This window comes from Oncorhynchus nerka, linkage group LG15 (genome assembly GCF_034236695.1).
Source record: "Oncorhynchus nerka isolate Pitt River linkage group LG15, Oner_Uvic_2.0, whole genome shotgun sequence".
NCBI classification, from domain to species: Eukaryota; Metazoa; Chordata; class Actinopteri; order Salmoniformes; family Salmonidae; genus Oncorhynchus; species Oncorhynchus nerka.
This window is the reverse complement of record NC_088410.1, coordinates 73782493-73915829: the sequence shown is the minus strand read 5'-3', so window position 1 is coordinate 73915829 and position 133337 is coordinate 73782493. Positions and strand designations below refer to the sequence as shown.

The window sequence follows — 133337 nt, the reverse complement described above, 5'->3', positions numbered from 1 at the left end:
GACGGATGTAGGCCTACTGTATGCCTTCATCCATCCTGCTTTAAATTGTGTCTTTCTTACACCAAGAACACTGATTTCAAATGGTGCTAGATATGTTATTGATACTCTAAAACACTGTCTGAAACCAGTTTCAGGGGAAGTTATGAACAGGGCTGTGTATGAGTCTGCATTGGCCTCCCAAGTCATCCAGCCCTTTAGAAGTTTCAGAATAAAAATTGTTATTATCAACTGTTGAATAAACAGTGGGTGCTGTCTGTGTATTGCTTTCAGTCCTTATTGAACAGTATCAGCCACATTTGCATGAAAATAGGCTTAAAAGGCAAGTGCAAAGTGCATAGACAAACGTTTCAGTTATTCAACCATCATCAGGTCATCAATGTATCACTTTTGGCATCATGCAGAAATACGAATGACATATCTTTGCATTTCTCATCTCTTCTTTTGGATTTGTCAAAATTATTACTAGTACTACCATGTAAAGTGCATTCGGAAAGTATTCAGACCCGTTGACTTTTTCCACATTTTGTTATGTTACAGCCTTATTCTAAAATGGATTAAATTATTATTTTTCCATTATCAATCTACACACAATACCCCATAATGACAAAGCAAAAACAGGTTTTTAGAAATGTTTTCAAATGTATTACAGATAAACAGAAATATCACATTTACACCATTTACTCAGTAATTTGTTGAAGCACCTTTGACAGCGATTACAGCCTCTCTTATTTGGGGAGTTTCTCCCATTCTTCTCTGCAGATCAGCTCAAGCTCTGTCAGGTTGGATGGGGAGCGTCGCTGCACAGCTATTTTCAGGTCTCTCCAGAGATGTTAGATCGGATTCAAGTACGGACTCTGGCTGGGCCACTCAAGGAAATTCAGGGACTCGCCCCGAAGCCACTCCTGCATTGTCTTGGCTGTGTGCTTAGGGTCGTTGTCCAGTTGGAAGGTGAACCTTCACCCCAGTCTGAGGTCCTGAGTGCTCTGGAGCAGGTTTTCATCAAGGATCTCTCTGTACTTTGCTCCGTTCATCTTTCTGTTGATCCTGCTTAGTCTCCCAGTCCCTGCCATTGAAAAACATCCCCACCGCATGATGCTGCCACCACCACCATGCTTCACCGTAGGGATGGTGCCAGGTTTTCTCCAGACATGACGCTTGGCATTCAGGCCAAAGAGTTCAATCTTGGTTTCATCAGACCAGAGAACATTGTTTCTCATGGTCTGAGAGTCTATAAAAAGGCACATGACAGCCCACACACTTGCTTCCATCTGGCCACTCTACCATAAAGACCTGAATACTTTCCGAATGCACGGTATCAACAGATTTTGATTTAAGACATCTTTGCAGGATGGGTACCAAAGCCAAGGTGCACATGTACCATCATCATGGATACCTTACAAGGGGGAAGATGCCCAATGTCACCAATTGAGCAGTTGTCCATCATCCTGCCTCCACAGCTGGTTAGGTACAACACCACCACCCCATTAAAACCTCTTAAGGATCTACGGGATCAGTGTCCCTATACTGGGAGGGTTGTTGCTAACATGCCCTAATGTGACTAGAATGACATAAGTAACAGCAAACTTTCCAGGACATAGACATGTCTTATATGGGCAGCAAGCTTAAATTATTGTTAATCTAACTGCACTGTCCAATTTATAGTAGCTACAGGGAAAAAATACCGTGCTATTGTTTGAGGAGTGCACAACAACAAAACACTTTTCACGGCAACTAGATTGATACATTCACCTCTGATGGTAAATAATGTACTTCGGTAATCGTGTTCTGATTTGTCATCCTGAGGGTTCCAGAGATAAAATGTAGCATAGTGTTGTTTGATAAAATACATTTTTATATTGAAATGTAGGAACTGGGTTCTACAGTTTGAACCCCTGCTATCTCTGTATTCTCCTACAATAATTTCACATTTCCACAAACTTCAAAGTATTTCCTTTCAAATGGTATGAAGAATATGCATTTCCTTGCTTCAGGCCCTGAGCTAGAGGCAGTTAGATTTGGGTATGTCATTTTAGGTGGAAATTTTAAAAAGGGTACGATCCTTAAGATGTTAAGATCTTATATGTTCAGTCCATTATTATAGCATGACCAATTTAAGATCACGATTGAGCTGTAAATATATAATTTTCTTTATCTTAACTCAATTTTTTGAACTGCGTTGTTGGTTAAGGGCTTGGAAGTAAGCATTTCACAGTAGGATGTATTCAGAGCATGTGACAAATACAATTTGATTTGATCTTGTCAAAGAGCCATTTGGGGCGGCAGGGTAGCCTAGTGGTTAGAGCGTTGGACTAGTAACCGGAAGGTTGTAAGTTCAAAACCCCCGAGCTGACAAGGTACAAATCTGTCGTTCTGCCCCTGAACAGGCAGTTAACCCACCGTTCCTAGGCTGTCATTGAAAATAAGAATTTGTTCTTAACTGACTTGCCTGGTTAAATAAAGGTAAAATAAAAAAATGTAGATGTATAAATGCCTCCTGTAACACCCTATGTTCTGTGAACCATACATGATACAGACACCGCCAGCAGCATACCACCCTCCATCCCACTGCTGGCTTGCTTCTGAAGCTAAGCAGCATTGGTCCTGGATGGGAGACCAGATGCTGCTGGAAGTGGTGTTGGAGGGCCAGTAGGAGGCACCCTATCCTCTGGTAAAAAAATATATCCCAATGCCCCAGGGCAGTGATTAGGGACATTGCCCTGTGTAGGGAGCCGTCTTTCAGAAGGGACGTTAAATGGGTGTCCTGACTCTCTGTGGTCACTAAAGATCCCATGGCACTTATTGTAGGGGTGTTGCGATAAATTAACCCTGGTGTCCTGGCTAAATTCCTAATCTGACCCTCATACCATCACGGTCACCTAATTATCCCCAGTTTACAATTGGTTCATTCCTCTCCGCTGTAACTATTCTCCAAGTTGTTGCTGTAAATGAAAATGTGTTCTCAGTCAACTTACCTGGTAAAAAAATAACATATTGGTGTCATTATACTCCTTATAGGGTTGTCTCAAATATTGAGTATGTCTAGATTCTGAAATAAACATTTTCAAATGAATTTAGTCAAATTTAAACATATTAATATTAATATCTCAAAATGACCCTTTTTGAGTTAGCTTCTTTTAGGACACATTGTTTGTAAAAAATACAATACGTCAAATTCGTAACAACACGTACAATTTCAACGGTGGGCTCTCTGTTAATTTTAATGATGAAATTGACATGATTGGTTAATGACCAACAGCCTTCCTTTAGGATTGCACATTCAGCAAATCACCAGCAGAGGGAGCTCCCTTTGAATCCATTTCCCCATTCACTGTGTTGGTAGTGCACATAAAATTGATCATACCTTCAGAATTTGCAGCGAGCCCACTCTGAAATCTTTATGTACTTGTTCCAAACAATACGTCTTAAAATAAACACAACCAAAAAGGGTACTTTTGAGATAGTATTTTTTTAAAAAAATAAATTATAATTTTTCTGTATCATGTACAATCCACAGATCATAGGCTGTTACAGGAGGCATGTATAGGTCAAAAATGGCCTAAAATGGCCCCTTTCATCATGATGAAAAAAAATGTTGTGTGATACAAATGTAAAAAGCATATCAAACATCCTTCCTCCCAATTAAGTTTCTATGTTAAAATTGCCAGAACAATTTGTGATACCAAAAATAATTTCCGGCTACGCTGGCATAGAATCTCCCAGATATGACGACGAGAAACTCAAGAAACTATTTAGCCAATCAAACTGTAAGGACTTATGGAGTTAACTAAATCACAGAGGTTCATGGCTTGGAATCATGTGTAGAGTTTCACTAAGTCTGTTGGTAAGGTTGAATTTGATTTCAGCTCCAAGTTGTATGAGAGAACATTTGATTACCTTGTACAGATGCATGTTGTCAAGTAGAGAACTGCAGGCCCATCTCTCTGCTTAATAGCATTCTGGGATGCATCCCATCTTTCTGGCCACCATGGGGTCTCAGCTCTGCCAGAGACAACATAAGAGAGATGAGTGTCATCTTCACTGTTTAAGTGAGTGTGTGCTTCAAGGAATGAGTTGCTGTGTTGGTTATGCAGAATTGGAGAGAGAAAGAGGATAAAAGTATCTAACTGTACTCAGAACTAGGAACACAATATCTGGGTTAAAATAGTAACTGTCTTCCTCAATCACGCTACATTTTAAAAGATCTCTACCATAAAAACAAAAAAAACAATGCCTCTAAAGCCAATTAGTGGCCATCTTCCACTTCCTTGTTGTCATCCAATAAGAGGACACAGGGTCCTCCTCATAGACTAATAGGGGGGAAATGCATCCACTTAGCCTGTGGTCCAGTTGCTGCATGAGAAAGTATCCCATCCGATTACGACTGCTGCTTATGTTGAGTCACCAAGCGAGCAAGTTTAACGACTCCTCTCATATGGAATCATGATATACAGGACTCTGTTGTGCCGCTTTAAGAGAGAAGCTCTTCCAGGAAGCACAACTCGGATCCCTCCCCTGACTGACTGACATGGGATTGGAGAGAGCAAGAGAGGCAGGGTGAAAGTGAGAGAGATGAGGGAAGAAAAAGGCACAGATCCAGCTTGTCCCTCTGCTGGCACACTGAGGAGGAGAGAAGTAGAGATCACTGCATCAAGGCATGGGCCTTCAAGAGCCACACAGCAACTAATTTCCTGGCAGGAGAAGTACGCCACTCACCCCAGAGCTCACTGCAGGAAAAGTGGGTAGGGTGGGCGGGTGCAACTGGATGGCACCGTGGACGAACCCAGGCCAGGGTAAAAAAAAAAGTCCTCTACCCATCTCTTCATGGTCTCCTGCGGATTTCCTGAAAATCAACATGTGCCTTGTACATGTATCCTCCCCTGAGCCTCCCTCTGTCCACTCGACATGCATGCACTTTTTTGACCCATCGAGATTTTCACTGCAGCTGTGAGAGTCGTTCAGAGGAGAAATTATCTGGAATGAGAAGAAAACATATCTCTCACTGCAAGGATATTCATTCCAAAGAAGTACATCTGAAAATCTGGCTGCAACCTGGGTAATGTGCGCCACACAATCAGCATCCTGCAGCTTATCCACACTCTTCCTTGGATGAATACAGAATCTCAAATGACAATGCTGTAGAGCACAGTTAATAAATACAAACATAACAAAATGCACGGCAAGGTAAAACCCTCAAGGTAAACCAAGGCTTTAAAAGTTCTGCCTGATCGAAAATAAAATGACCCTGGCCTCAACATGCTGTTGCCCTGCGGATGTGGAAAAACTGACGTAGCAACTAATTCCAAAATCTCCTCCTCTGTCTCCCTGTCACAATTTCCTGTCTCTCACCCCTCTGGCCATATTCTCACTACACTGACTGCTACGGTTGTTTTATTTTCTCACGTCAACAATAAGAGTTTAGTCTGACAGTTAGCCTCACTCACAAACAGAAGCACAGTCTCTCCAATGGGGTGATGCAGTTGTTCTTTCTCCAAGCATTCCCACTGTATACCTAAAAACAAATGCAGCTATTTGAACTACTCAGGCTGGCAGACTCACCACTACGTCGTCATCTAGTTTAAGAGCCACCGCGAACTCCTCCTCTCTCTTCCCTCTCCCTGTTTTTGCTCTTCTCTTTCACAGCTTTAACATTGTCATCGTGAACTGGGTCCTTTGCGCACCCCCTCTCTACTGTTCGCAGTTGCTCTGTTTTCTGTTTCAGAGCTGAGTTTGCTTCTGCTTACCAAGTCACCTGACTGTCTACTGCTTTTAAAGGCACATCGTACCCTTTTAAACCAAAACAAAGGCCTGTTTTGGTTTTGTGAGGCCATTTTGTGGCCCTTTTAGGCAGTCAACAGGGTGCCAGTTGTTATTGCAAAACCTATAGTTTTAACTATTGCACTGTTGGAGCTAGAAACATAAGCATTTCACTGCACCTGCGATTGTATCTGAAAATGTGTTCACGACCAATACAATTTGATGTAATTTGATATAGGGTACGTACATTGTTTGTAGAGCCATTTATACTTTAAGGCATGCTTTACTCATTTTAGGACATCCCATTGTCTATGATGAGGCAGGAGTGGCTGTTGTTGAGAAGGGGAAAGGCACTGGTACAGGTCATTCAAGGCTAGAGCATTTGCATGGGTTCCAGACGTAACATGGAGGGCTGGATGGAGGGGGGCAGGTGACAAAAAGCATAGACAGATTATCCTCTTATAGATTAGAGGTCCTAATTTATCTGCCATGCAATGAGATGACAGAGACTATAATAACATTCAAACATGTACATTCAAAAGTTAATCCTATGAAAAAATATGATGAATATATTCCCATGTTTTATATGTTGTATAATGTAAGAGGGAGGGGGAACATTGATTTATATGGTAAATTACAGAAATAGCTACCCTCTCTAGACATCAGCCACTCTGCAATGAAGGAGAGAAGGTGTAGCAAAGCTTTGTTGTCTACGTTGCTGAGGTGCAGTGATACCCCAGGGACTCTGAAAGGAAAAGCAACGAATTGAGAAATTCTGTGAGAGATGAGATAGTGGGCAACCTGCTCAGGCTCCTGATACGCATGACATTGTGTTTTGCTGGCAGGAGGGTGGGGTTAGCAGTGAGGCTATTGACGGAAGAGTTGGCTAACACCCTGTACACTCTGTTCCACCTCTTGCTCTGTCTGAAGTGAAATGTAAGCTGCACGTCACATGATCAAAGAGGTGGTTTGTGTGCATCACAGAGTGGAAGACAAATTATCTGCAGTTTTTTGCCTATGAGGTCTGTCTGTTTCGTACAAATACTTTGTAGTCTATAAACTCACTATGCTTAACATGAAAGTACTTACTACTGTATATGCAGGGAATTACTGGAATGGAGTTGTGCAGCTCACTGACATATTGGAAAGAATAGTATTTTTAACAGGGAAAATAACAAAGCGATGTACATTTGAATAATATGGGCACAAGAGGTCTTTCCCCTCAGCAGCACTTTTAAGTGCAGAGCTGATAATGATGCCTGTGAACGAACAGCGCTTCTTCCCACTTGTCTATTTATACATCATCATCCAGCAGGCAGTGGGGTTTAATTTGAACACTTTCATCTCTTAGCAGTATTCCACCTCCCAAACTCTCATCTCCATGTAGAAGGGATCCGTTGTAAAGACACGTGCCATGGTTGCTGTTTTCTCTAAATTGAATTTACAGGTGATTCAGTTCCTGCAGTAAACAACAACATTTAGTTTGGATGTTTTCTTGCCATTGCTACAGATTGAGAGATACTGAGTATTGGCAGACAAAAATAGCATTTGCTATTTCTAAACTCAATTTAGTTGTACACGTCTTTCTTTCAATAGTCCTCAACAAAAGCATTGATGTTAGATGTCAAAATCAAGCTTTATTAATACAGCACATTTCAGACATGGAATGCAACGCAACGAGCTTTACAGGAATGAAAACTAATAAAAAACAATTAAAATAAAAGCTGAAATACTTACTACATTACAAACATAAGATAAAAGATATGCATGTGTGTCTGCTTTTTTGTTTGGCTGGAACAGCAGCCTCACAGAATAATAGAAAAACTGCTGTCTCTGAAAGTGGGTCAGTTCATAAACTGGTCAGTAGATGGAGGATATGGTAAATATTTGCATCATTTGTTATGAAACAACTATTTTGTGTTGGTTTTTATATCAAAATCTGAAGAAACATTGAGTCCAGAGTCTACGACATCTTGCAATCTTTCAATACACAGATGCTGAATGCATATTTCTATTCAGAATATAACTGGGGAAGTTTTTTAAAACACCATTATTTTTCACATACAAGATTTCTAGCCTGAGGTGGCATAAAGCATACAGACTGCCTCTTATTGTTGACTGGGCAGATCTACTTGCCAGGTGTCGTCAGCGATGGTCCTGTACTGTGACTCCGAGACATTTTCACCTGTGTAGTTTCATGACCTTCCCCCCAGGGGGAAGTAAGTGGGATGGTGCTAGACATCAACCGTTTGGGTCATTGGCCAGGACTGGGAAGCTTGTGGCTTGACTGTCAACAATAGTGGCATCACAACAGATGTGTCAAGCTCCTATTGTGATGTGGGCTTTTTCTGGCATGTGTAAGTTTTATTCTGCTCCCAGTAGAAACGAGCCAAGCCTGCTAAAGGACTGAACCTGTTTGGATGCCCCGTCATGCCTCCAATACAGAAGGGGAGAAATCTAGGGGTTTAGCGTCTATTATTTTTCACATTTATAAAACGGAGCTCATTTAGGCCCCCTCAGCTGTTTATTATGTCTGTAAATGATTGTAATATGCTGCTAAAATCTCTTTAATATGAAAAGTAACTAGAGATGCTAATATGAAAAGGCAACACCGTCATGGGAATATTGCTGAACAGCGCCCCCATCCTTATTGGAACAGGGTGTTTTTTTTTCTTTACATCTATATTTGCATTTAACATGTTGGTCATTTAGCAGATGCTGATCAAGTGCGCACTGTCATTCAATCCCAACAAAATAAGTGTCATTATGGCCTTCATTCACATACAGGCATAACATTAATATTTAACAACGCTAGTAGCACCGGTAGTCCTTTACAAACACGAATTTACTGATGATAAAAGCACCATCTTAATGAATTGATCAATAGATTGTTTGTTATAACAATATTATAACATGTTATTTTTCTATATCTCTTATTTTTATTATTGAGATGTGTTGTGTTTGATAATAATGTTTATGGCCACGAGGACATCATTGACATGCCATTATGAAGTGCGTAACATCCTCCTCGCTCCTACGACACGATTGTTTACACACATCCATCTCTTGCGCAGCATCCTATTCCCAATCCCGGTTTCACACGCCATCTCGTCGCCAACATTTTAGCCTACCTGACATTCCTTTATCCAAAACAAATATCCTATATTCAGTAAAGGTTTAATCGTCCCAAGGTATGTTTCTAAGCGGTTTCCAGGATATGTGGTTTGACTTCAATTCCCACCGGATTCCATTGCGTTTGTCGCAATAGCACTCGCTCCCTCTGACGCAGTCAAATTTACTTAGTTACCTATCGATCATAACTAATTGAGAATAGTAATTTGATTAATGTCTACCCCCACTATGTATCGCTTACTAAATTGCAATTTTCAGATTGATTTGAAGATTAAGAACATTTTGAGAGGACCATCATATTCATAATGCATTTATTATATGCATACACTATACACTTTGTTAAGAAATTGTTTGAGATAACATTTACATTTGAGTAATTTGACAGTCGTTACTAGGCTACATAGTTTGCATTAAGCTACTGAAATATGTTATGCATTTCTGTATTTCCTAGAATAAAAATATGGCTTTGCCTACTTGGACAGCCTGAAATAGCTTACCTCAAAGTATGTTTTCTCTCCTCCCTTGGGGACCCATTCAGCTAGATTATGTTTTCAATAACTGGGTTGTCACCTGTTTCTATGAACGTGTTGTCATTATTTTCTATTTTGAAGCACTGCTCACATTGTTACAGTATCCCCATCGACTTTTCCAAAGCGAACCCCGCCCATTACACGCCTCCGTTCGCTCGTTGGCCAGATTCTGGTATTATTTTGCCTACGTTGGAATCACATGTGGTAGACGCATGTTTACAAACATTGGGAGACATCACATGGCGATGGGACCCAGTTTACCGCAAACCACTCGACGTTAACGCATCGATTGGAACCAATGCAAGTAGGCCTGCAGGGGGGTTACATAATCCCTTCAGGCTTCAAAATAAACATCTTCACATGGATATACCATTGCCTTGTGCATGTTTGCAAAATACCCTCCATAATGTTTGATAGTAAAATAGGCCTATATGATTTTAGTAGTTTATAGTAAGTAGGGGGCTATAGGGTATAATGTCTTACATAATTACTTTTTATGTGGGGGGATATTACACAATGTCTAATTGTGTTAGTATACAAATAATCTGTATGGAACAATTGCTTATTGGAGAAAGTTTTACTTTGGTATGCAAGCAGCCGGAAGGAAAGTTGATGTGAGGGAGGGAGTTCGATTTACCTCGCAGCTTCACCCAATGAGAGGGGTTTGAGACGTTTTAAAACTGATTGCATTAGTTTTGAAACTGGGCTGCCCCCTGGGGGTGCGCCAAGTGCCATATTGAAAGCCGACAGCGATGTCGGAAGCACGTGGAGTAATGCGTTTGGATTCAGTATCCCCAAGGAAAATTACTTTGAAAATGTTATCATACATTTGATGGAAAATACATGTTCTATGTTACTCAATGATTCATGATGCAGTTTTGTTGACATGGCCTGGTGATTCTCGATTTGAGCAGGGTGATCCTCCCTCACTGCTCATAATAAAAACGCATTACCTGCCTTCCCAAGGAAAACGACTTTGAAAATATTTTACGGAAAATCCCTTTTTGTTTCATGTTTGTCAACAAGTTTTTTTTTTTTAAATGATGGCCTGGTGATTCTCAATTTGAGCAGGGCAATCCTCCCTCACCGCTTTTGCTCGCTGACGGGCCATATATCGGTTCACCCCAGTTCATTCTAATCGAAGTCCCTCAGTGTACCTAAACTGTTATTGTAATGCCTTCTTCAATACAGCAGAGGGCAATATGATACAGCGAATTACAGGCCTATTACCAGTTGTCATTACTTTGCTGCGTAGTTTGATTTGAACAGTAAGACCTTATAGCTCCTTATCAACTATAATGTTCCTGATAGAGGTTTTGTATGTGCATTTTTATTACACATCTAAACTAATTTATGCATTCATATTTAAATGCACATTTGTGGAATGAGAAGGTTTGTACAGTACAATACATTACGGTACAGTAGAGCACAGTAGAGAACAGCACAGTACAGAACAGTAAAGCACAATAGATGGGGCCACAGTGTCTCCTGACCCCTCCTGTCTCAGCCTCCAGTATTTATGCTGCAGTAGTTTGTGTCGGGGTGCTAGGGTCAGTTTGTTATATCTGGAGTACTTCTCCTGTCCTATTCGGTGTCCTGTGTGAATTTAAGTGTGCTCTCTCTAATTCTCTCTTTCTCTCTTTCTTTCTCTCTCTCGGAGGACCTGAGCCCTAGGACCATGCCTCAGGACTACCTGACATGATGACTCCTTGCTGTCCCCAGTCCACCTGGCCGTGCTGCTGCTCCAGTTTCAACTGTTCTGCCTTATTATTATTATTATTGGACCATGCTGGTCATTTATGAACATTTGAACATCTTGGCCATGTTCTGTTATAATCTCCACCCCGCACAGCCAGAAGAGGACTGGCCACCCCACATAGCCTGGTTCCTCTCTAGGTTTCTTCCTAGGGTTTGGCCTTTCTAGGGAGTTTTTCCTAGCCACCGTGCTTCTACACCTGCATTGCTTGCTGTTTGGGGTTTTAGGCTGGGTTTCTGTGCAGCACTTTGAGATATCAGCTGATGTACGAAGGGCTATATAAATAAATTTGATTTGATTATCTCATATGTATATACTGTATACTGTATCCTACACTATCTATTGCATCTTAGCCACTCTGTTACTGCTCATCCATGTACAGTGGGGCAAAAAAGTATTTAGTCAGCCACCAATTGTGCAAGTTCTCCCACTTAAAAGATGAGAGAGGCCTGTCATTTTCATCATAGGTACACTTCAACTATGACAGACAAAATTAGAAAAAAAATCCAGAAAATCACATTCTAGGATTTTTAATGAATTTATTTGCAAATTATGGTGGAAAATAAGTAATGCATTCTCTCAACCAGCTTCACCTGGAATGCTTTTCCAACAGTCTTGAAGGAGTTCCCACATATGCTGAGCACTTGTTGGCTGCTTGTCCTTCACTCTGCGGTCAAACTCATCTCAATTGGGTTGAGGTCGGGTGATTGTGGAGGCCAGGTCATCTGATGCAGCACTCCATTCCTCTCCTTCTTTGTCAAATAGTCCTTACACAGCCTGAAGGTGTGTTGGGTCATTGACATATTGAAAAACAAATGATAGTCCCACTAAGTGCAAACCAGATGGGATGGCGTATCGCTGCAGAATGATGTGGTAGGCATGCTGGTTATGTGTGCCTTGAATTTGAAATAAATCACTGACAGTGTCACCAGCAAAGCACAACCACACCATCACACCTCCTCCACGCTTCACAGTGGGAACCACACAAGTGGAGATCATCCATTCATCTATTCTGCGTCTCACAAAGACACAGTGGTTGAAACCAAATATCTCAAATCTGGACTCATCAGACCAAAGGACAGATTTCCACCAGTCTAATGCCCATTGCTCGTGTTTCTTGGCCCAAGCAAGTCTTTTCTTCTCATTGGTGTTCTTTCGTAGTGGTTTCTTTGCAGCAATTCGATCACGAAGGTCTGATTCATGCAGTCTCCTCTGAACAGTGATGTTGAGATGCGTCTGTTACTTGAACTCTGAAGCATTTATTTGGACTGCAATCTGGGGTGCAGTTAACTCTAATGAACGCATTCTCTGCAGCAGAGGTAACTCTGGGCCTTCCTTTAATGAGAGCCAGTTTCATCATATTGCTTGATGGTTTTTGAGACTGAAGAAACTTTGAAAGTTCTTGAAATTTTCCGCGTTGACATTAGTTCATGTCTTAAAGTAATGATGGACTGTCATTTCTCTTTGCTTTTTTGAGCTATTCTTGCCATAATATGGACTTGGTATTTCACCAAATAGGGCTATTTTCTGTATACCACCCCTACCTTGTCACAACTGATTGGCTCAAATGCATTAAGAAGGAAAGAAATTCCACAAATTAACTTTTAACAAGGCACACCTGTTAATTGAAATGCATTCCAGGTGTGAAAAGCTGTCATCAATGCAAAGGGTGGCTACTTCGAAGAATCTCAAATATAAAACATATTTTCATTTGTTTAACACTTTTCTTTCTTACTACATGATATCTAATGTGTTATTTCGTAGTTTTGATCTATTCACTATGCTGTGCTTCAGATGCTGGTCAGTTCCCAAAAGAATAAGTTTGTTCTATTTCTGTATGGACTCAGTAGTAGCAACAGTTTATATTTTGCACTTTCTAATACTCCACTGATGTTGTTTCATTGAAAATGTCTCTACGACCATAAGCAAACATTTGTGACTGTTATATGATCATGTCTAGGGTGGTATTGCTAGAAATATGCTTTACATGACTAGAATACACTGTCAGAGTCCAATTGTTTTATATACGTGGGTCAGTTCATCAGGCATACACCTGCGTGCTTCAACACCTGCATTGCCTGCTATTTGGGGTTTTAGGCTGGGTTTCTGTACAGTACTTTGAGATATCAAAGTGATTTGATTAATACAGTAAACTGTAAGCAGTTTTAAACTTTTTCAATAGCATATTAATAATTTGGTTTATTTAAGCCAAGATCAGATGTTGGATTTGATGAAAGGCCCAAAACAGCTGTAGGAATCATAATAAATGTAAATTTTCCTTGTGTGGGGTCTATAAAGAGATGCAAGTTTGTATGTGTGCCATACTATGTGACATGATCAGGCTAGTGTTACCTGTTCAGGTAGACAAAGAAACAGCAACAATGACACAATCAAAATGTATAGGGCACACAGATATTTCTAACAGAGAAAGTAGGCATATTTACACATGCAGTATTGTATGAAAACAATCAGTCATTCAAAAACCAATAGCAAAATTACATCTTTCATCCATGTACCTGATGTTTCATGATGAACTGATTTATTAAGGACATTTAAAGAGCCTTGGGAATGTTGAACATGTTACTAGGGATTTTGTAGATATTTAAAGGCAGTGCTTCGCCACACAAAACCGACAGGTTATGTCTGTTTTTCAGATTTGATAAGATTAGTCTACCTGGTTCAACATTCTCAAAGACACAGTGCTGAGTCAGAACATAATTTTTTTTTTTTTAAACAACTACAATATAATGTTCGTCATGATGGAAATTGTGACACACTACACTCTTAGAAAAAAAGGGTTACAAAATGGTTCTTTGGCTGTCCCATAGGAGAACTCTTTTTGGTTCCAGGTAGAACTCTCTGTGGAAAGGGTTCTACATGGAACCCAAAAGGGTTCTACCTTCAAAGGGTTTTCCTATGGGGACAGCTGAAGAACCCTTTTAGGTTCTAGATAGCACATTTTTTTCTAAGAGTGTAGGCCTACATAATTATGAAACAAACATATGGCAGCCCATCTCACACAACTATTATGATAGGCCTTGATAAAAGGCAACATGATTCAACTCTGATCTCTGCACTAGCCAATCACATTGATACCCATTTTAAAGCTGCCTATTAAAATCTCTTCAATGGTTGAAATAATCTCCATGTATCACTCTTTCTCCGCTTCTGTTACCCAAATGTAATTTTTTACCTCAAACAGGAGGTTCAAGCAAATGATCACACCAGATCATACAAGCGATACTTTAAACTACGATGACCCTTTTAGTTCAAATGAGTCCATTTGAGATCTGAAAGACTAAGAATTCGAATATACTGTGCTTCATACATGAATTTGGAAACAGCAACACAATGGTCAATTTTGGTGATTTCTTGTTAATTTCTTGCAGCAATTATTGTTTTTGGAATGCAGTCTCAACCTGCTGTCCAGTCCCCCAAACTCAGTGTTTAGGCTCCTTCTCTACCACCACTGAAACCTGTTAAGAGGCCAGTGATCACAATCTCTTCTCTTCACATTACAGGCCTCGTCATTATCGTCATAGTCATCATCTTCATCATCCTGGGAGTCAAGGGTTACATGGGGAAAGGTGAGGTGGGCTTGGATATTGAATTGTTGTTTCGTGTTAGAGTCTTGTATCCCCAGGTACACTATGAGGGGAGAGGGATTGGGAATGTGATGATGATGGTGAGCAGGAGGAATGAAAATGGGGCGTTGGGGATGTAATTCAGAGCTCGTTCACATCTCAGTGTCAGCAACCGAGGTCTGGGTGGCAGGTTGGCCGTTGTTGGGTGGTGGCTGGCTCTCAGGAAACTCCCCATTGCTGGTGGGCTTCACCAGGGGCTCCTGTGACTGCAGAGGGGCCACAGACACCAGGGTGTTGGCCTGGTTCTCCTCATACACCTGGAAACCCTCTTCAGCCTATGGGCAGAGGAACCATAGAGATTCGATTAGAGGAACCTTGATGGTAGGTTGGGCTTGGTAATAAGTGTTATTGTGATACAGTACAGATTTAACTGAAGGAATAATATGTTTTGTATGTTGTTCAGAAAAGCAAACGTGTATATGTGTACGGAAGGGAAGGTAAAGTTGAAGGTGAAGCCTGATGACGAGAGGATTTAAAAGCAATCACTTTCTCCCTATGATGGAATTCAAACACGAATGGTGGAGTCAGGGAGTCATGTCACTTTTGTCTGAGGAGGTCTTAACTATCTTGGTTGAGGTTAGGAATATTTGTGTCAATCAGATGAGGACATTGAGGTTTGTTTATACGATGCCTATGATAAATGATTGTGAAAACAAGACCCACCCAATCTTCCCAGTAAACTGGGTCCTGTACACAGTATTAGTTTGCTATGGTTCTCTCTCACGTCAAGGCCACTCTGACTCACCAGTCTTGCTCCCTTGGGTGGTGGGCGGTGGGTTTTCAGGTAGTAGCCTGCGATGAGAAGAATAGCCAGGAGCAGTCCAGTGAGCAGCAGGGAGACCAGTACCAGTTTGGATTTCTTCCCCCAGCGAGGAACAGCCTCCTCAAAATCAATCTAGAGAGAGAAGGAGAGTTATACACATAATAATATAAGGAATTCAGGCTGTACTTTGAAGTTATACCCTATGTGAATTATAGTGGTATGTAATCTGCATTGTCTTGTTTTAGATGCTTTACTGGCACTAGGAATAGCAGTGCCCCTGATGCCTCCTTGGATCAGGCTATTTTACCCCCAGACTGTAGAGGATGGATGAATAGCAGTGCCCCTGATGCCTCCTTGGATCAGGCTATTTTACCCCCAGACAGTAGAGGATGGATGAATAGCAGTGCCCCTGATGCCTCCTTGGATCAGGCTATTTTACACCCAGACAGTAGAGGGTGGATGAATAGCAGTGCCCCTGATGCCTCCTTGGATCAGGCTATTTTAGCCCAGACTGTAGAGGATGGATTTCAGGCTTTATGTGGCCTGGGCTAGCATAAAGTTCAAGAGATTCAACTGAGTGGAAAAAGGCCAGCATCTCCCTACACCAGTGTTCCCCAACTGGCAGACCACAATTTTTTCAATTTTAATTATTGGACATAAAAGACTGTAAAAACACCAGCAAATCAGCTCGAACACATAATAGAGATATATCCCTTTTGTCTGAGGAGGTCTTAAGTATCTTGGCTGAGGTTAGGAATGTTGATGTCAATCAGATAGGAGATTGAGGTTAGCTTATACGATAACTATGATGAATGATAGTGAAAAGAAGACACCAAAGGAAGGCAGTTCCACATGCTTCTCTCTAAACCAGCATTTGGGTGTGGCCCATATAAAGCTATTTCAGATTGTCATTTTTTATTTTAATTGTTGAACATAAAACACTTTAAAAACACCAGCAAATCCAAGTGATTTTCATTTGGGAAATCTGTTCCAAAGTATTCCCACGCATAATTGAGAGATATACAGTATGTGAGCAAGGTTTGAAATGATTATGTTTTAGCCAAATACTATCTGTTTGGGCTTCTTGCAGTCAATTTGCAGTCTACAAATTATTCGTAATTATGTTCCGGGCCCCTGACCATCCGCTCAAGTAAAAAAATCAGCCCCCGGCTGAATCTAGTAAATGATCCCTGCCCTACACCCTTTAGACCAGAGCAGTATCTAAACACAAAGGTGCCATTGAACTAACTGACCAACATAATGAGAAGATTGTGGACGGGTGCAGCTCACTTAACTGTTTAACGCGGCAGGGCAGAGTTAGGGGGGTTGTAGGGATGGAGCACAGAGTATGTCAAAGGGACAACCAGGTTGAATCATGGGAAGGAAACACCCATTCCTCATTCCCATTGGGAACACTCAACCCCATCCCCACCGGGAACATAAATGAATTCCAGCTGACAGGAAAGTGGGGATTGTTTTCTGTTTGTCATACAGCATCTTCCCGGCAGCTTGGAGCCATGAGTGAGGATTCCTGTCTGGTGGAGGAGTGTCTCACAGTGGTGTTTATCTCACAATGGTTAGATAAGGAGCCGAATCAGCATTGTGTCTCACCTACCACGGTGCACAAATTAAAGCATTTTTATTGTGGGTGTGACAGCAATGGAGACTGATCATAATGCCTTTCTCATGAAGTGTATGTGGTGTGAATTATGTGAACGTCATATGTGTATGGGGAATTGGAATACTGAATGGAGAGAAGTGATACTCTACCTTGTCTTTAATGTTGTCATTGTTGAACTTCTCAGCCATTCCTTTTGCATCAGCTGTAAGTAGAGATGATGATTTGGTTAATGTTTTTTCAACACCAGACACTCAACAGAATAATCCCACATCATTAAAAAGGAGAAGAGGGAAGCAACCTTCTATGCATTGGCCAGAGATCAGGATTTCATTGGAGTTGTCCTCCTGGTAGACCTCCAGTTTACAGTCGTCTCCACACAGGTGCTCCAACACACTCTCAATTTTAGACCTGGTCTCCTCCTGTGGAAATATCAGTTGGATTAATAACAAAGCATGTGAATTTGGGGCTGAACCTGGTCATCCTAGTTAACAGAAATGTGTTCAAACAGAAATGTGTTCACACAGAAATGAAATGTGTTCACACAGAAATGTGTTCAAACAGAAATGTGTTCAAACAGAAATGTGTTCACACAGAAATGAAATGTGTTCACACAGAAATGAAATGTGTTCACACAGAAATGTGTTCAAACAGAAATGTGTTCAAACAGAAATGTGTTCACACAGAAATGAAATGTGTTCAAACAGAAATGTGTGAACACAGAAATGAAATGTGTTCACACAGAAATGAAATGTGTTCAAACAGAAATGTGTGAACACAGAAATGTGTTCAAACAGAAATGTGTGAACACAGAAATGTGTTCAAACAGAAATGTGTTCACACAGAAATGTGTTCAAACAGAAATGTGTTCAAACAGAAATGTGTTCACACAGAAATGAAATGTGTTTACACAGAAATGAAATGTGTTCAAACAGAAATGTGTGAACACAGAAATGTGTGAACACAGAAATGTGTTCAAACAGAAATGTGTTCAAACAGAAATGTGTTCACACAGAAATGAAATGTGTTCACATAGAAATGTGGTAACATACATTCTCATGAATACACAGTTACAACTATGGGTCTTTGAAAATGTACACCACAAAAGGGCCACACCCCCCTCCCATGTCCCTCTCCCTTAACCCAATAAATTATATCACAACCTTGCAATACTCCACCCTATTTAACATGGTCCAAAAACAGCCACTAGCACTCACAGACGGCTCTGCTCAAACCTTTGATCCCAGCCCCAGATAGGACAGCTGGCTTCTTTACAAAGCTAAGGAAACAGGATCGCTCTCAAGGCCTCATCTGCTACGGCACTCAGGGCATGTTCAATACAGTGCATGTAAAGCACACAAATTCTCATCTTTAAGTTGAAAACAGTTTTATTCACGTAGTTCTCAGCTGTTTCTTGATCCCTGATGCAGTCTCTTGGGTCCTGCCCCTGATGCTTTATTGTCTTGTGTAGTCAGTGCATAGCATGGCGGATTTTCTAATATTTTGAAGATGTTTCCATTCTATAATTTTTTTAAGTATTTAGTAATTTGTTCATAATTGAAAAACATATTTTAAAAAACCCATCTACAGTATATATGATCCTCATATAATTGGAAACATACATGGACCTTCACAAATGGGATGTGGTGTCTAACCCAGATGAAGCCAATCAAGTCATAAAGCATAGCCTGGTGTAGGAGTGAGTGTGTCACTGATTACATGCCATGCTGCAGGGGGCTTTCCCATGCAGGCCTAGATGGAGAGGGGGGAGCTAAGTCACATTCAAGACTCTTACACATGCCTCTTGATGTGTGATATCACCAAGGACTCCATTATTTCAGGGCATTATTTAATACCATTTTATCTCGACTGAAATCAGCGGAACTGGAGCTCCAGACGGCAGGCAGCCTGGCAGACAGACACAGTTGAGGAAAGCAAGACGCCACTTCCCTTCACTTCCCTGGCCGGCACAGAGCGGAATTCCTGTTAGCCCAGCAGCCATTGCCTGAAGACGCTGAGGAATCCCTTTTGTACACACGCTACAGCAGTATCTCCACCACCGCCTTCCCACCTTTCACACCAACACTTTGAACACGTTCTTCCCTCTTCTTCTCTCCTGTAGGCATGTCTTGGGTTGTAACAAACTATTTTTGCTCCCCCTCCTCACCTGGCAGGCATAACTAGGGAGGAGAAGGGCTGGTGTGTCACTAACCTTCTTGTTCACTGCCCACGGGAGATGTTTTAATCACTGTAGCTTAATGAATAGGAATTTCCTGCTTAGCTAATGTGCACTGGTCTGATAAGGGGCAAATTGAAAGTGGCAATTTGCTATGATTTTGCCTCAGGAGTCGGTCATCTATAACATCTTACTCTGACTCTCAGCTTTGTGTGACAAAAAAGACAGACAGTCTCATCACTGAGGGTTGCTTGATGGTAGAATACAGCAGCTGTCCTCTCTGGGACTTCCTCAATGTGTGTGTGTGTGTGTGTGTGTGTGCGTGTGTGCGTGTGTACACGTGGTGTGCTCATTACTTACACAGCTGGATGAGGCCTTGAGTTTCAGATTCACAGCATCTCTGTCCTGGACAGCTTCTTTATCAACACACATCACATCAGCCTGTAGAGAGACACCAGACCACTTCAGTTAGACTAGAGTGTGTATCGTTCATTCTGAACTTGGATTGGCGATTTGGATGGCATTGACACTGAACTCGAGGCTCACCTCTGGGATGAGCACAGTGTCACTGGATTGGGAGGTCTGAAACTGCTGGGGAGCCTGGGTCTCCTGGTTGTCATCTGGGTCTGTGATTCCTGCTTCACCAGCCTCCACTGTGGCCTCCCCTATGTCTGTGGTCTCCACTACCCCCTTGGTGACTGGAGTCGCTGTGGTGTCATGTAAGAAGCCTGACAGATCCAGGCCAGGAATACTGGGGAATACAATGATCTGGTCTTGGAGTTTATCTGCTTCTGAAAAGAAAAGTCTCTTTCTTAGTGTTTTATGTCCAGTCAGAGGCATCATGACCATAGGGGGCACAGGGGCATGTGCCCCCTCAGATTTTATTATTATTTTTGTTGTTGTTGTTTCTCTGTAATACTACTAGCCACCTAGCAATTTTCTGAAGTTGTCTTCAGCTAGGCCAGAGGTTCCCAATTTCCCAACCTCATAACTAGCTACCAAGAAGCCATTTCAGGCTATCAAGCATAAAATAACCACCAGTCAGGAGGATACAGACAGTTGAAGTCGGAAGTTTACATACACCTTAGCCAAATACATTTAAACTCAGTTTGTCACAATTCCTGACATTTAATCCGCTTAAAAATTCCTGGTCTTATGTCAGTTAGGATCACCACTTTATTTTAAGAATGTGAAATGTCAGAATAATAGTAGAGCGAATGATTTATTTCAGCTTTTACTTCCTTCATCACATTCCCAGTGGGTCAGAAGTTTACATACACTCAATTAGTATTTTCTTGGTCTTGGCTGATTTCTTTAGATTTTCCCATGATGTCAAGTAAAGAGGCACTGAGTTTGAAGGTAGACCTTGAAATACATCCACAGGCACACCTCCAATTGACTCAAATGATGTCAGTTAGCCTATCAGAAGCTTCTAAAGCCAAGACATAATTTTCTGGAATTTTCCAAGCTTTTTAAAGGGACAGTCAATTTAGTGTATGTAAATTTCTGACCCACTGGAGTTGTGAAACAGTGAATTTTAAGTGAAATAATCTTTCTGTAAACAATTGTTGGAAAAATGTCCTAACCGACTTGCCAAAACTATAGTTTGTTAACGAGAAATTTGTGGAGTGGTTGAAAAACGAGTTTTAATGACTTCAACCTAAGTGTGTAAACTTCTGACTTCAATTGTATGCTTAGATATGCAGAAAAATATACATATTTTTAAATAGAATTAAGCATAATGACTATGGCTCTAGATTGTAGGTGTTTGAAAAATGCTAAATTCTCCAACTTCTGGAGGGGGGGCAAGGACCACCCCCCAGACATCCTCATGTACTTTGTGTCCCCACAGATTTGAGGTGCATTGCGCCCCTGTGTCCATTTGATTTAAACATTTATGACAAAAAGCTGATAGGATGAGCCTAGGACGGTATATTAATACAGCAACACCTGTGATCCGCTCTGTGGAGATCATCTTCTAATTGATCCATTTCTTACCTTCATCTGCCGGTTGTGTGGTGTCAATCTCGTCTCCACGAATTAATTCAGCAACATCCACTGGCTGTGTGGGCCCAGTGACAACATCTGATTCACTCTCATCTTGTGCAACTACACCACCTGGAAGAGAACAACAAAGGGATAACTTGCACTATAACACTTGCATGCTAACACATACTGTAGAAACCATGACAACTTTGTCACAGCAGTGATGTCCCTTTCTGAAAGAGTCTTCTACCTCACTAAGCTTAATAGCTGCTATTCTCATTTACACCAAGCTACATGGTCATTTGTCTGCACCTTTATATGACATTGTCTTTCCGAGCCATGTTCAACTGATCCCACACCTGTGTCCAGGTCTATAGCACCACATTAATAGACAGCATGTGTGCAAACTGACTTGACTTAGCACTTAGACTCACAGGACTGATAGCAATCCTGCCACACCCATATAGTCTGGTATTACTAGTGATCCCAGGGTGGGAGATCTCATTGGCTGTGAATGTAATCTTGACTGAGGTGTTTGTGTTGGAGCTATGCAGTCCGTCTCTAATAGGTTCCAGGGCCTGACCTGAAATCAATTAGGCTCCATGCAGCAAGGAAGGGACTGTAATTAATAGCCCAACTGTGGGGTAACTCCTCAGCTCAGCCTGTGCAAATAAATGTTCTTGTCCTCGCCTGCAAATTGGCCTGACCCCTGACACACTCCCGCTGGGATGGTGGGTACAAGCCCCCCAGGGGAAATCTCTCTCTGGTCTAATGACAGACATTATGGGAGCTATGCAGCAAGCACACTGGCTTTAATACATGGGCCTCTGGGTAATTTACTCTTTAAAGTCTTAGTATGTGCATCCATTTCCTCATACCTAGTTAGCTATGCAGCTGGACCGAGGAATGTGATTATTTCTTCCTCCTTCATAGCTACTTATGTAGATAAATATAATAACTGCAAACTTTCACACTCTCAAAAAGAATCTTGTCATTTCTAAAACCTTGAAGAATTTGATATTTCAATGCTTAACTATCAGAAGACTGTAAAGTCTTTCATTGCCAGGTGTCATGCAATAAGAGAGATGCCGCTCAATGTTAAGAGGGTAAGGATATCTCCCCAGTGTGTGATTATAACACCCATTTATCCTCCACCAGGGTGAAGTCATACTGTGTATGTAAGTCTCTTGTGCCCGTATGTGCCTGTAAGTGGGTGCTTTGACTGGGCGTCTTGATAGACCACTGATACCCTTACTTGGCGATGGCCATGTCTTTTAGACTGATGGGCTTTGGTACTGGCACCATCTCAGTCCCAGCTCTCACATGCAAAGAAGTAATGGGAGAGCTGTGCCTCCCAACAACAGTTCAGCCTCATTAGTCAGTGGGATACACAACATCAAGTCATCTAGGTGAATTAAGTTTCCATCTAGCTAGCCTGTTAAACAGCCGAACGCCCTGCTGAAATATACTGCTGCTTTACTAAAACTGTTGGTGCACAGTGATGTCGAAACCATAATTTGATTAAGAAAATAGCCATAGTTCTACCTATCAGGCCCTCTGAGGTAAAAGCTTGTTTTACACAATGTGATGTGTCATTTTATCTTTTCAAGTACTGTAGTGGTGGGTTGAATCAAGTACAAAACTTATAATGTAGTTTGTCATATTATTTTCTAGTCTTGTCAGCAACTATATTTCATGTGAGCAGTGCTAATGCAGTGCATACCATACAGAGCAGTGTGTGTTGAATAAACTAAACTGGACAAAGATCTTGCTATGAAATATCTTAATAAGCTGTGCGCCTGACTCCCTTTTTCCTTAGATTGAACATGTTTACTGAGATAGTTATGGCAACGAAGAAAGCTCTGCAATCGTTTGCAGCCTTCTCCTCTAACACAAGGGCATTACCTCATCCACATGGCTTTGCAAAATTCTGTGAATCTCATTAAGACTCTCTCCTCCCTCCCTGCCTTTTCCCCATGCAGTTAAACAATGTTGTTTTCTAGTTAAACCCACAGAAGCTTTGTCCAAGACAGAACTGAATGTTGCATAATTGGGCTGGGTTTGGATAAGCTACTGTATCACCAGGTTGGACATTTCCGACTGTCTTTCCACCCTGTTTACTTGTGGAATTTAACTTTTATAGTCAGTTGTTGCAGTATGCTAAATGCAGTGTGTTGCATTGATTGGACTTGCTAAATCAGTATGAAGAGCAAGTGCCACAAGTGCAAAACAGTCAGCGTGCCACGTAAACAGGTGGGTCAATAGTACTGAAGGAGGTCTCACACTGGTATACTTAGACTAGCAACTGTTGGTTATAGCTGTCACATGTGTTTTGTGACAATTTAATTGTGTTTACGAGCTACCTCTCTGTCATTGTAAATAATTTATGTGCATATTGCTACCAGCTCTGTATTAGGTACCTAACAGCCCAAAGAGCCAGCCAACCAGAGTCTATTTACCAAGAGTTTTCATCTGTATTTTTTGTAGCTGTCTATATACCACCACAAACTGAATGAGGTTTTAGTACCAGCATCAATGAGCTGTATACGGCCTTAAGCAAACAGGAAAACGCTCCAGAGGCGGCGCTCCTAGTAGCCGAGGACTTCAATGCACCACTGACTCGGTCAATAAGAAAGTGGTCAGATGAAGCAGATGTTAAGCTAAAGGACTGTTTTACCAGCACAGACTGGAATATGTTCTGGGATTCTTCCCATGTCATTGTGGAGTACACCACATCAGTCACTGGCTTCATCAATAAGTGACGTCATCCACACAGTGACGTACATAGATACCCCAACCAGAAGCCATGGATTACAGGCAACATCCACACTGAGCTAAATGGTAGAGCTTCTGATTTCAAGGAGTGGGACTCTTACCCGGAAGCTTTTAAGAAAGTCCGCTATGCCCTCCAACAAACCATCAAACAACAAAAAGCGTCTATACAGGACTAAGATCGAATCGTACTACACCGCCTCCGACTCTCGTTGGATGCAAACTATTACAGACTACAAAGGGAAGCACAGCCCCGAGCTGCTCAGTGATACAAGCCTACCAGACGAGATAAATAACTTCTATGCTTGCTTTGAGGCAAGTAACACTGAAGCATGCATGAGAGCATCAGCTGTTCCGGACGACTGTGTGATCACGCTCTCCATAGTTTATGTGAGTAAGACCTTTAAACAGGTCAACATTCACAAGGACGCAGGGCCAGACGGATTACCAGGACATGTACTCCGAGCATGCGCTGACCAACTGGCAAGTGTCTTCACTGATATTTTCAACCTGTCCCTGACTGAGTCTGTAATAGCAACATGTTTCAAGCAGACCACCATAGTCCCTGTAACCAACAACACCAAGGTAACCTGCCTAAATAACTACCGACCCGTAGCACTCACGTCTGTAGCTATGAAGTGCTTAGAAAGGCTGGTCATGGCTCACATCTACACCATTATCTCAGAAACCCTAGACCCACTCCAATTTGCATACTGCCCCAACAGATCCACAGATGATGCAATCTCTATTGCACTCAACACTGCCCCTTCCCACCTGGACAAAAGGAACACCTATGTGAGAATGCTATTTATTGACTACAGCTCAGCGTTCAACACCATAGTGCCCACAAAATTCATCACTAAGCTAAGGACCCTGGGACTAAACACCTCCCTCTGCAACTGGACCCTGGACTTCCTGACAGGCCGCCCCCAGGTAGTACGGGTAGGTAATAACACATCCACCACGCTGACCCTCAACACGGGGGACCCTCGGGGGTGCATGCTCAGTCCCCTCCTGTACTCCCTGTTCACTCCCAATTACCTCGGTGCCCCCGCACATTGACTCTGTACTGGTACCCCCTGTATACAGCCTCGCTATTGTTATTTTATTGCTGCTGTTTCATTACTTGTTACTTATCTATTTTTTACTTAACTTCTTAAATCATTGTTTAAGGGCTTTTAAGTAAGCATTTCACTGTAAGGTTGTTGTATTCAGCGCATGTGACAAATACAATTTAATTTGATAACACCTGGTTGTTAATACAATCAAATAATACAATCAGTCCACTGTCAAAACAATAGCTTACTATGGATTGTTTCATTATGCAGACAATGCAGTCTAGCCTACTAGCCTATCTATAGCTATATACAGTATTTAGATGGTAGAGTGTAAATATAAATGGAAACATGCTCCAGGTGAAACCTATGATCCTTTATAGATGTATCTTGTTAAAACCACTTCAATCAGTGTAGATGAAGCGAAGGAGAAAGGTTAAATACATATTTTTAAGCCTTGAGACAATTGAGACGGATTGTGTATGTGTGCCATTCAAAGGGTGAATAAGCAAGACAAAATACTTAAGTGCCTTTGAACGGGGTATGGTAGTAGGTGCCAGGTGCACCGGTTTGAGTGTGTCTGCAACGCTACTGGGTTTTTCATGCTCAACAGTTTCCCATGTGTATCAAGAATGGTCCACCACCCAAAGGACATCCAGCCAACTTGACACGACTGTGGGAAGCATTGGAGAACATGGGCCAACATCCCTGTGGAACGCTTCGACACCTTGTAGAGTGCATACTCTGACAAATTGAGGCTCTTCTTGGGGAAAAAGGGGTGTAACTCAACATTAGTGTATATTACAGATTGGAACTCGGGCTCCACGCTGACGAGGCTATCTGTCTCTTCACTCGTAGGTTTACCCGTGTTCATAGAAGGGGTGTTGCTCTCATGAGCGCGGGTGTGTCTCTGGCAGTCATCAGCTTGATTTTCAGGGAGAGGAGGAGGAGAAGAAGTGAGTTCCTCTCACTTGAGGAACTGAGGGGAGGAAGAAGAGGAGAAGCAAGGCCATTGTTATTGGCGTGCCCGGGCAGTGAGGTCTCTGTCAGGACTCTTAGGCTGCTAGAACCAGCTGCTGCATAAGTAGGCCTACTAGCTTCCACCTGCCATGGTGTTTTGCCAGTCAAGGATGAGGTGGTGGTAGCTTTACTGATGTGGTTATCTTCAGTAAGTTGGCACGAGCTTGATCAGATAAAGATTTTCTTTTTTTTTGTGCACCACTTTGTTCTTGCCTTTTACTTATCCATCTTGAAAAACAAACTCACTCCCCATCATCCGAGTCTGACCTGATTCACGTAACTGTTGTTTTTACTTGATAGCCAATTAGATGAGGAGGCCGAGGCGGGCTGCCGCTGGTGCCGCTGAGAAATAGGCTAATTAGATCCAGGAAAACTAGTCTGACTAACTCATCTTCTACCCATGTAGATGTAGACAACACAAACACTTTGCTTGCTACATGTGGAAACTAAAAGGCAGGGTTACTGTCAAAAGTATTTATTTAAAAAAAAACATAGGTGTGAGACGACGGCACCCAGAGCTCCCCCCCCCCCACACCCTCAATGTCCCTCCATGGGGTTTTACGCTATGCCAGTACATAGCAGTCATCTCATCGTTACCAGACATGGTAACGGCAAGGAACCTTTGAATACCATTTTGCTTCATTTTGATTAGCTTTTTAAGGGCTCTATGTTTCATGACATTATATGGCTGTTAATGTTAATTTCAGGCAACTGGTGGTGCAGTATGAACGGTTTGACATAGTTGTTAGTCATCACCGATGATCCTCACTATATGGGAATGGGGAAGTGTAAATAACTTTTAGCATAGCTGTGGAGCACACACTAGGGCCAGTATGTAGTCATCCCCCTTTGGTTTGTGTTGTAATGGATACAGTGGGGTCTTGTGGGGTGAGCTGCCAGGCCGCTAAGAGCAGGAGGTTAGCAATCAGACAGAACACTTCCTCTGATTCTCACAGGATGACCTCTCCTTTGCCCTCTACCCAGGAACCACAGCTATAGCTAACCTGTCTATGATTTACTGCATCCATTCCTTATATTGAGACCCCTTTTGTCTCTCTACCCCTCTCTTTATTCTTCTTACCTATTCTTTATGTGCTGCAAGGAGCACTAATGTGAAGCCCTGAACCACGTCACTTAACCCCTCAGCCCCCCCCCCCGGCCTTTATAGTCACTCCGCTCCAGATGTTATTCCAACGGCCTCGACTACCCTTTACTCTGAGATTTTCCCAGCAGATGGTAAGATTGACAGGTCTGGATATCCTCCGGCTTTCACTCGTCTCAAGGGAGTTCTGGATGGGGGAATGCCGGCAGCAGCAGAGGCCTTGGAGGAGAACAAGCCAGCTTAACGTATAGGCAACTGTTCCACCCACCACCTCCAGTTGTGGACTTCTTATCCCCAGGATCTACAGAGGTGAGAAGTATATGCATTCACCAGGCGCATCCCTCCCATGCAACGCAACACGTCATGCCCACAGTCAGAGCTGGATAGTGACCCTGTCTTCCCATGGCCAGCAACATACAACCAGACTGGCCCATACAGTAGGCTACTCCTCTCTGCTGTTGGAGGGACAGGGGCAGAGTAGGCTTTGGACTGTGACACAGGGCTTAGTGAGATGATAATGGCCTGCAGGCACGAGTGGACCACAATTCTCACGTAGTGTGCAATGGTAACCACATGAGATAGTGTTTGCACAAGGAGAGCCAAACACGCAAACTCTAAAACAAACTGTCTCATTAATCTTCAAATTCCACAAATAAAATGCTGCTTTAGCCAAAACCTTTTTTTCCACTGTCTATAAAGCTAAATTCACATATTTAAAATAAGGGAGTCTCCTCTATACAAGACAGGTTTTATCAACTGGACTGACATATCTATTTTCTTTGCATCAGCGATATATGTTTGGAATGTTCCTCACATATCCTCCAACAGGATATGTGTGAAGGGTGGCTCAGTGAGGAATGGGAGGGGTGTGTGGGAGAAGGGGCACCGGGTGACCCTGCGTGTCAGACCCTCATTATAACCCACCCATGTCTGTCATAACACCCCTCTGACACCCTCCATGTATAGTTGTCTGTACACATTGCCACCAAAGCACAAAGCCAGGGTAACATTCTCAGGAAACTATTTATTTTCTTCCACGGTGATCATAAGGTTAGGCTCTCCCTCTCTTTTGTGTTCAGTATTGAAGTCCTGTTCTCACTAATAGTTACAATGCTGAATGAAACCTCACTCTACTGGCAATTCTAGCCACTTAGATTTCTCTTGTGTATGATTCTATAGTACAACTCTCCTAGTACAACTGAGGAATTTGCGTCTGAAAGTGTCACTTTTAGTGGCTGAGGAATGGGACATTGGACCTCAGTCCCTCGGGACGTGAACACAGTATTGCAACTCTAGACTCCTGACCTGCTATCTTAAACTCTGTCTCTGTCACAGAACCAGCCCAGCCCTCTTTTCCCTGGCATTAAACCCAGAAAGAGGATGGAGGATCTCATGTTTTTAATCAAGCTCCAGTGCTGATCCCATGGCTCATCCCACCCTGGGGCTACGACAGCCAGGTTCTGGGGACTTCAGTCAGAAGCTCTCATCCCACCCTGGGGCTACGACAGCCAGGTTCTGGGGACTTCAGTCAGAAGCTCTCATCCCGCCCTGGGGCTACGACAGCCAGGTTCTGGGGACTTCAGTCAGGAGCTCTCATCCCACCCTGGGGTTACGACAGCCAGGTTCTGGGGACTTCAGTCAGAAGCTCTCATCCCACCCTGGGGCTATGACAGCCAAGTGCTGGGGACTTCAGTCAGAAGCTCTCATCCCACCCTGGGGCTACGACAGCCAGGTTCTGGGGACTTCATCTGTTTCTACTTGTGTATGTATTTCACTGTACAGATTGTCTGTTACAGGTTCACTGCTGTATACATTACCTTAACTGTTCCTGTCTGGGAGGAGTAAATCAGTAAAAGTTTGGACATTGATTCAGTTCAGAGAGAATCACAAGGAGATTTCAAATCTCCTGCAGACAAATTACTACCATGCCTCTGGAGGTGGTATTGAATAACAGCCATGTCCAGACTAAACTAGACAATATCAAGACACTAATCTGGAAACGTAGACTGGCCCTCAACCATAAACAGAATGCTTTTCTATTTAGAATGATACATTTCTTATCTAATGTTAAGTGTCCATGTTTATTCTGCTTATCACCACAGATAGTAAAGGAAAGACACGTCCACTCTCCCACACAAAGATTGTTTCACAAAGTTAGAAACAACTATAAAACAGACTACAAAAACGTAACGATCAACTTGAAACAGTGTGATTTAGCAATCTTACAGAAACAAATATTTATTTATCCTTTATTTAACGAGGAAAGTCAGTTAAGAACAAATTCTTATTTACAATAACGGCCTACCCCAGCCAAACCCAGACAACGCTGGGCCAGTTGTGCACCTTCCTATGGGAAGGTTGTGCACCTTCCCAATCACAGCCAGATGTGATGCAGCCTGGATTCAAACCAGGTACTGTAGTGATGCATCTTGCACTGAGATGTAGTACCTTAGACCGCTGTGCCACTCGGGAGCCCAAAGAGGATGACCTGTCCTTCTACAGGCCTTATAAGATACAAAATAAATGTTCCTGTTCCACAGGTGCTGGACTTGGACTGGGTTTTCAGCCCTGGACATAATGGTATTTACTTTATGAGAGGAGTGGCTTCTTTGTTGAACATGTTCCTGTGTGAGTGTTCAGTAGATGTTGCTAAAACAATATCTATGATTCACATAATTGCAGGTCCTGAGGTCAGGTTGAGTTCCCTCAAACTAGTAAGCCTCCTAAAACCAGGGACAAGCATATGGCTATAATCCTTTGTAGTCTGTTTATAAACACAACCTCTCGAAATTTTTGAAACTTCACTTGAGAACACTAGGTTGTTCTACTCTAATTGTGATTCATGCATGCGGCAGGTAGACTAGTGGTTGGGCCAGTAACTGAAAGGTTGCTGGTTTGAATCCCCGAGCTGACTTGGTGAAAAATCTGTCAATGTGCCATTGAGCAAGGCACTTAACCCTGGTTTCTCTGGATAAGAGTGTCCGCTAAATTACTCAAATGTAAATTTACTCTCATCATCTGATGCTGAAATTAGATCCATTTATACTCTGTTTTGTTAAGTTTAACTTTTAGGGGTGACTTTAAAAAGTTACAATTGCATTAACTTTTGAGTGCCACAGTATGTTAGTAGTTCCCCTCATTCTGCTGTTTGGCTATAGCTCTTGAATCCATTCTCCAAACCCGTCTCTGAAAAGCCCCTCCACCTTAACTACGGTACTGCAGCTATGCCAACATCTGTCTTTTAGCTCTGACTTAATCCACAGTACTACAGTAATTCTGCACAGTGCTTACATAATACAGCCCTCTCCCAGATTTCTAAAGTTGACCGGAGCATCCGGCTATAAAAGAAATACAGTAAGTTGGACTTTGTTAGAAAGCAGAAGTACTTGTCTCTTCTCAGGAAATAGACTTTAAGAAAACTATAGACTGTTTTGTTGTTTTCCCTCCTTTTCTCCCTCTTGCTTCTCCCGTTGCTTTACCACCTCTTGCTCCCATGCATTCTCCCTCCTATTGTTTAGGATAACTAGCTTGGCATGGTGTTGTGATGTCCAGCTTTTCATTGAATGGTAAATTATATTAAACATGTGTCCACACAATCGTCAGATTCAAGATTCTCTTAAGATATGTGGAAACATAAAATTTGTACTCTTCAACATTAATCTACATGCATGTGTTCCACAGATCATAGCAGAACCAGCTGCCTTCAATTTATAGGAATAGATTTGTGCTTCCAATACCAATTACATCATTTATAATAAATCTAATAAACATTGCATTACTTTCAGATTAAGCAATTTACTATGTCAATATTTCTTCCCACACCACAGCAAAAGACTAATGCAATTAGTGAGAACATAAATAACTGCTGTTGTTGCAATGTTAATTGATGTGCATTTTTTTAACCTTTATTTAACTAGGCAAGTCAGTTAAGAACAAATTGTTATTTTAAATGACGGCCTAGGATCAGCAGGTTAACTGCCTGTTCAGGGGCAAAATGACAGATATGTACCTTGTCAGCTCGGGGATTTGAACCTGCAACCTTCCGGTTACTACTTACTCGAACCACTAGCCTAGCCTGCCGCCCCAGTTGGGTGTTGCTGGCAGAACAAACACAAATGTTTCGAGTTAACTTTTTGGGCTCCCAAGTGGCACAGTGGTCTAAGACACTGCATCTCAGTGCTAAGAAGTGTCACTACAGAGAACCTGGTTTGAATCAACACTGTAGTCTCTTCTGGAAATGTGTTAGATCAGATGGAGATGGCAAGAAAAACCTCCCAATCTTGTACTTAACCCTCTCATCAGGCATGTGGCCAGTGTTTATGGTCCAGATAATAGCTGCTATTCTGCCAAGACCAGTCGACACTCTAGGTGAACACAAAGAGAGTCTCTAATTGACATAATTTTACCCCTGGGTGCCTTGTTACGGCCCCTGCTGTATCAACACAAGCACAACTCCTACCCACATTTTATACCCAAAAGTTCCTCACTCAACTTCCACCCTCCCCTCCCCACCCACCCCATACATCCACACACAACCATCTGCTAATTATAAACACACACAGCTCTCCCAGCTATAGTAGAACATTGGCATATAGTCAATGAAATAGCAGATATTGTAGTACAGCAAGTCAGCCCCGCGGCCTTGAAAGGGTCACATTGTTGAGAAGTAGTACAATTTGGAGAGAGCATTCCCATAGGCAATAAATAGGTGCAGGTTATGCATGCAAGATTCAGCTGCACGATGACTGCAGGTTTCACATTCAAATTGGCCCCTTTGTTTGCTACGTTATGCTACAAAGTAACTTTTCCCTTTCAGAATCATAGGGGGGGGGGGGGATTCCATGAAGTTATCCTGCATTTATAAATTATTACACACTGCTAAGCCATGGGTTTATTTTCATGAAAGTGAAAATCATGTTGATACCGTTGTATAAAGTTGAGAACATGAAAATCTCTGTGTTCAGCCTGAGACAACCCCTGAACCCCACCCCTGAACCCCACCCCTGAACCCCACCCCTGACCGCTCCCATGCTTTCTTTCAAGTTCAGCTTGAGGAGTCTGGATGTATGAGTTTTTACTTACCGTGAAAGAAGGTGGTGATGAGAAGCAAAGTGAATGCCAGAATTTTGTGGGTCTCATTCATTCTCTGTGTGGATGCTGCTACTGCCATTTTCCTCCTGTTTGTGTGAGCGTCCAGGGTGTGTGAGTGAGAGAGAAGGGGAGTACCAGTGGACCAGACCAGTTTAGGATTTCCTCTTACCGTGAGTGGGATGGGCCGGATAAAGTGCCGCTTGTGCTCTGGCACTTTTATATGGCTGCCCTCCCTCGCTGAGGCCCAACTCCACACCCCTTCTCTCACTGGTTACTTTAATCCTTCCTCTGTGGCCCCGCCTTACTGGGTGGATGGGGGGAGAGAAAGAGCATGGCAGAAGGAGGGAAAAAAAGAAAGAATAAAATAATGGACTTGTGTTGGGATTCTAAACTTGTGTTTGGTATATAGTTGAATGTAGTTTGAAAATAGTTCTGCAGAAATCTTCCAATATTTCTGAGTAGTTTTATTTTGTTGACATGTATTATATAGATAATGTTGGTTAATTAATAACTTCAAAGTTACAATGCCTGTCATAAAAGGAAACATCTAGCATCATCAGTGGCTATAACGTAACATATATTGTTCATAGTGGAGATGTTCACAGTTAGAGTCTAATTCTGTTGTGGACTCCTGAAAGGCTTTGGGGGGAAGCAGTCACTCTGCACACAATGGAAGGTATTAGAGGACAATAGACTGTGGGCCATTTGTCTGTAATGGGTTTATGCAGATGCCGTAAGGTAAGGTAAGCTTTAAGGTGCTAGCTGAAACAGTGGTGTGATCCTCTTCTTATGCTAAAGAACTTAAATCCATCCCAGCAAGTTTTAGCTGCCGATGTCCCCATCCAGGCCATCAATCAACACCAACCAATCCAATTTTGTCAGCAGCACAACAGGGCCAAGCACTGCTGGAGATGCCTCAAGCTTTCACACCCATACAGGGTACACAACACTCCTCTCCCTCCCCTTGTGGATCTTTGGTTTACTGTTAGTTCTTCTCCTCTGTTCTTATATACAATGCACATCCAACATCTGGAACCACTGGTAGAGGTATGCTAAATGACTTGTAAAAAGCTCCAATCCCCTCCCCCAAAGGCAGTCGAAGCCAACTGGAGTTTTTAAGACCTTCCTATACATTTTTCTTTTTGTTTTTGAAAAAACAGGCCTGTAACATGATACCGAAGGTCCCCTGTCCCTGCTTTGACCTCCATCCCCCTCTCTACCATCACCCCATTTCCTCCCTCTCAGCCATCCCCCCTACCCAAACCCACATTAGTAACATTCAATGAAAAACAATGGGGCACTGAGGTGGGTAGTTGGCCTCTCGCTGCTTCTTAGCCTGAGCTTTGCCCTCGTCCCGGGGGGCTGCATTGGATGGGGCAGCATGGGTAACTGAGTATATTGGGATACAGCTGGGGGACAGCGTCCATGTCACAGAAGTAAAACATTCACTACTGTTAGATAGAGGCATTCACTGGCTGCTGGGTTTGACCGTAAATGCACAGAATACTCTTTTTCCTCTGTGAAATGGCAATGGGAAGTGCCAGGGCAAATTCCTCTATCTGTTTCTGTTTCTCTCTCTCGCTCGCACTCTCTCTAGCTGTCTCTCTCTCTAGCTGTCTCTCTCTCTCTAGCTGTCTGTCTCTCTAGCTATCTCTCTCTCTCTAGCTGTCTCTCTCTCTCTAGCTGTCTCTCTCTCTAGCTGTCTCTCTCTCTCTAGCTGTCTCTCTCTCTAGCTGTCTCTCTCTCTAGCTGTCTCGCTCTCTAGCTGTCTCTCTCTCTAGCTGTCTGTCTCTCTAGCTGTCTCTCTCTCTAGCTGTCTCTCTCTAACTGTCTCTCTCTCTAGCTGTCTCTCTCTCTCTAGCTGTCTCTCTCTCTAGCTGTCTCGCTCTCTAGCTGTCTCTCGCTCTTTCTGTCTCTCGCTCTCTCTGTTCTCTATCCCTCCCTCTCAATTCAATTCAAAGGGCTATATTGGCATGGGAAACGTATGTTTACATTGCCAAAGAAAATGGAATAGACAATAAACAAAAGGGAAATAAACAAGGGAAATAAACAATCAACAAACATTACACTAACAAAAGTTTTAAAAGAATATAAACACTTCAAATGTTATAATGACCTGCCACTGGCATTAAACAAAGCATGTGTGTCCATTCGCATCACCAACCACAGCTAATGAAGTCACCGAAACCCTTAACAAAGAGTTGCAGTCTATTTTGGAATGGGTGGCCAGTAATAAACTGGTCCTGAACATCTCTAAAACTTAGTGCATTGTATATGGTACAGATCATTTCCTAAGTTCTAGCTGAATCTGGTAATGCATAGTGTGGCTGTTGAACAAGTTGAGCAGACTAAATTACTTGGCGTTACCTTAGATTGTAAACTGTCATTGTCAAAACATATACATTCAATGGTTGTAAAGATGGAGAGCGGTTTGTCCGTAATAAAGAGATTTTTTGACCACATTCCAAAAAGCAACCCCTGCAGGCTCTAGTTTAGTTTAATCTTGATTATTGTCCAGTCGTGTGGTCCAGTGCTGCAAGGAAAGACCTAGTTAAGCTGCAGCTGGCCCAGAACAGAGTGGCATGTCTTGCTCTTCATTGTAATCAGAGGGCTGATATAAATACTATGCATACCAGTCTCTCTTGGCTACGAGTTGAGGAGAGACTGACTGCGTCACTTCTTCTTTTTATAAGAAACAATGTGTTGAAAATCCCAAATTGTTTGCATAGTCAACTTACACACAGCTCTGACACACACACTTACCCCACCAGACATGCCACCAGGGGTCTTTTCACAGTCCCCAAATCCAGAACAAATTCAAGAAAGCATACAGTATTATATAGAGCCATTATTGCATGGAACTCCGTTCCATCTCATTTTGCTCAAATAAACAGCAAACCTGTTTTCAAAAAACAGATAAAGAAACACCTCACGGCACAACGCCTCTCCCCTACATGACCTAGATAGTCTGCGTGTATGTATTGATATGTTGGCTACGTGTGCCTTTAAAAAAAATGTATGCTGTTCTGTCCTTGAGCTGTTTTTGTCTATTAATGTTCGGTATTATGACATTGTTCATGTTTTGTGTGGACCCCAGGAAGAGTAGCTGCTGCTTTTGCAACAGCTAATGGGGATCCTAATAAAATGCCAAATACTAAATATTATTGGTTATGTACAGTGTTGTAACAATGTGCAAATAGTTGAAGTCTCTCGCTCTCTCGCTCTCTCTCTCGCTCTCTCTCTCGATGATGATGATGTGCTGCAGCCCGGTCTGCTACTGTCTCAGCCCAGGTAACCAACATAGACAGTGTGCATTTCTCTAAAGATTGTGAGAAGTCAATCTGGAAGGCATTTCTCCTCCTTACATTTACTTCATGGTTGAGGCATTGCATAGACATTGCTTCATACAGCTTTTATTTGTTTACAGTATGTTGACTGTTGGCCACATCTGTTTTAGCTGAAAGAGTTTGAAAACGCAGCCACTATTCCTCTAGCCGTGTCAATATTTCTTCAGTAACGGTACATTGACTAGACTATACAGTGCATTCGGAAAGTATTCAGACCCCTTGACTTTTCCACATTTTGTTACATTACAGCCTTTTTGAAATGGATTAAATGCATTTTCCCCTCATCAATCTACACACAATACCCCATAACGGCAAAGTGAAAACAGGTTTTTAGAAATGTTTGCAAATCTATAAAACCTAAAAAACAGATAGTTTATTTAAATAAGCATTCAGACCCTTTGCTGTGAGACTCGAAATTGAGCTCAGGTGCATCCTGTTTCCATTGATCCATCTTTGAGTTGGTTCTACAACTTGATTGGAGTCCACCTGTGATCAATTCAATTGACTGGACATGACTTGGAAAGGCACACACCTGTCTATATAAGCTCCCACAGTTGACAGTGCACGTCAGAGGAAAAACCAAGCCATGAGGTTGAAGGAATTGTCCTAGAGCTCCAAGACAGGATTATGTCGAGGCACAGATCTGGGGAAGGGTACCAAAAAATGTCTTTAGCATTGAAGGTCCCCAAGAACACAATGGCCTCCATCATCCTTAAATGAAAGAAGTTTGGAACCACCAAGACTCTTCCTAGAGCTGGCCGCCCGGCCAAACTGAGCAATGAGGGGAGAAGGACCTTGGTCAGCGAGGTGACCAAGAACCTGATGGTCACTCTGACAGAGCTCCAGAGTTCCTCTGTGGAAATGGGATGACCTTCCAGAAGGATCACAGTCTCTGCAGCACTCCAGCAATCAGGCCTTTATGGTAAAGTGGACAGACAGAAGCCACTCCTCGGTAAAAGGCACATGACAGTCCGCTTGGAGTTTGCCAAAAGGCACCTAAAGGACTGAGACCATGATAAACAAGATTCTCTGGTCTAATGAAAGTGCAGCATGGTGGTGGCAGCATCATGCTCTGGGCATGAGGAGAAAAAATTATTGAAACTATTTTAAATAGGGCTGTAAATTAACAAAATGTGGAAAAAGTCAAGGGGTCTGAATATACTTTCCGAATGCACGGTACAAGGCAAATCTTCAATTAAATCATTCAAATGTTGACAGTGCAAAATAGATGAAGATCCCCATCTCTTTCCCTATCCCTTCCTCTGACACACACACGAAGTCCCAGAGAGGACTGTGCTTTGTCAGACTGGCTGACTGGGATCTGTGCTACCATGGGCTTAAGACCTTTAACCTTATAGCTATGTCACCATGTGCAGCTCAGCTGCTGTATTCTACCATCAGGCAACCCTCAGTGATGGGACAGACACTTTTTTGTCACACGGACATTGGCATATGCATTCACACACACACACACACACACACACACACACACACACACACACACACACACACACACACACACACACACACACACACACACACACACACACACACACACACACACACACACACACACACACACACACACACACACACACACACACACACACACACACACACACACACACACACACACACACACGTATCCAGTGCAACTCATGTCAACTACCAGTACGATGTTGCATTCTTCAATTAAATCATTCAAATGTTGACAGTGCAAAATAGATGAAGATCCCCATCTCTTTCCCTATGTTACAATAAAGGTTACGTGAGCATGCCAGAGTGTGGGGGTATTCAAAACCAGGTCATTCTTCCCCTCTAATCAGGGACTGATTTAGACCTGGGACACCAGGTGGTTATAAGGTAGAACATAAAACCATCAGGCTCCAGACATAAATGCTGCACGGCCAATGCAGATGTCGGATTGACCATGCAGAGCCTTTAAGGTTTGAATACCCCTGTTATATACCTTTCTTAGTTGTTTTTTTCCATCCTGTGTATATGATGATGGATTTGACCAGGAGATGGCGCCATCAGACTTGCTCATATAATAAATGATGATACAGTGTGTGCGAATTATGTTTTGGCAATACTATACTTAATACAACAAAATGGCAACAAAATGATATGTATTTTAGGGAATATGTAATCATTACTCAATTAGAGATGCCATATGGTGATATAGAGAATTAGTATTTATCTTATATCGTTTCCAATAATAACATTATCTGATGTAGCTAGAATGAAAAAATGGAATACAAATGCACTGACACGTGGTTTTGCAGTAAGTCCAGTCATTAGTCTACCACTTAATTGAGACTTTAGAAAAGAATGGGTCCAGCCATGACACAATTCCTCTCTACCCAGGACTCTACAGTATTTTCCCCACTCAAGAGTTGTTTCTGCCAGCCTTGTTTAGTTTCTCACTGACGATGGATCAATACATTTTTATGAAGTGCTCTCTGATACATGGCCACTTAATTGAAACACACTTTTTAGGCATTGATGAAACATGCCTGTCATGCAGTGTACACCTCCCAGCCTAAGAACTAAACATTTGTAGCAATCTCAATGCTACGTTCTAGTGGCATGAAAATGATTTATTGACTAGGGTACATTACTTTTTTGCAAATATGACTTTTATGTCAAATTGATTAGTGTGTGAGAAAAGGTTAGGTTGACTAACCACCTTGTTCTCACCTGAGATATGATTGGTTTATGAATATTGAAGAGGTAGCCTGGGCACCAGACAGGAGAATAACAAGCAATGAACAGTAAACTGCAGGTCTGACAGTCTACTGTAGAGAAAAGACTGTCCATCTATCCAACAACACCGACTGCGATGGCTATTCTAATCCCTTCATTTCATAAACAATTCATTTCAACTACATTATAGCAGAATCTGTGTGTTTGTAAATGTGCACCTGCATAACTTATAATGCGAGTAAGAAAAAGTGAGATGAGCTATTGAGTCAGAAATATATATTTAAAAATGTGTGCATAGATAATTGGCTACACTTTCCATTGACTGTTATGCTGCTCAGGATCCAAAGAGACTCCATTTAGTATTCACTGCAGTTACAACGAAGAATGGAATTATTCTCCAAGATCTGCAGCGAGAGCATGGTCTTGCTTTCCCTGGCTCAAGCATACTGTAGCCAGGGCTATGGAGGGAGAAGACCGAGCTGAAGGACTATTAAAGCAGGCAGATTGTGGCTGTGGGTTGAATCAAATAGGATTTACTTATGTTCCTATCAAGCAGGGGGAAAGCGCTCTCAGATTGTAGGGTTGTTGGGTTGTGATTAAAGTGCCACAGTGTTTCTTGTAGCTCTACTGTATTGTGAATCTATCCAGTCTGTTTCTGGCCAGCCATACATATGCCAAATAAGAGGACTCCCTGTCGGCTGCTCGTCTGTCTGTCTGTGGGTGGAGAAGGTGTGAGCTCTAATGATGCTCCCCAGTGTTTCTCAGGGAGGTGAGCTGGCTGCTAGTTGCTGGGTGAAGGCTCTCTGACAGGCAAAGGAGTGAGGCTGTCAGTTCTAAAGAACAGGTACATTATAGAGTCTTAAAGATACCTCTCCCCCACTCCTTTACATAGAGCCCTGTAGGGTTAGTATGAATAATGAATTACTCTTATGGTAAGTACCCTTGAGGCCCCCTCTATTGTACCTACATACTGTAGAATTGTATGCTGGCTGTAGTCCTTGACCACTTGTCCCCATCTCCAATTTAAAAGTTTGTGGCTCCAATTTGATTCAAGCTATTTTCCCAATATGTAGTTTCAGAGACTGAGAATACAATCACTCTTCATTTGCTCAAATGATTTATCTTAGCTCAATAACATACCCAGGATCATTTTCTTAGAAAAAAGACAGACCTGAAGTTGGAATTTACTTTTCCAAACTCACTCTGAAGACTTATTTCAGAGGTATAAAGGTATCAGTGATAATGGAGATGGAGCTAAATCAATGTTAGCAATTACCCAGATTAATGAACACGAGTAGGACAATATCCCAGAGATCATTGTCGACCTCAGACTTCAGACTGTGGAAGCCCTGTCCAGAGACAGTGCCCTGTCCGATACCAATTTACAACACTATTCAAGTTGTATGCTAATGCGGCCTAAGCATGGTGAGTAGAGTAGGCTACAGGGCTGGGTTGTCTAGGGCTGCTTACGCCGGCAGACAGATAAATCACCTCCCTAATAACAGCATCAGACATTGGCTCCAGTGTGAGAATGGGAACACAGAGTGGAGCGGCTATGAATTATGAAACATAAAATGCTTGAGTGGATAATCCACTGCATGTTAGCTTCATCGTGAGGATTGGGAGATGGTCCAAGTCGGCGTCAATGCCATCTATTCTGTTGGTCCAAAATATTGGCCAAAATAATATGCATATCTGTAAGCTACTAGTAACATCCTCAAGGCTCTCACATTCTAGCTATGACTCATTCATGCTAATTCAAAAACACATTATTCCTGTAAAAGAATCCAGACAAATGTATTTCCTCAAGTTGACTTTTTAATGTATAGCAACAGTACAAAGTGAATCATTTGCTTGCAAAATAGGAGTGTTTTGTATGTACAATATTTATACAATAAAATATTGTTTTTAAAAAGGTTCCATGTTAAAATGTCTTACAGTTTATTGCACAACACATTTCTAAATGATCATCATCAAAACGTCACACAGGAAACAGTGTCGATATAATAGTGGGAGGGAATATTTGTAACATTTAGTTTTTTACACAAACAGGACATGACAGGTTTTTTCTTTTTTTCTTTAACTTCTTCGTTTTTTAACTGTTTTACAATGACTGTAGAATAACGGAGAAATCCCCAGGAGTGTAATATAAATGTCTTCAATGCAGATAAAGATAAACACAAACCCTGGATTAAAGCCATCCTCTGGAGTGTCCAGTTGTATAATATCCATCTTTAAGATTGCACTCAATGAATGCAGCAGCAAACATTATGAGTCATTGAATATGTGAAAATCAAACCATTTAAATGGCTATTCTGTCATTTTGATCTCATTCTGTAATAACATTAATGGGACATTTAAAAGAATGATACAGACTATTTGATGCAAATGGAATCTTGAGTGTCCACCTTTAAAAGCATGCTATGTGGAAGCCTGAGGATTCTCCGAAAATATTACACAAAGATCTAATGTAATTCAAGTATCATGTTCGGTGTAAACAATGACTGATGGCTGAGAAGTCTCATTAACCAGGATGAAAATGATCTGGCCCACAGGAAGTAGTTAGCTGTCATTAATCTTCCAGCTCTATGGAATGATTCCCAAAGCACCATTTGGCTTCTTTTGGTCACTGCTAATCTAGTTCTTCCCTCACTTCCCTCATGTCTGTCAGATTGCCTTAATAACTTAAGACCGACCACCTTATTCAACAATTTTATATATAATTCCTACTTTGTCTACAGGGCATTTAGGCCTAGTATGATAAACTTTTGGCACTAAGAGGTCAATAAACTGAAGTGATAATTTTAAATAAATGATATATTTGTAATGGCTTTCTATATAGATGTGTTCTGTTTATAATGTATTGAATTCTGATGAATTAATTAAATCAAATATGCTCTGCAGTATTTACACAATAGCATAAATAGATTCACAGAAAGATTTTGGGCACCAGATTACCTCCACTCGCCATGCACTCAGTGTCCAGATTTAGGCACATGTTTACACAGGCTGTAGGCAGTGTAACTGTGTAACCATTGCTAAGGCAGATTTGGTTGGATCCAGCCCAAAGTATGCAAAAATGGAATTGAACCCTCAACCTGTAATAATAGCGTTGTGTGTCTGGAAAGCTGAGTGTCAGGCAGAGAGGTAGCCCCCCCCCCCACCCCCCCCCAAAAAAAATGATGCTACCTTGGATGACATGGAGATTCAGGATAACATTTTACTGCCACCCAATCTCAGAGTAAATTCTAACTTTCATAGAGCCTTCATACGCTTTCATAGAGCCTTCATACGCTTTCATAGAGCCTTCATACGCTTTCATAGAGCCTTCATACGCTTTCATAAAGGCTTATTAGACTTGTCCACTGAAGTGGAAATGCCAGTCCAAGGCCAAGGCTATGATATGTATGTCATTAGTTCATACTTACATAAATGTATTTTGTTTTTGAAGTAAAAACAGAAAGTTATTTTGTCTTTGCCTCCACATGTGGTCTCATTGCAGCCAACAGAAAGAGAACAGCAGTACTTGGTGAATTTGCTTGTCTATCCATGTTCTTCCCTTGTTGAGCACTCAGGCGGAATTATTCTGCAGTTCCCTTTTACTTTACCTGCGGCTTTTGGGTGTGCTTGCTCTGCTGACAGTTTGTGGCCTGTGTCCTGGGCCTTGTCATGGCAGTGTGTCTCTGAGTACACACATCTGTATGTCTGTCTCAGCTCTCCACAGACATGGCTGCGATGATCTGCTCCACCTTGTAGCCCAGCCGCTGCTTCTGGGCCTGCTCATCCTGCTCCAGGGCCTCAATGATCTGACACACACACACACACACACACACACACACACACACACACACACACACACACACACACACACATGAAATCAGCAAAGCAGGCAGGGAAACACAAGGTTACTGTACTTTGTGCTGCAAATTCCCTCCTGTTACTACACATGGACAGGCTAAGGGATACTTTGATAATAGTTTGAATCTAGATGCATATGTTCTGAATGGCACCATGCCCCCCTACTATAATGTGTAACGATATTGAAGTATAGGGCCTCACCTCTTGGCTGTACTTGCTGACGTAGGCGTAGATCTCGTGAAGGGCACTGAGCACATTGAACTCATGGGAGTGAAGGCGGGCCTGCTCGGCCAGGTAGGCATTCATGTCCTGGTCGCTGATGGCAGGCAAGCGGTTAATGTCTGCGTAGTACCTAGAGGGAGACAGAGACACACTGTACTGTCAGCAACCATCAAGCCTGGGGGTTAGAGCTGTTCTGTCAGCCCAAGTGTGACTGTAAGATATAAAGGTAGTCTGGCTAATAAAGTGTGTCTACCGCAGTCATTTCAGTGGGAAATAATAACTAAGAATCAAATTAATAACATCACAGTTGAGTGATGCAACTAACACACACATACACACACACACACACACCTCACCTCTCTACCCAGCTCTTGTAGTGGGGGATGTCCTTGGCATAGAGTAGCTTGGTGGAGGGTGAGTCCTTGCCCAGGCGATGCTCTGAGGTAGAGCAGGAGTCCATGAAGGTCTGCGCCACAACAGACAGACAGGCATCTGTGATGCTGCTCTTGTGGATGTCAAACACAAACTGAGGGTTCTTGATCACATTCACCCAGAAGCGCAGAGGCAGGCTGGGGCAGAGAGAGGACGAGAAATACAATTTTCCAAACAGGCTATATATTAAGACAATCAGTATAAATTCATTATTTTGTGCTGTTGCTTTCAAGTAGCATATTAAATCTGCGCTCCCTCACCAGTTGCTTTTCCATGTGTGGCGAACGTCCATGTCATGGATGCCGTGCTTGTCAGCCTGCTCGTCCAGGAAGTCAAACATGTACTTGATGGCGAGTGGCAGAGCACTACCCCAGCAGACGGTGCTGAACAACGTCTCAAACAGGTCATCGACAAACTTCTGCAGCGTACCCTAACAAAACACCACAGCAATGTTAAAAGCACACCATATCGTTGGAACATACTTACTGAATCTGTAATTGCTAAGATGCTCTGGGAGAGGCTGAGGTAATACCTTAGTAGCCAGTAGCCTGGTCAGGTAGATCTCTGACACCATCTTGGAGCCGCGTTCGCCCTCCTTCTGGTCCCCGTGGTCGTGGTTCTTGACCAGGTGCCACACCTTCACCCCGCTCTCCATGTCCGGGGTGAGCATGGGCATACGGGAGTGAGGGCTGTCAGGGCTGGTGGGGTTGGAGCGGAACGGTACATCTGCAGACACACGGACGGTCTCAAAACATGAGCAGGAACATCAGCAGGTCAGGTGGAATAATGAATAGGTAAGTGAGTGGTGTGGTGGTGATGGTGGCTCCAGGGCAGCCCTGACTGACTGACCGTATCGGCTAATGCTGCGTGGGAAGCTGGCTGAGGAGGGCAGGTTGTAAGAGGACATCTGCTTGGGCACCAGGGCCACCACACAGCGGTCTGACACCTGCAGGATTCATAGGAGAAAAACAAGGGTTCATGTCAGTTTAACCCACTCCCAATTCAACATTATTGGGTCAGAATGATTTCCACAGGAACATTGATATGATGAATCCAGCCTGATGAGACCTATAGGAGTTATATCATTTACTATTTGAGATATATAATGAACTTGTTAATACAGTCTGTAAAATAAAACATGCATTTGCAGTGATCTAGTGTAACAGTATAACTTTAGACCGTCCCCTCGCCCATACCCGGGCGCGAACCAGGGACCCTCTGCACACATCAACAACAGTCACCCACATAGCATCGTTACCCATCGCTCCACAAAAGCCGAGGCCCTTGCAGAGCAAGGGGAACTACTACTTCAAGGTCTCAGAGCAAGTGACGTCACCAATTGAAACGCTATTTAGCGGACACCACTAACTAAGCTAGCCGTTTCACATCCGTTACACTAGCAAGGACAATTTTTTAGATATCGTTTGCTATGCTATAAATGCCATGGATGATGCTTTGTGTGATACCCATTTCATGCTGAGAAATGTCCTATAGGGTCTGCTCACTTATGCTATGTGCATGCCTTTTGCAGTAAAGCAGGCCACCAACATGAGCGGAAGTCACTGCTGCTGCTGCTTTGCAGATTCAGCTGTCACACAGAACCAGGTACACACCAGAGAGACTAAAAGTAATTGAGGAAAATTGTTCACATCCTTGATAGATTTTATCAACACATTACGCCTCTTTCAAACCTCTCTCCTGGTGTGGCAGCCAAGGCTGAATGTATTTGTCTCTTGGCTTCATACAAACGTGTTTTACACCCCAGCTGGAGAGTCAGAGCATGTGTGGGTATAGAGTGAGATTGACTGTAATGTGTTTATACTTGTGCACTATTTGAAGCTGTTATGAACACCCCCCATGATTTACCTGTAGGAGGAAGCAGCTGACTCATACAGGAGATGAAAGAGTTGGATCAGTTTGGTTTACTATGGCCAGAGGAAGCAGTGAGGACAACATACTGTACATTCATGTTAGTGAACTGTGTGATGGGGATTGGGGAGTGAGTGGCTTGACCTGGTAGTGCATGAGGGTGTTGAGTCTTTTCCAATCGCCTTCAATCTTAGTGGTGATGTCTTCATCCTGCAGGACCACACGTGCCGTCCTCCCCTGGCGCCATTCTGTTGGGGATATAAACACAGGGGTACATCTATGAGTCCCTCAATAAGTCAAACAATCAGACAGAGAAAAATCACTTGTTTATCTTAATATCAGTTATTGTAGGTCATCCATTAATTCCGACTGGAGCCAGTCTGACTCACCGAGGTCCATGTCTGCAGCGCGGGGCCTCTGGGAGAAGTGCATGTTCCTACAGACAGCATCCAGGATCTTCTCCTTCACCTGGGTGATGGTGTCACAATTGAGCGCCTTGACAGGGATCTCAGGGCTGTTCTCATTGTCTGGGTTTACACAGCTCAGAGTCTGAGTAGGGACGAGAGAGAGAGAGAGAGAGAGAGAGATGTCAGCACTACCTACTGTCCCTCTCTATACACTGGTCTACTGGCTGCATGGAGGTGTCTCTCATTGTGTGCCATCACTTTCACAGCTTTGGCCAGAAATGTAATTTCACACTTTCAGCTGGATGCTGGGTTGCCAGCTCCAGCAGGGCACTAAACGGGTAATGAAACACAACCTCTCCGACAGGGCGATCAGAGAGGTGTCATCTTGTCACTGGGCTGCTCTCAGCCTGGGGGATGAGGCACACTGCTGCTGCACCCAACTTCTGCTTTAGCTACAGACCATTTCCCCCAGTAGCCAAGCAAAGACCGGAACTGTCTGGCCCTGGTTAGATAATCTCATTAAATTCTTAGCTGATTGTGTCACTGAAAGGCATGTAAAATATTATTTGGCTCTTTTGGCTCTTTACTGTTTTATTATCAAGCAAATTAATTCTCCCTTATTCAGAGGTTTAACATAAGGGCACCATGAGTTGATATTTACAGAGCACAGCATGTTGCCTACCAGCTGTGTTGTAAGCGGAAAGGGGGATACCTAGTCTGTTGTACAACTGAATGCATTCAACTGAAATGTGTCTTCCGCAGTTAACCCAAACCCTCTGAATCAGAGAGGTGCGGGGGTTTGCCATAATCGACATCCACGTCTTCAGCACCCGGGGAACAATGGGTTGACTGCCTTGCTCAGGGGCAGAACGACATGTAGGCAAGCTTTCCACTATCATGGTGGTAACTGAGAAAATATTCCAAGTGGTTTTAATGGAATCTGACATCTAAGACAAATTGTTGTGTGGTATGTTGACTCACCAGGGTCTTGTATTCAATCTGTTGGCGGATGAGTTTGTCTTCACTGAGGGAGTAGCGCGCCTCCCCGGTGATGCAGTCTATAGGTCCCTTCTCCATCTGCTGCTTGATGGCACAGTACAGCATGAAGAGAGGCTCACCTGCACATTCCTTTGTCCAGGGAGGAACAGAGGATGAGAGGATTGAGAGAGGCAGGAGAGGAGAGACATGCCTGTGAGCTATTCACCCCCGTATGACTGGGATTCAGAGAAGAGAGCATGAGTCATCAACTCTAAACTCCAGGTTGCTTAGCATTGATTTGTAGAGACCAATAAGACCTGCTTGACCTCTGAGGTGAACATTATTGCTCTACATTGTTCATAAAACATATTCATAACACACATCATGGGGCACAGGTGTAATCCAAATGCACATAGAAATCCATCAGGTGTGTAATCAATAACAATCATTAGAGGATTGCAGTAATACATCAAGCTGACATCTGCAGTGATGAGGTTCCAAGTCATTGATGTTACCTTAAGGAATTTGTGAAGTAGGAAGGCAAACCAATTTGTCAGCATCTTCTCTGCAACTGACTCAGTTCTGCAAGAAAGAGACAGACGGATACATTTTTAACAGGTAGATGTCTAAAGGTAGATTGGTCTGATTATGTAGATGGACAAAATGCTTATTAAGAGGTAAAAAAAAAATGTTTATGTAAAAGTAACATGCATGGTCTCAGAGGACGAACACACCAACACCTGAGTGCTGCTGCTATAGAATAGAACCTATTTGGGCCATGACATAATTGTGCAAAAGCTACTTTGTGTCCTTTCTCTGTGTCAGCAGCACTCATCCCATCATCAAATGCTGTGTGTGCAAGATTAACTGATTTGTTATGTATCAATAGACAAATACCACACTAAAAACATACGTGTATCTTATATCTGATAAAGCAATCCAACGTCAAAGATAACTGTTAAATATTAGCCCTTTGCCTCCCTTTAGAGTTAACCATATATCTGCCTTGCAGCCTCCTAACTTGCTCATGCTCTGTCCATCATACTTATATACCTGGCTGTCACTTCTTTCTCATTGCCTGCATTTCATTGTCTTTTCATGAGTGCAGAATGTTTGGGCTAACAAGGTCAGCCTTGCTGCCTCCCATGTTAACTTATCCCTATATTTAATGAGTGTGTCTCAGACTGAGTGCTCCCCCAAACTTTCCTATGAAAGATTTAGCAGGCTTCTCCCAGTCGTGGAAAAACAATGTGCAGAAGAAAGCAAGGTAGAGGGGAGGAAACGTGCGCTACGGCTGAATGTTTCATGAGTGGCACACAGAGGATAAGTCAGACTGACAATGGCTGCATTCCTTCCCCTCTCCCTCTCCCTCTCCCCACTGTCCCCCTGTCGTTCACCTGTCTGCTCTAGCATTATCTATCTGTACCTGCGCAGCAGTAGTTTGGGGTGGTTCTTGCTCTCCAGGTTGCGCTCGATGAGGTCAGAGAGGAGGTGTTTGAGCACGTCGGTGGCGTACTCCAGACGTCCCTGCAGCGCAGTCATGATGAGCGAGGCCACGTAGCCGCGGTCACGCATGGAGAAGGAACGCTGGAGCTCCAGAGTACGGATAAAGGTCAGCAGGAACACCTTGTTATTCACCAGCTGGGCAAACTGCTTCAGGGCCTTCTCCATACCCTGCTGCCCGCTTCCAGACACCTACACACACACATAACCCCCAGTTAGAGAGTACAGGGATCTTGCGTCGGGCTTATGATCCGTTTTGTCTCCCAATTGTAAAATGATTCACCTATGTATGCCATATTGGTTGTGTTGGTTAGATATTCTGATTCTACAAATCATTAACAGTTAAAGTAGATGACAAGGGGTCAGGTGTGGCCAGGTTTGTAGTGGTGGTAATGGTTGGTTACCTCCAGCTCCCTGAGTACAGGATGGTCATCAATGCCAGGGAAGAGGACCCTCATGGTATAGGTGCGGTAGTCCAGGTGGGGGATCCCAGCCCTGTCCAGGTCACTGGTCAGCTCGTTGATGTCAGTCTGCAGCTCAGCGAACGCTGGGCACAATTACAGAGAATGAGAATGATTGGAGGAATTTAGTCCATATTCTAGCAATTTGGAAGTTATCAGCATTATATTTTTCTCAGTTGTCTGATTACGTGCTGGTCAGACTCACCTTCCTTGCACTCCAAAGCCACCCGAGACTCCAGGGTGTCCATCTGCATCTGCAGGCGTTTGAGAGTGAGGTCATTCTCGTGCGACTTTCGTCTGTAGGCCAAGAGGACAATGAAGACGATGATGAGCAGCAGGCCTCCTCCAGCCGTGATGCTGAAGATGGCGGGGAGGGTGAGCAGGCTGTCTGAGCGGATGTGGACTGCACCAGGAGAGATGTGGAGACCACCCACCTGGACCTGTACATTGGCAATAAACCATAAACACACGTGTACAAAGGCCATAAATCAAATAGACTTTAACAGACAGGGAAACCATACTGAACAATAGTTTCCTTTTATACATTTGTTTGACCTTGGTCAAGCTGTATTTTACTTAATAGTTTATCTAGATCTGGACTTAGACAGACAGAATGACTGACCAGGACTTTGTGCTGGCCTGTGAGGTTTGGGGGCTCACAGAGGAGCTGTGTGTCAGAGACGGTGAGGGAGCAGGGTGTGTCCCCGATCAGCACAGTGTAGTTCAGCCTGGCCCCTCCAGATACTGAGGGCACCAGGTTGCGCCCCTGCAACACAGAGAGGGAAACCCCACATCCATCAGGTCAGTAGATAGAACTCATCATCTAATGACAATTGTGCTACAGTTACGGGCTACCCTAGGCTGGGCTGGGCTGCCCTACCTTGAGTATGATGGGGGAGCCAGGTTTCTGCTCCAGCACCCCAGACAAGCTGAGGGGCTCCAGGTAAGGGTTGGGGTAGTAGATGAAGCTTGTACTGTTGTAGGTGAGCAGGGCCTGCACATTGTTGAAAACAAAACCAAACTCTTCCACGTGTTTCACTGACTCCTGCTCCGGTGTGTACTCTGCCTTCAGGGAGGGAGCGAAGCAGATTATCGTGGTGGTGTTGAGCACCTTACACACCTGGGGAGAGATCCACGGACAGTGACAGACAAGCAAAGAAATATTTGTCAAGAGTTTTGAAATTATAATTGGCCACCATTTATGAGTACTATACAAGATACTGGACAGGAGAAAGAGATATCCTACTATGTCATCAGTGGACAGACTCACATTGACAGACTCGTGGCCGGCGTACTTGACCCTGACCCTCGGCTCCTGCACCACATCCAGGTTGGTCCCGGTCACCATCAGGGTAGTGTGTCCACTATGAAACACAACGCATTCACATATATACACATCCATATTGGCCTCTGAATAGGTGAGCAAGATAAACTGTCAGTTTCCTCTGCTTCCTTTCGTTATCAAACACCTCTGAATAGGTGAGCCAAGAAACAGTTTCCTCTGCTTCCTGTCGTTATCAAAAACACCTAATTTGCATTGAACTGTGCTTTGGTACTAAGAAAACATCTAATTGTTCTGGCCAGATAGGGCTAGATTGAACGGTTCTGCCAGCTGGCTTCCTATTTATTCATCTATCAGGTATCCATGGCTGGCATTTCATGAAAGCCTCATGATTGTGCTACATATATGTAGATGCCATTAACACAAACAAACTAGCCGCAATATCATGTAGAGCGCCAACATTTTTGAGAGTGTGGGAATAGAGACCCACCTGAAGAGAAGAGAGAAACTAAATGAAAAAGGGGCACATCTGTCTAGTCAGCTTGAGACGAATCCAATCATTCCCACACTTCAAAGGATACCTAAACCTAGGTGGCCACATGGTGTGACTGCACACAGATGATGAGACGATGGGACTTTGATTATAAGTCTGTGAAATCCCCTGTCAGTTGACAGAGTAGAAAGCCAGTAGTCACGCCGCTGCACCACTTCTCCCTGGCTGGCTGTCTCTGTGTCAAGTCACATACAGCCTTGCACCAACCATCATGCATAATATGTGACTGGAAGGCCAGCAGAGCAGGCTGCTGTGGTTCCTTGCACCTTCACTCACCTTATTCTTCAGTAATATATAGCTGAACCAAATGGAGGGGGTGGGTGGGGGGGCATAAATATGAGGTTATCAAAATATTATCAACATATCAGGTTGGACACACAACTTATTAGCTGGGAGGTTTGTTGTACCTAGTGATGCTCCACTCTGGCTCGATGCGCTGGACTGTGGGATCCTCGATGTACTCAAAGCCCAGGCTTCCTGGCACCATGGCCAGATCTACACTGAGACTGACCTGCACCAGGGTGGCGCCCGTCACAGAGGGTGCCGAGAAACACACGATCTCCGACATGGTCCGCCTGGGAAAACCAACAAGGAATACCAACAGGGTTCAATTCCCTTGATTCTGTCTGTACCTGCTCTTTACCGTGGTGGGAATCTTAACTCTACTACAGTGAGTTATGCACATTACAATGCAGGGCAAGTGAGCATTATGGTCTGCCCCTCCCTCGTTAGAGATGAAACATAGTAATTAGAGGATTTCTAGCTAATGGTGCCTTTTCTTCACCCTCCTGAGACTCACAATGAGGACCCTTTTTGATCTTTAAATAGATCTCTAAAAATAAGAGTAGAAAACAATGCACTGTCCTGGCTTTCAGCCTTTCCACAGGCACTTTCATCAAGTCCCCACTTTTATATAAGGGTCTTTGTAGGAGCTTCAGTAGAGTGTTCTCGGGTTGGCTTGTTCCTGTGCACTCACCTGTATAGCTCACAAGTCTGGTTTCCAAAGGTAACGTTCACACTGCTCCCAGCACCCAAGTTCTCCCCCACGATGGTGACCTTAGTGCCCCCAGACTCAGGCCCTCGGCCAGGGGTCAGTCCCACCATGGTAGGGGTCTATGAAAAAATAATTTTCTCAATAGTCCACATGGCATGCTACTTTGTGGACTTTTTGTTGATGACTCATATGATAGTGTATGAGAACAAACGGTTCCAAAGTAATAATACTGTGGTAGAGAGATGTGTTCTATGTATGGTTTAAGATGCAGATCATACCTCAAAGGAGTAGAGCTGGGAAGACTGAGTTTGTAGTTCTGGTCTACATTCACCAACACACAGCTGGACTGGACCAGGTGCACTTCCCTGAGACGTAGAGGCCATTTTACACACAATCCTGTCAGAACACACACACACACACACACACAGAGAGAGAGATAGATAGAGGGAGAGCGAGAGCGAGAGAGAGAGAAAAGGAGAAAAGGAGGGAGGGAGAAAAGGAGAAAAGGAGGGAGGGAGAAAAGGAGAAAAGGAGGGAGGGAGAAAAGGAGGGAGAAAAGGAGGGAGGAAAGGAGAAAAGGAGGGAGGGAGAAAAGGAGGGAGAAAGGAGAGAGGGAGAAAAGGAGAAAAGGAGGGAGAAAGGGAGAAAGGAGGGAGGGAGAAAGGAGGGAGGGAGAAAATGAGGGAGAAAAGGAGAAAAGGAGAAAAGGAGGGAGAAAAGGAGGGAGGAAGAGAAAAGGAGGGAGAAAAGGAGGGAGAAAAGGAGAGAGGAAGAGAGAAAGGAGGGAGAAAAGGAGAAAATGAGGGAGAAAAGGAGGGAGAAAAGGAGAAAAGGAGGGAGAAAAGGAGGGAGGAAGAGAAAAGGAGGGAGAAAAGGAGGGAGAAAATGAGGGAGGAAGAGAAAAGGAGGGAGAAAAGGAGGGAGAAAAGGAGAAAAGGAGAGAGGAAGAGAGAAAGGAGGGAGAAAAGGAGAAAAGGAGGGAGAAAAGGAGAAAAGGAGGGAGAAAAGGAGGGGGGAAGAGAGAAAGGAGGGAGAGAAAGAGATTACTGTGCTGTTCACGTTTTTCAATTGAAGAAAAAGTGTTGTTTTCTGTTGCTCTCTAGACAATGCGATTGAAGCAGACTTTCATAGAAGTGGTAGGTCAATATGGAGGGCCATCTTTCTTCCTAATGAAAAACCAAAAGCACCAATATAACAGCAATAATAAACTCCACCACATTCACTACCCACCATTACCTCCATCACCATGGCAACAGTGTGTTCTCGATAAATCAGTTAGCCTGTCAGGTCAATAAGATAATGTAGAACGCAATGAATAAGTCATTATACAAACTGACCTACAATAACATTTATGTTTGTAATGACATGTTTTAAAGCACTGTATGGGGTCTAAATTAATAGTCACAGAAAAGTCTTGCTAAGTCTTAGGGATAAACCTTTCACCCCGACAACAGGACCCAATGAATCCTCTTCTCTCCACCCTCTGCTGTCAGGAGAGTTTTCAGTTTTTCTGCTGGCATGTTCCTTTTTTATACAAGGATATAAATAAGGTCCCTTCATCCATGGCCCAATCGAATGACATGGCTGTGAGAGAAACACATGGCGAACAGATTGTCTCTGCAGTCAGTGACATGCGGCGCATTTCAATTACAGGTAGTGCTTTCAGCCTCACAAAACAGCTCTGCTCTCTACTCCTCAGCACACTAAAGAAAGCCTGCTGCAACCTGTATATCTTTATGTTCATCATTAGTTATAGTGTGTGTGTGTTTGTGTCTGTGTGTGTGGACGTGTTTAACTACAGTTGAAGTCGGAAGTTTACATACACTTAGGTTGGAGTCATTAAAACTCGTTTTTCAACCACTCCACAAATTTCTTGTTAGCAAACTATTGTTTTGGCAAGTCAGTTAGGATATCTACTTTGTGTATGACACAAGTAATTTTTCCAACAATTGTTTACAGACAGATTATTTCACTGTATCACAATTCCAGTGGGTCAGAAGATTATACACGAAGTTGACTGTGCCTTTAGACAACTTGGAAAATTCCAGACAATTATGACATGGTTTTAGAAGCTTCTGATAGGCTAATTGACATCATTTGAGTCAATTGGAGGTGTGCCTGTGGATGTATTTCAAAGCCTACCTTCAAGCTCAATGCCTCTTTGCTTGACATCTTGAGGAAAATCAAAGGAAATCAGCAATGACCTCTGAAAAAAAGTTGCAGACCTCCACATGTCTGGTTCATCCTTGGGAGCAATTTCCAAATGCCTGAAGGTACCACGTTCATCTGTACAAACAATAGTACTCAAGTATAAACACCATGGGACCATGCAGCCAGGAAGGAGACGCATTCTGTCTCCTAGAGATGAACGCACTTTGGTGCGAAAAGTGAAAATCAATCCCAGAACAACAGCAAAGGACCTTGTGAAGATGCTAGAGGAAACAGGTACAAAAGTATCTATATACACTGTAAAACGAGTCCTATACCGACATAACCTGAAAGGCCGCTCAGCAAGGAAGAAGCCACTGCTCCAAAACCGCCATAAAAAAGCCAGACTACAGTTTGCAACTGCACATGGGGACAAAGATCGTACTTTTTTGGAGAAATGTCCTCTGGTCTGATGAAACAAAAATAGAACTGTTTTGCCATAATGACCATAGTTATGTTTGGAGGAAAAAGGGGGTGGCTTGCAAGCTGAAGAACACCATCCCAACCGTGAAGCACGGGGATGGCAGCATCATGTTGTAGGGTTGCTTTGCTGCAGGAGGGACTGGTGCACTTCACAAAATAGATGGCATCATGAGGGTGGAAAATTATGTGGATATATTGAAGCAAATTCTCAAGACATCAGTTAAAGCTTGGTCGCAAATGGGTCTTCCAAATGGACAATGACCCCAAGCATACTTCCAAAGTTGTGGCAAAATGGCTTAAGGACAACAAAGTCAAGGTATTGGAGTGGCCATCACAAAGCCCTGACCTCAATCCTGTAGAAAAATCTGTGGGCAGAACAGAAAAAGCGTGTGCGAGCAAGGAGGCCTACAAACCTGACTCAGTTACATCAGCTCGGTCGGGAGGAATGGGCCAAAATTCACCCAACTTATTTTTGGGAAGCTTGTGGAAGGCTACCCGAAAAGTTTGACCCAAGTTAAACAATTTAAAGGCAATGCTACCAAATACTAATTGAGTGTATGTTAAACTTCTGACCCACTGGGAATGTGATGAAATAAATAAAAGCAAAAATAAATCATTCTATTATTATATTCTTAAAATAAAGTGGTGATCCTAACTGACCTAAGACAGGGAATTTTTACTAGGATTAAATGTCAGGAATTGTGAAAAACGGAGTTTAAATGTATTTGGCTGAGGTGTATGTAAACCTCTGACTTCAACTGTATATTTGTAGGGACCAGAAGTTGCCACAAGAGTAGTAAACAAACAAAACCAACTGTGGACATTTTGTTTGTCCCCAAAATGTCTAATGCAATTTCTAGGGGGGTTAGGGTTCAGGTTAGAATGAATGTTATGGTTAGAATTAGGTTTAGGGTTAGGAGCAACGGTTAGTTTTAGGGTTAGGTTTAGGGCTAGGGTTAGGTTTTGGTGTTAAGGCTATGGGGAGTCTGGGTGATTCTGTACGTTTTGGTTCTTACTGTTCTGCAGTGATGTAGCCCTCTTCCTGTGGGGTACACTGAACCCCTGCCACCTCCACATTGCCCACCAGCTCAGAGAAGGACAGGCCCAAGTTCAGGCCCTGGATGGTGACCAGTGTTCCCCCCTCTGGAGGCCCTGCCACTGGGCTCACCTACAGGAAGGCGAGGGGGGCATGGAGAAGGAACAGATTTATGGTGGCAGCACACAAGTAGTGTAATATTTTCAATACATGATAACAGATTAATGCATTGCATCACTATGCACAAAAACAACTATGCAGAGGCTCTATCTAAAATGGCTTGACCACACAAAGAGCCTTCAGGCCTGTTGAGCAGTGCTCTCCCAGTTCCCAGCAGCAGGCAGTAGCAGTCCGGGTCTGAATCAATTCACTCCCAGACTGCCACTGAAACACTAATAATGTGACAGGGACTTCAAAGGCTCATGGCTCTTTGAAGTTGGAGCAGTAATTCTCTGTGGCTGTCTGACCTACTGTGTCTCTCTCATTCTAAAAAATTAACAGTGTGTTGGGGCCAAGAACATTCATTGCCACCCACAAAATAGGGTGCATAGGGCATAACTTAAGGTTGCATTAATTTGGCACAAGCTGTATGTCTGATTTAGTCTTATTTATACAACGGGTGGGTCTAATCCTCGATGCTGATTGGTTAAAACCGCATTCCAGCCGGTGTCTTTTCCACAAGCTACCACCAGTCTTGCTCATGTCTAAGGACTGATCTCAATGGTTTTTACTGGTTATTTCTGAGATGGCCTCTCATCACTAAGGCCATATGATGGATAATGGTGAAGGTTAAAGTAGGGGTTAGTTGTAAAAGATAAGGGTCTGACTGACTAACCTCAGTTATTCGTGGGTTGGTACACTTAACGTTCCTGGTGGACACGTCGAGCCAGCGGCTGGCGTGTGGGCTGATGGGCAGGCAGTGCTGCCTCATGGTGCAACGGCCTTCTCCACTGCACCAGCCACACTGGAACTTCCTCTCAGCCCGCAGACACATGCCACAGCTGTCCCGCTGGGCACCACACTTATACAGGTGCACTGTGGAATACAGGAGGACCGCAGTTGAATTACATTCAGTGCTTGTACACTGAGTGTACAAAACATTAAGAACACTTCCTAATATTGAGTTGCACCCCCCTTTGGCCTCAAAACAGCCTCAATTCACTGGGGCATGGACTTTACAAGGTGTCAAAAGCATTCCCCAGGGACTCTGGCCCATGTTGACTCCAATGCTTTTACACACTTGTGTCAAGTTGGCTGGATGTCCTTTGAGTGGTGGACCATTCTTGATACACACTGGAAACTGTTGAGCATGAAAAACCCAGAAGTGTTGCAGTTCTTGACACAATCAAACTGGTGCACCTGTCACCTACGACCATACCATGTTCAAAGGCACTTACAAGTTTTGTCTTGCCCATTCCCCCTCTGAATGCACACATACACAATCCATGTCTCAGTTGTCTCAAAGCTTAAAAAATATTATTTAACCTGTCTCCTCCCCTTCATCTACATGACGTCAATATGGGATCATAGCTTTCACCTGGATTCACCTGGTTAGTCTATGTCGTGAAAAAAGCAGCTGTTCCTAATGTTTTGTACAGTCAGTGTAAATTTTACAGTATTTAGATTTTGAATGGCACGATTCTAAAACCAAATACACACTCAAGCAGGATAATGGAGAGATCTAAGAGTTAGTGAGAAATCAAAATGGTAAACACAAAAGTCCACCCTCACAGCCCAGATGATTGGCTAGGACTAATAACACAGTAGAGAGTGCCATGTGAACGTTCTCCCAAGGCTGAGTGAAAGCCTTGGCGTGGGCTAAACCCCATCCATCCCAGAGTAAGAGCTTTCCACTCCTCAGCCATGGCAGACAGTGATGGATGGCAGAGGCACCTTTAATCTTATCTGGATTGTCGATGATGAAATTGCCATTCCAAATGATGGAGAGGTCCACTGCCAGGTCACTGATCCTCACACCCTCATATATGTACTGCCGGAGAGAGAGAGTTAGGTAGAGGGAGAGAAAGAGGGGTGGGAGAGGGAGGAAGAGAGAGATGAGGCTTTTAACCACCTGTCATTTCTATGATCACTGTCTGTTCCTCTCCACTGTGCATGGCCATATTGGGACAGGACTATGCGGGGAATCGAGAGGCTGTTCATCTAGTGCTGAGGAAAATGGGCTTTTCACTGGACGTGAGATAGGAGAGTGAGGTATAGATGCATTAAACATGGATTGTGTATCATGTAGTCTATACAGCACTGTCTGACACTCATCCTCACTGTCGACTAACCAATTATGTCCCTATTACGTGTCCCTATTACGTGTCCCTATTACGTATCCCTATTACGTGTCCCTATTACGTGTCCCTATTACGTGTCCCTATTACGTGGACCTAGATGCACCTTTGAATGACACTAATATTTGGTTTCAGGCATAAATTAAATGTTTTAGTCATTCCGCTGCAGCCAACCTACTTCTTATTTGATCAAGACATGGCAAACCTGAGCTCATCTCAGTGGGATGAGATCAGATTCAGATTGCTCTCAGAGACTAGCTCAGATGTAATTCACTAGACTGTAGATAATGGTCCTGGATAATGCACAACCAGGCTGAGGCTGGTGCCAGGGGGAGTGTTAGAGAGGGTCATGCAGTCACAGTACGTACCGAGCTGTTCTGACACTGCACACTGGAGCTGTTGAAGCGCAGGGCGGTGACACGGTGGTTGGTTCCCTGGACGTGGAGCACACACTCGTACCCCCGCTGGCCAGACTGGGGCTGTGGAAGGTTCCGGGCCCTCAGGGTGATGGGTCTCACCTCCCCTGCTGGGATCAGGATCTCCCCAGAGTGCAGCAGCTGGGGGCAGTCCTAGAGAACATATTCCAAGAGTCAAAGGACCTCAGCAGGGGTCTATCAAGGTGTATTAAATTATAAAGATAGATTGCCTAAAGAGTAACATGTTATGGAAATATGGATTAACGAAAACATGGGTTAATGTGCATTATACAAGAAAATACTGTTAATCTGGTGTATGTTTATCAGTAGCCATGTAGCTACCTCTGAGGCGTTGACCCGGCCCTCCTGAAAGGAGCAGCTGAAAGGATTGTGGGTACACAGGTTGCGATATTTACACCAGTGGCAGCGGAAGGTACTGTTCACACAGGACAGACACCTGCAGTGCAAGGAGAGGGACAGATGGACATGTTACACACATCATATGACTAACCAGCCAACAGACATCCCAATGCTTCTAGAGACTCTGTGGCCAAGCACATGCTCTTAGAGAACGGAAGTTCCTAATTACATCCAGTTAACTGAACATTATACAGTTCATGGAGATGTTTCCTCAACATTGTACCACTAACACATACTGTTAATACAGCAGTGTTGCAGAGAGAGCAGTATTAGGCACCAGCACACAGTAAGTCAGTATGTTCTGTAACAGCTCTGTATACATAGAACTGGCCTGCCAGGTCCTTTCAGACACAGGATAATTTATTATGGAGGCTGATGTGATGCTGCTGTGCTGTGCTTTGTGAGGCAGAGTGGGGAGGGGGAGGCTGTTTAGAGTACAATATTAATCACAGCTAGCTACTGTCTTTGACCAGTTTGCTAATGGACACCTAATTTTGATCAAACGAATATGATTTGGCTTTGGACTGTATTTCTATTATGTTAAAGTGGACCTGAAGGTTACGGTCAGGGAACTATGTTTAGGTGTATGTACTCATACTACTCAGTATGTACACTGCTCCTCAGGGAACCAGTCTAGAAACACTAAGTAGAACTAAACAAGCTAACAATGCGGGGTTATCTGCCTTAGGTTGACGTATATCAAAATGGATGGGTCATTTGAACTTAGGGGTTACCTATCTGCCTGATCTTAAGTGGGGTTGTCCGCATCAATGTCCTGATGAGGTTGGGCCCTACTATCTTTTGAATGCATCAGATAACGTGTGGGCCGGGAAATGAACTTACGTGTGATGCACGCTGCAGTTATAGAACTTGACCTCTGTACTGCCCAGCATTTGACCTGTCTCCTTAGAGTTCAGACGCAGCGCAACACCCAACCAGTCTGATGGAGAAAAGCAGAGGGAAGAGAGGAGATTGGTAGTATAGTAGTTGGCTTTATTCAGACTCCTGGTCCTCTGTAAAAGAGTCACATATGTATCACTGAGGATCACAGAGCAATACGTTCTATGTTGGAGCTATATATTTTGTCACCTTGTCCTTCAGGTATGTGTGGGACCTCTTTGGCAGATGGGGACAGGCACATGACTCTGTTGCCATTGACATGGCCCTCCACCTCGGTCTGCTCTCCAAATAAACAGGTGATCCCAGTTGAGAGGTCAGGTACATTGCTCACCTCCAGCAGGAGCTATAGGAGAGGAGCAGAGAGAGATAGCTGGGTTGGAACAGTCTGATCTATCATGAAACACTGAGGACTTCTTCCCACCATCAAGACTCAGAACACGTCAGAATCAGTTTGATCAGAAGTAAATAATTAACTGTTGACTTACAGGCACACTGTGTGCTGACACAGCAATGCTGTCTGGGTGAGCGATAACTTTCACACAACGTTCGATATCAGTGGCGAACCGGAAGGGCTCCTCTGCTCTCTGGCATTGGTCTCTTCTGGCACACCTGTAGATGGGAACCAGGACATTATTCATTCTTACCGGTTACTGCACATGTGAGATAAACATTTTCCTTTAAGGAACATCGAAACAACATCAATGCAAAACGCATCATACTGTGACACTTTACATACATTGAAAACGTGATTGCTGACATGCAAAACAATTAGGGAATTAGGGACTGTATCAACACTGGACTAATGAAACAAATACCAAGATAGTTTTTGCGTGGTATTTTCCTTTAAGGAAATTGATCCCCTATCAGTTTGGTTGGATTGCTCTGCCGAAGGAAATCCAGTTGTACGATGGGATAAATGGATTTTAAGCAGTGAGTGTTTTGTGTAAGGGTTACTTAACATTTTACATTGACATTTTAGTCGTTTAGCGGACTCTCTTATCCAGAGCGACTTACAACTACTGCATTCATCTAATTGGCTAGGTGAGACAACCACATATCACAGTTGCAGTAAGTACATTTTCCCTCAATAAAGTACAGATAACTGCCAAAATAATGGAAACACTAAATCAAGGAGTAAATCAAGGATACAAAGTATGTTGACAGCAGGTGCTTCCACACAGGTGTGGTTCCTGAGTTAATTAAGCAATTAACATACCATCATGCTTAGGGTCATGCATAAAAATGCTGACGATAATGTCCCCATCCACAGGGCACGAGTGGTCACTGAATGGTTTGATGTGCATGAAAACGATGTAAACCACATGCCATGGCCGTCTCAGTCACCAGATCTCAACCCAAATGAACACTTGCTGGAGCAGCGCCTGAGACAGCTTTTTCCACCACCATCAACAAAACGCATCCCTCCAATAGAGTTCCAGACACTTATAGAATCTATGCCACGGTGCATTGAAGCTGTTCTGGCTCGTGGTGGCACAACGCCCTATTAAGACACTTTATGTTGATGTTTATTTTATTTTGTCAGTTACCTGTAGTTATCAGCAAATCAGTACTAGTATAAAATACACATTATTTTGAAATGATGAAGTGCCAGGACAGAGAGAGCATTGACTGAACTGACCGGGAGCTGACCCCCGGTAGGGGTGGAGGGCCAAGAGACCAGAGGTGGCAGAACGGAGTGCTCAGGATGGAGTGTAAGGTTTGAGCATAGCCTGAAGGTAGAGTCCTGCATCACGTCGGATACTCACGGTTCCCCACAGTTGACCCGTAAAAAAATCAGATGGCTGGTCGAATGAAAATATTCTTACAACCCGCGCTTCAGAACAATCATGTTGTGAGTAGGAAACGTTTCAAATCAATTTTTTTTTTTTTTTTTATAAACGCAGAAGCTTGTTGTGTTGAATTGTGCTACTACTTCAATTAAGCTTTGTGGGCGGTGAGACATTTAGGCCTTACACAGGCCATATAAAGCAGGGAATGGGAATAGCCTAACAGCCTATTACTATGGAAATAAATTGATGTTATTGGCGGGTTACAGATCGGCTTTTGGAACAATTCCATGTGCGTGAGTTTAGTTGATACATTTCGGCATCCTATTCTGTGAGCTTGCAGTGAGTCACTCAGCCTCGAAGCAGGAGGGGAGGGCCATGCCGGCCGGGAGGAAAAATACGGCGATAGTCATAGGATGCGGAAATGGAGGTCAGTGGGGTCGAAGAGGCCGAATCGGGACAGTAGTGAGAGGGATTTAGCAGAAGGTAGAGTTGATAGGATAGAGTAGGAGAGAGTAGTGGGAGAGAGAGAGTGAAGATTGATGTACAGGACCATCTGGGTAGGGGCTGAGTGGGTAGAGTTGGAGGAGAGAGGGAGAGAAAAGGAAACCAAGTAGTGATCAGAAATATCAAGGGGGTTGCAGTACGGTTAGTAGGTGAACAGGATTTAGTAAAGATGAGGTCAAGAGCATTGCCTGCCTTTGAGAGGGGACTGGGAAAGGGTGAGCTCAAAAGAGGAAAGGAGTGGGAGGTTGAAGTTGCTCAGTACGATGAGTGGTGAGCCATCGTTGTAAAAATTAGCTTATCAAGGTGTCAAGCTCATTGAGGAACTCTTCAATGGCACCTGGTGGGCGATATATGACAACAATGTTAAGCTTTAGTGGACAAGTGACAGCGACAACATGGAATTAAAATGAAGAGAGAGATGGGGAAAATAGAACATTTTCACTTAGGAGAAATTAGTAGCCCTGTGCCACCACTATGAAGACATATCTCTTCAAATGACAAATTGTGGTAACTTGGGACGTGCAGATTCAGACATTCAAAATGCACACAAACACACAAACATTGCACTTAAAGGTCCAATGCAACCATTTTATCTCAATATAAAATCATTTAGGAGTAACAATTAAGTACCTTACCGTGATTGTGTTAAATTAAAATAGTCTAAAAGAAACAAAATTAGCTTCTTAGCAAAGAAAATAGCTTCTTAGCAAAAGTCTGGGAGTGGTCTGAGTGGGGAGGGGAATCTGAAAACGACCTCTCATTGGCAGAGAGGTTTGAAACTCCCTTTCTTATCGGTATATTTACTAATTTACAGGTTATGCCAAAACACCATCCCACTAAAACAGGCTGAAAGTTCACACGGTCCTTTTAAACAGCTCTAACACTAAAATAAAATTATAATAATTTTCACAATATTATTCTAATCTCATAGTAAGGAAATATACACTGAGAATACAAAATAAGAAAACCTGCTCTTTCCACGACTGATCAGGTGAATCCAGCTGTGATCAGGTGAATCCAAGCTATGATCCCTTATTGATGTCAGTTGTTAAATCCGCTTTAATCAGTGTAGATGAAGGGGAGGAGACAAGGTAAAGAAGGATTTTTAAAGTCCTGAGACAATTGAGACATGTATTGTGTATGTGTGCCATTCAGAAGGTGAATGGGAAAGACAAAATAGTTAAGCGCCTTTAAACAGGGTATGGTAGCAGGTGCCAGCGCACCGGCTTGTGTCAAGAACTGCAACGCTGTTGGGTTTTTCACGCTCAACTGTTTCCTGTGTGTATCAAGAATGGTCCACTGCCCAAAGGACACCCAGCCAATTTCACAAAACTGTGGGAAGCATTGGAATCAATATGGACCAGCATCCCTGTGGAACATTTGACACATTGTAGTCCATGCCCTGACAAATTGAGGCTGTTCTGGGGGCAAAGGGAGGTGCAGCTCAATATTAGTAAGGTGTTCCTAATGTTTGGTATACTCAGTTTGTATAAAACACAGATAAATCACGTTTTTGAATGCACTGGGCCTTTAAAAGAATTAGAGGCTCTCTAGGTTGCATCTCTCAGCGATCACTCTTCCTTTTGACGGGGATCTAACAATAGAGCGTGTCTCTCTTTTACATGTGTAAGGTCCACTGTGGGATGAGACAGTGCTAAATGGACTCTCAGATGTGGTCGAAGGTGACATCTCATGGGAGCCTTCAAAGCGCACAGAGACCTCAACAGTAATTACAAGACAATGAAGGCAGAATGGAAACCCAATGATGGTTGTTGTTCCTGTTGGCTCCTTGATACAGCCAGTATCCATAGGGAGAATAGATACTAACCTCTTAGCTTCTTATCAATTGAAGTGCCCCTGGATACCCATTTCATCTCAGGCACCCTTTCATTCCCTTTTATTTCACTCCCCCTCCATGTTAGGCCTGATAGTGCTGTTTGTTCTCCTGTCCTAGACTCTTAGACATTAACACACCACATATACAGTTGAAGTCGGAAGTTTACATAGACTTAGGTTTTTCAACCACTCCACAAATTCCTTGTTAACAAACTATAGTTTTGGCAAGTCGGTTAGGACATCTACTTTGTGCATGACACAAGTCATTTTTCCAACAATTGTTTACAGACAGATTATTTCACTTATAATTCACTGTATCACAATTCCAGTGGGTCAATTTATACACTAAGTTGACTGTGCCTTTAAACAGCTAGGAAAATTCCAGAAAATTATGTCATGGCTTTCAAAGCTTCTGACTAATTTACATAATTTGACTCAATTGGAGGTGTACCTGTGGATGTATTTCAAGGCCTTTACCATCAAACAGTGCGTCTTTGCTTGACATCAAGGGAAAATCAAAAGAAATCAGAGGCATTTTGGATTGAGCTGTGGATGGGGCAGCATTGTTTTTAAGCTGTCCCATAAGGTAGACGTTGATGGCAGTACTGTTGTTTTTTGTTCCGGAATCACTTGTAAATAAACACCTTTGCACAGAAGAACTTTTGCGGCTCCGCCATCTTTTTATTTTGATAGAGGTTAGGTTATCCAGTTTAGCCTTCTGGCCCACTCTACGTGACATATGGTGGAAGTGGTGGGATGGCGTACCGCAAATCAGTGAATTCCAACAAGAGAGGTAAAGGAATGCGTACAGGATTGCGTTCTCAGCAACAGCATCAACTGTCAGAAAAGGTACCTGAAGTTGAACCGGGGTGGAATACCATGGAATCGTCTGGTGAAGAAGAGGTCAAGTATGAGAAACTAGGAGCCCGACCGCGGGGCCAAAGACAACCAGAACTGGGTGAGCTGCTGACTGAAGGAGCAGTTGGGGGACCAGAACCACACCCAACCATGGTAACCCTTTTTCAGCAACTTTTCACCTGCCTTGAGAGGAGGGACGAAGACCTCAAGCAGGAGTTGCGTGGCCTACGCCAATCTATCCTCACAGCTCCCCACCAGGCGGAACTCGTCAGTGAGCCCAAGATTGGGTCTTCCAACACCAGGACGACAAAGGCTCGATGCAGCAGGGACTTCAACTCCACAGCAGGCACCCCAAGCAGTAATGAGGCCAGCACCAGGAGACCAGTCCAGCAGTGTTAACGTCCATCTTCCAGCATTCCTGAGGAAGGAGCCAAAGATGCCCTCATACCAGCAGGGGGAGGACATTGAAAACTACCTGCTGAGGTTTGAGCGCATGGCTAAGACGTGGCAGTGGCCTGAGGTAGAGTGGGCCTGCAGGCTTGTCCCATTGCTCACGGGCAAGGCCTTAGAGGCTTACACAGCAATGGATGAGGGGCTGTCCAATGTCTACAAGGGCTTGAAGGAAGCGCTGCTGGTGAAGTTTGACATCTCACCGGAAACCTACCGTCAACGCTTCAGAGCTGCATCAACGCCATCGGGTGAGTCGCCGACAGAGACGTACCACCGCCTCAAGGGTCTCTACCGACGATGGGTTCGACCGGGGAGAAGACACAGGACGAAATCGGGAGGTCATCATCCTCGAGCAACTTCTACAAGTTCTACCACACGACATTCGAACCTGGGTCCGAGAGCACGAGCCCAAGGACGGGCTTATGGCGGCCAAGCTTGCACTGCAGTATCTTAATGCACGTAAAGGGGGCCCACCACAACCTGCAGCACCCGCTCCAAGGAGTCTCAGAGACACAAGGGACATCAGAAACGCCAGAGATGGTGGAGGTAACTCTGGGGGTTATGTGTCTGGGAGGGAGGTAAGGGATCATGCAGTTCGCTCTGATGGGAGGGGTCTGACCTGTTTTTACTGCCGGCAGCAGGGGCACAAAGCTTCAATGTGTCCGCTACGTAAATCCAAACTCTCAGGTTACTGTTATGTACCCAGAGAGGGGGATGACCTCCACAAGCCTGGTTCATCCAAAGTTGTGGCAAAATGGCTTAAGGACAACAAAGTCAAGGTATTGGAGTTGCCATCAGAAAGCCTTGACCTCAATCCCATAGAAAATATGTGGGCAGAACTGAAAAAGTGTGTGCGAGCAAGGAGTCCTACAAACCTGACTCAGTTACACCAGCTCTGTCAGGAGGAATGGGCCAAAATTCACCCAACTTATTGTGGGAAACTTGTGGAAGGCAATGCTACCAAATACTAATTGAGTGTATGTAAACTTCTGACCCACTGGGAATGTGATGAAGGAAACAAAAGCAGAAATAAATAATTCTCTCTACTATTATTCTGACATTTCACATTCTTAAAATAAAGTGGTGATCCTAACTGACCTAAGACAGGGAATTTTTACTATGATTAAATGTCAGGAATTGTGAAAAAACTGAGTTTAAATGTATTTGGCTAAGGTGTATGCAAACTTCAAACTTCAACTGTACATACACACACACACGCCCCTATATGGCACGTGGTGCTTTACCTCAACCTGCTTTGGGTGGGCATATATAGTGACTGTATGTCGCATTTTCTAACAGTTTTACTGTAGAGAGACAAGGTGATTATTACACTTGGGAAACCATTCAGTTAACAGTAGCTAGACAGTCAATAGTACCTCATGGAAGTGGCATACATACAAGTATAATCGTGGGAATTGGAGCAGAAAATGCACTTATGAAAATAGATGAGGAATAAAGTAATTAGGATAAATATGTTCTGTGTTTTGCTAGTCAAGTGGGGTGATAACATAGAGAGGGCTCTCCAAGAGCTGCAATTTAGATAATGATGATCGTAGAGATTTCTGAAATGCAAATGCCATATTATAATGCATTAATCCTTTCTGAGGTCTGTTTCAGTGTATTTTCAGAAACACTGCCTGGATTTTAATCTTCTGAATCTCTTCTGCTCTGTCCTGTTCTATTACGTAAGCTAACCTGGCGGTCAGATAATTAAGATGTCGAAGATAAGCCTCTTTCACAGTCCTAAATGTTCTAGAGACTGCAGCAGTCCATTTGGTTACCCTCTGCACTACTCTCTGTCTGTAATCCCTCTGTGCTCTGTCCCCATTATCTCAGTCATTCTGCCCCTCCATACCAGCAGTGACAGACAGGCTGTTATCTGTGTGCTCAGTAGCATCATTTTGTATTTGAGGGCTTGTATGACCTCTTACTCCTTTTTTCTTGGGAAATTATGTGATTTGTGTTTTTAAAACATGGTCATTGTGCCTTCTGAGAATAGTGTAGTAGTGGACTTACATGTTGAGCAGGACACACCAGCCGCAGTGAGGATCCTCAGAGCTCAGACACTCTCCGCAGGTCCCATACTGCTCACAGGCCTCCACTGGGACCTGGGTCACCTACAACACACCAGAGGAAGGCTTAGACGCTTAACATAGGCCATGGAACCTACAACATTCACATGAACAGCACATCATTTACAATTAGTGTAAAACATATTGCTCTATATAACTGCTTCATTATTTGTTTAGCTGGATAATTGTGTGTGATACATTATGTAGTACAGTATGTAATGTATCCATTGAAATAGTGTCCCTGTTGACTTAGTAAACATGAGGAGGAAATGGGGAAAAGCCTGGTAGTATGTGAAATCTGATTTATTCTGTTAATTGATTTTGGGGGGTTCAGCACTAGGTTGAAGATGACAAAGTTAAGACAATATAATAATTCCACACGGCAGCTTTCAGAAATAAACAAATTAATTGGACCAGAATCATTGATAACTATTAGCATCGTTGCTAACAAGCATCACTGGTCTCAATTTTGCAAAGAGTTTTGGGATATTAGAATCATGTTGTCTTAACCTTTGTCATCTTCAACCTAGGTCCAACAGAGGAAGCAGCTCTGGCAAACAGGCTAAGAAACGAGTTAAGCCACAGCAAAGATAAGCCTGATATCCATGGGTGTGCTCACAGCTTGGATCAGCCTACACACACAGATACACACACGCATATACACACACCGCCACCTCTCTGTGTGGACGCCAGGCAAAGCATACGCTCCCATTAGTCGCTGTGATAGACGTTGCTGTTGAGTGGGCAGCGCCAGCCCGTGCATACACAAACAGGTTGAAGCTTTGCTACTTTATACTTTGTTATTATTCTCCCCCTTGACGGACCATGCAAGTCATTTCCCGATGTAAGCAATCACAAATGAAGAGTGGATTATGGATTAGAGCGTCTCCGCTTCTCTTGATAGCGTAAATGGGTTCTCTCTCAGTTATGTTGGCAAAACAGATTATCTGCCGCTCTCCGCAAAATCACCTTTTCTTTTTTTAAGAAAAAGCTAAATTATTTTAGAAGGGATGGGGGGACAGGCTCTACGTCCAAATCTGACACAGAAAGAGTAATCCTCCCAACCAGCCCAACTCAGATTAGCCTCTCCAAAACTAGCTAAGAAGGGGAATGAGCAGACAGACAGATGGGTCTTGCTGTTACCGTGCCAACAGTATGCCTCTGGTGCTGCTCAGATTTAATGTTCAGCTCACATGATGTGAGTTTATTTGTCCATCGAATTTTACCTGAGCATGCAGGCAAAGCTATGAATCACAATGAGATGACATTTGTCAGCAGACAACATTTTGTTTGAGGGCCGCAATTTCCCACACATTTACAGCCCTAGAAATCGCTTGAAATGTAACTACAATTAATTACCACACTAAAATGTGGCAATCATTTGATGAAAGCTTCAGATTTTTCTCTTTATTAATTTATTTTATTGATAGGACAGCACAAACCTACAGTACACGCTACATAGAGATGTGAGCAAGAGAATTCTACCATAGATGGTTATAATTATGGTGTAATATGTTATTTTCAACAGTCATAAACTCTAATCCACTCTGCAACTGTCAATTTGGGCTATTATGCAATCCTCGTCATCTTATATCATGCTCTTGGGGGAAGGGGTTCCAACCGGAGTTAAGTGCGCTAAATGGAACGTAATTCCCTTTTTATGCACTTTTTCTCTATTTGTATTCGGACCTTGAACTGAAGCATCAGAACAGATCATGGCAAACAGTGTTTTAGCTCCGTGGTCTTGGAATTATTTCCAGACGAGCTTGAAACTCCAGGATCTTGTTTCCTTGGAGGAGTTTAAAAGTTTGGTTGACTCAAATTTACATTTGCATTTGACATTTTAGGAATTTAGCAGACACTCTTATCCAGAGGTTAGGAGGTGTTGCGAGGGGTTGTGTGCTGTGGGATTATTTAAGATACTTGTTTCAGATGTTTTTGGAAGATGGACAGTGAGATGCGTGTCGCCACTTGGGTGTCAGAAGAGGGGAAGGAGAAAAGTAGTTTAGTGTCATCCACATAGCAATGATAGGCGAGACCATGTGAGGATATGACAGAGCTGCGTGACTTGGTGTGTAGAGAAAAGAGGAGAGGGCCTGGAACTGAGCCCTGGGGGATACCAGTAGTGACAGTACGTGGTGCAGACACAGATCCTCTCCCCGTCACCTGGTAGGAGAGGCCTGCCAGGTAGGATGCAATCCAAGAGTGTACAGGGCCTGAGATGCCCAGCCCTGAGAGAGTGGAGGAGGATCTCATGGATCATGGTGTCGAAGGCAGCTGATAGATCTAGGAGGATGAGAACAGAAGAGAGAGTCAGCTTTGCAGTGCGGAGGGCCTCCATGTCACAGAGAAGAGCAGTCTCGGTTGAGTGACACGTCTTGAAACCTGACTGGTTAGGGTCAAGAAGAGTTGGTCAGAGAAAGCACGTTCAAGTGTTTTGGAAAGAAAAGAAAGAAGGGATACCGTCGTTTTTTTTATGTCAGAGGAGTACTGGTTTCTTGAAGAGGGGAGCAACTCAGGCCAATTTGAAGTCAGAGGGGACACAGTCAGTGGTCAAGGATGAGTTGAGATGGTCTGGAGAAGGATGAGAAGACGGGGTTGAGCAGGCACGTTGTCGGTAGGCCGGACCTCACTAGTCGCAGGATTTCATCTGGAGAGAGGGGAGAGAAAGAGGTCAAGACGTAGGGTAGTTCTCTATGAGTGGGACTAGTGGACTCAAGAGGCTGAGGGAATGAGTAGCAGATGTCATCAACCTTCTTTTCAAAGTGGTTGATGCAGAGAGAGAGGATTGAGGGGGAGGGGTGGAGGATTGAGGAGGGAAGAGGAGGTGGAAAAGAGCTTCCTAGGGTTAGAGGCAGAAGCTTGACATCTTGAGTGATAGAAAGTGGCTTATGCAGTGGAGACAGATAAAGAAAAGGTAGAGGAGGGAGTGGAAGGATGATAGGTCCTCCGGAAGTTTAGTTTCTCAATTTTCACTCAGTTGCCCGCAGCCCTGTTCTGTAAGCTCGCAATGAGTCCCTCAGCCACGGAGCAGGAGGGGAGGGCCGAGCTGGCCGGGAGGAATGGGGATGTTCCGAGTCATAAGGATGCGGAAAGGGAGGAGAGTAGGGTCGAAGAATCCGAATCAGGAGACAGGAGGGAGATGGATTTAGCAAAAGTGAGAGATGAAAGGATAGAAGAGGAAAGAGTAGTGGGAGATGGAGAGCGAAGATCATGACCATCTGGGTAGGGGCTGAGTGGCTAGGGTTGGAGGAAAGCGACACAGAAAAGGAAACAAAGTAGTCATCGGAGACCTGGAGGGGGGTTGCAGTGAGATTAGCAGGCAAACAGCCTCTAATAAAGATGAGATCAAGCGTATTACCTGCCTTGTGAGTGGGAGGGGACTGCGAAAGTGTGAGGTCAAAAGAGGCGAGGGGAAAGAGAGAGTTAGAAAGAAATTAATCGAAGGCAGACGTTGGGAGGTTGAAGTTTCCAAGTACAAAGCCATCATCAGGAAATGAGCTTATCAAGTTCTCGAGCTCATTGAGGAACTCTCTATGGACACCTGGTGGGCAGTAGATGACAACTATTTTAAACTTGAGTGGCATGGAATTCAAATGAGGAGATGGATAAGTAAGAGAGGGAAAACATTTAAAATCTCTGCTTAGGAGAAATGAGTAGCCTGTGCCACCACCGCGACGACCAGATGCTCTCGGACTATGAGAGACAACGTAGACAGATGAAGAGAGAGCACCTGGAGTAGCAGTGTTCTCTGGGGTGATCCCTGTCTACGTCAGGGCCTAAAAGTCAAGGGACTGAAGAGCTGCATAGGCTGAGATGAACTCTGCGTTCTTGACCGTTCCAAACGTTGCCAGAGACCAGGAATTCCACATGGGTACACTAAATTAGAAGAGTTTGCAGCCAAGGGATGGGAAGTGTCTGTAAAGCCTACAGTGAAAGGAGTGAACAGGTATAGAAAACACACATATACTGTAGTTGCCAATGCTACAAAAGAGCCAAATGAGATCTGAAAATAACTAGGTAAGATACGAAAGTGAGAGTGGTGTGGAGCAGAGTATGTGGGCGGAGTTGAGCAGTCCAGTGTTTCACTTCCTTTCCAACCGCACCCCTAAAAAACACTCCTCTCTCAGAGGGGGAAAAACTGCTGCTCCAAATACGCTCCATTCATTCAAATTTCCAATTGAACCAACAACCATCTATTTCCGTTACTACCTGGAACTACCATTTGGTTTTGAAGTATTGGCACCAAATGCATTCCAATAAACAACATGAAGAGGTGAATGTGGGAAGGGTTCATCATTCGTTTGAAATAGGCTACATGTTGTAATAAATAGCATGCAAACACTGAAAAAGACAGGCAGCGTAAGAAGGAACCGAAAATGCATTATTTAGGCTATTTAATTAACCTATTATTTCAATTATTTAAAAATGATAGCCTACAAATAAATAAATTGTGAAGCATTTGTGAGTACGCCACACTAGGCTGCATACTAGGCTGGCAGGAACATTAAGCACTCAGCATTTAAACAACATTTTGTTGTATTAAACAGTTATAGTCTATAAATTGTGCATATAGTCTGTGATTTACTTAGAATTAAATACCCATTTTCTGAAAAATACATTATTAGGCTCAGTCTACAGTGTTTTTGAATTCACTTTTATAAACACGAGTGCCCGGAGAGCAGGCCAGCAATGGAGAATACCCTCTCCGTGCTTGCATAGACACTGTGGATACTAAACACCCTTCAGGCCACTCTTGCCAGGCTGAGCAGGGATGCAGAGTTTTTTTTCTATAGGTAAGCCTAAATATTTTTGGGAAAAGAACCCTATCAAAATGAAAGCTCCTTGAAAGAGGTAATATGTCTGGCCTATTGGGCCAAAATCTATGATAGCCCATTGTATAGATAATAGAACAAACATTAACAAAGCTTTTAAGAGATCAGATTTTTTGTTTAGAAATACTTTGCTACAATGACACACTTAGCTAGCTACCCACTTAATTTATTTATGTTAGCATGTGCACGTATTACACCTTCATGCTTTTGGGATATGTGTCTTTTCAGATTCCACAATGACATAGTTGTGGACACTACAGCACTCTCTTGCTGTTGGTCCTCCTCATCTTTGTAAATCACCTTGATTTTGCACCTGTGTGTTTTATCAGTTTCTTTAAACTCCATGACAGTAGCTAAAGCAATGGGCTATAGCAGCACACAAGTAGCCTACAATTGCATGCTGGGCCGGGTATGCCCTGAGCTCGTGAAGTGAAGTGATGCCTACGGTGGCGCTACTGAAGGCGAAATTGGAGCAAGCCAGAAGGCCAATGCTCCAGCCTTTTGGAAACTCGCTCTGCGCTCCAGTCAAATTGAGCACGCTCCGTTCTGGTGTGAAGCCTTCCTCTCTTTCCTTCCTTGAACACCTCGGCAGGACCGTCTTTGCTTCCGCGACGGTCTTAGTTTTGCGAGGAGACCCCCACTTACAGCTGCCGCTGAGAAAACAGGGGAGACTGAAGTACTAATACCAGTATTGGAAAAAGTACTCAATTGTCATACTTTCTTTAGGAATAAAATTAAAACTAAAAGTTGTCAAAAATATAAATAGTAAAAGGACAGATACCCCAAAAACTACTTAAGTAGTACTTTAGTATTTTTACTTAAGTACTTTACACCACTGAATAATACTAATAGCTAACTCTCTTGCAAAGGTGAAGAGCACACCTCCCGATACTAATTGCTGATTGCCTAGGAGAGGAGAAACCACTCCCCCTCCAATACAGCCACTGATTACAAAAACAATAGATACAAATTGCCCTGGCCCTTAATCCTGGGTGATGTGTCAACAATCATCTGCTAGTACTAGTTAATAGCTGTCAGCAATTCACATACCAGGTAGGCTACTGGGAAGACAGGAAGCACTTAAAGTAGATGGCCCTATCTAGTTAAAAGACAACACTAGACAACAACAGATAAAGACAAACATTATACTTATCACTCCTGGAGATATCACGAGTATAGGAATGTGAGGAATGTGATCGTCATTAGGACTTGATGCAGTGGTACATATGATATATTTTTTATGTATCTATCTATGTATCTAGTATGTTTGTAATTGAAATGTATGTGTGTCTACGTCCCACAACATTTTTTTTATGGTGTCCACGTATGTCTGTAAGTTGTTACAGTATGTCTGATATTTGTCTCAAACATTGTTCCCCTCTGCTCCTGTCTTGGTTAGACCAAGTGTCTCTTAAATGAGGTGAACCTGAATAAATAAAAGTAAAATAATTGCGAATAGCATGCTATTCATTTGGGGTGGAGCTCGAATAAATCAAATCAAAGTTGATTTGTCGCGTGCGCCAAATACAACAGGTGTAGTAGACCTTACAGTGAAATGCTTACTTACAGGCTCTAACCAATGGTGCGAGAAAAAAAAGGTGTGTGTGTGTAGGTAAAATACATTTGAAAAAAGAGTAGCAAGGCCCTATACAGACACCTGTTAGTTAAAATACATTTGAAAAAAAGAGTAGCAAGGCCCTATACAGACACCTGTTAGTCAGGCTTATTAAGGTAGCATGTACATGTAGGTATCGTTAAAGTGACTATGCATATATAATGAACAGAGAGTAGCAGAAGTGTAAAAAGAGGGGTTGGCGGGTGGTGGGACACAATGCAGATAGCCCGGTTAGCCAATATGCGGGAGCACTGGTTGGTCCGGTCAAATCAAATCAAATCAAATGTTATTTGTCACATACACATGGTTAGCAGATGTTAATGCAAGTGTAGCGAAATGCTTGTGCTTCTAGTTCCGACAATGCAGTGATAACCAACAAGTAATCTAACTAGTAATTCTAAAACTACTGTCTTATACACAGTGTAAGGGGATAAAGAATATGTACATAAGGATATATGAGTGAGCGATGGTACAGAGCAGCATACAGTAGATGGTATCGAGTACAGTATATACATATGAGATGAGTATGTAGACAAAGTAAACAAAGTGGCATAGTTAAAGTGGCTAGTGATACATGTATTACATAAGGATGCAGTCGATGATGTAGAGTACAGTATATACGTATGCATATGAGATGAATAATGTAGGGTAAGTAACATTATATAAGGTAGCATTGTTTAAAGTGGCTAGTGATATATTTACATCATTTCCCATCAATTCCCATTATTAAAGTGGCTGGAGTTGGGTCAGTGTCAATGACAGTGTGTTGGCAGCAGCCACTCAATGGTGGCTGTTTAACAGTCTGATAGCCTTGAGATAGAAGCTGTTTTTCAGTCTCTCAGTCCCAGCTTTGATGCACCTGTACTGACCTCGCCTTCTGGATGATAGCGGGGTGAACAGGCAGTGGTTCGGGTGGTTGATGTCCTTGATGATCTTTATGGCCTTCCTGTAACATCGGGTGGTGTAGGTGTCCTGGAGGGCAGGTAGTTTGCCCCCGGTGATGCGTTGTGCAGACCTCACTACCCTCTGGAGAGCCTTACGGTTGAGGGCGGAGCAGTTGCCGTACCAGGCGGTGATACAGCCCGCCAGGATGCTCTCGATTGTGCATCTGTAGAAGTTTGTGAGTGCTTTTGGTGACAAGCCGAATTTCTTCAGCCTCCTGAGGTTGAAGAGGCGCTGCTGCGCCTTCTTCACGACGCTGTCAGTGTGAGTGGACCAATTCAGTTTGTCTGTGATGTGTATGCCGAGGAACTTAAAACTTGCTACCCTCTCCACTACTGTTCCATCGATGTGGATAGGGGGTGTTCCTCTGCTGTTTCCTGAAGTCCACAATCATCTCCTTAGTTTTGTTGACGTTGAGTGTGAGGTTATTTTCCTGACACCACACTCCGAGGGCCCTCACCTCCTCCCTGTAGGCCGTCTCGTCGTTGTTGGTAATCAAGCCTACCACTGTTGTGTCGTCCGCAAACTTGATGATTGAGTTGGAGGCGTGCGTGGCCACGCAGTCGTGGGTGAACAGGGAGTACAGGAGAGGGCTCAGAACGCACCCTTGTGGGGCCCCGTGTTGAGGATCAGCGGGGAGGAGATGTTGTTGCCTACCCTCACCACCTGGGGGCGGCCCGTCAGGAAGTCCAGTACCCAGCTGCACAGGGCGGGTCGAGACCCAGGGTCTCGAGCTTGATGACGAGCTTGGAGGGTACTATGGTGTTGAATGCCGAGCTGTAGTCGATGAACAGCATTCTCACATAGGTATTCCTCTTGTCCAGGTGGGTTAGGGCAGTGTGCAGTGTGGTTGAGATTGCATCGTCTGTGGACCTATTTGGGCGGTAAGCAAATTGGAGTGGGTCTAGGGTGTCAGGTAGGGTGGAGGTGATATGGTCCTTGACTAGTCTCTCAAAGCACTTCATGATGACGGAAGTGAGTGCTACGGGGCGGTAGTCGTTTAGCTCAGTTACCTTAGCTTTCTTGGGAACAGGAACAATGGTGGCCCTCTTGAAGCATGTGGGAACAGCAGACTGGTATAGGGATTGATTGAATATGTCCGTAAACACACCGGCCAGCTGGTCTGCGCATGCTCTGAGGGCGCGGCTGGGGATGCTGTCTGGGCCTGCAGCCTTGCGAGGGTTAACACGTTTAAATGTCTTACTCACCTCGGCTGCAGTGAAGGAGAGACCGCATGTTTTCGTTGCAGGCCGTGTCAGTGGCACTGTATTGTCCTCAAAGCGGGCAAAAAAGTTATTTAGTCTGCCTGGGAGCAAGACATCCTGGTCCGTGACTGGGCTGGGTTTCTTCTTGTAGTCCGTGATTGACTGTAGACCCTGCCACATGCCTCTTGTGTCTGAGCCATTGAATTGAGATTCCACTTTGTCTCTGTACTGACGCTTAGCTTGTTTAATAGCCTTGCGGAGGGAATAGCTGCATTGTTTATATTCGGACATGTTACCAGACACCTTGCCCTGATTAAAAGCAGTGGTTCGCGCTTTCAGTTTCACGCGAATGCTGCCATCAATCCACGGTTTCTGGTTTGGGAATGTTTTTATCGTTGCTATGGGAACGACATCTTCGACGCACGTTCTAATGAACTCGCACACCGAATCAGCGTATTCGTCAATATTTTCATCTGACGCAATACGAAACATGTCCCAGTCCACCTGATGGAAGCAGTCTTGGAGTGTGGAGTCAGCTTGGTCTGACCAGCGTTGGACAGACCTCAGCGTGGGAGCCTCTTGTTTAAGTTTCTGCCTGTAGGCAGGGATCAACAAAATGGAGTCGTGGTCAGCTTTTCCGAAGGGGGCGGGGCAGGGCCTTATATGCGTCGCGGAAGTTAGAGTAACAATGATCCAAGGTTTTACCACCCCTGGTTGCGCAATCGATATGCTGATAAAATTTAGGAGTCTTGTTTTCAGATTAGCTTTGTTAAAATCCCCAGCTACAATGAATGCAGCCTCCGGATAAATGGTTTCCAGTTTGCAAAGAGTTAAATAAAGTTCGTTTCAGAGCCATCGATGTGTCTGCTTGGGGGATATATACGGCTGTGATTATAATCGAAGAGAATTCTCTTGGAAGATAATGCGGTCTACATTTGATTGTGAGGAATTCTAAATCAGGTGAACAGAAGGATTTGAGTTCCTGTATGTTTCCTTCATCACACCATGTCTCGTTAGTCATGAGGCATACGCCCCCGCCGCTCTTCTTACCAGAAAGATGTTTGTTTCTGTCGGCGCGATGCGTGGAGAAACCCGTTGGCTGCACCGCATCGGATAGCGTCTTCCCAGTAAGCCATGTTTCCGTGAAGCAGAGAACATTGCAGTCTCTGATGTCCCTCTGGAATGCTACCCTTGCTCGGATTTCATCAACCTTGTTGTCAAGAGACTGGACATTGGCAAGAAGAATGCTGGGGAGTGGTGCGCGATGTGCCCTTGTTAGTTTCCCTCTTTTTCGGAGTCATTTTCTTGGGTCGCTGCATGCGATCCATTCCGTTGTCCTGTTTGTAAGGCAGAACACAGGATCCGCGTCGCGGAAAACATATTCTTGGTCGTACTGATGGTGAGTTGACGCTGATCTTATATTCAGTAGTTCTTCTCGACTGTATGTAATGAAACCTAAGATGACCTGGGGTACTAATGTAGGAAATAACACGTAAAAAAACTAAAAACTGCATAGTTTCCTAGGAACGCGAAGCGAGGCGGCCATCTCTGTCGGCGCGTCAATTTAGGTAGTATGTATGTAACAGGGTTATATTGGTGATTCTCCTTGCCACTTTATTGTTAAGCCAATGGGTTTTTGGTTTGAGTTTGTCTTGCCTTCACCTACTCAACATGGCATCTTATTGGCTGGTTTGCGTAGCTTGCTTACGAGGGGGGATGTTCCAGGTAGAATCGTCCCAGTGAACAAGCACCAAACCAGCGGTAAGTTGTTGGTTGCAAAGCACTGTACATCAAAAGTGATTTTTATACTCTCAAGTGATGATTTAAATGTACAATTTATATCAAATTGTTTCTAAATGTTATTCGAACATTACACATAAGATGCAGCGGTTTTTGGAGAATATTTGTTGTGTATTTTGTTGTAAAGAATTCCCGCCAGTACTAGCTAGCAACTTACTGTGTCTGGTGGGGGGGTTCATATATTTTGTACAGTGCGTGAGTGCAGAGTTGGATGGTGAGCCGTGCATTGCATGACGTGCAATTTTGTGCCGTTCCTATCAGGTACATTGTTAAAGATATTATATTGTATATTGTAATTGTATTATTTTGGTAACTAGCCCAGTGAACAAGCACCAAACTAGCGTGCGTGAGTGCAAAGTTGGATGGTGAGACGTGCATTGCATGACGTACAATTTTGTGCCGTTCCTAACAGAATAAATCTACATGACTGGTGCTACATGTTGGAGTTCCGTGTCGATGACTGATTGTACACAACGCAAGAAGAGTACTGTTACAGTGGTGCCGTGACCGTTCTTCTGGATCGGATCATCCTTCGCTGGATTTCCATCTCAGAACTTCGACGTGGTTGCTGTTGAAGAATCAGATAAGACGTTGCTGGTGCAGTTTATGGCGATATCGCATTTCGCCACAAGAGGGCGCCACTATAACGTTTTATTATCGAAATTTATGATTTCTCTGGCTGAGGCTCTTCACAGATAAACGATAACTTTTGTGTTACTTGTTTATTTGCAATTCTAATGTATATCTGATATAAGTAGGGTGAGTTTTACCAGTGTACTAGATATAGGTTAGATTTTGACATGAGGTTTAAAAAAAAATATATATAAATGTTGTTGCAGATGCTTTGAGCAGAGAGCCCTTCGTACGACCCAGTGCACTCCATCGCCTGACAAGGGTCCCGTACGAGACCTTACTAGCTGAAGACGACGCTGTGCGCACAGACAGAGTGCAAGATGTGTTTCGCTGGTCCAGCCACCCCTTTGACAAAGCCTCTGACTCCAACGAAGTGGTCATTAGCTGTCAGGCTACTATTGACCCCCCATCTGGTGCTTTATCAAGACATGAAGTTGCAGCTGTTCTTCATTCACACAGGTGCTGGGTGGGTGAAGTGGGCTCACATGCACTGATGTTGCCACAGCTCCCACAGGCTGGTATGCCATCAGAGCAGACCGATGTCGATGTTCTGCCACACGACCTACTGATGAGTAAGCAGCGTGATGACAACGTGATCAGCAAAGTCATCTTCTTTGTGGAGAGGGGGAGAAGACCATCCCGGAGAGAGCGTGCCCATGAGAGTGTTGAGGTTTTGTGTCTTCTCAGAAGTTGGGACAAGTTGACCATGAAGATGGGTGTACTGTATCGTGTTTCGAAGAATGTGGTTACAAAGAGGAAAATGTATCTGTATGTGGTTCCAGCCTCCATGAAAGCAATGGTGTTGAAGGGTGTCCATGATGAAGCTGGCCACCAGGGCCAACAGAGAACAGTCTACCTGACAAGACAGAGGTTCTTCTGGCATGGCCTGGAGAGGGAGGTAAAAGCTTATGTGAAGTGCTGCAGGAGATGCGTGGTGAGCAAGACTTCTGATCCGGAAGCAAGAGCTCCTCTTGAGAGCATAATAACAACTGAGCCTCTTGAACTAGTGTGCATAGACTTCTGGTCTGCAGAAGATTCTTCAAACAAATCCTTGGATGTGCTCGTTGTTACTGACCACTTTACCAAATTGGCTCATGCCTTCTTGTGTCCGAACCAGTCTGCTAAGTCAGTGGCTCATCAGTTGTGGAACAACTATTTCTGTGTCTACGGGATGCCTCGCCGTATACACTCAGACCAGGGAGCCAACTTTGAGAGCGCTTTAATAGCCGAACTGTTGAGTGTTGCAGGCGTTCAGAAGTCTCACACCACGCCGTACCATCCGATGGGGAACGGGTCCTGCGAAAGGATGAATAGGACTTTGGGAAACATGATCCGGGCCCTGCCAACGAGAGCAAAGCACAGATGGCCTCAGGCGCTGAAGTCCCTTACGTTTGCATACAATTGTACAATCCACGAGACCACAGGCTTTGCCCCTTTCCTGCTAATGTTTGGGAGGACGCCAAGACTGCCTGTTGACATAGTCTTTGGCTCTGTCATAGAGATCCCAGAAGTTGTCGACTATGACCAGTTTGTTCAGTCTTTGAGGAGAGATCTGAAAGAAGCCATGAATACAGCACAGGCATCTGCAGCGAAGCAGTTGAAGAGGCATGCTGACCTTTATGACAGAAGAGTCAGAGGAGCACCAGTGGAGATTGGGGCTCGAGTATTGCTGGCTAACAAGGGGGAGCGGGGAAAGCGGAAGCTCGCTGACCGTTGGGAGGATACTGTCTACCTTGTCACTGGATTGAATGCTGACAGTCACACTTTTAAGATTCAGAACAGCTCCACTGGACGGGAGAAGACGGTACATCGCAACCTGATAATGCCAGTCAACTTTCTTCCTCTTCCCCATGCTGCTGTTGAGGAGGGAACAGACATGTCTGGATTAACAGAGTCTGAGGACATGAATGACAGCCTTGTGGTCTCAGCTGCCATGGACACTGCAGTGGATGATGGTGCTGAGTACAGAACCAGAGTGTGGGTGTCAGAGTTTTCTTCTGAAGGAACAGGTGACACAAGCCTGGAGGGTGATATGCGATCCTTGGATGCTCAGGATATTCCACCTTTGGATTCAGTGGATGATATACTGCAGCTGGAAGGTCTGCCTCGATCAGAGAGTCTTCAAGAATCTGACCGAGACTGTAACAGTGTAGTGAGTGAGCTAATTGACCAGTCTGCTTACGATATCCGTACTGACCTACCAAACGCGGACCGTTCCTTACCTGATCAGTTACATACTGACTGTGTTGACGGACACACTATTGCAACAGTACACAACACTGTTACCCCTTATGCAGTTGAAGGTAGTCGGGGTCATATTAGGTCAAGGGCAGGAAGGCTATTTAAACCCGTGTCAAGACTGATTGAAATTATGAATCAGCAGAAAGTTAGCTCTTGAAGGTCAAATATGTGAATAGAGGGTCAATGGTATTGACATCTTTTATTTGTTTTGCTTTTACATCATTGTGACCATGATTAGAGGTTGCAGGATGGTAATGTGACATATGATAAAGTCTCTTATGGTGGTTTATTTTATTACTTGGATGTTTTAAAGTCACCGAGTGTACTTAATATGTGACAGGCATGTTTACCTATGAGGGCTAAGGGGATTGATCAACCTCTTTTCACTCTAATTCTCAAGGAGAATAGTCTAATGACTGGAATATTTAGTGACTGATTTAAAGCAGGGTCTGCATCCTTGATATACACAGCTTTACCTTTTAGTTTTCTCTATTAGGTAGTATATTTTTTTCTTTCTCTGTATTATTCTGTACATATGTTGATTGTCTCTGTATCTGGTATGTTTGCACTGTACATCAAAAGTGATTTTTTATACTCTCAAGTGATGATTTAAATGTACAATTTATATCAAATTGTTTGTAAATGTTATTCGAACATCACACCTAAGATGCAGTGGTTTTTGGAGAATATTTGTTGTGCAATTTGTTGTAAAGAATTCCCGACAGTACTAGCTAGCAACTTACTTTGTCTGGTGGGGGGGTTCATATATTTTGTACAGTGCGTGAGTGCAGAGTTGGATGGTGAGACGTGCATTGCATGACGTGCAATTTTGAGTCGTTCCTATCAGGTACATTGTTAAAGATATTATATTGTATATTGTAATTGTATTATTTTGGTAACTAGCCCAGTGAACAAGCACCAAACCAGCGTGCGTGAGTGCAAAGTTGGATGGTGAGCCGTGCATTGCATGACGTGCAATTTTGTGCCGTTCCTAACAGAATAAATCTACATGACTGGTGCTACATGTTGGAGTTCCGTGTCGATGACTGATTGTACACAACGCAAGAAGAGTACTGCTACATGTACATGAATGTATAGTTAAAGTGACTATAAATATAAGATAAACAGAGAGTAGCAGAAGCGTAAAAAGAGGGGTTGGCGGGTGGTGGGACACAATGCAAATAGTCCGGGTAGCCATTTGATTACCTGTTCAGGAGTCTTATGGCTTGGGGGTAAAAACTGTTCAGAAGCCTTTTTGTCCTAGACTTGGCACTCCGGTACTGTTTGCCATGCGGTAGTAGAGAGAACAGTCTATAACTGGGGTGGCTGGGGTCTTTGACAATTTTCAGGGCCTTCCTCTGACACCGCCTGGTGTAGAGGTCCTGGATGGCAGGGAACTTTGCCCCAGTGATGTACTGGCCCATACGCACTACGCTCTGTAGTGCCTTGCAGTCGGAGGCCGAGCAATTGCCGTACCAGGCAGTGATGCAAGTAGTCAGGATGCTCTCGATGTTGCAGCTGTAGAACCTTTTGAGGATCTGAGGACCCATGCCAAATCCTTTTAGTTTCCTGAGGGGGAATAGGCTTTGTCGTGCCCTCTTCACGACTGTCTTGGTGTGTTTGGACCAATCTAGTTTGTTATTGATGTGGACACCAAGGAATTTGAATCTCTCAACCTGCTCCACTACAGCCCCATCGATGAAAATGGGGACGTGCTCGGTGCTCCTTTTCCTGTAGTCCACAATCATCTCCTTAGTCTTGGTTACATTGAGGGATAGGTTGTTATTCTGGCACCACCCGGCCAGGTCTCTGACCTCCTCCCTATAGGCTGTCTCATCGTTGCCATACTGCTTGTTTTGTGCGTGATTTCCTGCAAGACAGGATTGTCAGTGTTCTGCCATGGCCAGCAAAGAGCCCCGGATCTCAATCCCATTGAGCGCGTCTGGGACCTGTTGGATTGGAGGGTGAGGGCTAGGGCCATTCCCCCCAGAAATGTCAGGAAACTTGCAGGTGCCTTGGTGGAAGAGTGGGGTAACATCTCACAGCAAGAACTGGCAAATCTGGTGCAGTCCATGAGGAGGAGATGCACTGCAGTAATTAATGCAGCTGGTGGCCACACCATATACTGACTGTTACTTTTGATTTTGATCCCCCCCTTTGTTCAGGGACACATTATTCCATTTCTGTTAGTCACATGTCTGTGGAACTTGTTCAGTTTATGTCTCCGTTGCAGTATTTTGTTATGTTCATACAAATATTTTCACATGTTAAGTTGGCTGAAAATAAACGCAGTTGACAGTGAGAGGACATTTCTTATTTTGCTGAGTTTATATACATATACAACGATACCGTACACCGTATTTATAGAGATGATTTAAGATAAATCTACAGAAAACCCTATTGAATGAAAACTCCACGAGAAAATCTGTTGGCCAGCAAGTAGGAGAGTTTTCAGCAGTTTAATGAAATGTATTCAGTGCGCGGAAGGTAACCACACCTGCAGAGCGAGTTATGTGACTGAATAAGGTAAGTCTGAATTTCAATACTGAAAAGTCTGAATCGGTCCTTACAGCGATGCTAGGCACATGTAATGCCTATGAAAGTAAGGCTTATCGTATCAGCCTACTATCACTACCACTTTCATTCAGATTTATCTGTAATTTAACATGTTTTCAGATTATAGAGATTTGTGTTCTCTTCAATGAAAACGCACTAAAAGCACAACAGTGCTTTGTCTGCAATAATGTGATTTCTCCTTTGCCTTTAAAAGTTGTCTCTATTAATTACTGTTAAATGTAAATGCAGCTGACCATATCCGTCAACCATCAGCTTATTATCTGACCCATCGATCTGCTGGGTGCAGGTGGGTGGGAGAACAAAGGGCCCTGATGGACATGGCTAGAGGTTTATCTCCTCTCCTCCCTGACCTGTTGTTTTCACAGCTGCTGACCCCTTGACAGGGATAACAAAAGGTCTAATGATGGGTTAGGTGGAAGCCCAGACAGAGACTGATAACCCTCCCTGTCCAAACAAACTCACACAAAAAAAAGACCAGCCAGCTCAACAAATAGCATAGATATGAAGCATTTTCTCCTCTGCCTTTAGCCCTTGACAAGACGGGTCATGGGTGCCTCTATAGCAGGGGTCTCCAACCCTGTTCCTGGAGAGCTACCCTCCTGTAGGTTTCGATTGAACCCCAGTTTTAACTAACCTGATTCATCTCAACAATCAGCTAATTAATAGAATAATGATCACTAGATTAGGGTTGAAGAAAACACCTACAGGATGTTAGCTCTCCAGGAACAGGGTTGGAGAGCCCTGGTCTTTAAGCACTACAGTCAGCCTATAATGTTTAATGACTATGTGTACTGTATGTGCATGATGATGTGACATTTCACCTGGGTTATAGCTATTCCCTTCAGGTTGGTTATACTGATCAAGAGGAGAATTCATTATCTAATGTTTCCCCCCCAAAAAATGTACTTTTGAAAATTAAGTTACACACAAAACAAGCAAATGTGAAACCGGGGGATGAGGATTTCACATTTTACAGCATAGCACTTTGAGAGATTGGCTTATAGCCAATACAGGTTGTATTCCCTCTGAGTGATTAACTGTAATAACAGTGGCCTGAATTGGTTCCCAGTCAGAGACAGCTGTTTATCGTTGTCTCTGATTGGGGATCCTATTTAGGTTCCCATTTTCCATTATGGTTTTCTGGGTTATTGTCTATGGTTAGTTGCATGTCAGCACTCGTTATATGTAGCGTTACGGTTGTTGTTTTGTATAGTTTAGTTCAGTGTTCTCTTTCATTAACGAGGAATGTATTCATATCACGCTGCGCCTTGGTCTCCTCGTTATGACAAACGTGACACGCTTGTTATGGTGCAGCTTTAAACCTCTGGCCCCATGATGTAGACAAGGGATGGGCAACTGGTGGCCTGCTGGCTGACCAATTTTTATATATATATATATACAGTTGAAGTCGGAAGTTTACATACACTTAGGTTGGAGTCATTAAAACTCGTTTTTCAACCACTCTACAAATTTCTCGTTAACAAACTAGTTTTGGCAAGTCGGTTAGGACATCTACTTTGTGCATGACATAAGTAATTTTTCCAACAATTGTTTACAGACAGATTATTTCACCTAAAGTTCACTGTATCACAATTCCAGTGGGTCAGAAGTTTACATACACAATGTTGACTGGGCCTTTAAACAGCTTGGAAAATTCCAGAAAATGATGTCATGGCTTTAGAAGCTTCTGATAGGCTAATTGACATCATTTGAGTCAATTGGAGGTGTACCTGTGGATGTATTTCAAGGTCTACCTTCAAACTCAGTGCCTCTTTACTTGACATCATGGGAAAATCAAAAGAAATCAGACAAGACCAAGAAAATACTAATTGAGTGTATGTAAACTTCTGACCCACTGGGAATGTGATGAAAGAAATGAAAGCTGATATAAATCATTCTCTACTATTATTCTGACATTTCACATTCTTAAAATAAAGTGGTGATCCTAACTGACCCAAGACAGGGAATTTTTACTAGGATTAAATGTCAGGAATTGTGAAAAGCTGAGCTTAAATGTATTTGGCCAAGGTTTATGTAAACTTCTGACTTCAACTGTATGTATATATTAATCATCAGTTATCATATTAAAAACTGCAAACATTTGCCTCCAACCTGTTGGGTACTAACTTCTAAACTTGAAATATCCCTATTCATGTTACCATATTATAACTGAGGGTATGGAAATTTACTGAATGAGAAAGTTTAGATTCTGTCAGAACATGTTATTGTTAAATATCAGGTATCCTATGGAGAGGAGAAGGGCCACAGTCTGGTTTCTGTCAACAGATAAGGTAGGACAGCCGTGAGTTGGGGAGGAGTGAGAAATTTGGGCCGAGGTCAGGTCAGATGAAGTGAGACAGAACAGTCACCACTAAAGTCCTGTCTAGCAATAGAGATGTATTGGCTGTCCAGATGTGCAAGGAGGAGACTCAGCATAAGAGGAAGGTATATGTGCTTGTGTAAACATGTCTGTCTTGTACAGCTGTGTGACCCAGTGGGTGAATAAACTTGGTTTGAGTTTTACTAGTCATCCGTGAGTTTTACTCTGGCAAAATGAGTAGAATTGCAGGAAATTAACTTAAAATGTTCTGCACGCGAAGTGGGGATGCCACTGCGGCCCCTCATGAGTTCTGTTTTTTTGTGGCCACCACCCCCATCAAAGTTGCCCATCCCTGATGTAGACCATTACAATTCAATAGAGAGTGTGTCTGTTTGGACAATACACGTGAAGCAGGGATAGATCTTTCAATAAATAATCAACCAGAGGACATTAAACAGAAACTATTACACACACTCACACACTCACTCCATTCCTCTCCACTCTGCATCATCATGCTTGCCCTGTCTGCTGCGCTGCGCTCGGCAGGAGAAAGAGAGGCTCATTGTTAAGGCGAAGGTCGCCTGATCTCAGCCAAATCTATCTGTGCCTCGCTCTTGATTCCACATCATTTCTCTATTGTTTGGCTCAGAGAAATCCCCAAATCCCCCTACTCTGGCATCGGCTGGAAAAGCAGGAAATCTGAGAGAGCAGCCCAGCAAGCTCCACTCCTCCTGGAATTCCTCTCTAAAGCTCTAGGAAGGCCTGATTGAAATGAGAGGGAGAAAGTATTTTCACCTTCCTGGTTCTTAAGGGCCAAAAGCCACAAGCAGTCGGTATGGTTCCAATATTAGGAGAGAGAGAGTGCATGGCCATGGCCTGGTTTGTTGGTTACATGCGTCCATGTTCTCATAATACAGTCAAAAGGGGGAGACTATCTCCTTGAAGGGAGAATATGTCTCTCCTTGAACAACCAAGGCTCATCAATAAGTGATGTCTTGTCTCTTCCTGACCATCACACTCCAGGAAGTGCTGCCTTGATTTGTATCAAGAGACACTTCTGTACAATGCCTGTGCCCGTTTCTCTCTCCTTTCTTAAAAACCTTATTTGAGCCTTCACATGACGTTTATAGGATATTTCCAGACACATTTAACTAATTTATGCTGCCTGTATTGGCCAAACACCATCTGCCTCCTTGTCCTTCAGTTTAGTTTAAAAATACATTCCAACAGTCGGGAGACAAGTGAGTATAGCAATGATAGCAGGGCTTTTGGTCACACTGAAATCTAATCCCATTACACAGTGCCATGTGACTGAGCCTGAATAATCACTTGAGTTAAAAGTGATTACCACTGTTCCCTCTTATCTCCCAATGAGTCCAGAGGACTTCAGCCAACAACAAGTGCTCTGCTAGCTGATGTGATGCTTGTCCAACTGGAGAACACCATATGAGGACTTCAGCCAACAACAAGTGCTCTGCTAGCTGATGTGATGCTTGTCCAACTGGAGAACACCATATGAGGACTTCAGCCAACAACAAGTGCTCTGCTAGCTGATGTGATGCTTGTCCAACTGGAGAACACCATATGAGGACTTCAGCCAACAACAAGTGCTCTGCTAGCTGATGTGATGCTTGTCCAACTGGAGAACACCATATGCACCTACAAATCAAGGAAATGTCTCTAATGGTTTTCTATGGAGTGTGTGTAGCATAGTTTAAGATGCATGGAAGTCGTATGGTTTTCTATGGAGTGTGTGTAGCATAGTTTAAGATGCATGGAAGTCGTATGGTTTTCTATGGAGTGTGTGTAGCATAGTTTAAGATGCATGGAAGTCGTATGGTTTTCTATGGAGTGTGTGTAGCATAGTTTAAGATGCATGGAAGTCCTATGGTTTTCTATGGGATGTGTGTAGCTAGTATAACATGCATGTTAGTCTAGAGGTTTTCTATTGGATGCGTGAGGCATGTATGATGCATGTTAGTCTAGAGGTTTTCTATTGGATGCGTGAGGCATGTATGATGCATGTTAGTCTAGAGGTTTCTATTGGATGCGTGAGGCATGTATGATGCATGTTAGTCTAGAGGTTTTCTATTGGATGCGTGAGGCATGTATGATGCATGTTAGTCTAGAGGTTTTCTATTGGATGCGTGAGGCATGTATGATGCATGTTAGTCTAGAGGTTTTCTATTGGATGCGTGAGGCATGTATGATGCATGTTAGTCTAGAGGTTTTCTATTGGATGCGTGAGGCATGTATGATGCATGTTAGTCTAGAGGTTTTCTATTGGATGCGTGAGGCATGTATGATGCATGTTAGTCTAGAGGTTTTCTATTGGATGCGTGAGGCATGTATGATGCATGTTAGTCTAGAGGTTTTCTATTGGATGCGTGAGGCATGTATGATGCATGTTAGTCTAGAGGTTTTCTATTGGATGCGTGAGGCATGTATGATGCATGTTAGTCTAGAGGTTTTCTATTGGATGCGTGAGGCATGTATGATGCATGTTAGTCTAGAGGTTTTCTATTGGATGCGTGAGGCATGTATGATGCATGTTAGTCTAGAGGTTTTCTATTGGATGCGTGAGGCATGTATGATGCATGTTAGTCTAGAGGTTTTCTATTGGATGCTTGAGGCATGTATGATGCATGTTAGTCTAGAGGTTTTCTATTGGATGCGTGAGGCATGTATGATGCATGTTAGTCTAGAGGTTTTCTATTGGATGCGTGAGGCATGTATGATGCATGTTAGTCTAGAGGTTTTCTATTGGATGCGTGAGGCATGTATGATGCATGTTAGTCTAGAGGTTTTCTATTGGATGCGTGAGGCATGTATGATGCATGTTAGTCTAGAGGTTTTCTATTGGATGCGTGAGGCATGTATGATGCATGTTAGTCTAGAGGTTTTCTATTGGATGCGTGAGGCATGTATGATGCATGTTAGTCTAGAGGTTTTCTATTGGATGCTTGAGGCATGTATGATGCATGTTAGTCGTAGTCGGTGCACATGGGTGAGTAATTAGAGCATGTGTCCTTCTGTCTGAACATGTCCTGCATTTCTTACACACAACCCCAACATGGAGTTTACATATAATATGAGAGATACATTAAAAAAAAGTAGTACCACGATGTGTGAAGGAGAGCACAATTTCAAATATTTCTGATATTTGCTCGAGTTCCAATTAATCTTTACTTTTTCGATTATTGTGGTAATATTGTGATATTATACACATAACCCTCAGCCCAAATAATGTTGGCTAGTCATAAATGAATGTATTGTTATTTTCATCACAACTCTAAACCCATGAAGTACATACATCATTGCATTCATATTCACAGGAAAGGATCTTGTTAACTTATAAACATTTCTGTTACAGTAGGGAATGGGAGATTCCTCACCTGATTGTCAGACATGATGTAGAGAGAGTTGCGGTCCAGAGAGAAGGCCATGTCTCGGAGGATAGGACCACCTTCTGTCATCACGGTCAGGGTCTCATACTGCCCCCCACCCTCAGGAGACCCATCCACTCGGACCTGGAGGACAGAGAGACAGACATCGGGCTGGTCTATTACATCTGTATGCTTGACAATAAAATAGTGACGGTTTTGACCAAACAAACCTATGGAGTACTGTACTCTTAGCTCAGCTTTGTAATGTTTGTCCCTACTCCAGGATTAGTTCATTATGTTACCGGTGATGGCATGTTTCTGGCTGGTTTTCAATTAAACCAGACTAAAGATTCATTTAACTTTGGCACAACTTCAAACCACCATCTTTTGGGGTGCATTAAAATCATGTTTGCGGATAGGCACACACATACAAACAGAGAATTGGATTCCCTTCCCCAACCCCTTTCTGTCCATTTTCATCAATACACATTTTCCTCATTAGTAGGTGATGTCAGAAATCTGAATGACTTCATACAGTAACAGTACATTATTATCACATCTGAAAATGTAAATTGATATACCCTGAGTCTTAAAAGACAACAATAAGTTGGACAATTGAGAAAAAAGATCCTCATTAGCTATACTATCTCCAGTTTAATGGTTGCTTAGAATTCAGCATGATAATATCAACTGGCTGATTAAACCTATGTAACTGCTGTGAAGTGGAAATGCTTTCTCATATTACGAAGATACTCATCTAAATACAGAATGACAGGAGACTTTGCAGAGGGATAGACAATTAGGGGGCAGATGTAAGAAGCCCATAATAAACGACATATCCTCCATTCTGGTTATCTGGACAGTACAAATCTGCAGCACCAAGATCAGGTTGGACTGCAGCAAATCTCCCTGCATGCCAGACCAGTGCACACAGCCACTGGCAGGCCCACAACACTCTCTCAATAGACACAGCAGGAATCAATAGAAACTGATTACATGATTGGATCCCCTGGGCTCAAAAACAGCACCAATTAATCAACCCTTACACCTTCCATTCAGCAGCCCTCTCCTAAAGGCTGGGGTCCCCACCATAAAGATAGAGGAATATAGAGAAAAACACCTCATGGACTGAGATGGGAGAATCCTACCGGCGAAATATCTTCTGTGACAAAGAGACCAAAGCCTGGCAAGCAGCCCCAGCGCTGCAGTCATTTAGGGACACGGTCAGGGGATTCTATCAGAAGGACCATTAGGATCACAGTGTCCACTCTGCTCCGTTTGTCATTTAACCAGCTCTGTCCACCATTGATTTGACACTGTCATCCCCCTAACCAGTCACTCAATAGAAAGTTGTATCCAGTAAAGCCTCTGTAACTCTTCATCTATTTCGTGGTTCCCTGCCCCCTCATCCTCTGTCTCTCTTACCACAATCCCACGCAAGGTGGAGTCAGCTTTCATTCCATTTCACACACTCTATTTCATTCACAGAAACCAGCGCTTGTATGAGTTCCACTTGCAAAACCTGATTGGAAAATAAAACCGAAATTGCCCAGAGAGATATTGTGCCAGCGGTATTAAGCTGGGCATTAGGAAGTTGACCAGGAGCAACCACAGTGAACAAGGTCCAATTTATTATCTCAGAGGAAATAGTGACTATTTGACTGGCCCAGAGTTTGATTTCAGTCCATTTATACATGAGTTTATAATCTAAAACAGGGTTGCTTGGGCATTGGCCCTGTGGGACTACATCAGGTCCTCAATCTCTCTTAAGCCTCACAGTTCGTAATGAGAGGAGGACCGTTTAATTGGTTTTATAATGAGCCTGCTGGTAGCTGCTGAGATGTGCACAGTATCTGGAAGCTGTCCTAGTTCAGCCAGAGTTTCTGGTAGAAGTAATGTACATGATGAAAAGTGGCTAGTTTACAAAGATCAACTCATGCCTGCTACCCCATCAACCTTAGCCATGTAATAATGAAAATGTTTTGTAAATGAGTAGGAAACATCATTCAAGGTCCAGAACATATGAACAAAAAACCCCACAAATAAAGTAATTTCATGGCTCTTAGAATATGTGCACAAAATATTTTTTCTCTTCCTTCATAGGCAGTCTGTTTTACTGAATAGGAAGCTTACTAATGCTTTGGCTAAATGCCCTTTTCTAATCTAGTGTTTCTGTTGTCTTTCTTTAAATGTCCAAACTGTAACCTAACGTTACAAGAGGAAATACAACGGTGTGTTTTTCCCCGATACCGACAGGGGGAGTTCTGTAGCACCAAGATCATCTTAAAGGCCAACATTGGATACAAACAAGAAAGTAAAATAACCTGACAAATACGTTTTAGAATGTCATATGACCCCATATACTCTTAGTAAGGAATTAATACAATGCTCTTTTAGCATGGTTTGCTGCATCTCTCAGTGGTAGCGTGTTGTGATTCCATCCTTTAAAGAGATTCTCCGGTACTTTTGTATCATTTTTAGCCAGTAGTTCTGAAAGTAGCATTCATGAGCCAAAGGTGGTCCTGAAATTTGCATACTACATCACATACAGTACCAGTCAAAAGTTTGGACACCTACTCATTCAAGGGTTTTCTTTATTTTTACTATGTTCTACACATATGGCATCATGTAGTAACCAAAAAAGGTGTTAAACAAATCAAAATATATTTTATATTTGAGATTCTTCAAAGTAGCCACCCTATGCCTTGATGACAGTTTTGGACACTCTTTGTATTCTCTCAACCAGCTTCATGAGGTAGTCACCTGGAATGCATTTCAATTAACAGGTGTGCCTTGTTAAAAGTTATTTTGTGGAATTTATTTCCTTCTTAATGCGTTTGAGCCAATCAGTTGTGTTGTGACAAGGTAGGAGTGGAATACAGAAGATAGCCCTATTTGGTAAAATACCAAGTCCATATTATGGCAAGAACAGCTCAAATAAGGACAGAGAAATGACAGTCCATCATTACTTTAAGACATGAAGGTAAGTCAATGTGGAAAATTTCAAGAACTTTGAAAGTTTGTTCAAGTGCAGTCACAAAAACCATCAAGCACTATGATAAAACGGTCTCTCATGAGGACCGCCACAGGAAAGGAAGACCCAGAGTTACCTCTGCTGCAGAAGATAAGTTCATTAGAGTTAACTACACCTCAGATTGCAGCCCAAATAAATGCTTCACAGAGTTCAAGTAACAGACGCATCTCAACATCACTGTTCAGAGGAGACTGCATGAATCAGACCTTCATGGTCGAATTGCTGCAAAGAAACCACTACTAAAGGACACCAATAAGAAGAAAAGACTTGCTTGGGCAAAGAAACACAAGCAATGGACATCAGACTGGTGGAAATCTGTCCGTTGGTCTGATGAGTCCAAATTTGAGATTTTGGTTCCAACCGCTGTGTCTTTGTGAGACGCAGAGTAGGTGAACGGATGATCTCCGCATGTGTGGTTCCCACCGTGAAGCGTGGAGGAGGTGTGATGGGGTGGGGGTGCTTTGCTGGTGACACTGTCTGTGATTTATTTAGAATTCAAGATATACTAAACCAGCATGGCTACCATAGCATTCTGCAGTGATACACCATCCCATCTGGTTTGCACTTAGTGGTACTATCATTTGTTTTTCAACAGGACAATGACCCAAAACACACCTCCGGGCTGTGTAAGGGCTATTTTACCAAAAAGGAGAGTGATGGATTGCTGCATCAGATGACCTGGCCTCCCCAATCCCCCAACCTCAACCAAATTGAGATGGTTTGGGATGAGTCGGACCGCAGAGTAAAGTAAAGGGTAGTTTGAAAGTTGCCAGACAGCTTCCCGGACCCACATCACAACATGTTCTTACATTTCTCTCCCTTTAAATATTGCCATATGGAATTGATTATGAGATTATTGTGATCAATGAAGCAATTTGGGAGGGTTCTAAAAGAGGTAAACATTACTGTACATAAATGTTCCTTCTAGCTTTCCATTTCCCTGGAAGTTGGTAAGAAAGATGATCAGTTCACAGTACATGTCTTTGGCCTACCAATCCCACTAAATGTGACCAGATGTGACTAGCATGGGCGAAGTGTGTTAAGTCTATCTATCATACCATCTGGATAATAGACTTGGAGCACTCTTCAGCTAGCCTATCTGTTTGAGTCTAGTATCATTACAGTCTCCCTTATTCCTTTGCCCCAGATACAGTATGGTAGAAAGGACACTCTAGCAACAAAGATTCATAACATTTTCAAACATAACGTCTTTCTAAGAGAATAAAAATACAATGACATAAGGCCAGTACATCTGGCAGCCTTCAGGGTTGAGTGGCTGTGTGTTTGGGCAGATTCTAACTGACAGACTGGAGAGTGGACATTGATTAGCCCATATCCATCATGACTTTGCCTGAATGCTGATGAAGCGGAGTGTGTGTCTGTCCTGCGAAGACAGGATGGTGCTGCAGTGCCTAATGAAAGGGGGACGTGTTTAGTGAGAGCCAAATAGGTGGATGTCTGTATTACACCCCTGCACTAATCAGTCAGACATGACATCACTGCTACTAAGTGAGCTGTATTGATTCCTAGCATAGAACAAGCTGTATGTTAGCAAATGCTATTACCAAACATGATTACTACTATGATGAATGCACTCTAAGTGTGTGTGTGTGTGTGTGTGTGTGTGTGTGTGTGTGTGTGTGTGTGTGTGTGTGTGTGTGTGTGTGTGTGTGTGTCGTCTGATAAATAAAATAAAAACATACAGCAGTGTTGGCCCAAAGGAATAGGACATTCTCTAAATCCCTGAAGTTAACATTCTACAGTATGCCTAGCTTCCAAGGCCCCATACCACAGTTTCTACTACATAACCAGAGACTCCTCTAACTCACCTCGGGTGAGGTGACAGGTGATGGCGCCGATGGGTAGGGATGCTGTCTTATCGGCCCTCAACTAATCATACTACGTATTTTGATTGTTTTTTTGCGTTGTTCGTCATTTGTTTTGTACATAATGTTGCTGCTACCGTCTCCTATGACCGAAAAGAGCTTCTAAACATCAGAACTGGGATTGCTCACCTCAAACTGGACAAAGAGTTGTTCTTGGAGATTCGCTGGAGAAGGAAACAGAGATTGAGGCAAAAGAGGACCAGGACCCTGTGAGGACCAGGCGATGAGTGGCTAATCTGCCCTTGCCCTCCATTCTGCTAGCTAATGTTCAAGAGGTAGAAAATAAATCGGATGAACTGAAAGCACGTATATCCTACCAACAGGACATTAAAAACTGTAATATTTTATGCTTCACAGAGTCGTGGATGAACGACGACATTAAGAACATAGAGCTGGTAGGTTATACACTCTGTTGGAAAGACAGAACAGCCGCATCTTGTAAAACACGGGGCGGGGCCTATGCATTTATGTAAACAACAGTTGGTGCACGATATCTAAGGAAGTCTCAAAGTTCTGCTCGCCTGAGGTTGAGTATCTTATGATAAGCTGTAGACCTCACTATTTACCCAGAGAGTTTTCATCTGTATTTTTCGTAGCTGTCTACATACCACCGCAGAGCAAGGTTGGAACTAAAACTGCACTCAATGAGCTGTATTCCGCCTTAAGCAAACAGGAAAACGCTCACCCAGAGGCGGCACTCCAAGTGGCCGGTGACTTTAACGCAGGGAAACTTAAATCAGTTTTACCGAATTTCTATCAACATGTTAAATGGGCAACCAGAGGGAAAAAATCTACACCACCTCTACTCCACACACAGACGCATACAAAGCTCTCCCTCGCCCTCCATTTGGCAAATCTGACCATAACTCTATCCTCCTGATTCCTGTTTACAAGCAAAAATGTAAGCAGGAAGCACCAGTGACTCGGTCTATAAAAAAGTGGCCAGATGAAGCAGATGCTATACTACAGGACTGTTTTACCAGCACAGAATGGAATATGTTCCGGGATTCGTCCGATGTCATTGAGGAGTACACCACATCAGTCACTGGCTTTATCAATAAGTGCATCGAGGATGTTGTCACCACAGTGACTGTACGTACATACCCCAACCAGAAGCCATGGATTACAGGCAACATTCGCACTGAGCTAAAGGGTAGAGCTGCTGCTTTGTGTGTGTGTGTGTGTGTGTGTGTTAGAGTGTGTGTGTGTGTTAATGTGTGTGTGTGTGCGTGCGGGTGTCTTTGCATGCATGCTCATGGGTGTGTACTAAGTACAACATATGTTTAAATATCCTACTGCAAGCAGAACTCAAGGGAAGCAGAGGATATAAACTTAGACATGCCATCAGTAAATGTTGTCACTGTAATGCTATGTAGATAATCATTTGTAGTGAACAGTCTATCTACTGTGAAGATTTCTGTATTGAGACTACTGTTCACAGCATGCAGTTAAATTTAGCCTCAAACATACCTTCCTTGCCAGTCGTCCTCCTATCTGAGATTCTCTACTAATCCCTTCAATCACCAAATATCTCCTTCCGGGTCCACTGTTGAAGTCATGTTTTTGAAAAGCTTGAATCGTTTAGATATACTTTCGAGAGTTTCCTCAGTTGGAAATTGGCTACTTTCTGCACACGGTTAGTGTGAACCGGAGTGACTTGACACAACGCTGGCCAAACAAGATGTATCTACAAACAAAACGGAGTTAAATGGTTCCAGTCTACCATGAAATGTTCATCCATGTATATGGGTAAGAGTAGCTACATTTTCAGATTTAAGTTTCTAATTTAGTCCGAAAGTAATTTTTTTGCAAAGCGAATGTTAGCTTGCTGGCTCGTTAGCTAATGTTACGTGTATGATCTATGCAGTAATATTATTAGAATCAGAAAGCCATTTGCATTGCTAGTTATAGCCTATTGTTAGTTATCTAACATTGAACCTAGTTTGTTAGCTTTAGCTACCTGCAGATTCCTAGTACAGCTATGCCAATGTTTGCATTGATAGTAGTATGAGTTTGGATTATGCTGGTTCATTGTTTAGCTAGCTAGCTACTTAGCTCGCTACATGTCTAAACAAAAGAGTCCACTTCGTCCGGATAATTACATGACCCATCTAATTAGCCAGGTGTGTCTGGGGGTGATTACGGCCATCTATTGTATTTCATGAAGAATAGTGACCCATCAACTTAGCTAGATGTGGCTGTGGGGAGTTTGCATTTCCTTCACATGACCCATCAATTTAGACAAGTGTGTCAAGTAAGCGTCATCTAATAATTATAAAATAGTTCTAAATTATTTTCAGCAAAAGACATGACAAAAACACACTTTTTTAACTATAGTAAATACTACAGTATTTAATTTGCATATACCCTGCCCATTCCCCTCCTCCATATCCCAATTTGTGCAACCCATAAGTGAGAAACCTACAGTACATGCCATGTGTAGACCATATATTGTATTATAGAAAAGAGCAGAAGCTCTGAACTATCCGTTCAGACCTATCTACCTACAGGTTATGGAAAATGTGCTCTTTTAGTATTTCTCAATTAGGTTTTCTCAAGGAAAAAACCTCCACTGCTAGGCCAAAGATAATAAAACAAAAACACTATAGTAAATATTACAGTCCACAAAAACACTACAGTATACTACAATCCGTAAAAACACTACAATAATTGCTATAGTATATACTACAATTTTAATTTACTACAGTAGTTGTACTATAGTTAACTGTAAATACTATAGTATAGTCCCTGAAATACTACAGTATTTACTGTAGTGAAAAAACACAACAGTGAATACTAGTATTTATACCATAGTATATTATAATATTTTTCATGTGGGTGTGGAGAAAGAATTGCCCATGCTCACCTTCTTCAGTCTGCCACTCCTGGTTCCGATAAAGGCCACGCTGTAGCCATTATAGACGTAGGAGATGATAGAGGTCAGCCTGTCTCTGGTCTCAGTATACACCGTCAGGCCAGCTACCAGCTGGGAGCCCCCAAGGGGCTGGTTGATATCCAGCCCACAGAAGTGATCATCGATAGGCACAGGCTGCAGAGAGAGATGGGGGAAGACAGGGAGAGATGGGTGAGACAGAGAGCAAGAGAATGAGAGTAAGACATCTCAAAAAGACTGCTGTAAAAATCCTTACATATGTGCTACACACAATTACCATGGTTTTCAAGGACGCAACTTCAAAAGTTATTGGGGCTGTTACATTAGTAAACAATGCCAGGACAGTGTGTTTGTTGAGCAGTTTAATTGCTCATGGCAAACAGGAGAACACCATGTCTTTTGTTACGGTTTCTGTGATTTAAATCGCTTGATCTGACATCACACAAATACACAGTCCCAGAGATGTCAGGTTTTGATTTAGCATCAGAGAGGCTCGCATGCTAAGCAGTCCTGTTACATCTAGCACAACCCACCTCAAACATCCACTAATGGCCTGTCAGACGGAATAGAAATCTCGCTTTTTAGGGCAACACATTTGTACTTTCATTTCCTGCACCTCTCGAGAGTATCTATTCTGCTTTCTTCTGCACTGGAACAGATGGATGACATGGGTAAGAGGCAGTATATGACTATTAGCAAAATAGGATGGAGGCAATGGTGGAATCAAAGTGGTTGGGTGAGAGTTGCTGAATAACAACCTTGATGGATGTCCTTGTTACCGTTTTCTGAACGCTGACAGCCTCATATCATACAGAGTTACAGTCAAAAATGGAAAGAGAGAGAGTGAGAGAGAAAGAGAGAGAGAGCCTGAGCCTCTAAATGGAATCAAAGCGACATACAAAACTCCTCTGATTAGCATTGTACATTCATCTCCCCCACTTACTCTGCTGCTCTTTTGGAATATAGAAACGGTGAATGGGATTCTTCAGCGGGATTCTGGCTACTGTTAGTGTAATCAAGGCTGTGGGGTAATCAAAGCTTCAAAAATGACATTCTGTCAGCTCCACTGTCTGAATAATGTGTATGTATGCCACATCAGAGGAGCCAATGCTGGTTGGCCCCAGGCTAGCTGGATGTTAATGAAGGGACTGGATGCAGAGCCCTCTTCAGGGGTTTAGCTACAGGTACCTACCGCCTTGGTGCACTGCACGTCCTTTCCCAGCAGCCAGTGCAATTCCAGGTTGCCCTCTCCCTGGTAGCAGGACTGCAGGCGCTCTTTAATGCGGGTGTTGACATCTCGGATGGTAAAGATGCACAGGGCGGAGTTGTCCAGAGGCTTGTGGTACTGCTTCTGACCCTTGGTGAACACAGCAAAGAGGATGTCATCCTGGGCACTGATGTTCAAGGACCTGGCCAATACCTTCCCTGCCTTAGACAGGTGGGCAGCCTGTAGGAGGCGATACTCCTCTCCCTTATGTACACAGCCCACAGGCAAAGACACATAAGAGTGGAACTTTGTGTCCCCTTTGCAGAGGCGTATGATGCGGGTTGTGTAGAACAGGTCACCAGGGGAACTGCCAGCTGGCATCCCATTCTCTGGGGTCTCTGGCTGCACGGTCAGGAAGTAGACAAACTTCCCGCTGGCGAAGCCGTAGATGTAGTAGATGTCAAAGCGCGGGACCAGAGCTAGCGTGTCAGAGGGGATCTTAATGAGAGAGGAGACAAAGTCTGTGTGGAGCTCGTAGTCCAGCATGGCAGAGGACTCTGGGTCGCGGGGCAGTTTACGGCTGGAGATGGTGGGGAAATAGTCCTGCTTCCCACCCACAGCTGTGCCAATGAACAGGGTGCCGTCCTGGCCCTGCGAGGAGGGCACGATGACACCATACATGGTGCCTGTCTGGTTGACACTGGAGAGGTAATGCTCTTTCTTGTGGGTGGGCTCTACCAGGATAAAAAGGTCGTCCTGTCGCATCAGCTTGCAGACTCCCTGGTAGAGGCTGCCACAGGCCAGCAGGCGGTTGTGGGAGTAGTCTATGAGCAGCAGTTTGTTAATGTTGTCAGTGGATGCCAAGGGCTCTGAGCAGGGCTGCACTATAAGAGGAGGGTAGCAGGCATTGTTGTCGTACTCAGGACCTGTGTCGTGGGAGACCAGAAGTGTCAGGTTGGCAGACAGCTTGTAGATCCGGTTCACAGCACCAACATAGAGAACACCAGTGGTCTTGTGCACTGTCAGGTGGTTCAGGGTCCACTCTCTCCTCTCTGACTGGAAAGTGTTGACGGAATGACCTTGTCCCATTACTAGGGAGATGGACATCATGACCAACAGCCACCACGTCAGGGGCCAAGACTGCTCCTTAGTGCGGCCGCAGTAAGTGCATCCTATATCCAAACACGTCCCCATCCCCATAGGACTTCTAAGAGATGGCAAGTCCAGGCAAAATGTCTAGTGCTGTAGGGCAGGAATGAACAAGGCTGTACTCTAGTTGATATCCTCAACAATGGTCTTCACATCATCCTGAAATAGAAGATAAATAAACCGAACATGTTATAATAAACCTTTCATAAACCTTTAGCAAGGACTCATTAAACAGGGTTTTATTCATAAAACGTTTTGATTAAAATAATTATATGAATAACCTCCCTCCAATTTCACAAGGGTGACATTTTACAATGACTAGAGTTTTCCATTATAAAAGACAGGACTAAGAGATACAGGCCAGAGACAGCACAGAATCACACTGAAAAATAGCATCTTGAAACTGTTTCACCCTTGTTCTTCTGCTCTGCTTTCTCAGACACAACATACATCAATGGAACATGGAATTGCAGTAATCACTTTACAGTGTAGACCTCTATCCCACTGCAATCAAGTTCTCTCTGCTTCCCCTATCTGCAGGGGCTCATTCTCTCTGTGAGGTGTTCTCTCTGTATCCACTATCTGCAGGGGCTCATTCTCTCTGTTTCCCCTATCTGCAGGGGCTCATTCTCTCTGTAAGGTGTTCTCTCTGTATCCACTATCTGGAGGGGCTCATTCTCTCTGTGAGGTGTTCTCTCTGCTTCTCCTATCTGCAGGGGCTCATTCTCTCTGCTTCCCCTATCTGCAGGGGCTCATTCTCTCCGTGAGGTGTTCTCTCTGCTTTCCCTATCTGCAGGGGCTCATTCTCTCTGTGAGGTGTTCTCTCTGCTTCCCCTATCTGCAGGGGCTCATTCTCTCTGTGAGGTGTTCTCTCTGCCTCCCCTATCTGCAGGGGCTCATTCTCTCTGTGAGGTGTTTTCTCTGTATCCCCTATCTGCAGGGGCTCATTCTCTCTGTGAGGTGTTCTCTCTGCTTCCCCTATCTGCAGGGGCTCATTCTCTCTGTGAGGTGTTCTCTCTGTATCCACTATCTGGAGGGGCTCATTCTCTCTGTGAGGTGTTCTCTCTGCTTCCCCTATCTGCAGGGGCTCATTCTCTCTGTGAGGTGTTCTCTCTGTATCCCCTATCTGCAGGGGCTCATTCTCTCTGTGAGGTGTTCTCTCTACTTCCCCTATCTGCAGGGGCTCATTCTCTCTGTGAGGTGTTCTCTCTGCTACCCCTATCTGCAGGGGCTCATTCTCTCTGTGAGGTGTTCTCTCTGTATCCACTATCTGGAGGGGCTAATTCTCTCTGTGAGGTGTTTTCTCTGCTTCCCCTATCTGCAGGGGCTCATTCTCTCTGTGAGGTGTTCTCTCTGCTTCCCCTATCTGCAGGGGCTCATTCTCTCTGTGAGGTGTTCTCTCTACTTCCCCTATCTGCAGGGGCTCATTCGCTCTGTGAGGTGTTCTCTCTGCTTCCCCTATCTGCAGGGGCTCATTCTCTCTGTGAGGTGTTCTCTCTGCTTCCCCTATCTGCAGGGGCTCATTCTCTCTGTGAGGTGTTCTCTCTGCTTCCCCTATCTGCAGGATCCAAATGCATTATTATGCTTCCATGTATCCAGTTCCCTGTTTTCTTTACTCCCCTCCCTCTTGTTCTCCTAAATAGTCGAATCCTCCAGGAATTAGTCACTCTCTCCAGCGCGGCAGACATTCCTAAATTAAATCAGGCCTTTTCCAGGGATGCGAGAATGCGAGAATCATTAGGGATTCAAAGTCAGGCAGCATCAACCCTTTCATTTCCTCGGTTAATTTCATTAGCATAGTTTACGTAGATGTTTCAACCAGGAGACAAACAATGACTCTAGAATATTGCATGGAATGCATGGGATGGATGAGTGGATGGATGGATGAGTAGATTGATGGATGGATTAGAGAAAGGAGAGTGAAAGCCTTGAAAAATCATGTTATGTATGACTTTTTTTATTTTCACAATCTACTGATCGTCATGTGTTTTATGCTTTAGTTTGAGTTCACATCTGTCTAAATTTAAAAAATGCTCACATTGATTAGTCAAGATAACCTGGTTAGTCACTTTGGACCTGGAGAACAAATGGCACGTTTATCAGGCATCCTGTTTATATGATTCCTTATTAATCTAGGGTAGGGAACATTGATCGGAGATGAGGGAGAACTGGTGGCTTCATACTTGCACTCACTTCATCCCAGTCCATTATAGTAGTAATAAAAGTGCTATGCGCGAAGGAAAGGACTGTAAATTAGGAGTCCACATCTGCCTGCACTGCACCCGCTCCTTTCGTCTAAGTCCCAGCAACTCTGGAGGCTTAGCCAAGCTGGCTCTCTAAGGCTGTGGAGCCCCCACAAGCCACACACTCTGTCCTGTCTGATTCCAGACCAACAGCTCTCTACTGTAGCCTCTTTGCTTCACAAACCATTCACCTTCCCAGTGGTAGCATTTGGCCAGCTCAAAGCCTTTAGCTTGGAAAGAATTGCTTTCACGGTCCTAGGTCCCCTTAAGATAGGAACATAGATTATTTATCTCAATGAGATGTCCTGGTTAGAGTAAAGGTTAAATAAAAAAGGTAATGTGTGTCCTAGAATTGGACAGAAGTGGCCATGGCTGCACTCCATTGCTAACTACTAACAGGATGTATGGCAGTGTATGTTGTATATGAGCCAGGGAAGGGGAGGAAAGACAGGACTGGAGGATTGACACAGTGGTGTCTGGGATCTCTCCAACTCCACTCGTGTCTCATCTCCATCTGTCCCGGCCTCAAAGACATCAGGGGAGAAATCACTGGAGTGTTCCTTTTTCCTCTGGTCCCTTTGGCAGACAGACACACTTTGTGTATTCTCTCCCTGTTCTAAACAACATACAACACATACCACCTTTGCCACCGGTGCTGAAAGAAATCCTAGGGGAAACACTTTACTGGCACCGACATTGCTGCCCTGTTCTGTTGCCATCCTTTCATCATGGAGCTCTTTGGTGGTTATACATGTCAGTTACAAATCTAAATGTTACAAGGAAAATATCAAAACTCTATATCTAGATAAATAAATAAAATGTCACTGCCCTGGCAAGCTGTGCTATGCAGGATACACATAAAAGGTCAATCCTGTGGCTCCTGGCAGGGAGAGCAACAGGTGCTGACTGGAGATAGCTGCCTAGCAGAGCCTTAGCTACTAGCAGAGCCTTAACTACCAGCAGAGCCTTAGCTACCAGCAGAGCCTTGGCTACTAGCAGAGCATTGGCTACTAGCAGAGCCTTAGCTACTAGCAGAACATTAGCTACTAGCAGAGCCTTAGCTACCAGCAGAGCCTTAGCTACTAGCAGAGCCTTGGCTACCGTAGCTCTACCAAGCATTCCCTCTCCTTTGATTTGAATAAAGATATCACATGTCCTTCTCCTGACAATCTCTCTCACATCTGCAGTAACTAGACATTCCTTATCTAGTTTCTATGCTAATATAATAACATGTTGTATTCAATTGGCCTTTGTAGTGAAACATTATGAATAGTCTTAGCCTAGTGAATCTCCGGGACCTGTTACATGATTCTCACACAGGTGTGAGCTGTAGCTCTGTTTTATGAAGGCTTCAGGGTAATCTGTCTTGACTCTATGCAGCATTTAATTGTTGTACACGCAGAAAATGAATTCCATTAACAGGTTGCCCAAGCAAATGGATTGTCACAAATCATTTTTGCCCCCCAGAAGTGCATCGCATTTCAAACACTATATTAAGCTCCCAGTTTACAATATCATGGGAGACCACCTTGAGTTGCTGTGTTCAGTGGTTTGGGAAAGCCATTATGTTATTGTAAATTATTCCAATCCAAATCATATGACCAACTTCAGTGTTATGAACCTCAACATCATTTGCATTGAGATCTTAGTTGCGCCTCAAGTATTATGTCTGTGTCTGTGCAAAATATGTAATCCCTCAATTTGAATTGAAACCGTAAAGCTAAGGACAAATATTATAGAAACGACAAGGTGCAGCATAGTTCCTCAATACAGAGACCAACAGAGGTGAATTCAGTGTTGTGAAGATCAAGCCAAACCTTCTATAGAGCATAACAAGGTGGGCCAGAAGCAGGAAGTAACAGCAGTCTATCCATTTATTTTCTGCTGGATTCAGTCATGTTTGAGGCGTGCCATGCAGTCACACTGCTCTGTGTTTACCCTGGATTATAGGGACAGCTCCTTGCTGGCTACAGCCCTCCCTGCGGAATACACTGCCTTGCCAGTCAGACACACTCCTGCCAACCCCAGCCTTAGCCCCAGACATGACTCATTCACACACACTCATTGAAAAACATGCTCAGGCCTCTGGGGATGCCAGGCTATGGTGGAGGGCACCAATCTGAGTCAAAATGCCATGCCATGCCACCATGTTTAATTCGACCTTAAGACCTCCACCAAGGGCTGTGCCTATGTTTTCAGCCTTCATTGGAGTACATTGGCTCGGCATTCTGGCATAAACTCTGCAGTGTGTTATTATGTGTGATTCATTGGAGGGTAACCGTCTGTGACCATACATAAACATGATTTTAAATGATCACAGAAATATGTCTCCTTCTTTCCCTCTGTGCACTTTATGCACAGTGCGTATTGTGCTTTACATCTCAGGAATGTGTTCCATTTGCAGCAGCCTCTGAGGCTCGTGCTGGGCCCAGGCTGATAACGTGTGAGAGGATTGGAAACAGTCAACACACTGTGACACCATCTTTCAGGCTGCAGGACAGACACAGTGCTCTCACACTGAGGCAACAATAGAGTTGTGTCCTTTCATAAGATGTGATGAAAACTGTGTCCCTTGTGGCCATGTCTGATCAAGCTGGACAAGACAGAGTATTAACACAGTATGGAGGCACAAGGACAGGACTGGATGTGATCTAGTTATAGCAAACCTCCAGAGTATTGCTGTACATCTGTGTTCCCCAATCCTAGGTTTTAGGGTGGAATATCAGGGGTTTTGACAATTGAGAGAAAAATGACATATTTACCTGATTTATTTGATATGAATTGATAACCATTCATTTTTAACTAATAGTAAGACATTTCTGTCCTGCTAGTGTCTGTGTTTTTATGATCTACTTCCCTCTAGCTAATCTGAGCGTATGGTCGCTAGAGATGGCTTGAGCTGACAAATGAGTTAAAGACTGCGTTTCATAGACAAGAATGTGTTTTACTAGAGATAGTTTAGGAGTAGAACAATCACTAATTGTCTCAAAATCATCCTTGCATCTGGGAAACTAAGCCAGGGTGGGGTTAAGACAGATAGCGACAGGATGAACCCAGAGTGGCTTCTGATGCCCAAATCTGCATGGGAGGGGTGGAACCAACCATGACTAAGCATTCTTAGTGTCAGCTATATAAAGAACTCTGCATTTGTGTAAAGGTTAGGTTACTCGGTCCAACACTCAAGGGTGTTGGGTGGACCAGCCTCCTTATTGCAATAATTAATCGATATTGAATAAAGATGATTGCTTGAAGAAATGACTAAGTTTCACTTGATTAGAATATTCCACCACACAAAACTTTTACAAATCCATATAACCATAAAGACATCTTCATCCCTTCTAGAGCTTATGTCGATGCATTATGTGCAGTATATTGTCATGTCCCCACATCTGGGTCAGTCTGCACAATGCGACACTGCGGAAATGTCTCATGCCCCTCAAAATGGCAATCATTTAATCATGGGCCTGAAATCACAAAGCCTGACGGGATACCTTTGTCTTGGGGTCCACAAATCCATGAGGACGAGTTATAGGGGGAGGGCGAAATTGTAAGCATTACACATGAATGAACTGGGAGGACGCCAGCCCCAACAGAACTTGACTTCCAAATGAATAAATGAAGGCAATTAGTAGATCTGTTTACAATGATGCAGAGACAGAAGTAGGTCATACATGTTGGAGATGGGGGGGAGAGCGAGCCAGAGCTGGAGGCTGACACTGGTAGCTACAGTGAGGGGTAGAGGAATTAGGACATGAAAATGCCGTCTTTAATAACGATGACTTTTAAATTAATGTCAGATTTAATCACGAGGGACCTGTGAGGTTTATGGTAAAATAAATGTTTTGTGATCACTCCTCTGTGTCTTATTTGTGTTCTCATTGGAGGGCCAGGCCCCGGGCTATGGATTCTGTTTTTATTGGTCTTCTTACAAACCCACATTCAGCCCTATAATGGCTATAATGACATATGGATGTTCATTTAAAACACACGATACTGTGATTATTGGACAGGCCTACAAGCAGTGAATTCAACCAGATTTAGTGACCATTTGCCTCTTCAAATCAATTCAGGTGTCACGACTTCCGCCGAAGTCGGCTCCTCTCCTTGTTCGTGCGGCTTTTGGCGGTCGACGTCACCGGCTTTCTAGCCATCGCCACTCCATTTTTCATTCTTCCATTTGTTTTGTCTTGTTCCCTGCACACCTGGTTTTCATTCCCTAATCACACTGCATGTATCTATTCCTCTGTTCCCCTCAATGTCTTAGTGTGAAATTGTTTGTTATGTGGTTATTGTGACGCGCTAGGCTGTTTCCATGTTTGTGCACGTTGTATGTTCATTTGGTACATTAGCTTCGGTGAGTGTTTTTTCGCGCTTTTGCCTTTTTCTGGAGGTTTTCACGCAGTTTGTTCACTCCAGCCTGAATAAAGTGTGCGCCTGTTCACAACACTCTGCTCTCCTGCACCTGACACCAGTACACACACCCTTGACATCAGGCTATTCCTCATTTTATTTGATATAAGCATTTGTTGGATTGTTTGATGTTATGAGTAAAATAAGAATTAAATGTATTTTATATCAATTGTATTGTTTAGTGAACAATTCTCAGACTGCTAGCTTTAGAGACCAAGCATTAAAAACCATAAAACATCACTCAATCAATCCAAAAATATTACGGTTGTAAAAACCACAGGGTAGTGAACCAAGCTAGGGGAAAGGAATCTCTTCAAGCATATTGTCAAAACACAATCAGTGACCTCTGACAATGATTGGCATTATACACAGCAGTAAAACTTAAATTGCTGCAACACTGCAGAATTCTGAGTCCGCATGGAAATATAGAGCTTCCCAGTCAGATTCACTCATTAATTCCCTTCCCTGGGCTCTGTCTTCAGTACATTTCACTGTGGATCTCTACTGACTAATGGTGACCTGAAACAGGCTCTTTGAATCAGCGAGCGCTCATGTTGCATGAATGATGAGAATCAAAGGGGGAAGTCAAAGTGACCTCCAGCACTCTGATGAAAACCTGTGCAGCCCAAGTGCAATACCAGGTCTTCTATAATTCAACATTCAGTGAAAGACAGAGCAAGTCTGTATGCCGCTAAATCACCCCCATCGGTAATGACATTTAAGGGACTTAAAAAAGAACAAGGGAAAGAGCAAGGCTACGAGTGCACTGTTGGCATGACAGCTGAGAGGACTAGGGAATATGGCTAATGAAATACGAGCTCTCTTCCCCAGTGGGGTTTGGGCAGGGACAAGGAACATCTATTTGTTCTGTTTGGATATGCTCTGTCACTGTTCCCGTAGATTACCAGCTAGTTACAACATTAGTCTATTCCTGCCTTGAGTGTATTTTTTTAAATATAGCTTACGACATCCTACATTTATTGTTACTGTCCCTCTAGATCAGCTATATTCGTCTCAGTCAGTTACAGTATGACTGGGTGTGTAGTATGCTATACTGTGTAAGCTTTGATGGCATCAATCATTCAGGATAGAAAAGCCAAACATAGTAGTGAAAGATGTTGCTCTCTGAAATGATAGACAGTAGACTTCTATATACAAAGTGCACTTCCATGTACAGAGTACAGTATATGAGGGGGAAATAACATGCACAATGGAAAGAACATATGAAGCGGCAAATTCACACACACCCTTATATGGACAGGCACACAAAGCCAACAACAACTGATTCAGAACAAGCCTGTATGTTTCCTCAGCTTCCCTCTACCGGCCCATATGGCTGTGTAGGGATCAGGATGCCAAGGATGGAGGTAGCTGGCACAAAAAATTGCGATCAAAGAAATGACAACGCAAAGAGAGCATCTGCTACCTTCACTGCTGACAAATCACTGGGAGCCCAGAAAGAAACAGGAAAGAGTAGACATGGTGTCTACTATTCACAACTTCACCCCTGGAGACTCTAGTGCACCGGCAGCACCCATTCCTCATTTAATCCCCAGTGTAAATAAGACCAAGGAGGTGGGACACAGCCAGAGCCCTGCAAATAAAAGGATCTGCTCATACAGCTTAGCTTCTTCCATCCTGCCCCTAACTTTAACCTACATTGAAACGATGCACTCATGCCCCGAGTCAGTGGCACGGTACAGGGAATAAAAACATAGAGACTGACTTACTGCACAAATCATGTTCCCCTAAATACTTAATTGCTTCCTCCTCACATTACATGTTTGACACTGCCAAGTCCCCTCCTATAGAGTCCTATATGTCTTTATCTCTGCTCTTATCTCTTAGTTCTCAACCCTGCTCATCTATTCAATGTCCCGTCATGACCTCATAGGTCTCTAGAAGCACAAGCATTTAGCTACACTCACATTAACATCTGCTAACCATGTGTATGTGACGGATAACATTTGATTTGATTTCTCTCACTAATGAATCTGTGGCTCTCACCTATTGTCTAAAAAGCTCAACCATTTACACTGGCACAATGCCATCTCACAAAGTGCCAGGGATTACAAATCAACATGGAAGTAGCCTGTAGGAGAACATCCAGTACAACAGCACTGTGACAGCAGCATTTACATTGAAAATAGAGACGACAATCTGGAGGCGTTGTGCCATATTGCATGCAGTGTACTGCCAATGGTACCACCTGACAGGTGAGCTCACTGTATGCCTCCACCTGTATCTCTCCTCCGACACTCTCCACTAAACTCTCTACACTTTGAATAGCCTCCACCTGTATCTCTCCTCCGACACTCTCCACTAAACTCTCTACACTTTGAATAGCCTCCACCTGTATCTCTCCTCCGACACTCTCCACTAAACTCTCTACACTTTGAATAGCCTCCACCTGTATCTCTCCTCCGACACTCTCCACTAAACTCTCTACACTTTGAATAGCCTCCACCTGTATCTCTCCTCCGACACTCTCCACTAAACTCTCTACACTTTGAATAGCCTCCACCTGTATCTCTCCTCCGACACTCTCCACTAAACTCTCTACACTTTGAATAGCCTCCACCTGTATCTCTCTTCCGACACTCTCCACTAAACTCTCTACACTTTGAATAGCCTCCACCTGTATCTCTCCTCCGACACTCTCCACTAAACTCTCTACACTTTGAATAGCCTCCACCTGTATCTCTCCTCCGACACTCTCCACTAAACTCTCTACACTTTGAATAGCCTCCACCTGTATCTCTCCTCCGACACTCTCCACTAAACTCTCTACACTTTGAATAGCCTCCACCTGTATCTCTCCTCCGACACTCTCCACTAAACTCTCTACACTTTGAATAGCCACGTACAGTCTTTTTACCTCTATGCTGGCTTTCAGACACCACTAAATAATCAGGTACTTGATGGAGGACGGAGGAGAGAAGAAAACAGCTACAGGCCATGTTTGTTCATTTGGGGGATTGTATTTATCTTTCTCACTCTCATACTCCCACTCTTTCTTTCTCTGTCTGTCTTTGTGACGTTCCCTCTTTCACATACGCAAAAGTATGTACACTCGCTCATACATACAGTACATACATACACACTAGCCAACATGAGGGCCCTCCTCCCCTTCCTCCTTAAGCTATAGCATCTGAGCTGTCGTGTTTCATCAGTTTCTCCGTGGGCAACGGGAGGGGCCTCCAGCTCTGGGTAGTGAGCTGATGTGCAGTCACACACCGTGTAATTGTCTTACAAACACTAATTTGCCTGACTTACCACTGCAAATAGAGTGCAGGGCATTGCCGCTGACCCACATTGCTCCTGATGATGTTTGGATCACACAACAACCATATTTAATATCAACATTTGATCAGGCTAGTACTCCACACTAAAATAACATAAACTCGCATGATCTATAATCATTTTAAAATGGGGAATCATGACACCTCGGTAAAGAACACACTAGCCAGTGTTGCAATGTTAAATAAAAAAAATATGAAGAGAACTCATGACTGATGAGAGGCAATGAAAACAGGGTCAGTAGATTAGAGAAAGTTATGCTGCAGGAAATAGCCCTCTTTTTACCATTGCAAAGAATGATATAGAGATACAGTAATAGAAGCAATCCAGAGTCACCTCTAAAGGAAAACGCAATCTCATTATATGACAGTAGGCCTACAGTAATAAAAAATGAACTAAAATAAAGACCTATTTAAATTCTAAAATTAGCAGGCAACTGATAAAGCTACTGACCTGGCATTAGCGAGCCAACAGAGAGAAGTCAATCTCTCTCTCTCTGTGAGAAGCTTTACTGCTCTGGTGGGACCATCTGAATAAATGCCAGTCCAACTGGCCAGTGAGATAAGCATGAGCGTAGAGAGCACAGAGAGCACACCAAGAGCCCTGGGTTCATCTGGTTTGCATGACTAGTAGAGTCTAAAAGACTAATCCAATCCTCCTTCCAAACACACAGACAGAACAAAGATGAGACGAGCTTGGTCAATAGCATTGTGAAGTTTGCACTGCAGCTGCTGTTTAGGCTTAAAGGAGAAGTTCACTATTTTACAACATGATCTTAGATGGTTCCTCACCCTGAAAGTAGTCTATGAGCCAAGAAAAACTGTAATCCATTGTTCAGTTTTCTTTAAACAGCCACTAGATATTTCAGCTAACCTTAGCCACCACAAGCTAATAATGAATGGAAGTGATGGGGGCATGTGAGTATGTTTAAAAAAAAAAGTCCACATCACCTGATATCAATTCAAATCAACTCCATATTTGGTTTGATATTACTTAAAGGTGATTTTGCCACTTTAAAAAAACATGATCACATGCCCCCATCCGTTTCATTATGACTACTACGGTTGTGTCAATCATGTTATATACTTTTTAAATGTTTTTATTTAACCAAATCAGTTAAGAACAATTTCTTATTTACAATGACGGCCTATCCTGGCCAAATCCTCCCCTAACTCAAATGATGCTGGGCCCTATGGTACTCCCGGTCATGGCCGGTTGTGATACAGCGATGCCTCTAGCGCTGCGATTCAGTGCCTTACAGGCTGACTACACCGCCCGCGTCGCATGCGCGAGCGTTGCAAAATATATTTTGAAATCTATGTTATTCAATTATTGCACCATTATTGCATTGCTTGTGCGCGCCAACGAGCATTTGCGTTGCCAAGGGCTAGAATAGAAATCAGTTTTATTTCTGACGCAGATCGCGTTGCTGTCACGCCCTGGCCTTAGTATTCCGTGTTTTCTTTATTATGTTGGTTAGGCCAGGGTGTGACATGGGTGATTTATGTGTCTTGTTTTGTCTAGGGGTTTTGTAGTCTATGGGGTTGTGTTCAGTTGAGTGTTCTAGGTAAGTCTATGGTTGCCTGGAGTGGTTATCAATCAGGGGCAGGTGTTTATCGTTGTCTCTGATTGGGAACCATATTTAGGCAGCCATATTCTTTAGGTATTTTGTGGGTGATTGTTCCTGTCTCTGTGTTTTGCACCAGTTAGGACTGTTTCGGTTTTTCCACGTTTTCTTATTTTGTATAGTGTTCACGTTTTCATCTTTCATTAAAGATGTTTATAAATAACCACGCTGCATTTTGGTCCGCCTCTCCTTCCCAGGAAGAAAGCCGTTACAGTTGCAAGTCCTGCCTCTCCCATCTCCTCATTGGTTATACCCATGTGGGTGACTGAAAGACGAACGAGGTCAGTGGCGGTAATGCACCTAATTTATGAAAGTTGCCAATCGCAATATAAAGTCAAGAGAAGAAAAAGCCTGGAAGGAAGAGAGATGACTAGAAAGGATTCGGTTGACTGTTTTATGTGTGGATTAATTGTCGGAGTAGAGGGCCTTATGCATTTCATGTAAAATAACAACTCAATGTTTATATCCCAGGACAAATTAGCTAGCAACAGCAAGGTAGCTAAATTAGACAAATTAGCTAGCAACAGCAAGCTAGCTAAATAGGACAAATTAGCTAGCAACAGCAAGCTAGCTAAATAGGACAAATTAGCTAGCAAGTGCAAGCTAGCTAGCTAAATTGACATAAATGTTTAATGCTTTTCGACCTGTCCCCAAATTAATGTAATTGGTTCAGAATTAGTTTTTATATTTTAAGCTGCATGTCATGATCGTGTTTCGTGTGGAGGGACAAAATAAATGTATGCATTACATTTACATTTATGGTGCACGCTCGCAGCTGGTTTGGGTTCTGTTTTAGACTGCTGCGCCACTCGGGAGCCCGATGGGCAAGGCTATTGTAACAAGTTATATGCCAGCACTGTAGGCTCACTGCCTCTGCCAAGAGGCCTGTTAAAATTTCATGGCAACGGCCGTTAGAGCTCACCTCGCCACATATGAGCCCTGGTTAAAGTCCCTGTTGCAGCTTTCACTTTCTTCTGCTAGATTGGTGGCTGCGTTGGGATCACATCCAGCTCACGTCTAGTTATGTGATCTAGTGGTGGGAAGCATTCTGTTTTTCCACATTGTGTTGGGTATATCTAGTGAACAATGGATAAGCAGCAATGGGCATGACGGATAGAAGTAGTCACTACAGGTGTGATCAAGCCTTACATCAAAGTTGCCTGAAGCTGAATGGAAAGTGCTATGCCCTTACCAGTTATTCAGAAGAAAATCCTCTGTGACTGTCTATTTGAAATAAATTAACTTACCAGTGTGGACCCAAAACAAACACATTCTACACATTTACATACGACCTGTTTAAAGTGTTATTACAACCATGGTGTTCTTTTGTTACTGAAGCTTAAATATAAAATAACCTGACAATGATCCACATCACATGGGTAGACAAATTATATGTGTGTTATGCAGCAAAAAACAACGATCCTTTTTTAGGATGTAAACCAGTAATATGAATAACTTTTGATCCATCCTGTTCTGATCTAATTAGATGGATGTAGGATTTTCTACAGCCTAGAATCGAGGCCTTTCCCAGTCATGAAGGACGAAGTTAGGCCCCTCTTGGTTCTCATTGGCGAAGACTGAACTCAAGTTAAGGGTTATACGTCAGACTCTCCTATACCACTTTGCCCAACATAAATAAACCCGTTTTATACTGATACAATTTGCATTATTACTATAGGGCTGTGAAACCCATAGCCGAATAGCTTCAGACTGAGCCTTTCTCACTGGAAATTGCTGCTGGCATTTAACATAGCATAGGGTTAGGGTATTTCATTAATTTCATACTCTCCTATACCACTATTCCCGACATCTATGAAAAATAATTAATTCAAAAGTCAAGAGTTGTCTATAACATGAGTACAAACAGAGTGTGTGTGCATGTTTGTATTATGGTGTGCATTATAATTTCCCATCATAAAAATGTATTCCCATTCCCCAATCAAATACCTTAATCGATACCACAAAATTTAAATCTGGCAACCCTCATAAAATTCGACATAGCCTTGTATTAAATGCATTAGGAAAGAAATGGTGTAATGTACACAAAAAAGTGGAGCCTTGTATTAAATGCATTTGTGTAATGTAGGCCCCACGAAATATGAAATGTGTTAGGAAGATAATCATGTAGGTTGCCTATACAAAGAAAAGGCATTTCTGACTACAAGTACACCAGTATCCCGAAGTATTAAGTGAAAACAAGCATAGAAAACAGTATTGGCATTAATAAATATTTAACGCTACTATTATATTATAATTATTTTGGTGACAACCTGGTTGATGAGGATGCATTTTGATGTATGCCCATTTGAGCATGATTAGGATGATGAGAATGATGATGATAGGTCTCATGAAAGGGTCTTCAGGTTGTGTGTGCCTATTGCTGCTGCTGCCTAAACCCAGAATCCCTGACAGTTGTCAATCATAAGTAACGTGCCAGCCTCAAAAAGACAAAGGTGATGCCTCTATAGAGAAATATGTCCACGATTTTGCATCACCACAAAATAGCAATTCAGTAGGAAATGTATCACAATATGAGATACTCCAGATAGTCAGATAGAATACGCTATCTCTATATAAAGAACTAATGAGTACTAGATGCCTTGGTACCCCATCAGCTGCTTGCTGAGTGTGAGAACGAAATGATATCACAGTAAATGCAATTCAATTTAACCTGACTTCTACGGAAAGGTTAGCATTGTCTACATCCTGAAAGATCCTGAAAGAATATACCGGTATGCAAATACATGTGGAAAGAATATACATGTATGTAAATCCCTTCAAACAATAAGAATGTAGCTCATTTATTTTGGACGCGCGAGTTTATCATTTCACTGCGTCCTGAGCGCGCGAAGTAATAACCCAACTTTTCCATTTCATCCTCTCATGAGCTGCAGTTATCAATGTTAGTATGGTACTCACCTTGAAATGTAAAAAGACTCAGTCATGATGTGTCTGGTGTGCTAAATTAATAAAGAACCTGCTGAATGTAGTGTCCTTCCTTTGGTGTTGGAAAATGTCCCACAATGGCACCGTCAGTGCGCTATGTCCATATGCCGACAACAAAAAAACATTCAGGATGCGATTATCATTCTCATTTATCAGGCTGGAACAGTTATCTGATCTCTCATTTTATTAATGGAAATTTAGCCCTACATGTGTTCTAAACTCGCATCCATAATTCAACATCAATAATTTTCTTGTTGCCACATTTCAAAAGACTCGTTCACTTTTCAATTCGGTGTGTCAATGCCGGTGGTAGGCTTCAAGATAGGACTCTCATCAGTTCACTTGCACCTCACGTACAGTGTGCTGTTCAAACCCAACCTTCCTCGCGTCATCCTCTGGAAAGGGCTCAATGTCTTTTTTCTTGAACTGACAGTGAACGTTAGTTGGCTTCATCTTTAAAATATGAGGAATTGGTGCCTATAGGGACTTTCAGACTGCTGTTAGGGGACCATTTTAATGAAGAATGTGTCGTTTTTTTATGATTGTGTTTTTATTTTCATATAGTGTTGTGTATAATAACGTATGTTTTAATGTGTATATGGATTTGTAGTTGAATGTGCATATTGTATCTTGGTGTGTATTGTTGTACTAAATAGAGCTCATCTTGTAAAGAGACCTTGGTCTCAGCATGAACAAAAAGTCGACAAATTAGTCCACAGGACTGAGTCATTTGATGCTCTCACATTCACACACTGTACTCTATTGCACTTTATTTTATAGTGACAACCCACTAGAAAAAAACTGTCTCAATCAACGTTGTTTCCATGTCATTTCAACCAAAACATTCAGTGTGATGACATTGAAACAATGTGGAAAGCTGATTGGATTTGCAAAAATTAATCAACCGGGTGACATTTCTTGTTGATTTCACATTGAATTCACATTAGTTGACAACCCAACCAAATGTAAATCAAAACTAGACATTGGACTGACATCTGTGCCCAGTGGGAAAAGCAAGAAACATTGTACACTGCAACATTATCATTCATAAAAATGTGTTTTACTCTATTCTCCATGTACCCTTGGAGATTTAAATGTCAAATGTCCCTTTTAAACACTGACATCTATAGGTTCAATGCTGCAACCACACTCTTTCAATTAACTCTTTCTCTTTGCTTCCAGCTGCCTGAAAATCTAACTAGTAGAGAAAACATCCAGAATATCTCATTTGCAAATGTACATATGCATTCTACCCCTGAGTAAATGTTGTTGTAAGGATAACATTCCTTGTGAAGTTATTCTGCTATAGACAGCCTGGGCTGGTAGAGGAACTAACCTAACAATATTAATTAAATACAGAATAAGGTCACCTTATATTACAAAACCAATCATGGTTTGATTGATAAACAGGAAGTAGGCGCCATTGTATACTCTTCAAAGTCAAACCCAGAGTATGTTGACCAGAGACCTGCTCACATTGCTGAAAAGCGCAGAAGGCCTTTCTGACAGTTTTCCTGGGGGCAGTAGCAAAGCCTGTCAGATGGCCAGCTGTCTGGCCCTCATTATCCAGTGGTTGACATGTGGAGGTGTCAGACCTACTACCTGGTGGTTCTGAGTGGCCCGAGGTGGCCAGTGGGCTGGCTGGACTCCCCCATAGCAGTACAGATGGCAAGTACTCCCCACTGGCCTTCACAGGTGTTCTGGCCGTGAGCCCCAATTACACAGAGAAAAACACACAGAAAGACAGGGCCCCCTAAAAACACAAAGGTTTCAGAACAGTCAGATTTGTTCAGTACATAGCTAGTTTTCAGAGTGACAAAACAGTGAATGTTTTATAATTATAATTTATAATTTTTTTGCCCAATAAAGTGATCATGCTGATTATTACTATTTGCTCTCAGTAATGACATATCTGCCATATTAAGCATTGTTCAGATGTATTCATTATAAGTTGTATGCCTTTGCTTAGGGACCTAATAACAGACAGAGACAGAATTGAACAGTTAGATTAGATGCAATCTACTTCATGGAAATTACCATAACAACACAACACTTTGGAGAAATGCAATGGGGAGGCATAATACACATGGAATAGTATTGAACTGACTGGCTGCCCAATTAAGTTGTCATAGCAGATAATAAGAACAAAACCTATAAAACCAACTGAGCTGTTACAACCTTGCTTTAAAATTAATGAGACAGAGGATTGCTAAACAAACACACTGAATTAGTTTCACACTTTGTTCATTTCACATCCATCATCTTCGGATTACAACAAAACATTTATCAAAATGACACTTGAATCTTGAGCTCGAAAACTATCATCTTTGGTCACTCAAACGTGCTGGGACTTACTTAAACCTCTTGAGACTCCAGGGGCAGTATTTCATTATTGGATAAAAAAAAACGTGCCCGTTTTAAGCACAATATTTTGTCACGAAAAGATGCTCGATTATGCATATAATTGGCAGCTTTGGAAAGAAAACACTCTGACGTTTCCAAAACTGCAAAGATATTATCTGTGAGTGCCACAGAACTCATGCTACAGGCAAAACCAAGATGAAACCTCAAACAGGAAATGAGCAGAATTTTTGAGGCTCTGTTTTCCATTGTCTCCTTATATGGCTGTGAATGTGCCATGAACGAGCCTAAGCTTTCTGCCGTTTGTCCAAGGTGTCTGCAGCATTGTGACGTATTTGTAGGCATATCATTGGAAGATTGGCCATAAGAGACTACATTTGCCAGGGGTCCGCCCGGTGTCCTTTGTCTAAATTGGTGCGTAATCTTCAACTGGAGGCATTTTCCATTGAGATTCAGAGGAGAACGCACACTTCCACGAACGATATATCATTGAAGAGATATGTGAAAAACACGTTGAGGATTGATTCTAAACAACGTTTACCATGTTTCAGTCGATATTATGGAGTTAATTTGGATAAAAGTTTGGCGTTTTGATGACTGAATTTTCGCTTTTTTTTGGTAGCCAAACGGAGCGATTTCTCCTAAACAAATAATCTTTCAGGAAAAACTGAACATTTGTTATCTAGCTGAGAGTCTCCTCATTGAAAACATCCGAAGTTCTTCAGATGTAAATGATTTATTTGAATGTTTTTCTGTTTTTTCTGCTGATGCTAACGCTAAATGCTACGCTAGCTACGCTAGCTATCAATACTGTTACACAAATGCTTGTTTTGCTATGGTTGAGAAGCATATTTTTGGAAATCTGAGATGACAGTGTTGTTAACAAAAGGCTAAGCTTGAGAGCTAGCATATTAATTTCATTTCATTTGCGATTTTCATGAATAGTTAACGTTGCGTTATGGTAAAGAGCTTGAGGCTGTATTCACGATCCCGGATCCGGGATGGCTAGTATCAAGAGGTTAAAAAGGAATGTAAGGCCTACTTTAATAAACTTGATAACCAAATGCAAGTACCAAGCAGGAAGATGTACTGTATTGCCATGTTTGAAAACACTTGTACTGCGGTCATTGTGGATGGGAATACCTTAAGGGGACAACGTTTGTACTGTTGTCTGCCTAGTAAATGTGCACTGTGTAGCTACCCTGGCGGCAGGGTAGCCTAGTGGTTAGAGCGTTGGGCTAGTAACCGAAAGGTTATACGTTTGAATCCCCGAGCTGACAAGGTACAAATCTGTTGTTCTGCCCCTGAACAAGGCTGTTAACCTACTGTTCCTAGGTGTCATTGAAAATAAGAATTTGTTCTTTAACTGACTTGCCTAGTTAAATAAAGGTAAAATTTAGTTTGCATTATTTACAGCGACATGACATTTCTATATTTATGAACCTGCCTTACGGTACGCAAAGATCTTACCACATTAGAGAGAACCAGAACCATATTTATTACATTGACTTTTTTGAAAACTGAAGTTAGAGAGTAAGACATCCTCAATTTTAATACATCTGTAAATACACTTTGTGGAAAACTTACCTACAGTAGTACTAGTTTGATACTCTGAGTGGGATACAACCCTCCTTGTGTCTACAGATTTACCATACTCAATTACAACAGTGTGCAATGTTAGTCTACTCACGTTTTTTCTATTTTAGAATTCGGCATCTTAATCCATCTTCATGTTATTACCCCCATTAACTCCAGAGCCATTCTCAGGATGTCATGACCCTCACTGAGAGAGGAAATAGAGAGCGAACCAATTATCTGTGAATGTGATATGCAAACATCCTCCCCTCCTATCACTCATGCATTTTCAACAGCTGACATTTGCTGACATTTTGTGCCCAGCAAAGAAGTAAATAAATATGTGAGGAAGGTAATGAAACATCAGATGCATTCATTCTGTGTGAAGTGTTCCTTAATGGCTGGAGTAATGGCATCACTTTTCTCCTGCCATTCATAACCCATTTATGGTACACAAGCACTCATCATTCAATGTTGGAGATAGCTGGCAAGAAGCTACGTGTCAAAAAGGTAAGGTTGACTTGTTCCCTCTTCAAACCGGTCCTCTATCCTTTCATAACTCTTTCATCATCATGTTCCATTCACCTCCTCTCCTCTGGGTTTGAGCAATGATGCTGATGAGTCCTACCGTGATCTCCTACCTGGGTCTGGAGGTCATTCCCTGGTGAACAGGTGGACTAGAACAGAGCAGCCAACTCGGCACATCTTCACATCCTGCAGAGTGGTATGTGATCAGACGCCACATAGTTTTGGTGACCAGCCCAATGCACATGGTTTAGTTCTGTCCACAATGTTGAGAATGGTTTGAATACTTTTTCTTGTACTTTCAGATAATACCCATTCATATTTTTGCAGAATACATTTTTTTGGTCCTGTTTGTATGTCCAAGGAGGTTGGTGTATGTTGTGAGTTAGGAAGGCAGGTTCTTTTAAATGTTGCTCTTCCATTATAAACTAACAACGTCCATCCCAGACCTTTTCAAATGGGACTTGAATGTGATTAAACTTCTTTCCTGGAATTCATTTGCATCTTGCTTATTGGATAAAAGAAAATGTGTCTCCCTGGTAAATTGGCCCTTTTTGTGAACATAAGATATATAAATATATTCAACAGTAATTAGGGCAACACACCTCAGGGCTGCAAATTAATGAGGTGAGAAGATGGGTCCTCTGGTTTAAATAACATGGCTATGTTGGAAAAGTAATGGAAGGGAAGCAGCTCTCTGTAAAGCCTCATTTAACCTCCATCTCACTTCATTGAGTTTTAAAATTGCTCCACTGCAAATAGTGCCAAAGGTCCGCCAGAGAAATCTGAAAGCAGAAGAATTGGACGAGATTATGATTTTGTGCTGTTTAGAAGAAGTGTGGAGCAGAATTAAAAACCTTCTACCTACTACAGTACCTACAGTTTGACAAAAGACTCTGAGCCTGAGAAGGACGTCAGACCTCGGCACCATCACAGTACTATGTTCAACCTCAAAGGCTCTCACCCTTGGCCTTTTTAGTAGATTATTTTACTGCTCCATAATTGAAGTCCACCCAACTATGTCCCACAAATAAATAAAGAGAATCCATGGTCACTCTAAAGCAGGGTTCCCCATTGCCTGCCAGCAAATCAGCTCCAAGTGATCTTACATTTAGGATATTTGTTCCAAAGTATTCACACGCATAGTAGAGAGATGAATGTGATCGTGTAGAAATTTAAGCAAGGTTTGAAATGATAAGTAAAATGTTATATCTGTTTGGGCAGTCTACAAATGATTTGTAATTATGTTCCGGTCCCCTGACCATACGCTCAAGAAAAAACGGACCGTGGCTGGATCTAGTTGATGATCCCTGGTCTAAAGTGTGGCTTTTAATACACATGATTTTGGGAGGAGGAGACACACTTCACCAATGTGAGTCTGTCATGGTCACATTTCAGCCTTAGGGAAGAGAGACTGACTCCCTCTGTGGCTCTAATTCTGCTGTGGTGAGGGAATGTACATACACTACAGTGCACATGTGGCCTTTCAGCACCATGGACAGCAGATCATATTGTCCACATAACTTCTAACATATGCTCTGAAATTACTTGCCCACAGAAGTAATTAAATTTTTTATAAAAATGGTCCATTGGCCATAAACTTGAGATGACTCACACAAACACACAATGAAAACGTCCTATACCTTTGGGCCAACACTGCTGTATGTTTTTATTTTCTTTACCAGACGAGCACACACACACACAAAATGGCTATTGAAAGCTGAAGAAATGTCTAATTTCAAGAGTGCAAACACATATCTCCATTTCCAAGAATATCATTATAATCCCTGAAGGCCTGTTCACACTTAATTTCTTCAGAATATTCACTATTCACTCAACTATTTGGACTGACGTTTGAATTAGGTGATGTGGATGACTAGTATTTAAGAGCATGATGTCCACTTTTCAAAGGCAGCCAGCTTGTGTTTTCTGTCATCAAGAGAAGTCGGGGAGGGATGGATAGAGGAAAGATAACCTATAGAAGAGGTTGAGATTTGCCAGGCCGCTGCAAGTCCATTGACAGGTCTTTTAACAGGTTCAGCCATCAGCCAGGGGAAGATGTGCAATATCAGCCGTCTGATCACCAGGTTATGTGTTGTCATGGTTGCCAAGTGAAGCCAGGCTTCGCCAACAAATTGAGCAAGAAAAAAGAAAAAAAATGAATTTTTCGTCTCTGTGTGTTTCATACATTTCCTTTTAATTCGCAAAGGTCTGAAAGTACCTCACCGTTGAAAGCATCTGAGCAAACAAGTATGAGTAGCGTATCTATCTGATGCTGTCTGGTCAGAATGAGTATGACATTGTGGCGATTCAGATCCAACCATAAAATCATACTTTGTGCCTCTGGCCTGAGAGGATGGAAGTTCAACATGTAGCTAGATGTAGTATGCTATTGTTAACTAGCTGGCCTGGTATACAGTTGCCCATGAAAGGAAGTTTGGCTAGTGAGCAAGGTAGCCTAGGACAACAAAAACTAAAAGTGTGTATTGTATGACAGAGTCATAGACAGTTTAGGCGACATGAAAGAGGAGGATGGTATTTGTGTTTCTCTACAAGTAGGGTGAGTCAACATGTTTTTTCTACATCATATTTAGCTTACGTAGACTGGACTAAAAAGTGTTTTATTAGTTGTCACTGTAAGCATAGGTGATTAGATGATGTTGAAATATTTAAGTTGAAATGGTGCTGGAATAGTGGTGGCAGCTCCTGTTTTTCTTTGCGACTTAAGGTAACTCTCCGTGGTTCTAAATCAATAGTTGTTTAGTTGTCCGAAAATGTTGGAAACATTACCTTGCTTGACCATGCTGTAGGTCATGTAAATGTTTGTTATATGCAATATGTTTTGTGGACTTCACCGGACAGATGTTGCTCTCTGGTTTTGTAATGAAACAAGGGTGTGGTTGAATTTATTCTGCCACTGTGTCTTGTTCTTGTTTAAGCCTTAGGCCTATATCTGATGGTGGCAAGGCATATGAAATAACAGGTTATAGAGGAAACAAAGCAATTATCACAACACAGGTTATAAAAATCACTTTTTTTCTGGATTGGCTTCCCTGGTGATTTTACCCACACACTGCTACTGTCACCAGGGCACCTGGGATTACAGCCTGGTCCCTGTCTGATAAATTATACATTTCCTCATATGTGCCATTCACAACACAATCTCAGAGGCACGTATTTGGAGGACATCAGATATGGAGGCCAATGGGGGGAAAGCATAGATGCAGTGTTGTCATGAATTGATCAAATCTTGTGGGAGAGGAAAACAAAGTTGTGTTGGATGTGTTTAAAGGCAATTTTCAAATAGTGTTTTTTGGTTTACAGCCAGGTGTAACGGCATTCAGAGGAAGAAGGCGAAGACCAAGGTGCAGCGTGGTACGTGTTCATATTATTTATTCTGACTGAACACTGAATACAAAATAACAAAAAGAATAGCCGAAACAGTTCTGACAGGTGCAACAAACACTAAACAGAAAATAACCACCCACAACTAACAGTGGGAAAACAAGCTACCTAAGTATGGTTCTCAATCAGAGACAACGAAAGACAGCTGTCCCTATTTGAGAACCATACCCGGCCAAAACATAGAAATACAAAACCTAGATATACAAACATAGAATGCCCACCCACATCACACCCTGACCAAACAAAAAATAGAAACATACAAAGCAATCTACGGTCAGGGCGTGACACCAGGAGACTCATTGTGATATAAACATCACAATTCTTTCAACTTTGCAACACATTTTCAGAGTTGTTTTTGTTCAGTTGAATGCATTAATTATTGGACTATTTTTGGGGGGGCTCTTATGATATGTAATTGGCATTATATAAATATGCATGCATATTAATAGTATTTTGCGGTAGCTCTGAAACCTTGTTGTTGCCGTAGTCAGAGTACGATTGTTTCACTAATCAGCAGACATATGATATTGCAAGATGTAGTTGTAATAGTTATTATGGATGCTAATCTTTTAAAAGAGTCTTATGTTGAGTTAATACAAGGATAATATGTTTATTCCGCGTGAAAGGAAATGTCATATCACCAGTTTGAAATAGATAGTTCTAAATTAACAGTTCTCTAAGACTTGTTTAACAGATGTTGAAAATTATTTTTCTTAAAGCTGTCATTTCCTGTGTGTTTGGGCTTGTGCTTTTGTTCAAATTCCCTAAATAAAGACCATCATCTGATGCAACCTTTCTTTTACAACGGCTTTCATGAATCAGCTAATCCTCTTTATTCTCTGTTCTGAGATCTGCCAGAGCTTTATCAAAGGTTGAGCCACCCAACAGCGAGGGAACCATTTCAATGCATTAATGATTATAGGGATCATTAGTGTCACCAGCTATAACCATGTCAAATGAAGAGATTGGGCATTAGGGGCTGAATTACAGTCCGATGACGGTCGGGCTGTCTGTCTGGAGGAATTACATCTCAAGGGAAATATTGCAGACATACAGCAGCAGCGACTCCGTGTCTCAGTGACATACCACGCTCTGTGATGATGCCTGGAAGGGTCACAGAGATACCAGCACAAAGCCTGCCTCTGTCTCCTCAGAGCTGTAATCTGTCAGAAGCATTTCCACCAAGACTAATACTGCATAGCCTCCCACCCCACTGGTGTCATCTCCTACTGTTTTAATGCTCCACTCATTTCACCTCTTAGATGGGAAGGGCAACAGAGGAGAAGCTCACAGGCGCTCTCCGACATATGTGTGATGATTGGTTACGGTGCACTATAGTTTTATAGTTGCTGAAAGGAAAACTCCCATAGCAAAGATGATATCAGGGATTCAACTGAACAGACAGAAAGAAGATACTGTGCTGAATATGAATAGCTTTCTGTGACCTGAGAAATAAATTGGATCTATTATGAGTGTTACAATGCTAAAGCAATTTGGCCAAGGCATTGTAAATTGGCTTGTCATGTCCAATGCTACGGAAATGAACAGAGAATGCCAGAGACCACATTGCATTATGAATAATGGGAATGATCTTAACATTTAAATAAGACCGTCTTGCTCCTCCGGTGTAACGAGATGTTATACAGTACAGAGTGATGGCAATATAATCACAAATTACTTTGTTTACTTCCTCTATTATTTACATGCTTTGGGTCCTTCTTTACACAGTCACATCCCCTTGAAGACATGTATCCTTTAGCTAATCTTGATTCTGAGGATTAAAGTAAACATCAGAAAGGGAGGACGCAGATACGACACAGAGACAAGCCACAGACAGCAATGCAACAGAGGAATATGTGAACCTCACTTCAAACATGATAATGCTCGTTCATTTCCACAACCTTCTGTGACTCAAGGGTAACAAGTTGATTTTGTGATGTATTTCTTTCTGAGAAAATTTGTTCAACAAACTCTTTACGGTGCCTTCGTTCTACAGTGACCTTTCATATGAACAGGCTCACATAGAGGTCATTTTATTATGCGTGTGTTGCTGAAGTCATGGCACCTCATATCCTTTCCTGGTGCAATAAGCTATTACAGCAAAATGTGTCTCGAAAGCAACACCCGCAGGCGGTGACCTTTGAAACTCCCTAGCATGATAAAATGTCAAAGGTTTTCTGTTCTCAATTTGTCAACGTTTACAGAGAAAACTGACCTGCACCTTTTCCCAGCCACAGTATTCTCATTACAGCAGTCAGTGGACCGGCAATGCTGCAGCTACTCTATTATGGTTCCCATTGCCAAGCCTAGTGCTACTGACGTCAAATTAGCCTATTTGCAACCTTTCATATTGGAGTCCAGCAGGGAGCATCATTTTCCTCTGAAAGGACGATGTTAGATGCAATTTAACATAGTGAAAATGTAATATTGGAGACAGGTTACATCTATTGCAATTTGTTGGCTGTCATTTTTTTCTAGCGGTGCTATCCATAACATTCTGTCTGCAAGAGAGTTGGAAGTTTTTCTAGCGGTGCTATCCATAACATTCTGTCTGCAAGAGAGTTGGGAGTTTTTCTAGCGGTGCTATCCATAACATTCTGTCTGCAAGAGAGTTGGGAGTTTTTCTAGCGGTGCTATCCATAACATTCTGTCTGCAAGAGAGTTGGGAGTTTTTCTAGCGGTGCTATCCATAACATTCTGTCTGCAAGAGAGTTGGGAGTTTTTCTAGCGGTGCTATCCATAACATTCTGTCTGCAAGAGAGTTGGGAGTTTTTCTGGGCTGTCATTGGTCTCTGGGCAGATTTTTGGCAGCTTGGAGATTTAACCCAGTTTGTGTTAGATAATCCAAGTTTATCATTTTAAAAGGCTAATTGTTCATTAGCAAACACTTTTGCAATTATGTTAGCACAGCTGAAAACTGTTGTTCTAACTAAAGAAGCAATAAAACTGTCCTTCTTTAGAACAGTTGAGTATCTGGAGCATCAGCATTTGTTGGTTCGATTACAGGCTCAAAATGTCTAGAAACAAAGACCTTTCTTCTGAAACTAGTCAGTCTATTCTTGTACTAAAAAATGAAGGTTATCCCATGCGAGAAATTGCCAAGAAACTGAAGATCTCGTACAACAATGTGTACTCCTCCCTTCATAGAACAGCACAAACTGTCTCTAACCAGAATAGAAAAAGGAGTGGGAGGCCTCTGTGCACAACTGAGCAAGAGGACATGTACATTAGAGTGTCTAGTTTGAGAAACAGACGCCTCACAAGTCCTCAACTGGCAGCTCCATTAAATAGTAGCAAAACACCAGTCTCAATGTCAACAGTGAAGAGGAGACTCCGGGATGCTGGCCTTCTAGGCAGAGTTGCAAAGAAAAAGCCATATCTCAGACTGGCCAATAAAAAGACAAGATTAAGATGGGCAAAAGAACACAGACACTGGACAGAGGAACTCTGCCTAGATTTGTATTTTTATTGATTTATTTCACCTTTATTTAACCAGGTAGGCTAGTTGAGAACAAGTTCTCATTTGCAACTGCGACCTGGCCAAGATAAAGCATAGCAATTCGACACATACAACAACACAGAGTTACACATGGAATAAACAAAACATAGTCAATAATACAGTAGAACAAAAGAAAACAAAAAGTATATATACAGTGAGTGCAAATGAGATAAGATAAGGGAGTTAAGGCAATAAATAGGCCATGGTGGCGAAGTAATTACAATATAGTAATTAAACACTGGAATGGTAGATGTGCAGATGATGAATGTGCAAGTAGAGATACTGGGGTGCCAGCATCCCGGAGTCGCCTCTTCACTGTTGCTTTCTTTCAAAAACAAGGACATTTCTAAATGACCCCAAACTTTTGAACGATAGTGTATGTTTTACTTTTTTTTTTTACAATCACTTACACACTTGAGGCACACTCAGTGAAACAATTAACTCATGTACCTAATCTTCAGACCAAGTCTGCAAAACTGCAAGCACATTATCTGCTTTATACTCAGTTTGCAACTGTAAAAGACACTTTTTGCAAAACACTAAACACAGTTCTCTACATTAGACACATCATTAAAAACAGGGCTGGTGTTTCGTTTGGAAAACATGGCCATTCAAAATGTCACACACATTTAATGATTACCAACACCCTGTGTGAAAACACTTAGCTAATTTCTTCACTTAGATATCAGAGCTTGAGTACTATAAATATTCTTCAGGTTGGCTTTCTTGGCTTGGACAACAATGCAGGGTAATTTTGGAGAGAGAGTTAGAGGAAGAGGAGTGAGAGTAAGAGGGGGACGAGGACAAGGACAAGGACGAGGATGAGGAGGAGTACAAGGATGAGGACGGGGAGTGGGACAAGGAAGAGGAGGAAGGAGAACAATCACAGATGAGATCCGGGCAACTTTAGTTGACCATCTGGTCAGCCATGGTTTGAGTTTCAGGGAGGCTGGGCAGACGGTCCAGCCTAACTTGAGCCGCCACACTGCAACAAGTGTCATCCAGACATTTCGAAATGAGAACAGGTAAGTAAACCTACCCTCCATACCATGCTACTGTACTTACAGCACTGCAACACTTACAGCACTACAGTAACATTTCATTTCATACTGAATGAAATCTTGCACGCTAACCATTCACATCATGTTTTTGCCAAATTGCTAGACGACCCTTCAATGGAGGAAGAAACCGTCTGTTCACAGCAGAGCAGGAACAACACATAGTGAATATGGTCATTTCAAACAACAGCATATGTTTACGACAACTGCAACACCACATCGTCACTGACAACACAACATTCAGTAACATAGGGTGAGTGTATCTTCATTTGGCCGTCTCATGAAACGCCATCAGATGTGTGAAGCAGCTCTACATAGTACCATTTCAGTGAAATTCTGAGAGAGTGAAAGAACAGCGCTATGAATACGTACAAGTAAGCTATACTATCCTGTCATTTCCAGTGCATTGTGCTACGTAATGACTGCTCGATGTCTATTCATTCTGTCATACAATAATGTTTTGCCTTGTATGTTTCAGAGAGTTCTGGAACCAGATGCTGTTGCAGAGCATCATGATTTTGTCTACGTTGATGAGGTCGGCTTTACCCTAGCCAAAGCAAGATGCAGAGGAAGAAACATCATAGGACACCGCACCATCGTCAATGTCCCTGGACAGCAGGGTGGCAACATCACAATGTGTGCAGCCATTAGTCAGAATGGTGTCCTTCATAATCATGTCACTCTTGGTCCTTACAATACTACCCACATTATCACCTTCCTTGACACCCTGCATAATATCCTCATTCCCAATGACCAGAGGAATGGGCCAGAGCAGTCCAGGTTTGATGTCATCTGGCTGCTCTGGTCTGCAATTGGTTCATTGACCATCTGCAAGTTTTGATGCTCAACCTGCCACCATATTCTCCATTTATAAACCCAACAGAATAGTTCTTTTCGGAGTGGGGTTGGAAGGTATACGATCGCCAATCCCACCAATTCATACCCATTCTCCAGGCGATGGAGGAGGCCTGTGGTGACATAGACGAGGGGGCGTGCCAGGGCTGGATACGCCACTCCAGACGCTATCTCCCCCACTGTTTAGCCAGAGAGAACATCGCTTGTGATGTTGATTAGGAGCTGTGGCCAAACCCAAATAGGAGACAGGATGCACCCTAATGGTTTTTTCTTTATAGTAACAAGCCTATCTTCTACTGTATTTGTTTTGTCTGTTCCTGTTCATCCCAAAATCTAGATGAAAATACAATGTTTTGAGAAAGAAATACATTTTATTCCCCCTCCCCCCTTGCATTTCTGTTTATAGAGTAAATATATAGTGAATATGCATACATACCAGTGGCGTAGTTTCAGCCAGTGCAGTTGCACCAGGGCCCGAAAAGTACATGGGCCCGGTGGCGGTTCTGGATCACGGCCCCCCATGTCATTTGAATACCGCCCATCACGTCTACGATTTGATGAGATCTTTCTTTAAAGTAGGCTATATGATAAATGATCCCACTGATGGTTTCACCAACAAAATGTTTTTTTGCCACTACATAAGTCAGCATAATATTTTAGTGTATTGATGACAATAAATCAAATTAATATTATTCAATAGTTTCAATACATGTTAAGATAATGAAATGCATTCTGGGATTCATTGTGCAAATACTCTCAAAGCTGTTGTTTCTGTCATCGTTTTAAGCAACAGTTGAGCTACCTATTAAAACTTGTTAAGCCTATGGGTTCCCCTACAGGAACTACACCCCCCCCGTTCAGCTGAAACGGTGGTGCAGGGAATGCAAAACTATTATTAGAAATATTTAACCTCCACACATTAACAAGTCCAATACCTCAAATGAAAGATAAACACCCTGTTCATCTACCCAGCGTCTCAGATTTTTTAAATGTTTTACGGCGAAAACACAGCATATATTTATGTTAGACCACCACCCAAACAAAGAGAAAACGTAGCCATTTTGTACCACAAAAGATAAAATCACAAAAGCAGGATTAACAAAAAAAATAATTCACTAACCTCTTGAAAATCTTCACCAGATGACAGTCATATGACATGTTACACAGTACATTTATGTTTTGTTCGATAATATGCATTTTATATCCATAAATCTCGGTTTACATTGACGCCATGTTCAGAAAATTCTCCAAATTGTCCGGAGGAATTATAGAAAGCTACGCCAGATAACAGAAATACTCATCATAAACTTTGACTAAAGATGCATGTTCTACATATAATTTAAAAAAATACACTGGTTCTTAATGCAACCGCTGTGTCACGTTTTTTTTTTACGTTATGGAAAAAGCCTAAAATTGCAATAATCTGAGACGGCGCTCAGACGTAACAATATTTCTCTGCTATGTTGGAGTCAACAGAAATACAAAATTACAACATAAATATTCCCTTACCTTTGATCTTCGATCAGAATGTAGTTCAAGGAGTCCTAGTTCAACAATAAATTGTTTTGTTTCATAATGTTCAATTCTAGTGTCCATGTAGCAGCATCTGCTACCACTTTCAGCTCAAATGTCCAAAAAATGACTTCTGGTCCAGGATAATTTTGCATCAAAACTTCCAAATTACATATTACAGGTCGACGAAACTGGTCAAACTAAGTGCAGAATCAATCTTCAGGATGTTTTGATCATACAGATCGATTAGCATTCCAACCGGGCCATCCTAGTTCATCTGGGGCTGATTGGAACAGACGAAGCACTCCAACGCATACGCGCCTTCAAGCACATTAATCTTTTGCGACACTCTAGCACTTTCCTTCCCATTAGGTCAAAGTTCACAGCAAATGCTCCATTACACTTTACTGAATGAGAACATCTAGTGGAAGACATAGGAAGTGTTTCCAGATCCATAACTTGTTGGGAAGGGAGGGGGCAATGATGTCAAAGTTGCCCCAACTTTCAGGATTTCAAAACTAGTTTGCAAGATTGCCTGCCCTGTGAGTTCTGTTATACTCACAGACATAATTCAAACGGGTTTAGAAACTTCCGAGTGTTTTCTATCTAATATTAATTATAATATGCATATATTAGCAATTTAGGACAGATTTGGATGCAGTTCACTATGGGCACGCAATTCATCCAAAGGGGAAATACTGCCCCCTAAGAGACAAGCGGCAAAAAAAGAGAGAAAGTCGAGAATAGGAAATTACGGATTTAAAAATCAGCAATGTATTAACACAAAATTGGTGCCCAAAAGAGGAAGGCCAACAATGAGAAAGCAAAGGAGATATCAAAATTAGTTAATTAGTTTTTCAAATGCAGTTCAAGTGCAGCCATTGCTAGCACAAGCAATGTAGCGGGGCCAGAAGAGAATGTAGGTTTATCAACGCCAGCAGCAGCTTTAGCGGGTCAAGTGGGCCAAGACCAAGCTGTTCCATTGTGCCAGAAGAAGGAACTTTGACATAGGAGGATACAGATTGTCAGGTATCGGCGGATACGACCCTCAGCACAAGCCAGGCCGGACAAGCTATCATGGGCCTGGTGGGGAGGAAGAGGAGCAAGGCGAGGCTAGAATGGTGGCAGCGGAGTAAACAGGTGGAAGTGGGACCGGCGGCCTTTTTACTGACAGGGGGAATTATGCAACAAATGTGGATGCAAAAGTCAAACGGCACGTTATTGCATTAGGCTCGTGTAAACCTACTGGCCCATTCCCAAGAGATGAAGAAAGGCTGTGTTTTTCCAAGTTGTATTACACCACTACAACCAAGGCTGGAATCAAATTACCACGTACATGGCTATGTTATTCCGCCAAGCTAGACTGCGCATATTCTGAGCCTTGCTGGCTGTTCGGAGATGGGAGAACCCCATTCTTCTCTGATGCGTGGGTGACTGGGGTGATCGATTGGCGACATCTAAAATAGCATGTCATGAGACATCCCAGATTCACATGGGTGCCTGTTTGATATATGAGCAATGGAAGCTCAATGGCACTATTGAAGCAGAAATGGAGAGGCGTGCGTAACGCAGCAAATTTCTGCCGACAGGTGTTGGAGCGCATAGTTAATTTAACTTTCACACTTGCATCATGTAATTTGGCGTTCAAGAGGACCAATTACTCTCTTTCCGGGTCTGTTTTAAGAAGGAAATAGCAAAGCACACTACATTGAGAGACCTGGCCAAGATGCTCATTGTGGATTACAATTCAGTCACTGCTACATTTGGGGAAGTAGTTACAGCGATGCTCCTTTTTATGACTGCCTGTAACAGTAGCCAGTGCCGAGCGCTCCTTTTCCAAACTGAAAATAATTCAATCATACCTGAGGAGCAGAATGGGACAGGAGAGACTGAGTGGGATTGCCATTCTGTCGATTGAAAACACCAGGGCCAGGACCATGGATTTAGTCAATGACTTCGCAGAGCTCAAGGCCCGTTGAATGCCAATCAAATGAGTGAGTAAGCTTGTATTTTTACAGGGCAGGCTACCCAGACAGTCTATATAAATCAAGTTTTATTGAGATTGATTTACATTGCTTGTTAATCTACGGCTATGCTCGATCTGTCTTTGGAAACCATGTTCCGGTGCACGGCTGGTGAGCCATTTTATCGTCACCATAGCCTATACATTTAACTAGGCTATAAGAATAATAGTAAGCACATACGCATCATATACTGTTAAAAGGCATGCTGCCATTTAAGCAATCTGCTTAAACTGTAATGTGTAGTTGAATGTGTTTATTGTATTTTGATGTGTAGAGCTCATCTGGAAAAGAGACCTTGGTCTCAGCATTAACAAAAAAAATCTACAAATTAGTCCACAGGACTGAGTCATTTGATGCTCTCACATTCACACAATGTGCTCTATTGCACTTTTTTTTAAATCGTGACAACCCACTAGGAAAAAACTCCCAACTGTCATTAGACTTTATCCTTCTAGTTTCTGCCTCTCAGGCAGCAGTGTGTAGCCTAAAACGGTCAGTTCAGAGTTTAGATTAGAAAACAGTGCCCTACTACAGGTGTTTAGAGATTGATGTCTTTTTCTCCCCAATTTCATGGTGTCCAATTGTTTTAGCAGCTACTATCTTGTCTCATCGCTACAACTCCCGTATGGGCTCGGGAGAGACGAAGGTTGAAAGTCAAGCGTCCTCCTATACACAACCCAACCAAGCCGCACTGCTTCTTAACACAGCGCGCATCCAACCCGGAAGCCAGTCTCACCAATGTGTCGGAGGAAACACCGTGCACCTGGCAACCTTGGTTAGCGAGCACTGCGCCCGGCCCGCCACGGGAGTCGCTGGTGCGCGATGAGACAAGGTCATCCCTACCGGCCAAGACCTCCCTAACCCGGACGACGCTAGGTCAATTGTGCGTTGCCCCACGGACCTCCTGGTCGCAGCCGGTTACGACAGAGCCTGGGCGTAATCCCACTGCAGCGCCCTTAACCACTACGCCACCCGGGAGGCTAGAGATTGATTTCTACTGCTGTGAGATCCATCAGTACAATTTGTCCCTAAAGCTCCCGTAGGATTACTGTGTAAAATGTACATAAGATACTGTATGTGCTTAGCATGCAGTGAATCTACTGTATGTTGACCTTTAATCACTATCTTGATCCTGTGAAGTGAAAGGGCTTTGGCTCATTTACTATAACAGTGGTGCTGGTGATTGCTGGATCCTTATGTTAAAAAGCTTTATGTGCAATCACACAAAATTAAATCGCGCTGAAAAACATCCCCACAGCATGATGCTGCTACCACCATGCTTCACCGTAGGGATGGTGCCAGGTTTCCATCTTGGTTTCATCAGACCAGCGAATCTTGTTTCTCATGGACTGAAAGTCCTTTAGGTGCCTTTTGGCAAACTGCCTTTTACTGAGGAGTGGCTTCTGTCTGGCCACTCTGCCATAAAGGCCTGATTGGTGAAGTGCTGCAGAAATGGTTGACCTTCGGGAAGGTTCTCCCATCTCCACAGAGGGACTCTGGAGCTCTGTCAGAGTGACCATCAGATTCTTGGTCATCTCTCTGACTAAGGCCCTTCTCCCCCGATTGCTCAGATTGGCCAGGCGGCCAGGTCTAGGAAGAGTCTTGGTGGTTCCACACTTCTTCCATTTAAGAATGATGGAGACCACTGTGTTCTTGGTGAGCTTTAATGCTGCAGACATTTTTGGTACCCTTCGCTGGTTCTTTGCCTTGGCACAATCCTGTCTCGGAGCTCTACAGACAATTCCTTCAACCTCATGGCTTGGTTTTTGCTCTGACATGCACTGTCAAATGTGTGACCTTATATATTTCTTTTTTATTTCACCTTTATTTAACCAGGTAGGCCAGTTGAGAACAAGTTCTCATTTACAACTGCGACCTGGCCAAGATAAAGCAAAGCAGTGCGACACAAACAACACAGAGTTACCCATGGGATAAACAAACATACAGTCAACAACACAATATAAAAATGTATATAGAGTGTGTTTAAATGTGGTAAGATTAGGGAGGTAAGGCAATAAATAGGCCATAGTGGCAAAATAATTACAATTTATCAATTAAACATTGGAGTGATAGATGTGCAAAAAATGAATGTGCAAGTAGAGATACTTGGGTGCAAAGGAGCAAACAAATAAATGACAATATGGGGATGAGGTAGTTGGGTGGGCTAGTTACAGATGGGCTGTGTACAGGTGCAATGATCTGTGAGCTGCTCTGACAGCTGATGCTTAAAGTTAGTGAGGGAGATATGAGATTCCAGCTTCAGTGATTTTTGCAATTTGTTCCAGTCATTGGCAGCAGAGAACTGTAAGGAAATGTGGCCAAAGGAGAAGTTGGCTTTGGGGATGACCAGTGAAATATACCTGCTGGAGTGCGTGCTACGGGTGGATGCTACTATGGTGACCAGTGAGCTGAGATAAGGCGGGGCTTGAAATACAGGTGTGTGCCTTTCCAAATCATGTCCAATCAATTGAATTTCCACATGTGTACTCCAATCAAGTTGTAGAATCATCTCAAGGATTATTAATGGAAACAGAATGCACCTGAGCTCCATTTTGAGTCTCATAGCAAAAGGTCTGAATACTTATGTAAATAAGGTATTTCTGTTTTGTTGTGAGTAGATTGATGAGGAAAATGTTGTAGTCAATCCATTTTAGAATAAGGCTGTAACGTAATCAAATGTGGAAAAAGTCAAGGGGTCTGAATATTTTCCTAATGCACCTGTACATGTCCTTAAAAAAGGAAGGTAGATGGGAGCAGTAGTGTAAAGTACTTCATTAAAAATACTTCCCTGACATTCAAAAGTACTCATTACATTTTGAATGCTTAGCAAGATAGGAAAATTGTGTCTAATTCAAACACTTATCAAGAGAACATCCCTGGTCATCACTACTGCCTCTGATCTGGTGGACTCACTAAACAGTGTGAGAGTTGGAGCATGCCCCTGGCTCTCCGTAAATAAAAAAAAGACAAGAAAATGGTGCCGTCTGGTTTGCTTAATATAAGAAATGATTTATACATTTACTTTTACTTTTGATACTTAAGAATATTTAAAACCAAATACTTTTAGACTTTTACTCAAGTAGGATTTTACTGGGTGACTTTCACTTTTACTTGAATTATGTTCTATTAAGGTATCTTTACTTTTACACAAGTATGACAATTGGGTACTTTTTCACCACTGGATGGGAGGAGGCGACATCAGGTGGGCCCATTCTAGCCAATGAGAGGGCAGATACGAGTGTGACCAGGCCATAGCGATAGATAGAGGACTCATCTTTGTATCTGTGCCAATGGGCAGTGCCATTGAGTCTATCTCCATTTTAAAGTAGTCTTCTTCATTAGTTGATTGCTCCCAACTCTTGGAATCCTCACCTAGTTGACTACTTTAAAATGGTGAAATGGCAATGTCCATGCTAAAATATGTCATATCCATGATGAGTGCATCCAATTTGTTGAGTAGAGTATTGGAGGCTATTTTGTAAATGACATCACTGAAGTCGAGGATTGGTAGGATGGTCAGTTTTACGAGGGTATGTTTGGCAGCATATGAGTGAAGGATGCTGTGAAGGATGCTTTGTTGCGAAATAGGAAGCCGATTCTAGATTTCATTTTGGATTGGAGATTTTTAATGTGAGTCTGGAAGGAGAGTTTACAGTCTAGCCAGATACCTAGGTATTTGTAGTTGTCCACATAAGTCAGAACCATCCAAAGTGTTTTCTAATGATCAATTAGCCTTTTAAAATGATACACTTGGATTAGCTAACACAGTGTGCCATTGGAACACAGGAGTGATGGTTGCTGATAAATGTAGATATTCCATTAAAAATCATCCATTTCCAGCTACAATAGTCATTTAAAACATTAACAATGTCGACACTTTATTTCTGATCAATTTGATGTTATTTTATGGACAAAAAATGTTTTTTTCTTTCAAAAACAAGGACATTTCTAAGTGACCCCAAACTTTTTAACGGTAGTGTATATCTATATGCCACTATTTCATGAAAACATTTCAATCACACCACCCTATTCCACTACTTTGACCCTAACTGA

General features: G+C 42.9%; 2 protein-coding genes across 4 annotated transcripts; both read right to left on the bottom strand.

The window, feature by feature from the left end:
• Window positions 1-11671: 11671 nt before the first annotated feature.
• LOC115143736 (uncharacterized) lies at window positions 11672-32581 on the bottom strand. Of its 3 annotated transcripts, none has more exons than XM_029684208.2 (8): window positions 32391-32581; window positions 21372-21491; window positions 19920-20164; window positions 19734-19835; window positions 17499-17619; window positions 17350-17402; window positions 15562-15711; window positions 11672-15091 (listed from the first exon to the last, which is right to left on the bottom strand). In XM_029684208.2, exons 1-8 carry the CDS (start codon window positions 32476-32478, stop codon window positions 14909-14911), a joined length of 1062 nt encoding a protein of 353 aa, XP_029540068.1. In that variant the 5' UTR covers window positions 32479-32581; the 3' UTR covers window positions 11672-14908. The 3 variants fall into 3 exon arrangements, with proteins under 3 accessions (XP_029540068.1, XP_029540069.1, XP_029540070.1); XM_029684209.2 differs by having other exon boundaries at window positions 19920-20161; XM_029684210.2 differs by having other exon boundaries at window positions 11673-15091; window positions 19734-19814.
• A 9032-nt stretch (window positions 32582-41613) lies between these two features.
• Window positions 41614-98091, bottom strand: LOC115143284 (plexin-A2-like). Its single transcript, XM_029683526.2, has 31 exons — window positions 96781-98091; window positions 95562-95744; window positions 87785-87919; window positions 66166-66266; window positions 59197-59320; window positions 58901-59054; window positions 58655-58751; window positions 57734-57848; window positions 57344-57544; window positions 56572-56668; window positions 55514-55713; window positions 54659-54810; window positions 51290-51407; window positions 50994-51130; window positions 50425-50592; window positions 49453-49546; window positions 49063-49302; window positions 48805-48948; window positions 48388-48622; window positions 48126-48268; window positions 47645-47913; window positions 46734-46800; window positions 46222-46368; window positions 45223-45382; window positions 44978-45081; window positions 43814-43910; window positions 43497-43690; window positions 43225-43394; window positions 42889-43101; window positions 42512-42662; window positions 41614-42258 (listed from the first exon to the last, which is right to left on the bottom strand). Exons 1-31 carry the CDS (start codon window positions 97993-97995, stop codon window positions 42163-42165), a joined length of 5721 nt encoding a protein of 1906 aa, XP_029539386.2. The 5' UTR covers window positions 97996-98091; the 3' UTR covers window positions 41614-42162.
• Window positions 98092-133337: the final 35246 nt, after the last annotated feature.

Coding starts and splice junctions, on each gene's coding strand:
- LOC115143284 (XM_029683526.2), bottom strand. CDS start 97,995: ATGGGGATGGGGACGTGTTTGGATATAGGATGCACTTACTGCGGCCGC. Junction 49,303..49,452: donor CCGGCCACGAGTCTGTCAAT/GTGAGTCTGTCC, acceptor ATCTCTCCCCAG/GTGTGTAAGGTGCTCAACAC. Junction 47,914..48,125: donor CTGTACTCAGGGAGCTGGAG/GTAACCAACCAT, acceptor GTGTGTGTGTAG/GTGTCTGGAAGCGGGCAGCA.
- LOC115143736 (XM_029684208.2), bottom strand. CDS start 32,478: ATGGCAGTAGCAGCATCCACACAGAGAATGAATGAGACCCACAAAATT. Junction 17,620..19,733: donor TCAAGGCCTCATCCAGCTGT/GTAAGTAATGAG, acceptor ATATTTCCACAG/GAGGAGACCAGGTCTAAAAT. Junction 15,712..17,349: donor ATGACAACATTAAAGACAAG/GTAGAGTATCAC, acceptor TTCTCTCTCTAG/ATTGATTTTGAGGAGGCTGT.